The sequence below is a fragment of the Rana temporaria genome, chromosome 4 (genome assembly GCF_905171775.1).
Source record: "Rana temporaria chromosome 4, aRanTem1.1, whole genome shotgun sequence".
Lineage (NCBI taxonomy): Eukaryota > Metazoa > Chordata > Amphibia > Anura > Ranidae > Rana > Rana temporaria.
In genome coordinates this window covers 5289295-5433473 of record NC_053492.1, presented here as the reverse complement: position 1 = coordinate 5433473, position 144179 = coordinate 5289295, and the positions used below count along the sequence as shown (strand labels likewise).

Genomic DNA, 144179 nt, shown 5'->3' with positions numbered 1-144179 from the left:
CGCGCTTCAGGCGTATATACGCCTAGGTGTGAATGCAGCCTTAGAGGGTCTGTTAGATGTTCGGGGCCTCCACCTCTGCAGGCGCCTGGGTGCAATGCACCCTGCCTAGGATCGGCCCTGGGTTATTGTACATTTCCACACTATATATGTGTGTATCATCATCTGCTGGAGATAAAATACGTCACAGTGACTATGGAGGAAGAGGACGGACATGACGGGGTTACTGGGTGTAAATAGAAAATAAGATCTTATTACCTCCTCTGCTGCCACTTCCAACGTCTCCTCTCTACTTCCTCCCAACTCACCTCTCACCCGAAACTTCCTGTCTGTTCCTGACATCACTTCCTGTCTTCCATAGAGTTTTCCTGTCTGGGTAGAAGTGAGATCACCACCTTGTGGAACTTAGAGGAACTGCAGCCCTGAGAAACATCTCGTAGTGTGAACACGGCCTTGTGCTGTGTGTGTGTGTGTATATACTGTATATCCGATTCTTTCTAGATGGGTCATCTCCACTCCCACCAAGGGGGATAGAACTATATTACTGCTCGGAGGGAGACATTTTGGCATCTTTGATTCTGCAGTAAAATTGATGTCAGATTTAGTCATGTTGAACATATATTATATGTTTAGCCCCCCCCCCCCCTTAAAATTAGTGGGGCATTACGCTAAAGTTAGTGGGGAATGGGAGATTTCAGTTGCTCCCATTCACTAATTGTTAGTTTGTGCTGTTGCCAGTTCAGAACTGTCTCTTGGGTCAGTCTGTGTGTCTAGGGGTGCGCTGCCACCCCAGGGCGACAGTTGGCGCTATAGGGGTTCTGACAGAACCATCCTTCCCCAGCAGCCAATCAAAGGAGTTTATCTCTTTAGGCATGCTGGCGGGGGGTATATCTGGAGCACCCGCCATTTTGCTGAGGTAGTCTGCGGGGCCTGAGTTCAAGGCGCTGCATCCACCTTCAGGGTGCGCGCATCCGCGGGCCCCATCCTCATGGCCTGCCCAGTTGAGGCTGTGCACCTTGCGGAGCCTTCTTTTGATGAAGAAAGGGACCCCAGCGGCTTGCTGGGTTCCAGATCCTAAGCTGGAGGCTGAACGGTGGGGGATTGGCTTGGGAGAACCTGAGTGCAGAGGTTGTCTGCAAGGCCTGGACGAACCACCGGGGATCCGATCACCACGCTACATGACAGGTACCTTATATTTGCTGTCTGTAGGTGATCCTACAGAGTAAGACTTACTGTGAGGATTCGCTATCCTTATACTGAGATTATACTAAGAAAATGTACTACGCCTGTGGCAGAGGCATTGTTTCCTCCCAGTGATCTGATTATTGCGAGTGACCCTTTGGCTGCCAGGTCTGAGTTAACTGCCTGTCCAAAGGGCCCTTACCCACCCTGGCGAGGGTAGCGACGTGTTGAATTATATGTGCCAAGAGCAGGCTTGCTCTCTATGCTTCTGATATCCAAGGCCTGATGCTACAAGTTCTCCCTACTCATCAACCTCTTTCTCTACTGTGTGCAGGGCTGTGGAGTCGGAGTCGGAGTAAATTTTGGGTACCTGGAGTCGGAGTCGGAAAACAATGCACCGACTCCGACTCCTACTAAATTTAGATTGGAATTTAAAAAAAAAAGCAAGTTTAAATGTCCCAATTCACAAAAAGTTATAATTAATGACTTCTCTACTGTAAGAATAAAGACCAATGCATGCAGTGCCTCACGTAACCGCAAAACGAACACGTTAAGTGACCGTGAAGAAGCATGCTTTTCATGTGCTTCACTATATGGCACGCAACGCACAATTAGGAGCTGCAATACTTTCCATAGTGTTGTGTTTGACTTTGATTCCTTCTTAGACAAAATGGAAGTTGCTAAAGGAAAGAGACGTCGCATAAGCGTTAGAGAACCAGTAAGTGTCCAAATAAAAAAATTCCAACAGGAGTTTTATAAAGCACTAAAAGAAGTTGAAAAGTATGATCGCTCATCAAAACTTACTGTTGAAGAAGCCATCCTTGTTTATCCAGAGATCGTTAGTGATGTGGCCAGAATAGTTACTGCAATGCCACCCACCCAAGTCAGTGTCGAAAGATTATTTTCAGCCCTAAAAATAATAAAGTCTGACTTAAGAGCCTCTATGAAAGAGGATCTGGCAGAGGCAATTCTCTTCCTTAGAACTCTACATTGAATTGATTTGCATTTGCTAAGCCTATAACTACATTTCAAGATTAATATAAACCATTTCTAGGTTTTGCAGATTTTGTTTTTGGTTCATTATAGATAAGCTTTGTTTTTGTTCTAAAACAACCAAATAATGTGGTTTGTATTTTTGAACTGGTAAAGATCCTGTTCCTGATGTTTATGCCTGCTGCTACTATCCAGCCACTTGATTGTTTTCATTGTGTTTGTCTTTTGCTTAAACTGTGCAGTACAGTAGACTGTTGGCTTCCCAGCCAGTAGTCCTGTGGTAGGTTGCGTTTCTTTCCCTCAAGGAATGTATAAAATACATTTGCATATTAAGTCGGAGTCGGGGAGTCGAAGTCGGAAGTACATAAAACTGAGGAGTCGGAACATTTATCTACCGACTCCACAGCCCTGACTGTGTGTACTGTTAATGTTGGCCTGGGAATAAAGCATTGGAAACTCACGCTACCGCCTGGACAATTGTTCCACACTCACAAGTATCACCCCTAGACAGAAGAACTTGGTAACTTAATACGCCGATCCCAAATCAACCAGCGGCTCCTTCGGGGGTGAGCGCTACATATGGAAACAAAGAACCCCAGCCAAGAGTAAAGGGTGGAAATGGCTCCTGATCCCCAGATTTGGGCAATTATGTCCCCAATATAAATAGAAAAAAACCTGCGCTATGTGTAACAACTCAAATACCTCCAGAAATAACTTATACCGGACTGCTGCTGTAACAAAGGTAAGTCTTCCCTTTATCACCTAAAAGAGCATTATGTGTCACAGCGCTGTCCTATTGTGTGTGCCGCACATCAATTATCACAAATACACTAAAATATGTGGAGACATTCATATATAAAGTGCTAGGGGCTCCAACAGAGGCGTTTCTAGAGGGGTGCGGTCCGCACCCGGGTGACACCCGCTAGAGGGGTGACACCATCCCGTTTAAAAAAAAAATCTTTTTTTATTTTTTTAGCTGACATGTGGGGGGGGGGGGGCTCCCCCCCCCCGTGACTGCAGCGATGAGCGCCGCGGAATCGGAGCGCCGCGGTACAAGAGGAGGGGGGTTGCGGGGTGACACCGCAGCACCATCCATCCCCTCCTCTCACAGCCACGGGCTGTTAGCGGTGCTCAGCAGTCGGCACACAGGCACAGCCCCCTCCTCTCTGTTTGTGTGTACAGAGGGGGAGGGGCCGAGGGGACCTTCTGTCCATGTGCCGTGGCGCTGCGATGATCTGAGGTACTGAATGGGGAGGTGGGGTGTTTGCACCTGGGGGGGGGGTTTGTACTAAGGGGGTGTTTGCACTGAGGGGGTTTTCACTAAGGGGGGTGTTTGCACTGGGGGTTTGCACTGAGGGGGTTTGCACTGAGGGGGGGTGTCTGCACTGAGGGGGGGTGTCTGCACTGAAGGGGGTCTGTGTAACATGCAGGGGTCCAGAGGTGCAGGCGGCTGTGTAATGTAAAAGGGGTGCAGTGATGCAGGGTGCTGTGTAATGTAAAAGGGTACAGAGGTGCAGGGGGCTATGAGATGTAAAGGGGGCCAGTGATGCAGGGTGCTGTGTAATGTAAAGGAATCCAGTGATGCAGGGTACTGTGTAATTTTAAAGGGGTCCAGTGATGCAGGGTGCTTTGTAATGTAAAGGGGTCCAGAGGTGCAGGGGGCTATGTGATGTAAAGGGGTCCAGAGGTGCAGGGTGCTGTGTAATGTAAAGGGGTGCAGAGGGCTGTGTAGTGTAAAAGGGTCCAGAGGTGCAGGGGGCTATGTGATGTAAAGGGGTGCAGAGGTGCAGGCGGCTGTGTAATGTAAAAGGGGTGCAGTGATGCAGGGTGCTGTGTAATGTAAAAGGGTCCAGAGATGCAGGGTGCTATGAGATGTAAAGGGGTCCAGTGATGCAGGGTGCTGTGTAATGTAAAGGGGTCCAGTGATGCAGGGTGCTGTGTAATGTAAAGGGGTCCAGAGGGGCTGGGGGCTATGTGATGTAAAGGGGTCCAGTGGTGCAGGGGGCTGTGTAATGTAAAGGGGTCTAGTGATGCAGGGTGCTGTGTAATGTAAAGGGGTCCAGGGGTGCAGGGGGCTATGTGATGTAAAGGGGTCCAGTGGTGCAGGGGGCTATGTGATGTAAAGGGGCCCAGAGGTGCAGGGGGCTATGTGATGTAAAGGGGTCCAGTGGTGCAGGGGGCTGTGTAATGTAAAGAGGTGCAGGGGGCTATGTGATGTAAAGGGGTCCAGTGGTGCAGGGGGCTGTGTAATGTAAAGAGGTGCAGGGTGCTGTGTAATGTAAAGGGGTCCAGAGGTGCAGGGGGCTGTGTGATGTAAAGGGGTCCAGTGGTGCAGGGGGCTATGTGATGTAAAGGGGCCCAGAGGTGCAGGGGGCTATGTGATGTAAAGGGGTCCAGTGGTGCAGGGGGCTGTGTAATGTAAAGAGGTGCAGGGTGCTGTGTAATGTAAAAGGGTCTAGAGGTGAAGGGGGCTGTGAGATGTAAAGGGGTCCAGTGATGCAGGGTGCTGTGTAATTTTAAAGGGGTCCAGTGATGCAGGGTACTGTGTATTTTTAAAGGGGTCCAGTGATGCAGGGTACTGTGTAATGTAAAGGGGTCCAGTGATGCAGGGTACTGTGTAATGTAAAGGGGTCCAGAGGTGCAGGGGGCTGTGTAATGTAAAGGGGTCCATTGATGCAGGGTGCTGTGTAATGTAAAGTGGTCCAGAGGTGCAGTTGTGGAGAGGGGTACACAGTAGTAACAAAAAGATATTGAAGGATACAGAGGTATGCAGGGGGGGGTGCCAGATATTGGATCCGCCCCTGGTGCCAAATGCTCTAGGTACGCCCCTGGCCTATAGGCTCCTGAGATGTGAATTCAGGTCCTGGAGAAAGAGAGGTGGGGGGAGGGGACAAAGAAAATGGAGAGACAGAAGAAGGGATAGAACGAACAAGAAAGATGGATAGGGAGAGAGAGAAAAGGGGAAGAAAGGAGAACAGAGAGCAAACAGTAGGGTAAAAAATATTTGGAAACTGTTATTTGGGGGGGGGGGGGGGTGACACCATATTTTACCGCACCAGGTGACACCAACCCTAGTGACGCCACTGATGCCGATTCACAAACGTACGTACGGCCGTCGAAATTTATTTACGTTGTTTACGTTAGGCTTTTTCAGCGTAAGGTTGCTCTTGCTATTAGGTGCTGCAGCCAATGTTAAGTATGGACGTCGTTCCCGCTTCGAAATTTGAATTTATTACGTCGAAAGCAATTTGCGTCGGAATTTCGAGCATGCGCACTGGGATTTTTTCACGAACGGCGTGGGGTCAACCTATTTTAAATAAAACACGCCCCCTCAACATCATTTGAATGACACGCCCTTACGCCAGCCCCATTTACGCTACGCTGCCGTAAGTTAGGAGGCAAGTGCTTTGTGAATACAGCACTTGCCTCTCAAACTTACGGCGGCGCAGCATAAATACGATACGCTGCGCCGCCGTAAGAAGGGGCGCTGCTACCTGAATCTAGCCCATGGTAAAATGCAGATTTTGGGCCTGAAGATTAGATAAAACCCCCAAACATATATTTTCTGAAAGCAGAGGCCCTGGAGAATAAAATGGTGGTAATTGTTAAGGTGTTCCTCGTAAACAAATGTCACCTTCATATCCGGGTTTATTTTCTACTTTCCCCCATTTTCTATGGTGTGATCTTTTCTACAATACTTTGTTATACATAAAATAGAAGAAAAATGAGTGTAATAACCACAACAACCCCTCTCCATTCACATTGATGTCATGATGAAAATATACAAACAGTAAAAAAGTGAAAAGATGTGCAAACATCACATTCCAAACATTCCTCAAACAAAGTCCATTAATAAGTGTGAAGAAGAAATCGCTCCACTCCCTTATATATACACCACTTAGTGCTCATGTCACCCCTCCCCCTCTGGGCACCACTCACCGGAACTATGGGCCAGATTCACATAGAAGAGCGGCGGCGTAACGTATCGCAGATACATTACACCGCCGCAATTTTTCATCGCAAGTGCCTGATTCACCAAGCACTTGCGATGAAAACCTACGGCCTCCGGCGCAAGGCGAGCCAATTTAAATGGGCGTGTGCCCTTTAAATTAGGCGCGCTCCCGCCCTGGACCTACCGCGCATGCTCCGTTTCCGAACTCCCGCCGTGCTTTGCACGAAGTGATGTCATTTTTTCGAATGGAGACGCGCGTAGCGTAATTCCGTATTCCCGGACGGCTTACGCAAACAACGTTATTTTTTAAATTTCGATGCGGGAACGACGGCCATACTTTATACAGCAATACGATTGCTGTGTAAAGTTAGGGCACCAAAAAAAACGACTAACTTTGCGACAGGAAACTAGACTAGCGGCGACGTAGCGGATGCGAAAAACCGTCGGGAATCGCCGTAACTCCTAATTTGCATACCCGACGCTGGTTTACGACGCGAACTACCCCCAGCGGCGGCCGCGGTACTGCATCCTAAGATCCAACAGTGTAAAACAATTACACCTGTCGGATCTTATGGCTATCTATGCGTAACTGATTCTATGAATCAGGCGCATAGATAGAACAACAGATACGATGGCGTATCAGGAGATACACCGTCGTATCTGCTCTGTGAATCTGGCCCTATATGCCTCTCACTTTCATGGGTGGGAACACACACACATTATACATAATTTTAAGGTAAAATATAAAAGATGAGGTTGTGATGAATAAATAGATACCAAACATGTCAAGTAATAAAAGTGTGTGTGCCTGTGACATGGCAAAATACTACAGTACCTAAAAATCTCCATAGGAGGCGCTTTCCTGCTCATCAGTTCAGAGAGAAGTGTGATCTCTGGTGGTAGAATTATTCCTCTCACTCCGACATTCGTGGTGATCCCTCACACGTGTGGTGCGATCAAACTTTCCATACACATTGTAAGATTGGGGAATCAGACTCCAGCGATAGATGCGTTTTCCAGTGAGTACGCCAATCCAGAACTGAGTTTTTAAGGGCCTGGTAGCCCAATTTTATTTAAAAGTTCACAAATACAAATAGCAGCCCACGCAGGGGGGTTCCACCATTCCTGTATCTTGCAAAACTCACTTTAAGCACACACCTAGCTTATTCTTGCCACCCGGGTGTTTCAGGCCTGTAGCATAGGCCCAAGTTCTGCTCCTCAGAACTCCCCGTTTCCCAACGGTAAGCTCAAACCTCGCTTTCTTTCTGTCAGCGTCTTGCTGCTCAATTTCTGTCCCTCAGAACAGTTTCCTGGAGTCAAGCCCAAACCTCGCTTTCTCCAGACCTTAACGACATCTGCCTCCTGCAAGTTGCATCCACTCTCTGACTTCTCTCACAGAGATTTGGGAGTCACCTGACTCCTAGCACAGACCTCCTGTCTGTGGGGTGGGGCCCTGAATGCTGTTCAGGTCAGACTTAAAAAGCCCAAAACACAGCTGACCCATTAACCGCTTAAGGACCGCCGCATGTATATGTACGTCCACAGTATGGCACGTACAGGCATATGGGCGTACATGTACGTCCCCGCCTTTCCGTGGGTCAGGGGTCCGATCGGGACCCCCCCGCTACATGGGGCGGTCGGAAACCCGCGGGGAGCGATCCGGGACGAGGCCGCGGCTATTCGTTTATAGCCGCCCCCTCCCCGTCCCCAGAGCTGAAGAACGGGGAGAGCCGTATGTAAACACGGCTTCCCCGTGCTTTACTGTGGCCGCTGCATCGATCGAGTCATTCCTTTTATAGGGAGACTCGATCGATGACGTCAGACCTACAGCCACACCCCCCTACAGTTGTAAACACACACTAGGTGAAGCTGAACTCCTTCAGCGCCCCCTGTGGTTAACTCCCAAACTGCAACTGTCTTTTTCACAATAAACAATGCAATTTAAATGACAATGGTCCCAAAAATTTGTCAAAATTGTCTGAAGTGTCTGCCATAATGTCGCAGTCACGAAAAAAATCGCTGATCGCCACCAATAGTAGTAAAAAAAATAATAATAATAAAAATGTAATAAAACTATCCCCTATTTTGTAAATGCTATAAATTTAGCGCAAACCAATTTGATAAACGCTTATTGCGATTTTTTTTACCAAAAATAGGTAGAAGAATACGTATCGGCCTAAACTGAGGAATTTTTTTTTCTATATATATATTTTTGGGGGATATTTAAAAGTAAAAAATATTGCATTTTTTTCAAAATTGTCGGTCTATTTTTGTTTATAGCGCAAAAAATAAAAACTGCAGAGGTGATCAAATATAACCAAAATAAAGCTCTATTTGTGGGAAAAAAGGACGCCAATTTTGTTTGGGAGCCACGTCGCACGACCGCGCAATTGTCTGTTAAAGCGACGCAGTGCCGGATTGTAAAAACGCCTTTGGGCATTTAGCAGCATATTGGTCCGGGGCTTAAGTGGTTAACGTGTGTTTCTCTACAGAATTTGGCGTAAAGCAGCCATTTCCCCCACAGCACAGGGTCCTATCCTCACAACATATACACAGTATGGGTGCGTTTACAGGTATGTGCAGGGCAATGGGGGTTACTTTTCATTTTTTAATATGAATTTGATCATCTTTTATATTTTACAACTTGTTTTTTTATAATATTTTTTTTTAGCTGTATTGCGATCACAAGGAGTTAAAAAACTCCCACGTGATGTCATTGGGCAGGTGACAGGTCCTCTTTATGAGACATAGGGTGTATTAGACCTCCAATGTCTCCTCTACCCTCCATTGCACAGCTGGCACTCGGTTTGATTTTTCCTTGGCGGTTTCATCTGGGGAATGATGGTTCAGAAACAGAAAACACTCAGAGCTGAGGACTGCTGGCTTCATTCAGTGCAGACAGTGCAGAGGAGATCTGGGATGGACGATCACCAGTCCCCTCCCTCTTGGTCTCCTGAAGCCGCTGGATGTGGTCTTGGGGTACCAGGATGAGAGGGAGAGCCCAGGAACCACACTAGAGGATCATGGTGGGGGGACCAGGCTGCCTGCAGTGTAAATGGGATCAGCTGGCTATACAGCCCCCCAGATCACTCTTATGCCGCGTACAGACGATCGGACATTCCAACAACAAATGTTTGATGGGAGCTTGTTGTCGGAAATTCCGACCATGTGTAGGCTCCATTGGACATTTTCTGTCAGAATTTCCGACAACAAAAATTGGAGAGCTTGTTCTCAAATTTTCCGACAACAAAATCCGTTCTCGGAAAGTCCAATCGTGTGTGGACAATGCCGACGCATAAAATTCCACGCATGCTCTGAATCAAGTACGAGATAGAAGCGTTTGGTCTGGCAAAACTAGTGTTCATAATGGAGATAACAGATTCTTCACGCTGTAACGGACTGAAAAGCACGAGGCTGAAAAGCGTGAATTGTCTCTCACAAACTTCTACTAAGGCCGCGTACACACGGGCAAACATGTACGATGAAACCGGTCCGCCGGACCGTTTTCACCGTACATGTCTGCCCGGGGATTTCTGTACTATGGCTGTACTAACCATCGTACAGAAAGCCGCGCATAAACAATACGCAGGGCGTGTCCTTTCTGATCAGAAGTGGAATTTTTGATTACAAGTGGAGAGTTAATAACCAGGATTTGCTTTTAGCTGCTTTTAACTGTTTCTGCTGCAAGTGTTCAATTGTTTGTCTTTTTTTCTCTGACACTTTTTAAACAGCTTTTTTTTCCTTTCTGCTAATTTAGGGGAGTGTTTAATTGTTAACAGGGGAGTGTCTAATTGTTAACAGGTGAGTATATAAGTGTCTGTAAAAACTCCATAAGAGCTGGCTCCTTGCTAAGATCTGGTGTGGAATTTCTGATCAGAAGTGGAATTTTTGATTACAAGTGGAGAGTTAATAACCAGGAGTTTAAAACAAGAGTTAAGACACGAGTCTTCTAAAACTGTAAGTATTATCTTAATCTTCATACAAGTAATTATATTGTAACTGGGAAATGAGTGCTAGCAGGGTTGAAGGTTTTGCTCAGTGCACAGTGTGTCACATGTATGCAAAATTGGTGCAACAGCTCCAAGATGGATACCGCTGTGACAGATGTGAGCAGGTTGCCCTTCTGGAAGCTCGTATTAGAGATCTGGAGGAGCAAGTTGCAACACTGGGTAGAAATGACAACCTTGAAAGGGGTCCTCTGCTCGCTGAGCAAGTGGTCAGTAAGGTTGATGTGGAGGGTGGAGGGGAAAGTCAGGATTATCAGATAGGGAGATGGGTTAATGCAGTTAGAGGGAGTGGAAGGGGCGTGAAGAAAGGGAAGGCCAGTCCTGTATTTGTGCATCAAAACAAATTTGCCAAGTTGGGTGATGATGTGGAGGTGGCAAACACAGAGGTGGCAGCCCTAGATGTTACTGCTACCCCTAACAGCCGGGAGAGCAACCCATCTAGTAGAGGTGGGGAGGGGAGTGCAGGTAGGCCTAGACAGTTGGTGGTAATAGGGGATTCTATAATCAGAAGGACTGATAGAATAATTTGTCGCCAGGATCGCTTCAACCGAATGGTTTGCTGTCTCCCTGGTGCCAGGGTTCGGCATGTGGTGGACCGGGTGGATAAATTACTGGGAGGGGCTGGGCATGACCCAGCTGTCTTGGTCCACGTTGGAACCAATGACAGTATACATGGAAGGTGGAGGCTCCTTAAGAATCAATTTAAAGAACTAGGCTGCAAGATGAAGGGAAGGACCTCCAAGGTGATATTCTCTGAAATATTGCCTGTGCCATGCGCAACACAGGAAAGGCAGGGGGAGATTAGAGAGCTGAATGCATGGCTAAAGACCTGGTGTAGGAAGGAGGGATTTGGGTTTCTAGAGCACTGGGCTGACTTTTCATTGGGGTGCAGCCTATATGCTAAAGACGGTTTGCACTTGAATGGAAGGGGGTCTGCTGTGCTGGGGGAGAGGTTTATGGGAATGCTGGAGGAGTATTTAAACTAGGATTGAGGGGGGAGGGTGAATTAGAATTACATCGAGCAGACAGGTCAGTTAGTGGTCAGACATTAATGGAGAGTGGAATGGGGATAGATGGGGGGAGGGTTATGGCAGGTGACAAGAAAGTTCCCATGTTGCAAACAGCCATTGGAAATAATAGTGCCATTTGTACTACTATAAATTATATGAAAAACACCAGAGAAAAATGTAACAATACATTTAAGTGTTTGTTCACCAATGCCAGAAGTCTGCCAAGCAAAACAGGTGAGCTGGAAGCTCTGATGCATGAGGAGAGCTATGATGTAATCGGTATTGCTGAAACTTGGCTTCAATCCTCACATGACTGGGCTATTAATATTCCTGGCTATGCTCTCTTTCGGAAAGACAGGGTAAAAAGGAAAGGTGGAGGGGTCTGTCTCTATGTGAGAAGTGACCTCAAAGCAAGCGTGAAAGAGAACCTGGTTGATGGAGCGTGTGATGAGGCTGAAGCATTATGGGTGGAACTGCATACAGATGTGCGTAGTTCAAAATTAATCATTGGAGTTTGTTATAAACCACCCAATGTTAATGAGGAGGTGGAGACTCAGCTCCTTGCACAGATGGAAAGGGCTGCAAGGTCTGGGACGGTGATAATAATGGGGGATTTTAACTACCCAGAAATTGACTGGATTAATGGCACTTCTGGGACAGTTAAAGGACAAAAATTTAAAAACCTATTGCAGGACAATTTTATGGTGCAGTTTATTGAGGCCCCAACTAGGAATGATGCTCTGTTGGACCTGATAATCTCAAACCATGCAGAGCTTATTACTAATGTTCAGATAAAGGAACACCTGGGTAGCAGTGATCATAACATGATTTCATTTAATGTTAACTATAAGCAAGAAATACATACAGGAAATATTAAAACACTAAATTTTAAGAGAGCAAATTTTCCAAGGATGAGGGCTGCTCTCCAGGACTTGGACTGGGAGGGACTATTGGCACATATGAACACAGAACAGAAATGGGAATTCTTCAAAAAGACTGTGTGGAACCTCACTGCAAAGTATGTTCCCATGGGCAATAAGTTTAAAAGGCTAAAAATAAAACCTATGTGGCTCACGGTCAAAGTTAAAAAAGCTATAAACAATAAGAAAGTAGCTTTTAAAAAATATAAAAATGAAGGAACACTAGTGTTGTTTAAATGTTACAAAGAATATAACAGGATATGTAAAAAGGAAATCAAGGATGCAAAAATTCAAAACGAACGACAGATTGCAAAGGATAGTAGGACAAACCCCAAAAAATTCTTTAAATATATTAATAGTAAAAAGGTGAAGTCTGAGCATGTAGGCCCCTTACAAAATAATCTAGAGTGGGTGACTGGGGACAAAGAGAAGGCAAATTTATTAAATGTTTTCTTCAGCTCTGTGTATACAATGGAGCATGGGGGAGCTCATGTCCAAAATGGGGGTGGGAGTGACACAGCCCCAAATCCACAATGGCTCAAAAGTGATATGGTCCAGAAATATTTAGACAGAATAAAGGTGGATAAAGCACCTGGACCTGATGGCATCCACCCACGGATCCTAGGTGAGTTGAGCTCTGTCATTTCAAAGCCACTGTATCTAATATTTAGGGACTCATTAAAGACAGGAATAGTACCACTGGATTGGCGCAGGGCCAATGTGGTGCCCATATTTAAAAAGGGAACAAAGTCTTTACCAAGTAACTATAGACCTGTTAGTTTAACTTCTATAGTTGGGAAGATACTGGAACGTTTAATAAAAGACCACATGGATGAGTTCTTGCTGGAAAAAAACTATTTAAGCAGCAGTCAACATGGATTCATGAAAGACAGAAGTTGTCAGACAAACCTGATTTCCTTTTATGAAGAGGTAAGTAAAACCCTGGACAGAGGCGTGGCTGTGGACGTGATATATTTGGATTTTGCAAAAGCGTTCGATACAGTTCCGCACACACAGCTCATGTGTAAGGTAAGGTCTACAGGATTGGATATATCAGTTTGTAAATGGATAGAAAACTGGCTGAAAGACAGAATTCAGAGAGTCGTGGTTAATGATTCTTACTCTGAATGGTCCAAGGTTATCAGTGGTGTACCCCAAGGTTCAGTGCTGGGACCCTTACTTTTCAATATATTTATAAATGATATTGGGTCTGAGATCAAAAGTAACATTTCTGTCTTTGCAGATGACACCAAGCTATGCAGTGGAATAACGTCCTTACAGGATGTCTCCAATTTACAAGCCGACCTCAATGTTCTGTCCAATTGGGCGACTGAGTGGCAGATGAGGTTTAATGTTGATAAATGTAAAGTTATGCACTTGGGGGCTAAGAATATGCATGCATCATACATACTAGGGGGAGTACAACTGGGGGGATCTGTAGTGGAGAAGGATCTGGGGGTTTTAGTTGATCATAAGCTCAATAATGGCATGCAATGCCAAGCTGCGGTTTCCAAAGCGAGCAAAGTCCTTTCTTGTATTAAGAGAGGTATGGACTCCAGAGACAGAGATATAATTTTGCCCCTGTACAAATCATTAGTAAGACCTCATCTGGAATATGCAGTTCAGTTTTGGGCACCAGTTCTCAAAAAGGATATAGGAGAACTGGAGAAAGTGCAGAGAAGAGCAACCAAACTGATAAGAGGCATGGAGGAGCTCAGCTATGAGGAAAGATTAGAAGAACTAAATCTATTCACTCTTGAGAAGAGGAGAATTAGGGGGGATATGATCAACATGTACAAATATATAAGAGGTCCATACAGTGAACTTGGTGTTGAGTTATTCACTTTACGGTCATCACTGAGGACAAGGGGGCACTCTTTACGTCTAGAGGAAAAGAGATTTCACCTCCAAATACGGAAAGGTTTTTTCACAGTAAGAGCTGTGAAAATGTGGAACAGACTCCCTCCAGAGGTGGTTCTGGCCAGATCAGTAGATTGCTTTAAGAAAGGTCTGGATTCTTTCCTAAATGTACAGAATATAACTGAGTACTAAGATTTGTAGGTAAAGTTGATCCAGGGTAAATCCGATTGCCTCTCGGGGGATCAGGAAGGAATTTTTTCCCCTGCTGTAGCAAATTGGATCATGCTCCGCTGGGGTTTTTTGCCTTCCTCTGGATCAACTGTGGGTATGAAGTTGGGTGTATAGGATTTTACTGTGTTTTTTTATTTTGTTTTTTGTGGTTGAACTGGATGGACTTGTGTCTTTTTTCAACCTGACTAACTATGTAACTATGACATGGGCGGCCCTGCCAGTTAAATGCTTCCACGCATGCGTCAAAGTCATTCGACGCATGCGAGGGATGGCGGGCGCTCGGACATGTACGGTAGGGTCTGTACAGACGACCGAACATGTCCGAGCGGGCAGGATTCCAGCGGACTGTTTTAAAACAAGTCCAGAAATATTTGCCCGCTGTTTGCTGGAATCCTGCACGCTCGGGCCTACACACGACCGAACATGTCTGTTGAAACTGGTCCGCGGACCAGTTTCAGCAGACATGTTCGGTCGTCTGTACGGCCCATAACATGACTGGTATTGAACTTCCCTTTAATAGTGCCATCATACGTCACCACGTTCTTGGCGTTCGGAATCTCCAACAATATTTGTGCGATCGTGTGTATGCAAGACAAGTTTGAGCCAACATCCGTCAGAAAAAAGTCCAGTTTTATTTCCGGAATGTCCGATCGTCTGTATGCGACATTACGGTGCAGCTGGGAACCGGCTGAAGAAAACAAGCACTGCTACTTCCGCCATCAGCTTCTAATTAACCCTTCACTCTCTGGGTGTACTATGTACCTCCAAAGAGCTGAGCTGGTTAAATATCATGTCTGGGGGGTCCTAATCCTGGGGTGCTGTACCAGGGGCGGACTGACAACTCATGGGGCCCCCGGGCAATAGGAGATCCTGGGGCCCCCTGTCCCTGACCATGTGTTCCCACCCGTACTCAAGCCACACCCACACAAATCATATTGTACTGCCCACACTACATGCGTTCGTCACAGAATTTCTCTACACTATGTTCAAAATAAAATGGTAATTATAGAATATAAAGAAAAATAAACTTATATTAAAGAAAGTGCAACAACGGTACATTTCCAAAATGAAAGTGATTGTAAAGGCTCTCTTTTTTAAAAAAAAATAACAAACATGTCATACTTACCTCCACTGTTCAGTTCGTTTTGCACAGAATGGCCCTGAACCTGGTCTTCTGGGGTCCCCGCGTGGTTCTCACGGCTCCTCCCCCAATCAGATAACCCCCTAGGAGAAGCGCTCTCCCAGGGGTTACCTTGAGGGACATTCTTCCCACTGACCCCCAATGCAAGGAACATTCTTCTGGTGACCCCCAATGTAAGGAACATTCTTCTGGTGACCACCAATGCAAGGAACATTCTTTCTGGTGACCACCAATGCAAGGAACATTATTCGCACAGACCACCAATGTAAGGAGCATTCTTTCTGCTGACCACCTATGTAAGGAACATTCTTTCTGGTGACCACCTATGTAAGGAACATTATTCGCACAGATCACCAATGCAAGGAACATTCTTCTGGTGACCACCAATGCAAGGAACATTCTTTCTGGTGACCACCAACGTAAGGAACATTATTCGCACAGACCACCAATGTAAGGAGCATTCTTTCTGCTGACCACCTATGTAAGTAACATTATTCGCACAGACCACCAATGCAAGGAACAATTTTTTCTGGTGACCCCCAATGCAAGGAACATTCTTTCTGCTGACCACCAATGTAAGAAACATTCTTTCTGCTGACCACCTATGTAAGAAACATTCTTTCTGGTGACCACCAATGTAAGAAACATTATTTCTGGTGACCACCAATGTAACGAACATTATTTGCACAGACCACCAATGCAAGGAACAATTTTTTCTGGTGACCACCAATGTAAGGAACATTCTTTCTGGGGACCACCAATGTAGGGAACATTATTCGCACAGACCACCAATGTAGGGAACATTCTTTCTGGGGACCACCAATGTAGGGAACATTATTCGCACAGACCACCAATGTAGGGAACATTCTTTCTGCTGACCACTAATGTAAGGAACATTCTTCCCACTGATGGTTCTTTTTGTCCAAGTGTACAGATATATCAGTGTTGTATACAAGGAAAAGCTCTCAATATACAGATATCAGTGTCAGGGAAAACACTCAGTGTATAGATGTCAGTTATACACCAAGTGCTATTCCTTATGTGTTACACTGACATCTATACACTGAGTTTTTTCCCTGACACTGATATCTGTATATTGAGAGCTATTCCCTGTATACAACACTGATATATCTGTACACTTGGACACTCAGTGTACAGATATCCATGTGTCAGGGAATAGCGCCTGGTAGATGGGCACTGGGGAAGAAGGAACACTTAGCCTGGCTGATGATCACAGACATGCTGTGATTACACACTGACCTGCTGCACACAACAAGGCAGGTCAGGTGACTGTCTCCGACATGATGACTCCACTGTGTCTTCCCTCTCCAGCCTCCAGCTCTCTCACTGGCTTTCCCCCGCGGCATGGATGTATACTGTGGCCCCGCCCCTCTGCTGAATTCCCTAGGAGGATAGGTGGCCAGAGCGCCTGTCACTGCAATAATCCTCATGGCTCCATGATCGCTCTGTAATCCTGGCCAGCACCTAGTCCTCTCATACAGCCTCATCATCTGCAGGCAGGGTTGACATCACTCACTACCTCTGCGGTGCACAAACTTTCCTAATCTTACATAATAAACTGTGGGCACATCCAGGGGCAGACTGAGCCAGCCCGGGCCCTCCCACCACCGGGGCCCTCGGGAACTGCCCGAATGACCGAATGGTCAGTCCGCCCCTGTGCTGTACTAATCTTGGGGGTCCTAATTCTGACTATGAAGGGACATCTCTGTGATGCATAGAAAGTGCTGCAGCTGTGCTGACGACTATAAAAGAACAGATGTTTTAAAACTTACCAAAATGTATGTATTTGGGGGACCTTTGTTCTGTTTCAAAAAAAGAAGCCGGCAGTGAAATGTTCACAGACTGTAAAAACTTCACACTGGACCTCATGCAACTTGGATTCTGTGCCTCTCCACTCCTCCTCCAGACTCTGGGAGTGTAATTTCCAAATGAAATGCAAAATTTTCCACACCCCGTGATGATTTGGGGAGCCGTGTCATCTGCTGGTGTTGGTCCTCTGTGTTTTATCAAGTCCAAAGTCAGCCCAGCCCTCTACCAGGAAATTCTAGAGCACTTCATGCTTCCCTCTGCTGACCAGATTTATGGAGATACTGGCCCAGATTCAAGAAGCAATTGCGCCTGTGTAACCATAGGTTACACAGCGCAATTGCTTACTTGCCCCGGCGTTACGAATGCTCCTGATTCAGGAACATCGTAACGCCGACTGCAGCCTAAAATCTGCGCGGCATAAGGCTCTTATGCCACGCATATCTTAGGCTGCATTCTAGCGATGGCCGCTAGGTGGCGTTCCCGTTGTGCTCAGTGTATAGTATGCAAATTGCATACTAACACCGATTCACAACGTTGCGCGAGCCCTGCGTACGCAAATTACGTAGTTTGCGTACGTCGGGTTTCGCGTAAGGTTGCACATCCTAAAAGCAGGGGCAGCCAATGCTAAAGAATACCCGTCGTTCCCGCGTCGCGAAATTTGAAATCTACGTCGTTTGCGTGATTCGTGAATGGCGCTGGACGCCATTCACGTTCACTTTGAAGCAAATGACGTCCTTGCAACGTCATTTGCCGCAATGCACGTCGGGAAAGTTTCCAGACGGAGCATGCGCTCTACGCTCGGCGCAGGAGCGCGCCTAGTTTAAATGATTCCCGCCCCCTACGGGATCATTTACATTAGGCCCCCTTACGCAGGGCAAGTTTACACAGCGCACACGCAATTTAAGGAGCTACTGCTCCGTGAATCGCGGGTAGCGCAGGAAATTTGCGGGGGCGCAGGGCAAAAACGCTGCCCTGCACCTCCGTAACTAAGGGGCCAATTCTACCTGAATCCGGGCCACTGATTTTATTTTCCAGCAGGACTTGGCACCTCCCACACTGCCAAAACTACCAATACCTGGTCACATGATCATGGTATCATTGTGCTTGATTGGCCAGCAAACTCGTTTGACTTAAACCCTATAGAGAATCTGTGGGGTATTGTCAAGAGGAAGATGAGAGACACCAGACCCAGGTTAAAACCATCCGCAATGCGCTGCTAAAGCAGCACATTTCCAGCGGTATAGCCACGCTGTCCCATTGATTTCAATGGGCAGGAGCGGTGGAGGAGCGGTAAACACACCGCTCCAAAGATGCGGCTAGCAGGACTTTTTTTACTGTCCTGCTAGCGCAACGCTCCAGTGTGAAAGCCCGAGGGCTTTCACACTGGAGACGATGGAGCAGCTGTTTGAGGGCGGATTGCAGGCTCTATTTTTAATGGTATAGCGCCTGAAATACACCCTTAGTGTGAAAGGGGTCTAAAGCTGTGAGTGAGGCCAGAAATCTGCTTCCTGATTGGACACAATATGTATCCTTCCTTATCTCATTCCTGGTTAAGGAAATCTATGATATTGCCAGACCGGTATCAGAGTATGGGCAAACATTCGGATTAGATATTTTACAGACATGGCCAATGGTGGAAATTGTCAAACACCAAATTATGATGTTCAGGCAAACCTTCCCAAACCTACCTACAATGGTGGAATCATTTGTCACAGAGACTAGCAGCACCCTTCTGGAACATTCTGGTGAACACTAATGCCTTGTACACACAGAATTTCCGATGGAAAAAGTCAGACGGAATTCTTTCATAGGATATTCCGACCATGTGCGTGCCCCATCGGACTTTTTTTTCATCGGAATTTAGAAAGAGAACATGTTCCCTTTTTTTCAGGCAGAAATTCCGTTCATCTGTAGGGAACTCCGACGGAGAAAAAAACACGCATGCTTAGAATCAAGACGACGCATGCTCGGAAGCATTGAACTTCATTTTTGTCATAGCATCATATCACCGTGTTCTTGACAGTCGCAATTTGGTGTGACAGTGTGTATGCAAGACAACTTAAACGGAATTCCGTCTGGGGTTTATCCGATGGAAAATCAGATTGTGTGTACAAGGCATTAGTGCGCTCTCACACACATCCTTACAGGGCGAGCTTTCCAAACTGATGCTATATGGCATCTGTTTATTGGGCTCCACTATCCCACGTTTGGGCCTAGCATGGTGGGTGCCACTGAGTAGAAGAGAGAGAAGCGACAGAGAACATTTGATTTCTGATCCCCATAGCTAGAATGACCCTGGAAGTAATATGTATTAGGTCACTTCCGGGTTCATTGCCATCATTCCTGACCGCTGTGGCTGGAGAAGCTGTGAATTATTATTATGACAGAATTTATATATCGCAACAGTTTGTGCAGCACTTTGAAGTCCTGGGATGACTATGGGAGGAGGTAACAAGGGAGCAATAGGCTTTGGGAGGAGCAGAGAGGGTAATTTAGGAGATATCTGCAGATGAGGTTGGTGATGTAGCTGGGGGCGATACTGTGGATGGCTTTGTATGTTGTGCTTAGTGTAACGGAATCACTTCCCACTCCACTTGAGAGCTTCCGTCATATACTGCTTCCTCCAGTCTGAAGATAGATATCAGATATTATAACCGCATGTTATAACCAAGAACTAGGCAGGACTCAATTGGTTGCAAAGCTGGAAATATTTATTTGAACAAACTAACACAGAATATATACACCATAGGAGGACATCCCCTCCTGATCATATTACTCTAACAATACAAACTGCACACAGGAATATAATTAGAACAGACATATACTATAAACATTACATTAATTAAAGCGGGAGTTCCGCGGGAAAACGTTTTTTTTTTTAAATAGCTTTTTGTAACGCTCATAGTACAAAGAAACTTGTACTCACCAGTCCCATAGTCGCAGCCGCTAGGAGGACGATTTCACCAAAAAGGATATTTTATAAAAATTTATGATGGACATTGCCATCTTAATTGCGGGCACTCTGAAGCCCTCCTGTATATTCTTCCGGGATGCGGTGAATGCTGTCCCAGCATTCACCGCTCTATCCCGCGCATGCGCAGTATGACGGCGAGCCGCGCCGTCAACACTGCATAGTTGCTATGTGTGTAACTGATTTTCCAGTAGTTAAAATGGTGGAATTGTATCCGCCCTCGTCACATGACCGGCTGAAGAGTCATGTGACGTTTCAAATCTCGAGAGAATTTGTCTATTTGTACTGAAAGGATTATTGTTCACGTCATGAGGAATAGACCCTCGTGATCAATCCCACAAGTCATTGCGGCGATCGCGAAACGCCCAGTCCCGCACACCTAGAACCAGGAAGTGCCTGCTTCAGGACAGGAAAACAAGGTATGTAGATTTTTTTATAATTTTTTCAACTGCGGATTAGTAGTAGACATTTAGGCCACTATTATTTAATGCAAAGTTGTAAAATCGGATGAACCTCCACTTTAACCACCTGGATGACTGAGAGGTTTCATTCCAGGTCAGACTTGTCGACTTCTACAATACTGAAAACAGTGTAGTGGACGATACACATCATTACAAGTATAAACACAACCCACAATGGTTTGCTTAGGAGACAGACAAAAGGTGAGTTAATTAGCACAAATAACAATGGGTGGAAGACCCTTAGGAGGCACACTAGACCTACTTGCAATAAACACATTATAGCAGGCAACCCCAGACAGGTGTCCTGCTGATGACATCAACATTTGCTATAATGCATAGTGTGGAGCCGTCCTTTCTGGAAATGTGACATCTAAGCCCTTACCATGGACCCCGGGCTTAGAGTCCCAGAATCTGTGTGTCTTGGGGAGACATGGACTTGAATCCAAAGTAACAAGACCACTCCACGGATCCCCTAGGCATACACCTGCCAAAGAGTAGTGTTCCCTTAAATGCCAGGGCCCATAGTCAGTGGGTAAGAGGCTTCCTCCCAGTCCTCTCCAAAAGCCCCTGTCCCGACTAGGTCTGTCACAGTTAGTATTTAGAATTTTATATGGTGGGGGAGGGGAAGCTAGTGAAGGGATTGACAGAGAGAAGCAGCAGTCATGGATTGGTTAGCGAGGTGTATGAGGCCCCGTACTCACGACCAAACATATCTGTTTCAGCAGACATGTTTGGCCGTGTGTAGGCCCGAGTGGACCTTTTTCGGGCGGATCGGACAGGTTTCCAGCGGACAACTGTTTCCTGGACTTGCTTTAAAACAGTCCGCTGGAAACCTGTCCGCCCGGACATGTACGGTCGTCTGTACAGACCTACCGTACATGTCCTGCCGCCCGCCATCCCTTGCATGCGTCGAATGACTTTGACGCATGCGTGGAAGCATTTTAACCTCTTGACCACCGCCCCATGTCAAAAAGACGTCCTCCTTTTTAAGGTTGAATATCTCGATAACGGCAGCAGCTGCTGCCACAACCGAGACATTCATCTTTTCAGGGGGCGGTGGTGTACACGATAACGGCGGTCTCCGCGGCGGATTCGCCGCGAGATCGCCGTTATCGGTGGCGGGAGAGGGGCCCCCCCCTCCCGCCGCTCTCCCGCGCCCTCCGCCGCTTACCGGAGCCGTCGGTAGCGGCGGAGGGGATCGGATGTGTCCGGCAGCTGAGCGGGGACGGGACTGAAGGAGAAATCTCCTTCACCCGTCCTCATAGCTCTGTTGGGCGGAAGTGACGTCAAAACGTCAGTCCCGCCCAGCCTCTTAAAGAAACATTTTTTTTTTTGTCATTTGAAAAAATGACATTTTTTTTTTTTTTTGCATTTAAGTCTAATTATGAGATCTGAGGTCTTTTTGACCCCAGATCTCATATTTAAGAGGACCTGTCATGCTTTTTTCTATTACAAGGGATGTTTACATTCCTTGTAATAGGAATAAAAGTGATCAATTTTTTTTTTTTCAGTGTAAAAAATTATAAAACTAAATAAAAATAAATAAGAAAAACAAAAAAAAAATTTTTAAAGCGCCCCGTCCCGACGAGCTCGCGCGCAGAAGCAAACGCATACGCGAGTAGCGCCCGCATATGAAAACGGTATTCAAACCACACAAGTGAGGTATCGCCGCGATCGTTAGAGTGAGAGCAATAATTCTAGCCCTAGACCTACTCTGCAACTCAAAAAATGCAACCTGTAGAATTTTTTAAACGTCGCCTATCGAGATTTTTAAGGGTAAAAGTTTGACGCCATGCCACGAGCGGGCGCAATTTTTAAGCGTGACATGTTGGGTATCATTTTACTCGGCGTAACATTATCTTTCACAATATATAAAAAAATTGGGCAAAATGTATTGTTGTCTTATTTTTTAATTCAAAAAAGTGATTTTTATCCAAAAAAAGTGCGCTTGTAAGACCGCTGCGCAAATACGGTGTGACAAAAAGTATTGCAATGACTGCCATTTTATTCCCTAGGATGTCTGCTAAAAAAAAATATATAATGTTTGGGGGTTCTGATTAATTTTCTAGCAAAAAAATTGTGATTTTCACATGAAGGAGAGAAGTGCCAGAATTTACCTGGTGGGCAAGTGGTTAAAGGCTGGCCGCCCATGTCACCGCGTCATTGTCGCGGCAACACCGCGTCATCGACGCGGCGACACCGCGGACACGCCCCGCATATTGTTTACGCGCGGACCTCTGTTCGATGGTGTGTACAGCCATCGAACAGAAGTCCCCGGGCAGACATGTCCGATGAAAACGGTCCGCGGACCGGTTTCATCGGACATGTATGCTCGTGAGTACTCGGCCTTATTCTACAAGCAGCATTCATAATAGACTGAAGGGGGAATAGCCTGTGTAAAGGTCAGCCAATGAGGAGGAAGTAGTCAAGGTGGAAAATAACCAAGAAGTGAATAAGATGTTTTGTGGGGTCATTAGTCAGGAAGGGAAGAAATTCTGGAGATTAAGGCGGCAAGATGTAGCCAGTGATTGGATGTGGGGGTTGAAGGAGAGGTCAGAGTCTAGGATTACACCCAGCACCCTGGCATGTGTGGCGGGACCAATGGTTGTGTCATTGATCTTTATGGTAAAGTCATGGGGAGGGGATCGGGGAGGAGGAAATATTACAAGTTCAGTCTTAGGAAGATTACGTTTGAGGAAAAGGTGTGACATACACACTGATATGTCACTCAGTGGGTTTGTGATATGTGAGGAGATTGGGGGGGGGGGGGGGGGGGGTAAGAATGAAGTATGATCTGCTCTCCATTATCTTCAGTGGAGGGCAGGAGAGACATGAGGGGTCTGATAGACTCCTGATGTCTCATTAAAGTGAACCTGTCACAACAAAATGCTTTCATATTTGGGTTTATCAGTCCCTTAAGTGATAGCATTAAAGTTATGTGAGAAAATTTAAGTTACACCCAAGCACTTAAAACCCCACCCCAAAACTTTGAGTTCCTTCTTACTTAACATAAACATAACCAACTTTTTGCTGGTGTCTATATAAGAAAAAACAATGATTGCACTACATAGATTACATAACACCACGCATGCCAGAGTGAGAGCAATCATTCTACATCCATTATTCTGGGTTACCTCTACACACAGGACCTGGAAAGGCTTTTAAAGGGGTTGCAAAGTGTAACAGGAGTCACTTTTGGGCACAGATTGAGCCAGAAGATGGGGTACACATATTGGATTGTTTTGGCGTGGACAGTGATTTACAGTACCGTATTTATCGGCGTATACCGCGCACTATTTTGCCCTGAAAATCAGGGCAAAATCGTGGGTGCGCGATATACGCCGATACCCGCTTTCCCGTCATGAGTTTGAATACTGCGCCCGCATATAGCGAGCGCAGTACACTCGTGAATCTTCGGCCAGTCTCGGCGCCTCTCGTACTGACGTCCTGAGCGTACAGGACGTCAGTGCGAGAGGCGCCCGAGCCTGCCCGAAGATTCACGAGTGTACTGCGCTCGCTATATGCGGGCGCAGTATTCAAATTCGTGGTGGGAAACGAGCGGGAGGACGCCGCCGAAGAACGCCGGACCTGCCGAAGATGGACACCGGACCCGCCGAAGATGGACACCGGACCCGCCGAAGATGGACACCCGACCCGCCGAAGACGGACGCCGGACCCGCCGAAGAGGACACCCGAAGCCGCAGAAGGACGCCGGACCCGACGAGGCCGCAGATGGACGCCGCGCAAGACATCAAAACTGTAAGTACAAAAAAAATAAAAATCTTTTTTTCCCACAGGATTGGGGGCCACTTTGGGGGTGCGCGGTATACACCAGAGCGCGTTATACCGCGATAAATACGGTATATTCCTTAATGCCTGCAAAGAATATTCTATGACTCATTCTACGATTAGCCCTGACTAGTGACATGCTAATTGAGTCAGGGCCTGGAAGACATTCCATTGTCCTTGTGTAAAGGTGTTAATCCAGGTCTGCTCCCAGAACTCTAATTATGTATGCTAAATACTGTTTATGTGTGGAATGTACTTGTCGGATGTGGATTGGAAGGAGACCATTGTGTGATGGTGTTTTGTTTGTTATGGTGTTATGGTGTTAATGAAGGAATGTTTAGTAATTAGCCTTAGTGTGTGATTAGGGGGGTGGAGATTTCATTGTCCCTTTGAATACTTCCATGCCTTGTACTGTATATAAGCTGAGAAGAAACCATTAAAGATGTCTTCATTTTGAAACCAGTAATGGAGCAAGTCTCGTTATTCTGGGATGTCTGATGTCTGTTGGACGGTTGGAGTGTCAGATAAGCTGTCGTAGTTGATGGAAGGTCGTAAACGGTGGTGACTGTTACATAAAGGTTCGTTTTTTATTTTCTAAATATGTTCCTTTAAGCCAGTGCATTGTTGGTTCACTTACCCTTTCCTTCCATTTCCCTTCTAAATGTTTTTTTTCTTTGTCTGAATTTCTCACTTCCTGTTTCTCCTCAGTAAGCTGTTCTAAATGAATTTCCACCGCTCAGATGATGGTGGAAAGCTTACTGAGGAGAAACAGGAAGTGAGAAATTCAAACAAAGAAAAACAAAATTTCGAAGGGAAATGGAAGGAAAAGGTAAGTGAACCAACAATGCACTAACTTAAAGGAACCTATTTAGAAAATAAAAGACGAACCTTTACAACCCCTTTAAAGCGTCACCTGTAGGCAAATTTTGAGTACCGAAGTCTGTCATCATTTCATCAGCACACACGATTTTACAGCTGGGCATGTTGGGTATCAATTTACTCGGCACAACCTCTTTTTTTATATTTTACCAAAAACTGGGGAAAATATTGCAACTGTCCTCTAAAATTACACTTAATGTTTTTCTTACTGAAATTTACACTTGATAAACCACTGAACTAATATCATGTGACAGAAACTACCACAATGGTATTCTCCAGGGACTCTGCTTTCAGAAAATATATGTTTGGGGGTTCTAAACTAATCTTCGGGACAAACATTTACACTTTAACGTGTGTGCAAAAGAATATAAAAAAAGCTCTGACACTACAAGGGTTAATGTGAGCTAGATAGAATCACTCTGCTGTGTTCAGTGTAATGTCTCCATCAGTAAATTTATTGTAAAATACTATTATGGCCACTAGATGGAGCCAATGAGCATATGAAAAAAATATGACCAAAACTAATTTCTTTTTTTAAATACACCTCTAAGTGTTTGTGAAATCTTACAGCACAAAATGTACTCAACCAATGAGAGGTAATGACTCCATTTTTATACTGCTATCAATGGGCAACACGGTACAACACTTCATCCATGTCTTTGGTGATCTCTAATCTCCTTATGAACTGTTTCTTACATGATGAAGATCAGCCATGGAGTCAGAGGCGTTGCTAGGGGGGTGTGGTCCGCACCGGGTGACACCATCCGATTAAAAAAAATAAAATGTTTTTTTTTTTTTTAGCGGACATGCTCCCCCCCCCCCCCCGTGACTGCAGCGATGAGTGCCGCGGAATCGGAGCGCCGCGGTACAAGAGGAGGGGGGGTTGCGGGATGACACCGCAGCACCATCCATCCCCTCCTCTCACAGCCACGGGCTGTTAGCGGTGCTCAGCAGTCGGCACAGCCCCCTCCTCTCTGTTTGTGTGTACAGAGGGAGGGGCCGAGGGGACCTTCTGTCCATGTGCCGTGGCGCTGCCTGCGATGATCTGAGGTACTGAATGGGAAGGGGGGTGTTTGCACCTGGGGGGATTTCACTGAAGGGGGGGTTGTACTAAGGGGGTGTTTTCACTAAGGGGGGTTTGCACTGGGGGGGCGGATTTGCACTGAAGGGGGGTTGCACTAAGGGGGGGTGTCTGCACTGAAGGGGGTCTGTGTAACATGCAGGGGTCCAGAGGTGCAGGGTGCTGTGTAATGTAAAAGGGGTGCAGTGATGCAGGGTGCTGTGTAATGTAAAAGGGGTGCAGTGATGCAGGGTGCTGTGTAATGTAAAAGGGTCCAGAGGTGCAGGGGGCTATGAGATGTAAAGGGGGCCAGTGATGCAGGGTGCTGTGTAATGTAAAAGGGGTGCAGTGATGCAGGGTGCTGTGTAATGTAGAGGGGTGCAGAGGGCTGTGTAGTGTAAAAGGGTCCAGAGGTGCAGGGGGCTATGTGATGTAAAAGTGATGCAGGGTGCTGTGTAATGTAAAATGGTCCAGAGATGCAGGGTGCCGAGATGTAAAGGGGTCCAGTGATGCAGGGTGCTGTGTAATGTAAAGGGGTCCAGAGGTGCAGGGTGCTGTGTAATGTAAAGGGGTCCAGTGGTGCAGGGGCTGTGTAATGTAAAGGGGCCCAGAGGTGCAGGGTGCTGTGTAATGTAAAATGGTCCAGAGGTGCAGGGGGCTATAAGATGTAAAGGGGTCCAGTGATGCAGGGTGCTGTGTAATGTAAAGGGGTGCAGTGATGCAGGGTACTGTGTAAATTTAAAGGGGTCCAGTGATGCAGGGGGCTGTGTAATGTAAAGAGGTCCAGAGGTGCAGGGGGCTGTGTAATGTAAAGGGGTCCAGTGATGCAGGGTGCTGTGTAATGTAAAGGGGTCCAGTGATGCAGGGTGCTGTGCAATGTAAAGTGGTCCAGAGGTGCAGTTGTGGAGAGGGGTACACAGTAGTAACAAAAAGATATTGAAGGATGCAGAGGTATGCAGGGGGCACAGCGGGGTGTTTTTACATTTTAACGTGTGGGGGTGCCAGATATTGGATCCACCCCGGGTGCCAAATGCTCTAGGTACGCCCCTGCATGGAGTATATCTGAGGTGTATATCAGGGTGTGCTTCTTCCCCACATGAGAGCTGTGATGTCCAGCAACATTCATATACAAGACATTTCCCACACTCAAGGCACTAATACACCTCGAGGGTTGTGTGGGATCCCTGATGTACAGGAAGACAGGACTTCAGTGAGGAACAATTCCCTTACTCAGGACAGGAAAGTGGCATATCCCCCGTGTGAGATGTTTGGAAAGACTGGACTTCACTGAAAAACATTTCCCGCACTCAGGACAGAAATACGGCTTCTCCCCCTTGTGAGATCTCAGATGTCTGGAAAGATTGGGCTTCATTGAAAAACATTTCCCGCACTCAGGACAGGAATATGGCTTCTCTCCCGTGTGAGACCTCTGATGTCTGTAAAGATTGGTCTGCACTGAAAAACATTTCCCGCACTCAGGACAGGAATACGGCTTCTGCCCTGTGTGAGAATTCTGATGCATAGCAAGAGCGTACTTATCTGAAAAACATTTCCCACAATCAGGACAAGAATACGGCTTCTCTCCCGTGTGAGATCTTAGATGTCTGTAAAGATTGAACTTCAGTAAAAAACCTTTCCCGCACTCAGAGCAGAAATATGGCTTCTCCTCAGTGTGCAACATCTTATGTTTTTCAAGATTGGACTGAATTGAAAAACATTTCCCACACTCAGAACAGGAATATGGCTTCTCCCCCGTGTGAGATCTCCGATGTGTGGATAAATGCGAGGAACGTGAAAAACATTTCCCGCACTCAGAACAGGAATACGGCTTTTCCCCCGTGTGACACCTCTGATGTATTAAAAGTCCTGATTTTAGTACAAAACATTTCTCGCACTCAGGACAGGAATACGGCTTCTCTCCCGTGTGCACTTTTTGATGTGTGTAAAGATGCACGGCCCGTGAGTAAGATTTTCCACACTCAGAACAGGAATACGGTTTTTCTCCCAAATGACATATTTTATGCTCGTTAAGTCTGGATTTAGAAACAAAACGCTTTCCGCACTCGGGACAGCAATACGGCTTGTCCCCCGTGTGATACCTTCTATGCAGATTAAGTTGGGATTTAAAATAGAAACCCTTCCCGCAGTCAGTACAGAAAAATCTCTTATCTGCAGGAAGGACAGTATCGTCCCTCACAGTCTGAGGTTCCTCAGGATAAGAGGAATACGGCTTCTCCCCTGTGTGAGATCTCTGATGTGTGGAAAGATTAGACGACTGTGAAAAACATTTCCCGCACTCAGGACAGGAATATGGCTTTTCCCCCGTGTGAAATCTCTTGTGTGTGGAAAGACTGGACTTATGTGAAAAACATTTCCCGCACTCAGGACAGGAATATGGCTTCTCACCTGTGTGAGATCTTTTATGCACAGTAAGATCAGATTTAAAGCGGAAACACTTCCCACACTCAGTACAGGAAAGCCTCTTCTCTGTTGGAAGGACAGCACCTTCCCTCACAGTCTGAGTTTCCTCAGGATAAGAGGAATACGGCTTCTCCCCCGTGTGAGATCTCTGATGTGTGGAAAGACTGGACTTATGTGAAAAACATTTCCCGCACTCAGGACAGGAATACGGCTTCTCACCTGTGTGAGATCTTTTATGCACATTAAGATCCGATTTATAGCGGAAACACTTCCCGCACTCAGTACAGGAAACCCTCTTCTCTGTTGGAAGGACAGCACCTTCCCTCACAGTCTGAGGTTCCTCAGGATAATAGGAATACGATGGTCCATCTACACTGTGGGGTGCCGGATGGACATTTGAGGTAGTCAGGTTTTCTCCTGGACTATACTGTGTGATGTCCTCATCTTGTACTTTACAGTCTGGAGACAAAGTGAGACGATCCTCTGAGGTTTTCCTCATCTCCCATCCATCTACTAAAATAGAAATAAAAAGATTATTACTAGACATGAGCTGATTGGTTCCCCTAAACCAGGACTCCGCCTCATCAGGCAGCTTTGTCCCTGAGGATCTTACAATTCCACCTGCAAGGTAACTAGTAAATGGGTCCTCTGATCTCCTACCAGTTAATTTTTTGTATTTATGGATATTATTTAGTCCATGATTTAGTCATGAATAACAGCGGGGCTGATCCCCACCAGAGGTCAGAGAGTGAGGATGGGGGGAGAACAACCAAGATGAAGACTGGACTGATCCTGAAGACCTCCATCCAGTGGCGGAACTACCGCCATAGTGACCCACACGGGTGTAGTGTAGTGGGAAGCAGCTCCCGCAGCTCCATCTGGCTGGCTGGGAGAAGGAGCAGGCAGACCCCCCCCCCCTCCCCCAGAGCGACCATGTCAATGTCCAGCAGCTGTGGGTGTTAGCTCTCTGCCCGCCCCCCGCCTCCCTCCCTGGGTGATGTGCAGGCGTGCAGCCATTGGAGGAGCAAGATGAGGGGCATTGTGAACAGAGACACCCGGATGGACTAGCCATAGGACACACGCTGGGTCCTGCAGCCTGCCCTGCTTTCCCAGCCTCTCCGCGATCGTCTGCCGAAGCCCGGGGGTGGAACCAACCCATCAGCTGATCGGACGGGGGAGCTGGAGGAGGTCTCCCTGCATGAGCTGTGACTCACAGCCTGTAAAAGACCTCATCTGCTAATCCTGGGACTTGTGACACCGACTGTTGCCGCTGCCATGTGGAGGGAGCTGATCTGAAGAGAAGTGTACAAGGTAAGAACTTGTCAGGTGGTCGGGGGAAGCGCTGGGGGTGAAGGTTTCCAAGTTCTAGTCAGACCTTGTCACTGATGTGTGACTCCCTCCACCTGGCTCCACCCCCTCCTATCCACCTGGCTCCACCCCCTCCTATCCACCTGGCTACACCCCCCCCTCTTATACACCTGGCTGCAGCCACTCCTATCCACCTGGCTCTCCATCCCTTTCGCCTGGCTCCACCCCTCCTATCTACCTGGCTACACCCCCCTCTTATACACCTGGCTCCATCCCTCCACCTGGCTGCACCCCCTCCTATTCACCTGGCTCCATCCCTTTGCCTGGCTACACCCCCCTCCTATCCACCTGGCTCCATCCCTTTCGCCTGGCTACACCCCCCTCCTATCCACCTGGCTCCATCCCTCCATCTGACTACACATCCCTCTCCTGTCCACCTGGCTACACCCCCTCCTATCCACCTGGCTCCATCCCTCCACCTGGCTACACCCCCCTCCTATTCACCTGGCTCCATCCCTTTCGCCTGGCTACACCCCCCTCCTATCCACCCGGCTCCATCCCTTTCGCCTGGCTGCACCTCCCTCCTATCCACCTGGCTCCATCCCTCCATCTGACTACACATCCCTCTCCTGTCCACCTGGCTACACCCCCTCCTATCCACCTGGCTCCATCCCTCCACCTGGCTACACCCCCTACTATCCACCTGGCTACACCCCTCCTATCCACCTGGCTCCATCCCCTTTGCTTGGCTACACCCCCCTCCTATCCATCTGGCTACACCCCCTCCTATCCACCTGGCTACACCCCCCCTCCTATCCACCTGGCTCCATCCCTCCATCTGACTACACATCCCCCTCCTGTCCACCTGGCTCCATCCCTCCACCTTGATGCCCCCTCTCCTGTCCACCTGGCTATAGCCTCCCTCTACCTGGCTGCACCTCCTCTCTTGTCCACCTGGCTCCATTCCTCCACCTGGCTGCACCCCCTCCTGTCCACCTAACTCCATCACCCCCCCCCCCCCATCTGGCTGCACCCCCTCCTGTCCACCTGGCTGCACCCCCTCTCCCATCCACCTGGCTCCACCCCCTCTCCCCCACCTGGCTGCACCCCCTTCTGTCCTCTCGCTGACCCCCTCTCTCTTGTCCACCTGGCTCCATCCTCCCTCCAACTTGCTGCACTCCTGTCCACCTGTTTCCATCCTTCCACCAGGAGTTCTGGTGCTAAAATTATTGAATTAATGTTGATTATTATTTTTTTTATTTAAAACATTAAATGTTCATTGATTAATGATAAAATAATAAACTCTCACTAACATGACCAAATGATATATGAGTAAATAGTGAGTAAATATATATTATTATTGTATTCAATCTCTGTCTTGCTATATCCGGTATCCTGTCCACCTCTTGTACCATGTCTGCAGTCTCTGATCATCTCCTGTACCATGTCTGCAGTCTCTGACCGTCTCATCTTTTATCATGTCTGCAATCTCTGAGAGGGAGCCAGTAGAGGAGTCAAGAGTGGGAGCGCCGCCAGATTGGGGATCACGAGAGAAGTCAGATGTGTGTGGACTGTGTAGCGGAAACTATCAGATAAAACCAGAGCCGCCAAGCTGGAGTTGTCTGAGGCCTGCACGGTGCACCTGAGAGGAGGTCAGTCTGAGGGGGGGGGGGGGGGGGAGTGAACACAATAATGTAAGGGGGCACTGAAATAAAGGTTAACCCTTATATCAGTAACCCCCCTTACCTTAGTGTATTCACTCTGCGGAAGGTAATCTCTGGTCACCAGAGTCGTCGCCCCCCTCATTAGAGTTCCCAATGTTCCCCTTTACATCAGAGTCTGCAGGATTTCCTCTTATAGTGCAAGGGAGAACTCTGCGGACCCTGATGTAAGTGGGAACTCTGATGTAAATGGCAGCGCAGAGCCCCCCTTACATCAGAGTTCCCCCTTAGATCGTGATCTGTGGCATCGTCCTTTACATCAAGCTTCAGAGTTCTCCCTTGCACTGTAATAGGGAACGCTGTGCTAGCTGTTATATTAACCTGACCTTCATGTAAATAGAGAAATTCGTTTTTTGTACTTTTGTTTAACTTAAACACATTGCTAATAACACTAGCAACATGTTTATAGTTTAAATACTAAAAATTGCACAGTTTAGCACCGAAAACAGCCATTTAAGGTGCTTTTTTGAAGTGCCAGTAAAAAATTGGTGGTGTTCGTAATTTTTAGGCATCCTGCCAGTAAATTTCACTTGGGGGGGGGGGTTGGCAACACTGGGCCCGGTGAGGATAAGAACATCGCCGGCATGGTCTCCCAGCCAGGGGAAGACAGAGGAGAGGAAGAGGCGAGCTGTCCGTATCAGCAGAGAGTGGAATTGCCCGCTGTAATAGCTTTCATTAGAACTTCCAGTGTTCCCGGGGCATAGCTGTCACATAGCTCCACCTCTTGGTCCAGCACCTTTGATCGACAGAACGCCGGTCCAGTGTCGGACATGTGACGTCATCAAATGCGTTGAGCTAAGAGGTGGGGCTATGTGACGATGAGCCCCGGGAAGACTGGAAATTCAAATGAAAGCTATTACAGGGGGCAATCCCGCTCTCTGCTGATCCGGCCGGCTTGCCTCTTCCTCTGCACAGGTGAGGCTGTATTGGGCACAGGCAATGCTGTATTGGGCACAGGCAGGCCAGGCTGTACTGGGCACAGGCAATGCTGTATGGGGCACAGGCAGGCCAGGCTGTATGGGGCACAGGCAGGCCAGGCTGTATGGGGCACAGGCAGGTCACGCTGCATGGGGCACAGGCAGGTCACGCTGCATGGGGCACAGGTCACGCTGCATGGGGGCACAGGTCACGCTGCATGGGGGCACAGGTCACGCTGCATGGGGGCACAGGTCACGCTGCATGGGGGCACAGGTCACGCTGCATGGGGGCACAGGTCACGCTGCATGGGGGCACAGGTCACGCTGCATGGGGGCACAGGTCACGCTGCATGGGGGCACAGGTCACGTTGCATTGACACTAGGGCAGCTCTGGGGGGCCCCATACAACATTTTGCTATGGGGCCCTGTGATTTCTAGTTACGCCCCTGCCTCCATCATTGGGTTATTGACTCCTCCCTCATCACTTTCTGTTTAAGATTCCAGTTTGAGGATATTATCACCATGTAAAAGTCTGTGCTCCAATCAAATCATCAGATATAAAATGCATATACGCTACGCCGCCGTAAGTCAGAGAGGCAAGTGCTGTATTCACAAAGCACTTGCCTCCTAAGTTACGGCGGCGTAGCGTAAATGGGCCGGCGTAAGCGCGCCTAATTCAAATGAGGATGAGGGGGCGTGTTTTATGTAAATTACTCGTGACCCGACGTAATTGAAGTTTTTTTACGAACGGCGCATGCGCCGTCCGTGGACATATCCCAGTGTGCATTGCTCCAAAGTACGCCGCAAGGACGTATTGGTTTCGACGTGAACGTAAATTACGTCCAGCCCCATTCACGGACGACTTACGCAAACAACGTAAATTTTTCAAATTTCGACGCGGGCACGACGCCCATACTTAACAATGACTAGGCCAGCTATTTGTTCGACTAACTTTACGCTGGAAAACGCCTTACGTAAACGGCGTATCTTTACTGCGACGGGCAAGCGTACGTTTGTGAATAAGCGCATCTCGCTGATTTACGCATTCTAGGCGTAAATCAGCGTTCACGCCCCTAGCGGCCGGCGGAACTAGACAGCTAAGATACGACGGCGCTGGCCGTCGTATCTTAGCTAGGTTTAAGTGTATCTCAGTTTGAGAATACACTTAAATGTACGACGGCTTAGATTCCGAGTTACGACGGCGTATCTACTGATACGCCGGCGTAAACCTTTATGAATGTAGCTATATGTGTATATATAGCAGTGGGTAGAGGGGAGAGAGCAGAAGTCAGGACTATGTAATGTACAACATATTGTATAAGATAAGACTATATAGTATCAGAATGATGTAATGTACAACATATATAGTACAGGGGTCAGGAGTATGTAATGTATAAGAGTATAGGGCCAGATCCACAGCCAGCGGGCTTAACTTAAATGTTCCTATTTAAGTTACACCGCCGCAAAATTTCTACCTAAGTGCCCGATCCACAAAGCACTTACCTAGAAATTTGCAGCTGTGTAACTTAAATTCGTCCGGTGCAAGGCGTGCCCAATCTAATGGGGCGAGTCCCATTTAAATTAGGCGCGCTCCCACGCCGGACGTACTGCGCATGCTCCCGACGCTATTTTCCCGACGTGCTTTGTGCGGATTTACGTTGCGCCGAGTTTCGAGAATCGCGATAGGTGTAAAAGAAAAAAAGAGTTGCGGCGAAAAAAAAAAAAAAAAAAAAATACTTAAAAAATTTGACAGCGACGCGGGAAGGAAGGGTCTACTTTTACATGGTGTACTAACTTTACACTTTGTAAAAGCAGCCCTAATTTTGCGACGGCAAACTAACACTTACGGAAAAAAAACGAAGCGTAAAAGCTTTGTGGATCTCCGTAAGTGCTAATTTGCATACCAGACGCGGAATTTCGATGAGAAATGCCCCCAGCGGCGGCCGAGGTACTGCATCCTAAGATCCGACAGTGTAAAACTATTACACCTGCCGGATCTTAGGAATATCTATGCGTAACTGATTCTATGAATCAGTCGCATAGATAGAAACAGGGATACGACGGCGTATCAGTAGATACGCCTGCGTATCCCTTTTGTGAATCTGGCCCATATTGTGTAAGGGTCAGGACACATAATATTGGTAATCAGTGGTGACCTAAATGTTCACATGAGATAAGTTGTAGAGATCCCACACCGCTGCCTCCCATCTACTGAGACTGAATACATTGTTTCTATGTGTTTATCAGATGGGGGATCTAGGTGGAGCCTCCGTACTGCTCTCTCCTTTACAATAAAGTCTCCTCTTACCCGGTGATGTGAGGGGCGGCTGATTGTCCATCATGACGTCCTTGTAGAGATCCTTGTGTCCTTCTAAATACTCCCACTCCTCCATGGAGAAATAGACAGTGACATCCTGACACCTTATAGGAACCTGACACACACAATGATACAGTCACCATCCAGACACACCCCTTGTCTGTTACTGGATAATGTCCCAGAATTCCCGGCACCGCTCACCTCTCCTGTCAGCAGATCCATCATCTTCTTGGTGACTTCTAGAATCTTCTGTGTGTTGTGTCTTGTAGGGATCGGGGATGGAGGTTGGGGGATGGTGATGGGATTCTGGATTCTCGAGGATCTTGTGGTCATATTATGAGATTTCCTTCTTGTAGATTTCTTCATTATTACTGTACAGTTCTGTGTTATACAAAGATAAATATCACTCTCCCATAATCCCTCATCTCTATGGTCAGCTTTATATTTATTCTCCAGGGATTGGTCACAATGTTCCCGATTCAGCAAAAGACAGACATTTCCATCCAATGATATGATTACAATGTGGTCAGATTTATTGATCCTTCTAGAAGTCATATAATAGAGTCACTAATGTTTTACTAGTAAGGCTCACTGACACACCAGGAAATGTTACCCATGGATTTAGTGGTCAGTGGGCATGGCATGCTGATAATCATCGGTCTCACTGATTGAGCTAAACCGAAAGATGTTCGCTTGTATACCCAATGCCGCCATCTTGTGCTATAACCAAATATCAAAAGAGAGGGAACCCCTAGAGTGGGACTTTGGAAGCACTACCACACAGTTGTAAAGTATAAGATAAGAGAAGATTTATTAAAAAAATATATATAAATATTGCACATAAGAAATGGATACAGTATGAAAAAATGGCAATGGAAGATATGATTTACTGAGCCTGACACGTTTCGAAAAAAAAATTCTCCTTCATCAGGGTTTTGACAGAAAATATATCTAAAGAAGGATGCAAGATAATCAATAAAACAGAGCATGTACATATATACCTTTGACAAATGGCATTATATGTAATACATACAGCCTTGAGGGTGTTTATGACTTTCATCATGTTGTCAGAACATTTGGGGTTAAAAGAATACATATAAAGTTGCATATTGTATATTTTTCATATTGTTCTTATTCATATATTATGAACAGAAGGGCAGCCATATTCTCTTTAAGGCCGGGTTCACACCTATGCGAATTTGTTGCGGCTTAAACCGCATCCAATTCGCATAACATTATAAAATACATTGTTTTCAATGAGGCTGGTTCATACATGTGCGAGGCATTCGCACTGTGCATTGCCGAAAAAACGTGTGCGTTTTCTAGGCATTGCGGTGCGGCTCAGGTGCAAATTCAGGCCCATTATCTTCTATGGGTACACATCTGATTCGCACACGTGTTAGTTTCTCTTCAGGATTTCTCTCATTCAGCTCAATACACTTCCCCCCTCCCCCTACCCTCTCCTAGGTCTCCAAATTCGCATCTAAAAACGGAGCTGATCTGCTGAACAGTTGTCTTATCTCTCTGCAGAGATAAGAGAGCTGAAATTCGCACTGCACAAGTGTGAAGGATTGAAATGAAGTTCATAAGCTCATGAATAGACAATGATTTTATGTCTTAACTAGAAAAGATACAATTTCTGGGGAAATTGTGCGGCGTGGTCTTGCCTCCACCAATACTCCTGACTGGAGATGGTGCCCCTGGAGATGTAAATGTCATCCAACAGTGTGTCCATCCGGTTCGGTCCATTGCCCCATCAAAAACTGCTCCATCAAAAACTACCCCATCAAAACTGCACCATCCTATTTGCCCCATCAAAAACTGGTTGCTATGGAGGGTTGCTATGGAGGGTTGCTATGGACGGGTTGCTATATGGACGGGTTGCTGTGGACTGGTTGCTATGGACTGGTTTCTATGGACTGATGGCTATGGACGGTTGCTATGGACTGGTTGCTATGGACGGTTGCTATGGACTGGTTTCTATGGACTGATGGCTATGGACGGTTGCTATGGACTGGTTGCTATGGAGTGGTTGCTATATGCAGAGCATGCAGAAGTTACGCAGAGCCAAAAAAACGGAGCCATATCACCTCACAGTGTGTGGGAGGAGCTATAGAAAGCCCTCACAGATGTGTGTATGAAGGTTTTTACCTCAGCGTCTCCTAGGAAACCAATGTAAACATATGCAAGCAGCCTCTAACCAGGCGTCTCAAACTGGCGGCCATCCAGCTGTTGCAAAACTACAAGTCCAATGAGGCATTGCAAGAATGAGTTATCAGCATGACTCCCACAGGCAGAGGCATGATGGGACTTGTAGTTTTACAACAGCTGGAGGGCCATCAGTTTGAGACCCTTGCTAGCAGAGGAAAGTTCCCTCAGCCTTGTGTGGGAGGAGCCAACTCACCTCACAGCTGTTTGTGAGGTGTTATTAAACTCCTCAGCGTCTCCTAGGAAACCAATTGTTTGGTTTGCAGCCTCTCTGTAAACACAGCAGAAATTGAGGAATGTTTTTTAATACATGTCCTGTTCAAATGGTTGTATTTTAAAAACTATAAATCGTACAGCGAATATCTTTATATTTTACGAATGAATCACACGACCCAGACCTACATTTTGGTGTATAGTATGTCTCTGAAATAATAAAATTGAAGGCACAGTCGCAGTTTACAAATTCCCCAGCAGATTTTAGTTTTCTAAACTTTGACCTCCATTGACTTCCATTGAAATAATGGATGGCGTAGGTTGCAGACAAATGATCGTATTGTGAAAACGGTTTGGTCAATCACTTAGCCGTGAACACGTGCAGTGCCAGCAGGGATAGCTGAACGTTTTGATATAAGATTTGTGTAGGTCGGCTTGAAAATGAGGGAGTGGTCGCAGTTTACAAATCATGTAATGATTTTTCAGTTTTTGACATTTCACACTGTAAGATTCACCATTCATTCCTATGGGAAAATTTCACCGCAAAAATGACGATATTTCGCGAACGATTCGGCGAAACGTTCCACAAAGTAATAGCCCACCGATCGGGAACAATCCGCACGATTCGATATATTACTCGTCTATGTAGTGTAAAAACTGTGGGAGGAGTTAGGGTGGCAAATTTGGCTATAATAAGAATAATAAGAACTAGAAAAGATACAATTTCTGGGGAAATTGTGCGGCGTGGTCTTGCCTCCACCAATACTCCTGACTGGAGACGGTGCCCCTGGAGATGTAAATGTGATCCAACAGTGTGTCGAGCCAGTTCGGTCCATTGCCCCATCAAAAACTGCTCCATTAAAAACTACCCCATCAAAACTGCACCATCCTATTTGCCCCATCAAAAACTGGTTGCTATGGAGTGGTTGCTATGGACTGGTTGCTACGGAGTGGTTGCTACGGAGTGGTTGCTACGGAGTGGTTGCTATGGACAGTTGCTATGGTTGGGTTCCTATGGACGGTTGCTATGGAAGGTTGCTATGGACGGTTGCTATGGACCGGTTGCTATGGATGGGTTGCTATGGAGTGGTGCTAGAGACTGGTTGCTATGGACAGTTGCTATGGTCGGGTTCCTATGGACGGTTGCTATGGACTGGTTGCTATGGACTGGTTGCTATGGAGTGGTTGCTATGGACTGGTTGCTATGGACTGGTTGCTATGGACGGGTTGATATGGACGGGTTGATATGGACTGGTTGCTATGGACTGGTTGCTATGGACGGTTGCTCTGGATTGATTGCTATGGACTGGTTGCTATGGACTGGTTGCTATGGACTGGTTGCTATGGACTGGTTGGTACTATTGACGGTTGCTCTGGATTGGTTGCTATGGACTGGTTGCTATGGACTGGTTGCTATGGAGTGGTTGCTATGGAGTGGTTGCTATGGAGTGGTTGCTATGGAGTGGTTGCTATGGACGGTTGCTATGGACTGGTTGCTATGGTCTGGTTGCTATGGACGGGTTCCTATGGACGGTTGCTATGGACTGGTTGCTATGGACCGGTTGCTATGGACCGGTTGCTATGGACTGGTTGCTATGGACTGGTTGCTATGGACCGGTTGCTATGGACCGGTTGCTATGGAGGGTTGCTATGGACTGGTTTCTATGGACTGGTTGCTATGGACTGGTTGCTATGGACTGGTTGCTATGGATTGATTGCTATGGACTGGTTGCTATGGACTGGTTGCTATGGACTGGTTGGTATTGACGGTTGCTCTGGATTGGTTGCTATGGACTGGTTGCTATAGACGGTTGCTATGGACTGGTTGCTATGGAGGGTTGCTATGGTCTGGTTGCTATGGACTGGTTTCTATGGACTGGTTGCTATGTATGGTTGCTATATGCAGAGCATGCAGAAGTTACGCAGAGCCAAAAAAAACTGAGCCATATCACCTCACAGTGTGTGGGAGGAGCTATAGAATCCCCTTACAGCTGTGCGTGAGGAGTTTTTATTACCTCAGCGTCTCCTAGGAAACCAATGTAAACATAAGCATGCAGCCTCTAAGCAGAGACTTAGATCCTGGATTTTTCTTAAATACTTGTCCTATTCAAATGGTTGTATTTTAAAAACTATGAATCGTACAGCGACTATCTATCTTATATTTTACGAATCACAAGACCCAGACCTACATTTTGATGTATAGTATGTCTCTGAAATAATAAAATTGAAGGCACAGTCGCAGTTTACAAATTCCAAAGATGATTTTAGTTTTCTAAACTTTGACCTCCATTGACTTCCATTGAAATAATGGATGGCGTAGGTTGCAAACAAATTATCATATTGTGAAAACGGTTTGATCAATCACTTAGCCGTGAACACGTGTGGAGGCAGCATGGATAGCTGAACGTTTTGATATAAGATTTGTGTAGGTCGGCTTGAAAATGAGGGTGTGGTCGCAGTTTGCAAATCATGTAATGATTTTTCATTTTTAGAAATCCCACACTCTACCGCTCCCCATTCATTCCTATGGGAAAATTTTGCCGCAAAAATTACAATATTTCGCGAACGATTCGGCAAAATTTTCCACACAGTAATAGCCCACCGATCGGGAACAATCCGCACGATTCGATATATTACTCGTCTATGTAGTGTAAAAACTGTGGGAGGAGTTAGGGGGGCAAATTTGGCTATAAGAATAATAATAATATATATGTGAGATAACAATAAGTGCTCTTGCTATGCAAGACCACTTAACTAGAAAAGATAACATTTCTGGGGAAATTGTGCGGCGTTGGTCTTGCCTCCACCAATACTCCTGACTGGAGACGGTGCCCCTGGAGATGTAAATGTGATCCAACCGTGTGTCGATCCAATTCGGTCCATTGCCCCATCAAAAACTAGCCCATCAAAACTGCACCATCAAAACTGCACCATCCTATTTGCCCCATCAAAAACTGGCTGCTATGGAGGGTTGCTATGGGCTGGTTGCTATGGAGTGGTTGCTACGGACTGGTTGCTATGGACTGGTTGCTATGGACTGGTTGCTATGGACTGGTTGCTATGGACGGGTTGCTATGGACTGTTGCTTTGGAGTGGTTGCTATGGACTGGTTGCTAGGGATTGGTTGCTAGGGATTGGTTGCTAGGGACTGGTTGCTATATGCAGAAGTTACGCAGAGCCAAAAAAAACTGAGCCATATCTCCTCACAGTGTGTGGGAGGAGCTATAGAAAGCCCTCACAGATGTGTGTATGAAGGATTTTACCTCAGCGTCTCCTAGGAAACCAACGTAAACATATGCAAACACACTTAGCAGAGGAAAGTTCCCTCAGCCTTGTATGGGAGGAGCCAACTCACCTCACAACTGTTTGTGAGGTATTATTAAACTCCTCAGCGTTTCCTAGGAAACCAATTGTTTGGTTTGCAGGCTCTCTGTAAACACAGCAGAAATTGAGGAATGTTTTTTGAATACTTGTCCTTCAAATTAAGGTATTTACCTCACAGAAAACACCTCACAGAAAACACCTCATAACTGTGTGTATGAAGGTATTTACCTCACAGAAAACGCCTCACAACTACCTCACAGCTGTGTGTATGAAGGTATTTACCTCACAGAAAACGCCTCACAACTACCTCACAACTGTGTGTATGAAGGTATTTACCTCACAGAAAACGCCTCACAACTACCGCACAGCTGTGTGTATGAAGGTATTTACCTCACAGAAAACGCCTCACAACTACCTCACAACTGTGTGTATGAAGGTATTTACCTCACAGAAAACACCTCACAACTATCTCACAGCTGTGTGTATGAAGGTATTTACCTCACAGAAAACGCCTCACAACTACCTCACAACTGTGTGTATGAAGGTATTTACCTCACAGAACTCACCTCACAACTGTGTGGGAGGAGCTATAGTTTTCCCTTACAGCTGTGAGGACTTTTAATTACCTCAGCGTCTCCTAGGAAACCAATGTAAACAAATGCAAACACACTCTTCTAGGCAGATTCTCAGATCCTGGATTTATTTAATACTTGTCCTTCAAATGGTTGTATTTTAAAAACTATAAATCGCACAGCGAATATCTTTATATTTTACGAATCACAAGACCCAGACCTACATTTTGATGTATAGTATGTCTCTGAAATAATAAAATTGAAGGCACAGTCGCAGTTTACAAATTCCAAAGCAGATTTTAGTTTTCTAAACCTTAACCTCCATTGAACCATTTGATATAAGATTTGTGTAGGTCGGCTTGAAAATGAGGGAGTGGTCGCAGTTTACAAATTATGTGCTGATTTTTCCGTTTCTGACATTCCACACTCTAGCTCTCCCCATTCATTCCTATGGGAAAATTTTGCCGCAAAAAAGACGATATTTCGCAAACGATTCGGCGAAACGTTCCACAAGGTAAGGTAAGAACATGATGTCACAGCACGGAAGAAGAACTCATCACAGCACGGAAGGAGAAGACGTACAGCACGGAAGAAGACACCGGACAGCGAGACGAAGAACCGGGGTGCGCCGAGTCAAGAGCGGAGAGCGGCGAAGACAGAAGGAGACCCCCGGAGAGTTGAGAAGACCCCCCGGATAGCAGAGAAGACCCGTCGGGATAGCGGAAGAAGAAGCCCCCCCGCCGAAGACGCCGGAGGAAACCCGCCGGGGGGTGGGGGCTTTTTTAAAAGCGACCCCCCCCCCCCGGCGGAGGAAGAGAACCAGACGGCGGCCCCCACCCACCCGAAGACGTCAAAGAAGAAGCTTCCCCTGGTAAAAGAGCTAATAAAGAAGACAGGGGAGGCCTCCGGAGCAGAAAAATAAAATATTTTAATACCCTGTATGGTTTATTTGTGTTTTTACCACTTTTCTTGCAGGTGAATGGGTAGGGGTACGATGTACCCCATACTCATTCACTTAGGGTGGGGGGCCGGTATCTGGGGGCCCCCTTATTAAAGGGGGCTCCCAGATTCCGATAAGCCTCCCGCCCGCATACCCCGACAACCAACGGCCAGGGTTGTCGGTAAGGGGCCCTGTCCTCATCAACATGGGGACAGGGTGCTCTGAGGTGGGGGGGCCGCAGTGCGCCCCCCTGCCCCAGAGCACCCAACCCCCCCCATGTTGAGGGCATGCAGCCTGGTACGGCTCAGGAGGGGGGGGGCGCTCGCTCGTCCCCACTCCCTTCCTGGCTGGCCGGGTAGCGTGCTTTGGATACGGGTCTGGTATGGATTGTAGGGGGACCCCCTACGCCGTTTTTTTCGGCCTAGGGGGGCTCTCCTTACAACCCATACCAGACCTAAGGGCCCGGTATGCTCCTGAGGGGGGAACCCATGCCGGATTTTTATTTAAAATCCGGCGGAGACTTCCCCCTCAGGATTCATAACAAACGCCGCACACGTGTAGAATTGGCGGGAATCCAAGTGGGATCTCCCGTCGCTTCTATGACGCGCTTGCTGGGATGTGCTGTCACTATTCCAGTGAGTGTGAGATGTCGGCGAGATCTCGGCACCATGTCGCCGAGAATCAGCGCGATGCTGTCGTGCTAAAAACACAATATCACAAACACCTACTGTAACTGTGTGTGATTTAACATTTGGTCTGCACACGCTTGAGAGTATAAGCAGGAGGTCTGTTTGTTTTTGAGAACGAAGTAGCCAAGATAAACAAAAATAGGATTTCTTTGTACTCACCGTAAAATCCTTTTCTCTGACGTCCATGGACTGACACAGCTCCTTAAGTCTTGACAAGTGGGTTATGTTCCATGTTTACAGGAGAGGACTAGGCAGAAACATGTTAGATCATTAAATACATGTTAAATACATGTTACAGGGGGCGGTTCCTCCAGACATAACCCTCCTCACTGCAGCCTCAGTTCGTAACAAGCAGTACAAACCTAAAAAGGAGGGGTGGGTGCTGTGTCCGTCCATGGACGTCAGAGAAAAGGATTTTACAGTGAGTACAAAAAAAAATCCTATTTTCTCTTATCGTCCATGGACGAACACAGCTCCTTAAGTCTTGACAAGTGGGACGTCCCCAAGCAGTGTCAAAACGAGGGGTGGGAAATATATCAGTAAAACCAATCTTAACTTCACCCCAAAACAAGCAGAGCTCCTCAAAAGAGGAGGTGCAACTTTAAACAGCCGCCTGCAAAAAACCTAGCGGCCGAAAGAAGCATCAGAAAATGCCCTCACAGCAACCATGTCAATTCTGGAAAGAATGTGAACGGACGACCAAGACGCCGCCTCGCACACCTGAGACCGACGCAAGCTGTCGGACCGCAAAAGAGGGGCCCGCCCCTTAAGAACATAGGCCTGTATGACAGCCTACCTGATATACCAAGAAATGGTGGGCAACGAGATTGCCAGTCCCTTTTGTGGACCAGACACCGACACAAAAAGAGTCAGATCTTCCGAAACGGAGCCGTAGCAGGCTAGTATACCCGCAAAGCGCGTACCACATCTAAAGTATGAAAGACAACCTCCGTAGGATGCGGTGGCCGAGGACAGAAGGATGTGAGAAACAATTTCCTTATTCTGGCGAAAAAGCCAAAACCATCTTCGGAAGAAGGGAAGGTCGCGGACGCACCACCACCTAAGAATATGAAGGATCAAACATGGCGACTTGCAAGACAAGAGCGCCAACTCAGAAACCCCTCTAACAGAGGTAAAGGCCACTTAGGCGGACCAAGAATCTGGAGCTATTAAAATCATCGGCATTCCTCAGCCTCCACTCTGTGGAGCAGCCGGGGAAGCCAATACAATGGGGGAAAGGCATAAAGTCGCCGAGACAGACCCCACAGGGCCACCAGCGCAACTTGTGCGTCTGTACCAGATCGATAGATCTGGCCACGAACCTTGATACCCCTGCGGCTGAGACGAGTGGCTAGGAGATCCATTCCCTGCGAGGCTCACCTCCTGCAAGGGAGTTGACTCCATGTGCCAAGACCGGTTGTCCTGGTTCAAAATCAGGTGACTCCAGTAGCCCGCCTGATGGTAGCCCGAAGCCACCGGCGTGGCGTTGTCAGGTTGAATCAAGATAGGATGACCTTGCAACCCCCTCGACCACGAGGAGAGGCATATTTCCAGCCGGACTCCCACCCGCGTGCTAACCAGGCCCGAGCTTGGGTAGTTACTCTACAGAAAGAAAGAAACCACCTCCCGGGCCGAAAAGTCAGGGATCTCAGCCACCAATTCAGAGAGACACTGACTAGGTGGCGCACCTGAATCTGATGATTCAGAGACCAGAAATTCGTACCACTCGGACAGCATTTCCCTCTGGAAAAAAATACGAGCGTGGAACTGGGCATACAGTACCACCTCGGAGGAGGCTACCCACAGACCTAGGATTTACTTGCAAACGGAGAGACCGATTGCGTGATGTCAATAATCACCGCTGACTGAAGAGTCTGCAAGTTCTCCAGGGGGAAAAAAGACCTTCGCCACAAGGAGTCCGGAAGTCGCAGGCACTCCAAACTGAGTCGGAACCAGGACCGACTCCAAATGTTTAAAACACCCACCCGAATTCACGGAGGGTCCGAAAAGCCACAGACACAACCTCTGAGTCAGGAAGTCGTCTAAGTAGCCACGATGGCAAAGCCTCGCTGTCTCAACAGGAATAGGATAAGTGCAAAACTCCTTGGTGAAAACCATTGGTGCTGGCACCAGTTCAAAAGGAAGGACCACAACTGACTGTGGCCATCCCCATCCCGAGGCACAGAAAACCTCTGTGACTTGCGCAAAGTGGAACATGCATGTATGCGTCCTTATGTCCAAGGACGCCATAAAGTCCCCCGGATGGAGCACAGCTAAAAGCTATACAGGTAGCAGCCCCATGGTGGGTCGTACCGAAGACGTTCTGCACCAAAGTGCAAGTGGCTACCCCACAGAACGAATGGATTCCGAGCGGACCTACCCATCATTCACAAAGGCCTTTAGGCCCTTGAAAGATAAAATCACACCGCAGCTTAGCAAGTCCCACACTGCCCAAAGGCAGACCGAGCCGGGAGAGGGAGACACGAGGGAAGAAAACTGTTCGGTGGATCGGAAGGGACCTTATCTAGTACCCCAAAGATACCGCCTCGCAGACCCACTGTCGGCCCAACAGAGCAACACATACACATAGTGTGTATGTACAAAATGCAATCGTTTTACAGAAGCTCCAATACCCTATGCAGGGCAACTCACCCTTCGCTGCGCTGGTCGGGGGTATCCCAGGGGACTCACCGAGGAGGAGACTGCCCAGCGCGCCATCCGCCCACAGCACACGGCGTGTGGGGAGGAAAAAATACTGAGGAGATTTGCGGCATCCAAGGGACCTGTGTGCACCGTAGAATTCAGCACTAGGGGTCAGCCAAGATGGCTGCCGAACGTCCTCAGAGCGCGGCTATGGCAAAATGGCCGCCAATGGGAATTTTCAATGCAATTGAAAACCACCCCAAAAATGGCGCCAGAGCCGGTCGAATGGCGGCAAAACGCCGCATTTAAACAGCAAAAGCCTCCAAGGCTTTTAAAAGTGTAAAAAAAAAATCACACAGAAACCTCACAAAAAAAACCAGGCCAGACAGTCCCCTCAGGGAAGCCCCCCCCCCCGACAGCGGCAAATGTTTTGCAATGCAGCAGAGGGAAAGAAACAGGGAAGGGAGGAGAAGAGGACCCCCAAACCCCAAGAATGCTCAGCCGTACCAACCCACCTAAGCGGGAGGGACTGTACTTACCTCCGAGTGAGGATTCGCTGACGCATTCCTGACAGACCTACAACCGCACTGGAGGTAGCTGTTGGCCCGGTCCACTGTGAGTGAGACAACACCACAGCCCAGTCATATGTGGATCTCAGAGCAAAGCTCACCAGCCACCTCAGGAGTCACGAGGTCTGGCGTGGCAGACCAAGCCTCTTTGCAAAGGTGTGCTCACACATACTGGTCGGACTGAGAAGACTACAAGGATCTATAATATCCAGCCTGTCTCTCAGCCGACAGTTGAAAGAAGATTCTTTAAGAAAAAATTAAAATAAAAGAAAATTTCTCCTCAAGGCGCTGGGCCCAAAGGGAGCCATACATCCTTCTCCTTTGCTAGGCAGAACGAAACTGGGGCTGCAGCTGCAGTGAGGAGGGTTATGTCTGGAGAGACCGCCCCCCTGGGTGGGGCTGTTCAACTCTGTTAATGCAACATGTATTTAATGATCTAACATGTTTCTGCCTAGTCCTCTCCTGTAAACAGGGAACATAACCCACTTGTCAAGACTTAAGGAGCTGCGTCCATGGACAATAAGAGAAATGTGTTTACCAAGTCTCCTCCTTCTGCAAATCCATGCTATGATTGAAACACCAAGCGATGGGATGCATAGGAAGCTCTGCAAGATGGTGTCAAATTTTCTCTTTTAATCCGGTTTCCTACTTTATATGCATTAGCGAATGGACCTGATGTAAGTGCTAAACACCCTCAGGGCTGTATGTATTACAGATAATACCATTTGTTAAGGGTATACATACATATATTATGGCCCGGATTCACAAAGCACTAGCGCCGACGTATCTTAAGATATGCCGCGTAAGTGCAAATATGCGCCGTCGTATCTATGTATTTTACGTAGGACGTGAATATGAATAGGCGTAGGTTACGTTCACGCCGTAGGCAGTGATCCGACGTATATTAGGGAGTAGTTCCAACGCGATTCTGAGCATGCACACTGGGATGCGTCCACAGGACGGCGCATGCGCCGTTCGTTATACATATCTGTCTGGCGCTCGGGCCCATCATTTGCATGGGGTCACGCCTCATTTGCATGGCTCACGCCCACTTCCACATACGCCGGCTTAACGCCTAGGAAACCCAGCGCAGTTTTGGCAGCACTGGCTTTGTGAATTCAGTGCTTGCCTCTCTGTGCTGCGTCGGCGTAGCGTAAAGGAGATACGCTACGGCGGCATAAATATGCGCCGCTGTATGTGAATGGCCTATTGTTGATTATCTTGCATTCTTCTTTAGATATATTTTCTGTCAAAACCCTGATAAAGGAGAAAACCTTTTCCTGAAACGGGCTCAGTAAATCGTATCTTCCATTGCCATTTTTTTCATAATGTATCCATTTCTTATGTGCAATATTTATATATTTTTTTTTACTTTTTTCAATAAAACTTTTGTTATCTTGTACTTTACAACTGTGTGGTAGTGCTTCAAAAGTCCCACTCTAGGGGTTCCCTCTCTTTTGATACTTTCCTTGGGATGTGGTACACCAATATTTGTTTTCTTTATCAGACTCCATCTTTGAATATCAAAGTATGTACACTTTATGTATTCATAGTACTTGCGTGGAGGGGCCACTGATAAGGGGTACCACCAGCTCTGCTGTACAGGGATTGTTCCCTGTGTGTTCCAGAGGGGGCCCAGGAAGCCAACATGTCCATCTGCAGCCACTAGGCTACATTCTGTTGGCTTCCTGTCATTATATGACAGAGCGGCTCTGAATGTTGGCTGCACTCCCTCTCTGTGTAACTTGTTCATGTTTCCTTCTGATTGTAACTTTGTTTCTCTTCACTTCCTCCCTCCAGATTCTTTCCATACTCACTCTGCTTCTCAGATATGCCCCAATCCCCCTTTCCTACAATCACGCTCCGATCATTCTCCCCGATATCTCGCTCGTCCCGGGCTGCATGCCCTCAACATGGGGGGGTTGGGTGCTCTGGGGCAGGGGGGCGCACTGCGGCCCCCCCCCACCCCAGAGCACCCTGTCCCCATGTTGATGAGGACAGGGCCCCTTCCCGACAACCCTGGCCGTTGGTTGTCGGGGTATGCGGGCGGGAGGCTTATCGGAATCTGGGAGCCCCCTTTAATAAGGGGGCCCCCAGATACCGGCCCCCCACCCTAAGTGAATGAGTATGCGGTACATTGTACCCCTACCCATTCACCTGCAAGAAAAGTGGTAAAAACACAAATAAACCACACAGGGTATTAAAATATTTTATTAGTCTGCTCCGGAGGCCTCCCCCGTCTTCTTTAGCTCTTTTACCAGGGGGAGCTTCTTCTTCCGATTTCCGGGGGTCTTCTCCTGCTCTCCGGGGTCTTCACCGCTCTTCTGTGACGTCTTCTCCACTCCGGGGGTCTTCTCAGCTCTTCTGTGACGTCTTCTCCGCTCCGGGGGTCTTCTCAGCTCTGGGGGGGGTCTTCTATATTTGCCGCTCTCCGCTCTTGACTCGGCGCACCCCGGTTCTTCCTCCCGCTGTCTGGTTCCTTCTCCTTCAGGGCTGGCCGCCGCTATACTGGCGGCGGTCAGTCCACTCTTCTGTAACGTCATCTTCTTCTCTTCTCGTCTTCTCCAGATGTTGACACGCCGGTCGGCTCTTCTCGCTGCAATGACGTGTGCCCGGCTTGCGTCGGATTTATATAGGCCTCACAGTCCCATCATGCTCTGGTACCTACCCATGTGATACCTACCCACGTGGTACCTACCGGAGCATGATGGGACTGTGAGGCCTATATAAATCCGACGCAAGCCGGGCACACGTCATTGCAGCGAGAAGAGCCGACCGGCGTGTCAACATCTGGAGAAGACGGAGCGGAGAAGACGTCACAGAAGAGCGGTGAAGACCCCGGAGAGCAGGAGAAGATCCCCGGAAATCGGAAGAAGAAGCCTCCCCTGGTAAAAGAGCTAAAGAAGACAGGGGAGGCCTCCGGAGCAGACTAATAAAATATTTTAATACCCTGTGTGGTTTATTTGTGTTTTTACCACTTTTCTTGCAGGTGAATGGGTAGGGGTACGATGTACCGCATACTCATTCACTTAGGGTGGGGGGCCGGTATCTGGGGGCCCCCTTATTAAAGGGGGCTCCCAGATTCCGATAAGCCTCCCGCCCGCATACCCCGACAACCAACGGCCAGGGTTGTCGGGAAGGGGCCCTGTCCTCATCAACATGGGGACAGGGTGCTCTGGGGTGGGGGGGGCCGCAGTGCGCCCCCCTGCCCCAGAGCACCCAACCCCCCCATGTTGAGGGCATGCAGCCCGGTACGGCTCAGGAGAGGGGGGGGGGCGCTAGCTCGTCCCCACTCCCTTCCTGACCGGCCGGGTAGCGTGCTTTGAATAAGGGTCTGGTATGGATTGTAGGGGGACCCCCCTACGCCGTTTTTTCGGCGTAGGGGGTGCTCTCCTTACAACCCATAACAGACCTAAGGGCCCGGTATGCTCCTGAGGGGGGAACCCATGCCGAATTTTTATTTAAAATCCGGCGGGGACTTCCCCCTCAGGATTCATAACAAACGCCGCACACGTGTAGAATTGGCGGGAATCCAAGTCGGATCTCCCGTCGCTTCTATGACGCGCTTGCTGGAATGTGCTGTCACTATTCCAGTGAGTGCGAGATGTCGGCGAGATCTCGGCACCATGTCGCCGAGAATCAGCGCGATGCTGTCGTGCTAAAAACACAATATCACAAACACCTACTGTATATCTTCCCTGTTGTCTCATCACTCTCCCAACCAGCTGTATTTCGGTCTGCCTTTATCTTCTCCCAGCAAAACTTAGTCTACTAAATGTAGCTGGGCTTCCCACTCCTCACCCACTACATGTAGCTGGGCTTCCCACTCCTCACCCACTACATGTAGCTGGGCTTCCCACTCCTCACCCACTACATGTAGCTGGGCTTCACACTCCTCACCCACTACATGTAGCTGGGCTTCACACTCCTCACCCACTACATGTAGCTGGGCTTCACACTCCTCACCCACTACATGTAGCTGGGCTTCACACTCCTCACCCACTACATGTAGCTGGGCTTCACACTCCTCACCCACTACATGTAGCTGGGCTTCACACTCCTCACCCACTACATGTAGCTGGGCTTCCCACTCCTCTCCCACTACATGTAGCTGGGCTTCCCACTCCTCTCCCACTACATGTAGCTGGGCTTCCCACTCCTCTCCCACTACATGTAGCTGGGCTTCCCACTCCTCTCCCACTACATGTAGCTGGGCTTCCCACTCCTCTCCCACTACATGTAGCTGGGCTTCCCACTCCTCTCCCACTACATGTAGCTGGGCTTCCCACTCCTCTCCCACTACATGTAGCTGGGCTTCCCACTCCTCTCCCACTACATGTAGCTGGGCTTCCCACTCCTCTCCCACTACATGTAGCTGGGCTTCCCACTCCTCTCCCACTACATGTAGCCGGGCTTTCCACTCCTCTCCCACTACATGTAGCCGGGCTTCCCACTACATGTAGCCGGGCTTCCCACTCCTCTCCCACTACATGTAGCCGGGCTTCCCACTCCTCTCCCACTACATGTAGCTGGGCTTCCCACTCCTCTCCCACTACATGTAGCCGGGCTTCCCACTCCTCTCCCACTACATGTAGCCGGGCTTCCCACTCCTCTCCCACTACATGTAGCCGGGCTTCCCACTCCTCTCCCACTACATGTAGCTGGGCTTCCCACTCCTCTCCCACTACATGTAGCTGGGCTTCCCACTCCTCTCCCACTACATGTAGCTGGGCTTCCCACTCCTCTCCCACTACATGTAGCTGGGCTTCCCACTATATGTAGCTGGGCTTCCCACATTTTTGGCGCCATTCACATTTATACAGCGATCAGTGCTATAAATATGCACTAATTACTGTATAAATGTGACTGGCATTGAAGGGGTTAACACTAGGGGGTGAGGAAGGGGTTAAATGTGTACCCTAAATTGTGTTCTAACTGTAGGTGGAGGGGGGGGTGACCGATCTGTGTCCCTATGTACAAGGGACACAGATCGGTCTCCTCTGTCCCCTGACAGGACATGGATCTCTGTGTTTACACACAGAGCTCCACGTCTTGTCCCTGTAGCCGCCGATCCCGAGTCCCTGGCGGACATCACGGCCGCCAGGCACTCGCATCGGCATCTCAGCGATGCGTCGGACGCGCCCGCGCCGCTGGATGCGCGTGCAGGCCGTCTTTTTACGGCCTGTTAGAGATTCAGAACCACCCCGCGGCCGTATAAAGTCGTACAGCCGTCGGGTAGTGGTTAAATAAGGTGGCGAGGAGGCAACATATCTCCTCCTCACCACCTGTCAATATACACTCAGATCACTTTTCAGAGGAGCAACAGTGCCTGCTGCACTTGTAAATGAGCCCGTAGTTGCATTCGGCAGCAACACTCTTAGGGCTTGTTCACACGTAAAGATGGATGTGGAAAAATAGGATATAATAGAAGTCTATGGCTAAGCGCAGCAAACCCGCAGGAAAGCTGCAGGTACACTGCACTTCCGGAGTGGGTAAACCGCAGCACATCAGTGTGAAAACAGCTCTATACTATTATGCCCGATGTATTGCTTTACACTGACCTGAAGTTCTCTTCTGTCCTACTGTTGGCACCACTCTGGAGACCACTAGCCGGGATAAGAAGTGGATTGCAGATGGTGTCATTCCACATGGGACAGGAGCCGACACTACAGAGGAGGCATTGTTGGCTTATGCAGCTCTTGCTCCCGCCTACAGCTCCAACTTTACAAGTAATCCCTCTGCATTGCACTCTGATGCTCTGAAATGGCAGGTCAGCAAACCCAGACCAAGATCTCTCAGTCACCTGTCCGCGATCTACTGGTTGCTGACCCCTGATCTAAACCATTCCATTGTAGCTCTGGCTGTATGTTTAGGGTCGTTGTCCTGCTGGAAGGTGAACCCCCCCCCCCCCCCCAGTCCCAAGTCTTTTGCAGACCCCAACAGGTTTTCTTCTAAGATTGCCCTGTATTTGGCTCCATCCATCTTTCCATCAACTCTGACCCGCTAAAGAAAAGCATCCCCACCACATGATGCTGCCACCACAATGTTTCACGGTGGGGATGGTGTGTATGGGGTGATGTGCAGTGTTGGTATTCCGCCACACATACCATTTTGGTTTTAGGCCAAAAAGGTAATGTTTTGTCTCATTTGACTAGAGAACCTTCTACCACATGTTTGCTGTGTCCCCTCCCCCACATGACTTCTTTCACCAATGTCTTTCTTCTTGTCACTCTTCCATAAAGGGCAGATTTGTGGAGAGACCACTAATAGTTGTCCTGTGGACAGATTCTCCCACCTGAGCTGTGGATCTCTGCAGCTCCCCCAGTTACCATGGACCTCTTGGCTGCTTCTCAGATGAATGCTCTCAATGCCCGGCCCGCTCAGTTTAGGTGGACGGCCATGTCTTGGTAGGTTTGCAGATGTGTCATACTCTTTCCATTTTCCGATGATGGATTGAACAGAAGCTCCGTGAGATGTTTAAAGCTTTGGAGATTTTTTATAACCTAACCCTGCTTTATACTTCTCCACAACTTTATTCCTGACCTGTCTGGTGTGTTCCTTGGCCTTCATGATGTTCACTAAGGTTCTCTAACAAACCTCTGAGGGCTTCACAGAACAGCTGTCTTCATACTGAGACTAAATTGCACACAGGTGGACTCTATTTACTAATTAGGTGACATCTGAAGCCAATTCCACTAGATTTTAGTTAGGGAGTAAAGGGAGCTGAATACAAATGCCGTCGATACAAACGTTGATGTGAAAATTTTAGGGGTTTCCCCAAGATCTCAATTTTTTTGCCAAGGATTCCTCAAAGGCAAATACTTTGAGAAATATTGTATTGGAAGAACATAAGTGACTCTGAATACATCCCAGTGTACAGCGGATTTAACCCCTTCATTACACTCACCTCTCCAGTCAGCAGGCTGAGGATCTCCAGGGTGAGGTTCAATATCTTCTCATTCCGGGGAAATTCCTTCCTTACAGTCTTCTCAAAACTCAAATTCTGCTGATTGTTCCTCATGACGTCCTTGTAGAGATCCTTGTGTCCTTCTAAATACTCCCACTCCTCCATGGAGAAATAGACAGTGACATCCTGACACCTTATAGGAACCTGACACACACAATGATACAGTCACCATCCAGACACACCCCTTGTCTGTTACTGGATAATGTCCCAGAATCCTCCTCACCTCTCCTGTCAGCAGCTCCATCATCTTCTTGGTGACTTCTAGAATCTTCTCCATGTTGTGTCTCTCAGGTTTTAGGGAGTCACATGGAGGCACTGTGATGGTCATGTGATCACCTGACTTCACAAGAGGAAATCTCTGTATTGAGGAACCAATAGGAATATCATGTTAGAATCTCAGAATCCTCCTCACCTCTCCGGTCAGGTCTGTTTTATTAATAGAAATAAGAGTGATGTCATGTGACCTCCCAGAATCCTCCTCACCTCTCCGGTCAGGTCTGTGTTTTATTAATAGAGCCAAGAGTGATGTCATGTGACCTCCCAGAATCCTCCTCACCTCTCCGTTCAGGTCTGTGTTTTATTAATAGAGATAAGAGTGATGTCATGTGATCTCCCAGAATCCTCCTCACCTCTCCGGTCAGGTCTGTGTTTTATTAATAGAGATAAGAGTGATGTCATGTGACCTCCCAGAATCCTCCTCACCTCTCCGGTCAGGACTGTGTTTTATTAATAGAGATAAGAGTGATGTCATGTGACCTCCCAGAATCCTCCTCACCTCTCCGGTCAGGTCTGTGTATTATTAATAGAGATAAGAGTGATGTCATGTGACCTCCCAGAATCCTCCTCACCTCTCCGGTCAGGTCTGTGTATTATTAATAGAGATAAGAGTGATGTCATGTGACCTCCCAGAATCCTCCTCACCTCTCCGGTCAGCAGGTAGATGATCTCCAGGGTGAGGTTCAGTATCTTCTCAGTCATGTGACTCCGGTCCTCCTCCATCCTCATTGGTCCCATCATTTGATCTATACAGGTCTCCTTATAGACGGATAACTTTGAGAAATGAAAGTAAGAATTATTTGGATGGTATTGGTCACACAATTATTATTCATGATTTATACAGTGCCAACAGTTTATGCAGCGCTTTACAATGTAGAGGGGGACAACACATATACAGTACAGTTCAATGCAAAAGGGTACAGGAGGGCTCGGCTCATAGAGCTTACATTCTAAAGGGAGGGGGTGGTGGTACAAGAGGTAATAGCTTCAGAGAATGATTTGATGGGGGAGGCTCGGGGATAGTTGTTCGGTGGGATAGTATGTGGATGTGAGGGGGGGTAATAGAAGGGTTGCTGGATATTTAAGAACTACTGCCCCACAGGAACACACTTGTGCATACGATCAGAAATTACGACAAGAAAAGTCCGATGTGAGCTTTTTGTCGGAAATTCCAACTGTGTATATGCTCCATCTGACTTTTGCTGTCGGAATTTCCACCAAGAAAAGATTGAGAGCAGGGTCTCTATTTATCCCACACATTTTTTTTCGGAAAATCCGTTTGTCTGTATGCAATTCTGACGCGCAAAATTCCTACGCATGCTCGGAAACAATTTGACGCATGCTCGGAAACAATTTGACCAGTGAGATGGTGAGGTGAAGGCTTCCTACATTTGCTGGCATGAGTTCTTTAAGAAGGTCAGAAAAGTAAGTGCAGGTGGGGGTGGGAGGACCACCAGAGACCAAGAGCCCCTCTGAGCCCAGAAGCCCCTCTTACCTCAGAGACATGCAGCCTGACTACCCCCTCAGAGCCCCCACAGTCCTTCAGCCCCACTAACCTCTCAGAGTTTTTCAGTCCTATTACTTCCTAAGAGGCCCCCAAAGTCCTTCATCTACACTTCCTCCTCAGGGGTCCCAGAGCCCCTCAGATGAAGTAAACTCTCAGAAGCTCCCAGAATCCTTTAGTCCCACTACCACCTCAGAGACCCCTCAGCTCCTCTAGTTTACTCAGAACCAGTGGCAGAACTATTACAGTCACAAAGGTCACACCTGCAACCCTGGTATTCCGCTAACGTGCGGGGGGCACTGAGACAGCAGGGAAGGGTCTTTCTGTTGGAGTAAAGGGTCCCAGGATCAGGGGAGGCTCCCCTGGTGATCGGCAATAAGGATTGCTGAGAACAGAGTGTGCAGCACATTCCGCCTTTGCAGAGCCCCCTTGCTGTGTCTGATCTGCTCCCAACATGGGCACAGCGCCCTCCAACATCAGCCAACTCCTCTCCCCACTCCTCCTCCCCCAGACGCAAGATCAAAGTTCTCCATACTGGGCTGTGCCCTGTGCCGGCTCTGAGGGACCCGTCACTGATGCCAGCTGCAGCTCCCAGGACCTGGTGAGTGCCTGTATGTGGGGTGGGGGTCCTCGGTGTGTGTGTGGTCCTTGAGATGTGTGGGGGGCAGGACCAATTCTCTGCGCATCTGAAACTCCTCTCTTACTGCCAGCTGCTCTCTGGAGTTTCTGCCCCCATCTCCCCCAACACCTCTGTGCCCCTTCTATGGCTGCCCATATTATTGTCCCTTCATTTGTCCCATCCATTCCTATCCATCCTCCTCATCTCATACATCTGCCACCACTGCTAGGGTTGCCACCTTGTCACCCGGATAGTCCGGGTTTTGAATCATGTGTCCAGGCTTCAGTCTACCTGAAACCCGGACACAATATTCAGACAGAAATGTGGCTCAGGACAGAACGTGACAGGAGGGTGAGGGGGCACTATGTGCACCACATTCAGGGCAGGACTTAGGGTGGTAGGGGCCCCTGGGCTTGAGTGTTGAAGGGGCCCCCTGGAGCCGAGAATTGGGGGGGGGGGTCGAAGATGTTGAGTGAGGGGGGGGGATCATAGTTGTTGAGCAGGGGGGCGCATTAAAGTTGTTGAGCGGGGGGGGGGAATTGAAGTTGTTGAGCGGGGGGTGCCTCTCACCTGTGCACGGAATGTGTCAGCTCTCTTCCCTTAAAGAGACATCCACACACCGCTCCGGTTCCTCACCTGTGCCGACAGCCGGGGCCACAGACTGTCATTAGCCCGGCTGTCGGCTTTCTTCCCTTCAGCAGCCACAGTCCTCCACACACCGCTTTGGTTCCTCCTGCTTCCGTGCTGCCTCCTCCTCTTGCAGTGCGGGAAAATTAACCCTTTCGCGGGACTGCGGGAAGAAGCTGTCTGTGCGGGAAAGTCCTGCAGAATCCGTGCGCGTTGGGAGGTATGCGCAGGGCCGCCATCAGGAATTTTGGAGCCCCTTACTAGGGTTGCCATCTGTCCAGGAATCACCCGGACAGTTCGGGTTTGGGATCTTGTGTCCGGGTTTCAGTCTGCCTGAAACCCGGACACATTATTTAGACTGGGCTGTGGCTCCCCAAGTAACTGAGGTAGTCACACAAAAATCTGTTGCCATTCGGGAGATGCGGGCCTCTGTCATGGGGCAGGTTTGGCATCACTGAGGGGGAGCCATGATGTCAGCAAGAGCAGTTTGGCCACACCCACTGTTTGCCGCAGCACGCTGCATTACCACTGTCCTTGAGGCTCCCAAAGGTGCCCCAGGTCTTTTATAATCCTATTGTGTATACTACGAAAAAAATGGGCCCTGTACCGCTAAAGTGTTCAGGTTTGGCTTGAAGAAAAGGTGACAACTCTACCTACCCCTTACACAGCTTAAGGCATGGGACCCCTGGAGCAGAGAACCGGGGGGGGGGGGGGGGTGCTGCCGTCTGAAATTGAGAAGCGGAGGGGATGTCGAAAAATTGAGAAGCGGGGGGGGGGGGCTTTACAAAAAAAAGAACTCTGGGCCCTTTAATAAAAAGAAAAAAGAAACCTCTGGGCCCTTTAATATAAAAAAAAAAAAAAAACATTTATAAAAAAAATACATAAAAAAAGAGGGGTTGCCATCTGGGGCCCTGGGGCATCTGGGCCTTTTAATAAAAAATTAAACAAAAATAAAAAAATAAACATTTATAAAAATAAATAAAAAAGGGGGGTTGCCACATGGGGCCCTGGGGACCTCTGTAAAAAAAAAAATTATATATATATATATATATATATATATAAATAAGGGGGTTGCCATCCAGGGGCCCTGGAGACCTCTGGGCCCTTTAATAATAATAAAATATAATAAAATATATATATAAAAAATATATAAAAAAAACATTCTTTTTAATAAAAAATAAATAAAAAAAGGGGGGTTGCCGTCCGGGGCTCGGGGGACCTTTGGACCCCTAAAAAAAAAGGGGGTTGCCATCCGGGGGCCCTGAAGACCTCTGGGCCCTTTAATAATAATAAAATATAATAAAATATATATATAAAAAATATATAAAAAAAACATTCTTTTTAATAAAAAAAGGGGGGTTGCCGTCCGGGGCTCGGGGGACCTTCGGACCCCTAAAAAAAAAAGGGGGTTTCCATCCAGGGGCCCTGGAGACCTCTGGGCCCTTTAATAATAATAATAAAATATATATAAAAACATTTTTTTTTTATTAAAAATAAAAAAAAGGGGGGTTGCCGTCCGGGGCCCAGTGGGCCTCCGGACCCCTAAAAAAAAAAAAAAAAAAGTATTTTTTTTTTTAAAGGGGGCCCCCTATTGGGCGGGGCCCATGGGCTTGAGCCCAGTCAAGCCCAATGGTAAGTCCGGCCCTGGCCACATTACTATTCTCTTTGGAGTTCCCAAAGGTGTCCCAGGTCTGTTACAATCCTATAGTGTATACTAAATATATATAAATCGTTCGGGTTTGGCATAAAGAAAAAGTGGCAACCTTAACCCCGCCCATAACCCTCTATGACTGGCACCGCGGTTCAGACCCCCTCCCCCCATTCATGCCCCTCACCTCAGCCTTTGTCATCACTTGGGAATCTCAGTGGCTGCATTGTGCCATGTTTGGGGTCACAGAGAACGAAGCCCCTCACTGGGGGCTGGTGGAGGTGACCTCTGTGGGTGTAAATAGGAAATAAGATCTTATTACCTCCTCTGCTGTTACTTCCAGCAATGTCTCCTCTTTCCTGCCTCATGGAACGTCTTGTCTTTATTCCAGATTACTTCCTGTCTGTAATGACATCACTTCCTGTCTGCATTCCATAGAATCGTCCTGTCTGGATATGAGTGAGATCACCACCTTGTGGAGATGAGAGGAACTGCAGCCCCAAGAAATGTCTCATAGTAATCACGCCTGTAAAATACCTCACAGAGCTACCAGAGAACTTCAAATATAATACAAAAAAAAGTAAGAAAAAATATATACAGTTCTTATGTAACCAATTATTTAACAAAGATATTGTTATTACATATAGAAAAGTCTTAAAGACACAGAACACAAGGTCACAACAAATGTATAGCTAATAAAACAGATAGAAAATGGGTATGAGCTGTCTATACCTAGAGCTACACCCCGGCATGCCTCCATCCCGGCATATATATGTAAGAAGGAAGGGAGAGGTAGATTGGGACTTTGATGGAGGCATGTGGGTGTATCTGATAATGTGTATGGAATGTAAATAACTTGAATGTCACAATCCCCTGGGGGTGCTTCATGATAGTGATATTAGTAAACATTAGGGTTGTCCCGATACTGATACTAGTATCGGTATCGGGACCGATACTGAGCATTTGTGCGAGTACTTGTACTCGCACAAATGCTCCCGATGCCTGACCCGATACTTCCTCTTCGGGCCGGATCGGGCAAAGTCAGTAGGTGGATTGGATTGGTGTGTGGCTTGAGTGGGCGGAGCGGGCGGCGTCAGTAGGTGGATTAGATTGGTGTGTGGCTTGAGTGGGCGGCGTCAGTAGGCGGATCGGAGCAGTGTGGAGGAGCATCAATTCGTTCCACACCTGTCATGTAGCCCAGCCTTGAAACGCCCAGCTGGAGTAACGCCGCTGTCACTGTTATCGTTCCGAGCACAAGCACCACACAGTGCATGCTCCGATGGCTGGTGGAGGGAGGATTTTGCATCCCCTCCCTCCAGCTTCGAGACTGTCGGTTTCAGGCTCTGGCTGCTTGTTGTGTGGGCGGGATGGGGATGCAGCAATCTTCTGAGATCCCGCCCACCTGCCTGAATAGTCTGCCTGCTGACTCGCCCAGCCATCTGCCTGAACCGCACACCTGTCCACCTGCACTCAGGACCGAGTGTTTGTGCTGAGGTAAGCTCAGCTAAGTACTTATTTCATTGCTCTGGCTCCCTGTCCAGCACCATAGAGTTAGGGCAATGGGACTGGAACAGGCTGAAATTGAGGAAGGGGTTAGCATGAGAATGTCCATCAATGCAGGTGGGGGATGTTGGGGGGGAGGGGTTCAGTGGTAGTGAAAGTTAACCCCCCCACATGCATTGTTCTTTATGGCAGTGAATGTTAACCTCCTCATCCCCCACCCACCTTGCATTGGCAGTGAAACTTTAACTCACCACCCCCTTCTGCATGTGGTAATGTCAGTGAAAGTTAATACCCTCCCCACACATTGGGGATCATGGAAGGGGGTTACATTTTAATGCCACTAACCACCAATGTAGGAGAGGGGGATATTAATACTGACACCTGTGCTAGCCCTTATTAATTTGTCCACTGACTTCAATGATCCGAGTTATTAATGCGTCATCTGATACCAGTGTTGGGGGATAATATGATGTCCACTGACATCAATGCCAGGGGTTATTTATGTGTCCTCTGATACCTGCGTTGGGGGTTATTATTGCGTCTGGCACCAGTGCTGTTTTTTTTTAATGCATCCACTGACATCAATGCTGGGGGTTATTACCATAGCCTCTGATACCTGTTTTGGAGGTTATAGCGTCCATTGACACCAACGCTGGGTGTTATAATTACGCTGTATGTTAATTCGAGTTTAGGGGCAGGGCAGGGTGGGGAACTGGTGCTGAGTAACTCTTAAGACCTGGCTAGTAGCTCAGGACTTGAAATGATGAGCCCTGATGTAGCCCCTTGTTTCCTTTCCACAATACTAAACATTGTGGAGGAACGAGTCTGTGGCCACTTATGTGCTAGACCCAGATCCTGCCATCTATCTGTCCCCATCATTCAGTGCCGATCAGTCAAACTGCCACATGGCATTTAAAAAAAGTATCGGTATTCGGTATCGGCGAGTACATGAAAAAAAGTATCGGTACTTGTACTCGGTCCTAAAAAAGTGGTATCGGGACAACCCTAGTAAACATCATTCAATAATATAATATAAGAACGCATTTATGATGTAAAAATACGATCATAAAAAATCTACATAAGTTGATATAATAATAATTCATTAATTAATACAGAGTTGATCACTAAACATGATTTGTGACAGACGTTACATTTCATAGCAAAGAACAAATAAATACAGATAAAACATAGAAGAAATATAATATATATATATAAGTCACATAATAAATACCGATAGAAAACACGATTGGTTAGAATTATTGGAGCTAGCGTGGCTTGGCACCCCTGGATGAACACTCAACGCGTTTCATGACCTTTTGCCACTCGTCAGGAGTTGGCTGCATGGGTTAAACTATAAAGTAATGGAATAATGGATACATTTAGTAGCTAGCTATGCATTCTATCCTAGAGATGAAAAAAAGGACAATTCCTTTCCTACATACAAAGTAGCCCAAAGAATAAGGTCAGCTCCAAGGGTGGGATTGAACGGTGGTCTGGCATGAGTGGTCTCCCCCGGGACTGAGGCAGGGAGTAGCCATAAAGAAAACCAAGGCAGAAAGTCAACTGGGCCGGGCCGACGGTCACAAAAAATGATAAAAATGTAATTTGGGTGCAGTGTTGTATGACTGAGTAATTGTCATTCAAAGTGTGGCAGCGCTGAAATCTGAAAATTGTCCTGGGCAGGAAGGGGGTGAAAGTGTCGAGGACTGAGGTGGTTAATAATGCACAAATGTCCATATATAAGGATTTCTACAGGGACCACCGAGACCATCTATACATGGCTTGGATGTCTCCATATTACTAGGAGACCATAAATCAGATGACCATAGAAAGATATAAAAGTCAACTCACTGTCATAGAACTTCAGATTGAAGGAACCTCATTCCAGTCACACCATTCATTTCTTGCACATAAGGACCAAGTTGGTGTTGGTGGATCACTAGGAGAAAAATGGGAGCATAGGGGGAGGGGAGAGGAACAGAAGAAGAAGGAAGAGGAAGGGATCTTAGAAAAGGAGGGTGAATAGGAAGGGAGGGGGAGGGGGAGGGGAGGGAGGTTCTCCACAAATGGGGGTATTCACTCGAAGTGTAACCACACAAGCACAGAATGGGCGGGGGAGGACCCAAGAGACGGGGGATAGAACAAGATATGTACAGGAGGGATAAACAATAGATGGAAGGGACTTTACAATTGAATGTAAAGACAATTTGATGGACTCAGTGCTTTAACTGGGCCGGAACGCGGCGGTACTCAGTACCGTCACTTCCAAAAATGGCCCTGGAGAGTACCAGCACCTCTCTGTGCGCCCAGTACGTGGGTTTCCCGTACCGGAACGCAGCCCCAGGCCAGGAATATGATTCAGCGGCGGAACTACCGCCATAGCGACCCACGCGGGCGCTATGGGGCCCGCTGATGGGGAGGCAGATCGGTGTGCTTTGACAGTTACAGAACCGATGCTGTGTATCTCTCCCTCTCCCTCCTGTCGGCATAATTTCTGTAACTGTCACAGCGCACCGATCTGCCTCCCTGTTCTAGCCACATGTGATCCTCCTATAGGTGCCTGGTCTCCCCCCAGCGCTGCCTGCTTTCCTCTCCCTAAAAGCTGGGGGACACTGTGAGAGTGGGGGAGGGCTTTCCTGTCTAAATGCACAGGCACTTCTGTGAACTGCCCAGGGGTCCTAGGTGCATGGGGGGCCTTTGAAGTTTCCTCCCAGCAGGTTCGGGCAGCAGTGGTAACAGGTCTCCTCACGTTGGCTTTACAGGTCAGTTCTGGCTGTGTCTGCAATGCTCTCTCTCTCTCCCTGGCATCTTCCTCCCCTCCTCAGCCACTATCTGGCCGGCCGTCCTGCTCCTCCCTGTCGTCCTCACACAGATCCATTCATCTTTGCCTGTCACACTGCTCCTCTCAGATGCTTGTTATCTCTCTCTCCACCTCCCTTCCCTGACTTTTCCCTGCAGACACTTTACCTTCACACATGTGTGTGTCCCAGGATCTACAAACATTACAAATGTCTGGAACAGTGGCGGCTGGTGCTCAAAATTGGGAGGGGGGGGGGCAAAAAAAAAAAAATTGAAGCCTCACTGTGCCCATCACATGCAACCACTGTGCCATGCCACCAAATGCAGCCACTGTGCCATCAATTGTCACCACTGTGCCATGCCATCAAACAGCAACTGTGCCATCAATTGTCACCACTGTGCCATGCCATCAAACGCAGCTACTGTGCCATCAAACGCAGCCACTGTGCCATCAATTGTCACCACTGTGCCATGCCATCAAACGCAGCCACTGTTCCATCAATTGTCACCACTGTGCCATGCCATCAAATGCAGCCACTGTGCCCCTCAATTGTTGCCACTGTGCCAATTGTCACCACTGTGCACCATGATGCCACTGTGCCCATTGTCACCACTGTGCCCCATGATGCCACTGTGCCCATTGTCACCACTGTGCCCCATGATGCCACTGTGCCAATTGTCACCTCTGTGCCCTTTGTCACCACTGTGCCCCATGATGCCACTGTGCCCATTGTCGCCCCTTTCCCTGTAAAAAGCACTTACCTGAATTTAGCATTTATGTTCAGTAGCTCTTTCTACAGTAGCTCTTTTTCAGGGTCCTTTCTAAGGGTATTTTCATGTTCAGTATTTGGGGGGGGGGGTTGGGGGGGGGGCACCGGCGAAAAATAGAGTACCGGCACCTCTTTTGGCCCACTTAAAGCACTGGATGGACTGATGAAGGTTTGGTCCCTGACTGGTGAGATCCTCCAAACATAATGATCACATCCAGGAACTGGAGCTCGTTGGGGTGATAAAGCCAATCTGTAAACACTGTGTAGACTTTATCCAAGAACTCCGAACACTCCAGGTGTGGAGAAAGTCTCAAGGTGGGATTATCCCGTCATCTATCATAGGAAGACTCATCTCTTCAGGGAAGACTATCACACCTCCAACTTTTACCTCTTCCATCAGCCCATCCCCCACAGTTATAACCTTTTATACCACCTGCCCCACCCCATTAGAGTGTAAGCTCCTATGAGCAAGGCCCTCTTGTATTGTAACTGTACTGTCTCCCTTTAGAATGTAAAGCACTGCACAAACTGTTGGCACTCTATAAATCCTGTAAATGTATTATAATAATGATAATAATAGAAGTGTCCATACATGGACTTCCACGAGGACCACAAGACTACATTTATAATGTATACAGTGTCCCCGGGTCTCCAGGCAGATTTAGCCTGTAATTAATAATACACAAATGTCCATATAAGAATTTCTACAGGGACCACCGATACCATCTATGCATGGCTTGGATGTCACACATATTACTAGGAGACAATAAAAGTCCACTCACTGTCATGGGACTTCAGATCAAAGGACCTTCATTCCAGGGGTAAGAACAAAAGTCTATCCAATGGAGAGATATAGAGAGACCACCATAGGATCAGATGGGGAAAGACTGACATCTGACCAGTTTTATGGCTTTCCAAACCTCCTCAGAGACTGCCCTGCCCCCAGTAGTGTACACCACCCTTTATTACCAGACCAGAGACTTTCCTCTCATCTTCTGAGGAGAATGAAGAACATCAACTGCCGCTCTTTCCACTGGAAAGTTGAGTTGGGCATGACTATAGTATAACAGATGTCCTTATACAAATAACCTCTTATTACCATTACCATACCCTAACCCCCCAACCTCTAAACCCATTAAATTGAGACCACACCAGTTGTTGGGGAAATAATAGGCCATAGCAGCCTGATTTATTAAAACATAATAAATTAACATAATATAAGCAAACATCTGCTATAACCTGAACTACCTAAAGTTGGTCCCCGCAGGCAAAGCCTCTATCCTTCCATAAACACTATATATATATATATATAAACATATATATATGACCCTCTGTTGCACTACGGTCTTTCGTATTCCTCTGACAGGCCTCAAGCCGACAAACTGGCTCAAAGACAACTCACGACCGCAGTGCTCCATAATCCGTTCCTCCAGCTAACCTCCGTTATCTGGAATCACCATCATCAGCCCCTGTCACCGACAGGTCATTGATTCAGCTTTTAAAGTCTACTCCTTCACCCGCAGAGACCAACCAACGCTGCCACGACAATCCATTTCTTACCCTGTTAACGAAATATAGCAGAACACACAACGCAACACATACACACACAATACATACAACATTAAGGGGAAGGTGGGTGGATTACTTTCCTACGCGCTGTGCTTGCCGGGGGGCGGGAACATTCCCTTAAATAAACTCCGCTCCCCACCGCTGGCTGACCAATAGTTGACTACACGTACCCTGTTACATCAGTCATGCCAGCCCTCCGCATAGTGCATTGCATTCCCCTGCTCTGGGCTTTACTATATGGGGAGATTTGGGTATAGAGAGACCTGTAATCTTACGTATCAAATAAAAAATCTTATTCCCGTACCCTCTAATTTTAGGACAATCCCCTCATGTGTGTAACCTCGAGTGTTCACAACCTCTGGAACAAAGGGGGATACTGATGGGTAAAGTTTATTTAATTTGGACAGAACTAGGAACCATCACATCAGAATCTTCAGACTCGCCTCCACCAAGGTAAAGTGAGGCCCGGAGCAAACAGGAAAGAATGACAATAGTGGAGGGCCGGGCATGACAGGGTGTTCAGGCCCAGCACTGCAGGGGTTAAGCACTTGGAGGGGTGGAGAGCAAGCGGAGGAAGGCAGATGGTGGGGGTGCGGCATTATAAAAGGAGAGGCAGGGCTGGAGAAGGCAACAGTTTCCCGGGTCATTTAGTGAAGGAGGCAGTTTTTTGCGCTGCTTCTCCATCATGGCATCAGTAGATGTACTTTTGGGGAGGCTGCGGGCCGCGGAGGCGAATAAGGGACCAGATGGGTTGGAGCACAACATCGCGGGGCTGATAGAAGACCAGGCCGGAGGTTCAGGAGCGGTTGAGAGCGTGGATGGGACTCCACGCGGGCGGAGGTTGCGGCCTCTGGCCCGTTATTTACCGGGCCCGACTAGCAGGGCGGTGCGGCAGGTGAGGAGTCCTCCGGGGGGTCGATCCGCCCCCCCCCCCCGGCGAAGAGGAGTCAGCAGGCGGCAAGCACTGGGCCTGGGCAGCTCACATGCTGCCGGCCTAGCTCGATGGGCAGGGCCACGGGCCGGTCAGGTGCCGCTTCCCCGGAGGAGAATCATGGGGAGATGGAGAATCCTCCCTCCCGCTCAGGACAAGCGATTTGCGGGGTGTTATTATGGGGGCGGCGGGGGTGCCAGCACCTCCGCCGCCAGCTGCGGTGGCTGGACCTGGGGTGGCGGGTACTGCTCCCACCAGTTCAGGCTCAGATGCGCTGCTGCGGGATTTGTCGCGGGTGGCAGCGGTGCTGGGTTTGGCGGGTGTGAGGGTAGCGGGTGATGGGGTGGTGGTCGCGCCCTCGCTCCCGCTGGTGACACCGGCAGTGCCGGCCCTTGCAGGGACTGAGGCTGAGAAGATAGGGGGGGCCCCGGAGATGGCTGTTCGGTCTGACCTGGTACGTATTGCGGACACGGCGAAGTGCGAGGTGTATGGGTGTTTTGAGGGTCCGCCGGGGTCGCATTTGAAGCAGGAGGTCAGGGATAAGATTTGCAGAGGTGAGTATGTGGAGATCTTCTCACTTTTGCCATTGGAGAAGGTAATGGAGAAAAGTTGTACAACAACTGCAACATCATTTAGACACGCATAAATTACTCGATCCGTTTTAATCAGGTTTCTGTCCGGGTCACGGAACAGAAACGGCGCTGCTCAAAATATGGGATGACGCTCTAGAGGCCGCAGACGAAGGAGAATCTTGTCTCCTGATACTGCTGGACCTAAGCGCGGCTTTTGACACGGTAGACCATGGACTACTACTGACTAGGCTAGCTGAAGTAATAGTAGAAAGAAATGTTTGGACAGCCGCACTCTGGAAAAACCTTCTTGGTTGCCTTTTATTGATAAATGTTTTCAAACACCACACATCACAGCAAAGACAGGGGCATACAGTTGACGTTTCGCACTACAATCAGTGCTTACTCATAGCTTAGCTGAAGTAGCCAGAGTCGCGGAATGTGATTTACCCTGGTTCTCCTCCTTCTTGGAAAACAGATCACAAATAGTGAAAATGGGGTCTTTCACTTCTGAAAAACGCATGGTGTCATGCGGAGTCCCTCAGACATCCCCTTTGTCGCCCGTACTGTTCAATATCTATCTGCGCCCTCTGTTTGAAATCATCAGCAACCAGAAGTTACTTTACCACTCTTATGCAGATGACACACAACTGTATTTTCGCATCTGCAACAATAAGGATCATTATCTCGGACTAGAGAAATGCCTTACTTTGATAGAAAACTGTAGGACAAAGAGTTATCTTAAACTCAACGGTTCGAAAACAGAACTTCTCTTGTTCCGCGCCAACCGAAAAAATCATCCCGCGACAACATGGACACCCCCGCCCATTCTGGGTAGAACTATCACCCCTAGCACCAAAGTCAAAAGTCTCTGAGTCATTTTCGATACCAACATGACAATGGATGCACAAATAGGGTCTGTAGTTAGCGGTTCGCACCATCTGCTGCGCCTACTACGCAGACTCACCCTCTTTATCCCGAAAGAAGACATTGCAGTCATGGTGGGAACAATCATCAATTCCAGACTGGACTATGCAAATGCCCTCTATCTCGGTCTCCCCAAATACCAAACCACGTGTCTGCAAGTCGTTCAAAATACGGCCGCTCGATTAGTGACCGGCAAAAAACCATGGAAATCAATCTCACCTTCACAGAGAGCCCTTCATTGGTTGCCAGTAAAAGACAGAATCACTTTCAAGGCACTCTGCCTAATGCATAAGTGTATTCAAGGAACCGCCCCCCAATATCTATGTGAAAAAATAAAAGCCCGCACATGGAGAGGGGGGAGTGGCCTAAAGATGGCGGAGTAGAGGCAGGCTAGCTCCAGAGCTCCTCTAACCTCCATACCTCCCCGGGTTGTATGTGGATGTTGACACCCTATAATCCGAAAAATAACCTACCATAGCATTACAGGCGCACTCCGGCGGTGCGGTGACCCTGGAAGATTCGAGCGGCGCTCTGGGGATGAAGAAAGAGGGGAGAGCAGTGAAACCACGAGTGCAAGCTGAGATCCAGCAGTACTTTCCTCAGACCAGGGCAGCAGCGAATCGGATACGCTCGGCAGAGACACGTGACAACGCGGAAGCGCGAGCAGCAGCAGTAGCAGCGGTAGCGTCGGAGCTTGTCGATACGGAGGTCTGCATCGAAACTAGCACCAAACCCCCCCCGGCGGCAACGGTCAGTGAAGCGAGAGAAGGGAGAGCCTGGGAGACACCTTCTGAAAGGCAGAGTCGAGGTGAGATGGAGCCGATGCAAGGTCACCAGGACTCAGACCTGAAAGCATTGAAAGAGCTGCTATTAACCTTGCCGACGCGAGCAGACATACTGGCGCTTCCCACACGTGCAGAGATGGAAGCCCTAGTGACACGGATGGAGGAATCCCACCGGCGTGAGATGGAGAGTGTCCAGGCAGACATGAAACAACTGACAGATAAGTTGATACATGTAGAAACGGAGGGGGGTTTATTGGAAAAGCGCGTTGAGAAATTAGAACGAGCCCAACACTTACAAACTTTGCAAGTAGACCTCATACAATTAAAAATCGAAGAAATCGAGGACCGCAGTAGGCGCAAAAATTTGAGGTTTAGAGGGGTCCCCGAAACAGTGGGGAAAGAGGCGCTACTGCAGTGTATTGAAACAATATGCCATCAATTGCTGGGCACTTCTCTTGCCCATCCCTTGGAATTTGAACGGTTGCATAGAGCGTTGGGCCCCCCTTCATTAAATCCAAACAGACCAAGAGATGTTATTGGCTGTTTTGCGCAATTTTCATATAAAGAGCTTTTGAGCCGAAAGGCCTGGGAAGCTGGGGAAATAGTTCATGAGGGTTCCCGGATACTGATATTACCAGATCTCTCCCGAGCAACCCTACAAAGAAGGGCCATGTTGCGCTCAGTGCTGGAGAAGGTTAAACAAGCAGGAGGGTCCTATCGATGGGGATATCCCATAGCGGTGACTATTAAGAGGAATTCACAGACCTTCTTTTTACAACAGCCTATGGAACTGCCGGAGCTATTTAAATTTTTGGAAATGGAGGCTATTGTGGTCCCAAACTGGTTACAACATCTACCAAATCGGAACAGGGCGCCTGTAAACCCTACGAGGAAAGGGGGGGAGGTCCTGTAGTAACTTAGGGATCATTTTCATACATCAAGGATAGGTCCTGTGAGCCTGGGAGGAAAAATTATTTAAATCTAGTTGAGGGGTAGGCCACGGTCCCCCAGGTCCCCCCTGAAATTAGTAAAGAGGCTGTGGGTACCGCTGTTTGACCTTTCCCTTTTTGTCCCACCTTGGAACACCCCCGGGGGGCCTTCCCATGACACACGCTGGGCGAGGTGGGAGCACCCCCACCTCCCTTTTTTTTTGGCCTTTGATCTAGGGGCATACAGGTACCCCGTTGACCCTAGGGCGCCTGTTTCCTCTCCCTCCCCACCTCCCTCGCCCTCCCGACCTAGCCCCCAATGGGGGGGGTTTATAGGGGAAGTCACAATAATAGTCACAAATAATAAGCACGTTTGGAGTTATTCATCTTTGTAAGACTTTTGGTCAACATATTATTTTTTAATTTTGTATTTTTTTTTTTTTTTTATGTTCTCTTGTGTGTATTTGTTTTCACCTGGACACGTGAACGCGTGTCCCCTATACTGTTGTTCTTTGTTTTTATTTCCCCTCTTCAGGAATATTCAGAGACTGTGAATAGGATGGTGTGATAGATATATGATGAGGTCATCAAAATTATTCTTTGTGTTTGCAATGGGGGGAATACCTCAATGTGTGGATACAAGAGAGGGGATCTCTTCACCTGGGGTTGCGGTTAGGAATTTATGAACTTTAAAAAATGTTTGTATTTTCTTCGCCTCGCTCTCTCCTAGGATAGGGAGTGTGTGAGTGAACTCACAATATAATGAAGTACTGTGGGGAAACCACAGCATCACGAGAAGTAATCACAATATTATAAGGAATACACTTGGTGTTTGAAGGGGGGGGAGGGGTCTGGGGGGAGCAAGGGAGGCTGTAATCGATCCCTCTGCTTATAACCCAGGCCACCTCACCCCCCCCCTTTGGTTATTTTTTTTTTTTAGCACAATATTACGGGGGGGGGGGGGTCGGGGGTGGGGGGAGGTGTATCCAGGCGCCTGGGTCCACTGGGAGGCCCTTGACGAGTTGGTTCCCTCTTCCCCTTCCCGCCCGCATCTGCGGGTAGGGGGGAGGACGGGGGCGGAGGGCTGAGAGGGGTGGGATGAGATGCTGGGGATGAGGTGTTGGGGACGAGGAGAAGAATAAGGAAGTGGAGTGGGGATTTCAGGGAATTAGTAAAGGATGGGGAGGGGAGGGGAGATGGAGCAGACTGGAACAATTAGCAGTTCTATTTTTTTTTTGCTTTATCTATTTAATTTTGTATTTTTTAAACTACTCCGCCAGAATATGTCAACCCCTGATATAGGTTTTGCCCACGGACCATATAGGGGAGGGGGTCATAAGTGGGTAGTTTCTCTTGAGGAGACAGAGTTGGGGAGGGGAGAAGGGTGGGAAGTTGCAAGGGAGGGGGAACGTAGAGTAGGTTAGCAGGGGAGTCTCTCCCCCCCTTTTTTTTTTTTTTTCTCTCTCTCTCTCTCTCTCCCCTTTTGGCTCGTAGATGGAGGGAATTAAAATCACATCGTTGAATGCTAGGGGTCTCAACACCCCAGAGAAACGTAGGATGTTATTGGAAGAAATATGGCGATCAGAAACTGATATCACCTATATCCAGGAGACTCACTTCAGGATGGGAGGTCTTCCAGTGTTACAAAATAGGCATTACCCACTCTCCTATCATGCGGAAAACCAAGACGCAAAATCAAAGGGAGTGTCCATTCTGATATCCAATAGGATCCCCTGGATTTTTGAACACAGTCAGTATGACCCAAAAGGGAGATACCTGTTCTTAAAGGGGACAATAAGAGGAATTAAGGTTACCCTAGCTACAGTATATCTGCCGAATGCTCATCAAGACGTTTTCTTGAGGAAAGTCCTCAGGGAACTGATGTCCTTCTCGGAGGGTAAGCTAATACTGGGGGGGGATTTTAATATCCCCCTAAATCCAAAGATGGATTGTTCCAGGGGGACATCATCTGTCACAGATGGGATCAGACGTGGAGTCCTGAGTAGACTGTATGAGGTACAGTTGGTAGATGTGTGGAGGACGTTACACGGTGAGGAGAGGGACTACACTTTCTACTCCAATCCACACCAGTCCTATTCAAGGATAGATATGTTTATGGTGCCCCATTATCTGATCTCATCTGTTACAGAAGTATCTATAGGAAACATAACATGGTCTGACCATGCGCCGGTAAGTTTACGTATCCTGATATCAGGGGCAGATTTGGCTCAAGATAGAAGGTGGCGTCACAATGAAAGCCTATTGCAGAATGAAGAGGTGAGAGAGGATGTAGCCCGGGAAATCGTAGAATACTTTCAAATGAACGATATCCCGGGGAGCAACCCAGGGATGGTGTGGGAAGCCCACAAGGCAGTAATTAGGGGGGTCTTGATTAGACATGGAACAAAGATAAAAAAGAAAAGAGAGCAACAGGTCAAAAATTTACTAGCAAAAATCCAGAAACTAGAAACTCAACATAAAAAGATACATACCCCCGAAACAAGTAGGGAACTGAGTAATCTGAGGAGACAGATCACAGAACTTCTACGCTATAAGGCTAAAGCAATAATACAAAGGGGAAAAAAAAATAATTATGAATTCGGTGATAAGTGCAGTAAATTATTAGCGGGGAAATTGAAAGAGAAGAACCAATCAACGTTTATCCCACAAATTAAGGGGAAGTAAGGGCAATTAAAAAAAAACCCAAGGAAATAGCGGAGGAGTTTGGCAGATATTACTCTAAGCTGTATAATCTGTCCCAAACACCAGTAGCCCAATCAGAGATAGATGAATATCTCGCAACAATAGATCTGGCCAGATTAACACCAATTGCACAAGCAAGTTTAGATATCCCTATATCAGTTGAGGAATTGGAGGCAACGTTAAAATCTATGAAAGATGGGAAAGCTCCAGGCCCAGATGGTTACACAATTGGCTATTACAAAGAGTTTGTTGCGGCTCTGGGAAGCCGGATGGTAAAGGTCTTTAACGCGATGGGCCGTTCGGCTGCATTTCCTCCAGATGCTTTACTAGCACATATTACAGTGATCCCCAAAGAAGGGAAGGACCCGGCAGAGTGCAGCAGTTATAGGCCTATTTCGCTGCTAAACTCAGATTTAAAACTGTTCACAAAGATATTGGCGAGTAGGTTACAGGTGTGGCTGCCCGAGTTAATAGATATGGACCAGGTGGGATTTGTTCCTACCAGAGAAGCAAGAGATGGGACGATAAGGGCCCTCAACCTGGTGCAGGGAGCCATCGAGGGGGACATCCCTGCCGTGTTCCTAAATACTGATGCCGAGAAGGCTTTTGACAGAGTGAGTTGGAGATTCCTGTTCTCGGTGCTGCGGCACGTGGGCCTTGGGGAGAAGATGTTAAGCTGGATCGGAAGTGTATACGCAGACCCGCGTGCCGCGGTGAGAGTTAACGGGATATTCTCTACAACATTTCCAACTACAAATGGAACGCGGCAGGGATGTCCCCTGTCGCCATTACTCTTTGTGATATCTTTGGAACCTCTGCTAAACAAAATACGTCAAAATCCAGATATACAGGGTATTCAGATTGGGGAGAGTAAGCATAAGGTTATAGCATTTGCAGACGATTTGTTATTTGCAATATCAAAGCCACATGTTTCTCTCCCCATTCTGATTAAAGAAATTGCAAAATTTGGTGAACTGTCCAATTTAAAAATAAATCAGGGGAAATCCGAGGCAATGAGTGTGGCAATGGCCCCCCAGACGCAAACAGTTATACAACGGAATTTCAGATTTAAATGGAAGGCAGCGTTAAAGTTCTTGGGCACTTTAATTCCAGCAAGCACAAAAGAAATTTTTAAAATAAACTTTCCTCCTCTTCTTAGCTCAATTAGAAAACTCCTGGAGAAATGGCAACATGGCCTACATTCATGGTTTGGTAGAAATAATATTGTCAAGATGAGCATTTTACCAAAAATTACCTACCTGTTTCAGACTCTACCAATTAAAATACCTGGTGCCTTTCTCCGGCAATTAGATGCAACTTTGATGAAGTTTATTTGGGATGGGAAGAGGCCAAGGATTAAAAAAGAGGTGCTGAGGTTACCCAAGATATGTGGAGGGATGGCAGTACCGGATATAGCTAAATATTACCAAGCAGCACACTTGACGAGATTGATAGACTGGTGCAGAAATAAACAATACAAAAGGTGGGTAGAGGTAGAACAACAGATCTCCCCAATAGCTTTACGTAGGGCACCTTGGTGTTATAAATTACTACCAAGTAAGATGAAGAAACACCCTATAATCGGGCCAACATTGTCTATAGCAGCCAGAATATGTAAAAACCCGAAATATTCATCAAAATACTCTCCCCTATTCCCTATACTAGGGAATCCGGGATTTATACCTGGAACGGTAGGAGCAATATTTAACAAATTAAACGAAAGAGGCAGGACGCAAGTATCCCATTTTATGCAAACAGAGACGTGGCCCTCAACTGCAGATCTGATGAAGGTAGGGGGAAACTATGAGTTAAGTTTCTGGCAAGCATTACAAATCAGACATTTTTTAAGATCCCTGGGTCAACCGTCTGACTTTCGGCGACACTTAACAAAATTTGAAAAATATTGTGAGGAGGAAGAACCAATTCTGCGAGTGAGCTCAAAAATGTACAAAATGTTGAATGCCCCTCAGGAAGAATTTGAACTGCCGGGAATTATTAAATGGGAAAGAGACTTGGGGAGAAAGTTTACACAGACCCAACGAAGACATATAGTGTACTTAGCATTGAACACATCAATATCGACACGGGTGCAGGAATGCAATTATAAATTATTGTCGCAGTGGTACTACACTCCAGTAAGGTTGTATAAACTTTCTAATGAAAACTCGGAGTACTGCTGGAGATGTGGTACGGAGCGTGGTACGCTGTTGCATGTCTTTTGGGCCTGTGTAAAAGTGCAAGAATACTGGAGGGAAGTTAGGAGAATTGCGCAAAAACTTACGGAGTTTCAGATCCCGGAAGACCCAGCTTTTTTTCTACTTCATAGCTCCCAAATTCCAGTAGGGGAGTATAAAAGGTCGGTATTACGACACCTGATAAATACGGCTAGAATGGGAATAACCCTCCAGTGGAGAGACAGTAGACCACCCTCGGTTGCGAGATGGCTCAATAGGGTCAGAGAAACCGAAGCCATAGAGGAGTTAATCCTCTCATCCAGGAACAAAAGGGAACAGTATGTAGAAACATGGACAGGATGGAACCAATTTATAAACACGGAAGAAGGGATGAGAATATCGGAAGATTAATAGGAGTAGAGGGAGGCCTATTTAACCAGAAGTGAGCCAAGGGGATCGGAGGCTGAGATAAAAGGGGAGTAAGTATATGTAATGGCCAGAGGGGAGAGGGGGGAGAAACTGTTTGGAGGGGGTGGGGGGAGGGTTTTGGTTTGGGGGTTTTTTTTTTTGTTTTTTTTTTGTTTTTTTTTAGGGGGGGGGGGGGTAGGGTTAGGTGGGAATTATATAAGGGCATGGGATCAGAGAGGATTAAGGTGTATGAAGTTAATACATCTGACTATGGGAAGGAGATAAAGAGGTCAAAGGCCAGATGTTGGTTAGTACAAGAAGCAGGGCCAAGGAATGGTACGGTTAGGATTTGTGTGCAGTGTTATGTTGTTATATGTGGATTGAAGTGACATTGTGTATAGGATAATGCACCTTTGATTTAAACCTTTGTTATGTTAATCCTGTTCTGTGAACGTGATCTTAAAAAAAAAAAAGAAAGAATAAAAGAAGTAAATATGAAAAAATAAATAAAAATAAAAGCCCACAATCCCAATCGCGTTCTGCAATTCACCAATCAAAATCTATTCCAGATTCCCAAAGCCAAATACAAGTCCAAAGGAAATCGAAGATTTGCAGTCCAGAGACCTCGACTGTGGAACGCTCTACCAACCACCATCCGACTGGAGTTAGACCACTTGGCATTCAGGAGAAAGATTAAAACCCATCTCTTACCCATGGAATGGATACAGCGCCCAGAGGCGATTCAGTTCGCATGTGTTGCGCTATATAAGTTTTTCACTCACTCACTCAATCACATCATCCAGCATGCTACATAATTAGAGATGGGACAAACACCCCCTGTTACGGGTGGGCAAACAAAGAGCCTAACGAGCAAAAGTTATACCATAAATACCATTGCAGTCTATGGGAATTGAATTATTCATTTTGCTAGACCCCACTTGGCTGGCTTATGTTGATGGGGACAAGGGCCTCATCCCCACAACCCTGCCCGGTGGTTGTGGGGGTCTGCGGGCAGGGGGCTTATCGAAATCTGGAAGACCCCTTTAACAAAAGGGACCGCCAGATCCCGGCCCCTCCTGTGTGAAATGGTAATGGGGTACATTGTACCTCTACCATTTCGCCAAAAAAAGTGTAAAAAATGTAAAAAAAGACAATAGCCGGTTTTTGACCATTCCTTTATTAATGTCTTCTTTCCGCGCTTCTTCTTCCATCTTCTTCTTTTCTGCTTTCATTTGGGTTTCTTCCTCCATCTTCTTCCTCTGCTTCTTTCTTGGTCTTCTCGTCCGCATCTTGCACCGGCTTCTTCTTCCATCTTCTTCTCCTTTCTTCGGTCTTCGCGTCCGCATCTTGCTTCTTCTTCCCCGGATGATCCGCTTCCAATTGAAGTTCCCGCCGTGTGATGCTTCCGTTCTTCAGATAGTACTTTTATCACTGAAGACGCGGCATCATCCGGTGACCCCGCCCCCCTCTGATGCCACGGGGAAAGCCATAAGAAATTCCCCGTGTGGTACATGTGCGTCAGAGGGGGCGGGGTCACAGGAGCATCACACAGCGGGAACTTCAATTGGAAGCGGATCGTCCGCGGAAGAAGAAGCCGTGCAAGATGCGGACAATCCGCTTGCAATTGAAGTTCCCGCTGTGTGATGCTCCTGTGACCCCGCCCCCCTCTGACGCACATGTACCACAAGGGGACTTTTTTATGACTTTCCCTGTGGCGTCAGAGGGGGCGGGGTCACAGGAGCGTCACACAGCGGGAACTTTAATTGGAAGCGGATCGTCCGGGGAAGAAGAAGCCGTGCAAGATGCGGACGAGAAGGCCGAAGGAAGAAGAAGATGGGGCAGAATGCGGACGAGAAGACCCAAGAAAGAAGCAGAGGAAGAAGAAGATGGAGGAAGAAACCCGAATGAAAGCAGAAAAGAAGAAGATGGAAGAAGAAGCGCGGAAAGAAGACATTAATAAAGGAATTGTCAAAAACCGGCTATTGTCTTTTTTTTACATTTTTGACACTTTTTTTGGTGAAATGGTAGAGGTACAATGTACCCCATTACCATTTCACCCAGGGGGGGCGGGATCTGAGGTCCCCTTTGTTAAAGGGGTCTTTCAGATTCCGAAAAGCATTGATACATGTCCCCTGGGGCAGGACTCAGGTCCCCAAACACTTTTTAGGACAAAAACTGGCATATTAACCTTTAACCACTTCTCTACTTTTTTTTTGCTAGAAAATTACTTAAAACCCCCAAACATTATATATTTTTTTTCTAACACCCTACAGAATAAAATGGCAATCATTGCAATACTTTTTGTCACACCATATTTGCGCAGCGGTCTTACAAGCGCACTTTTTTTGAAAAAAAAAATCACTTTTTTTAATTAAAAAATAAGACAGCAATAAATTTGGCCCAATTTTTTTATATATTGTGAAAGATAATGTTATGCTGAGTAAAATGATACCCAACATGTCACGCTTAAAAATTGCGCCCGCTCGTGGCATGGCGTCAAACTTTTACCCTTAAAAATCTCAATAGGCGACGTTTAAAAAATTCTATAGGTTGCATTTTTTGAGCTACAGAGGGGGTCTATAATTATTGCTCTCGCTCTAACGATCGCGGCGATACCTCACTTGTGTGGTTTGAATACTGTTTTCATATGCGGACGCTACTCACGTATGCGTTTGCTTCTGCGCGCAAGCTCGTCGGGACAGGGCGCTTTAAAAAAAATAAAAATGTTTTCTTATTTATTTTTATTTATTTTATTATTTTTTACACTGGAAAAAAAAATTGATCACTTTTATTCCTATTACAAGGAATGTAAACATCCCTTGTAATAGAAAAAAGCATGACAGGTCCTCTTAAATATGAGATCTGGGGTCAAAAATACCTCAGATCTCATATTTAGACTTGAATGCAAAAAAAAAATTAAATTAAAATGTTGTCATTTGAAAAAATTACAACAAAAAAATGTCTCTTTTAGACGCTGGGCGGGACTAACGTTTTGACGTCACTTCCGCCCAGCAATGCTATGGGGACGGGTGGGGGCCATCTTGCCCTCACTCGTATCCCCACACAGCAAGCTGAAGCACTCAATCGCCTCCGCCGCTACCGACGGCTCCGGTAAGCGGCGGAGGGCGCAGGAGCCCCCTCCCGCCGCCGATAACAGTGATCTTTCGGCGAATCCGCCACGGAGACCACCGTTATCTTTTACAGGACCGCTCACACTAAAGATGGATATTTCGGTTGTGGCAGCAGCTGCTGCCGTTACCGAGATATCCATCTTTAAAGTGCCGCCGCATCTAGTCGTAAGGCGGTCGGGAAGTGGTTACAATTAACACTTTTGAATTCTCCCATAGACTTCTAAAGGGAGTTCAGCGGCGGCTTTACATATTGCATTGCGCCGGATGCTGCGCTGGTTCATGCACCTAATTAAGGATTGATCCGGCGCAGTAATTGAGCCATGAACCAGCGCAGCACATTGTTAATAGTAAATCAGCCCCATAGATATACTGTGAAGACATTTAAAAGGAACATTTTTTTAAATAGACAATACCACAGGAATTGTGAATAAGACCTTTGGTTTCAAGACAATACTATGGACTCATATCTCCTTTATCTATACACAGTCTGTGCGAGTCTGTACTAATCCCCCCTTATCTACAGATGTCAAACCTTCAAATTTATGGTCTGGGATAAAGATACAGAAAAACAATGCCTTCTTGTAAGACAGAAAACCACTGTAGAGATACTTGTGCACAACGGAAACATTTGTTTAGTTTAGTTTTTTTTCTGACCTGTTGATTCGTAATCATTCGTAACTTTACTAAACTGGATTTTTCATGTTCCGTCTAATTCGTATTTTCGCAAATGTAATTTTTTGTTGAATCGGAATGATTCGTATGAATGTAAGCCTTATTTTTAGTTGATTTATAATTCGTATTTTCGGTAGAGTACATTGTTTTTCGTTGATTCGTAACTTTTGTTTGGTTTGTTGATTTGTAATTTTCCGTGTCTCTCTCACAATGGCGCTGCCTAACGTGCTTCGAATGGATTTGTACTTTTCTAAATACATTGCAGTTATTTGTAACGATTTGAAATCTCGTATTTTACTTTAGTTTTTGACATGCGGCTATAGCCCCCTGCCCCTTTCACCAGTTTGGGAGGAAGTTCAGCACGGTGAGGGAGGAGCAGAGCAGAGAGTGTTATTGTTGGATGTGTGGTTGGGATCACAACAAGTCGACTTGCTGTTGAATTAGGCCGCAATAACGCAACAACGAATTATGCCAAAGGCATTCGAGCATTCGCTATTTGCGATATCATTTATTTTGGATTCGGTTTTATTCGTAATTGCTTTGTTTGGAAATTCTAATGCTTCCGAACCTCCGAAAGTTGCTAAATTCGTCCGAATTTCGTTTGTTACGAAACAAATTGCACAAGCCTAGAGATAGTAAATTTGATTTTAACCTCTTAAAGCGGTAGTTCACCCCCCCCCGACACGATTTTACCATCGAGACAGGCATTGTAGCGCGAGCTACAGTATGCCTGTCCCGATTTTTTTAACCCCGGACTCACCTTGTAATCGGAGATCGTATTTTTCGGCTCCCGCGGTGAATGGGCGTGCCTATGGAGAGGGAGGATGATTGACGGCCGGCCCTGGCACGTCACTCTCCCCGAAGACAGCCGGAGTAGGTCTCGGCTCTTCACGGCGCCTGCGCACAGGCTATGCGCACGCGTTGTGAAGACCAAGCCTATTTCGGCTATTTCCGGAGAAGCGTGACGCGCCAGAGCCGGCCGTCAATCATCCTCCGTCTCCATAGGCACGCCCATTCCCCGGTATCTTCGATCTACGCGTACAAGGTGAGTACGGGGGTAAAAAATTCGGGACAGGCATACTGTAGCTCGCGCTACAATGCCTGATTTTATGGTAAAATAAAAATTTTTTTTTTTTTTTTTCGTCGATAGGGTGAACCCCCGCTTTAAAGAGAAAATAAGAACCAAAATGGCTTTAGTATTGTTCATAGCATATCATGAGCTATGAGCTAATTTAAACTGGACTCCCTCTGTTTATAATGTATATGAATAGAAAAAATATACAATATGCGCCATTATATGTATTCTTTTAACCCCAAATGTTCTGACAATATGTTCTGAGAAGAAGGACCCCCACAGAGTCTCCGCACCGTCACCAACCGTGACGCGTACTTGACACCTCCTCTCCCGATGCGGATACCGCGCTGCCGTGAACGAGGAGTTCCCATGTCAATTCAAAACCCTCTGCACAGCACTCCCACTCAGGGTCTCCCTCTCTCCGAGACCAGATGACACATTTACACAAAACCGGGCAGCAGATACTTAGGTACAGGTTTGATACAAATTAGACCCCGGGCAAGCAATTACCTGTCTCTGGTGACCGCCGGCAGCCACATCAGACACAGAGATAGACCAACAACGGTGATGGGTCATGTACTGGTAAGGTACTAAAAGGTATGTCTTACTGTACTCTGGAGGTAATCAGTCTCCAGCCCGTCCGCGTTGGTCCACCTCAGCTCCTTCGTGATCAGCTGTCCGTTGGTTCACAACCTGGGGCCCCACGTTGGGGCACCAGCTGATATGGATCAGACTAATCGTCTGGTGAGTATCTCCCACCGTCATGATTAGGCATATATGATGTAGTGCATGCACAAGAAAGGGACCACACTGAGACTGTGCTCAAATTTAAGATGCTCTCTTTATTGGTTCCCGGATACATGGGGGGGTTTTATAGGTGAGCGACTAATGCTGTAAGCAAATGTATCATTAGCATAATGTTATCTAGATACTCGTAGCTTTTGATTGGTTGTGTCCATGTAAGGTGAACTTCCTCCAGGATCTGAGCGTCATCAGATAGGGTGTAGTCCTGGGCAGAGGCGCCATCTTTTAGTTACATTCTTCACTCGATGGGAGGGGTAGCTACTAGCGGCCATTTTGAGCAAGGAATATAAAAGCAGTTTATATACAGGAAAAATATATGCTTTATAGTATAGAAAAGATGCATAGAAAATGGGCATTTTACCTAATCCATCACAGTATTATCACTGATCTCTGTATTGGTGTTATTGGTGATGTCAGTTCTTAGTCGGTGTCATTAGTACAGTGACAGTGCCTAGTATTATCACTGATCTCTGTATTGGTGTCACTGGTGATGTCAGTGAGTGTCAGTCCCCCCCCCCCCCCCCCCCCCAGCTCCAGTTAGTGTCAGATTGCCTGTCACACTTTGGCAGTCCCATTAGAAGTCACTGATCACCACCATTAGTAAAATAAACACAAATTCCAATATATTCCATAGTTTGTAGACATTATAACTTTCACACAAACCAGTCAATATACACTTATTGGGATTTTTTTTTTACCAGACATGGAGCAGAATATATTTTGGCCAAAATGTATGAAGAAATTCGATTTTTTTATTTTTCTGTTGGATGTTTTATAGCGGAAAGTAAAAATATTGTTTTTGTTTTAAAATTTGTTTTTTTTTGTTTATATAATAAAAAATAAAAGAATGCAGAGGTGATCAAAAAACACCAAATTAATCTTTATTGGTGTGAAACAATAATATAAATGCCATTTGTGTACAGCCTCACATGACTGAGCAAGGTAAAGTAGCGCAGTGTTAAATAGCAAACAATGGCCTGGGCTGGTCATGAAGGGAGGGGAATAAAACCTTCCCAAGGCTGAACTGGGTAAAGAATATATAAGTCCAACATTTCCTCTTCCTGATATGTGTCTGCTGTCCCATGTACTGGTATGAAGAATTCTCCTTTTCTCTTTGTATTTCTTCCTTTGTGTGTCCATCCCTGGTGATCCTGCCACTCCCTTTACTTCCCGGTTAAGAACTGACCACACTAGGCAGGAGAGCACAACATGGTCAGTTTGCTGGTTGTGCTGAGCTTGGAAGGCAACCTGCTCTCCTCCAATGATCAGACTTGTGCTTACAACCTCCCCCCCTGCACAGCCATTCACTGGGAAGACCGGTGTGTTGCTGTTTCTCCTATCCCAACTCTTATGCAGCTGAGAACAGAGGGAATGTGATCACTTATAAAAAAGGGGAGAAAAGTACTTCTAATATATTTTATATCTATACACAAATGTTTTGCCTTTCATTTCTATTATAAACTGCATGGGTTGTATTAGAAGGTGAGGCTTCCATACACTTTACCTTCTATCCCCCAATATCTGCTGTACTGATATGAGTATGATCTCAGGTATTAGTATGAAATCATGTCTGACAGAGCAAACTGAGGGCTCTACTTATAGGAAATTCATTCAGCTCTTACACATATTGCTAGAATGTAACACAGTGATTTCCTATGATTGTCAGCTCCATCTAGTGGCCATAAAATGGTATTTTTCATTAAATACCTCAATCAGTAAAAATAGCACACTAACGCTTTATGGCCACTAGATGGAGCCAAGGAAATCAGAGTATGAAATAAAATACATCCAATATTCATCATGGCCGCTCACATTCATTCAACTATTTTTATTTTAAACAGACCTCTAAGTGTTTGTGAAATCTTCCACCCCAAAATGTACTCAGCCAATGAGAGGGAATGACTCCATTTTTATTTTTCTACTGTTATTAATGGCCAACACGGTACAACACTTCATCCATGTCTTTGGTGATCTCTGATCTCCTTATGAACTGTTTGTTACATGATGATCAGCCATGGAGTATATCTGAGGTGTATATTAGGGTGTGCTTCTTCCCCACATGAGAGCTGTGATGTCCAGCAACATTCATATACAAGACATTTCCCACACTCACTAATACACCTCAAGGGTTGTGTGGGATCCCTGATGTACAGGAAGACAGGACTTCAGTGAGGAACAATTCCCTCACTCAGGACAGGAATACAGCTTCTCCCCCGTGTGAGATCTCTGATGTCTGTAAAGACTGGACTTCTGTGTAAAACATTTCCCGCACTCAGGACAGCAATACGGCTTCTCCCCCGTGTGAGATCTCTGATGTGTGGAAAGATGGGACATATCTGAAAAAAATTTCCCGCACTCAGGACAGGAATACGGCTTCTCCCCCGGGTGAGATCTCTGATGTGTGGAAAGACTGGGCTTGGTTGAAAAACATTTCCCACACTCAGGACAGGAATACGGCTTCTCCCCCATGTGAGATCTCTGATGTGTGTAAAGATAGGACTTCTGTGCAAAACATTTCCCACACTCAGGGCAAGAATACGGCTTCTCCCCTGTGTGAGATCTCTGATGTGTGGAAAGATTGGACGACTGTGAAAAACATTTCCCGCACTCCGGACAGGAATATGGCTTCTCCCCCGTGTGATATCTCTGATGTGTGACAAGCTCTGATTTTAGTCCAAAACATTTCCCACACTCAGGACAGGAATACGGCTTCTCCCCCGTGTGAGATCTCTGATGTCTGTAAAGATGGGACTTCTCTGAAAAACATTTCCCGCACTCAGGACAGGAATGCGGCTTCTCCCCCGTGTGAGATCTCTGATGTTTGTAAAGACTGGACTTCTGTGAAAAACATTTCCCGCACTCAGGACAAAAATACGGCTTCTCCCCTGTGTGACATCTCTGATGTGTGTAAATACTGTACTTATTTGAAAAACATTTCCCACACTCAGGACAGGAATATGGCTTCTCCCCCGTGTGAGATCTCTGATGTTTGGAAAGATCGGACTTCTGTGAAAAACATTTCCCACATTCAGCACAGGAATACGGCTTCTCCCCAGTGTGAGATCTCTGATGTTTGTAAAGATTGGACTTCTGTGAAAAACATTTCCCACACTCAGGACAGGAATACGGCATCTCCCTCGTGTGAGATCTCTGATGTCTGGAAAGATGTGACTTATGTGAAAAACATTTCCCGCACTCAGGACAGGTATACGGCTTCTCCCCTGTATGAGATCTTTTATGCACATTAAGATGGGCTTTAGAAGGGAAACACTTCCCGCACTCAGTACAGGAAAGTCTCTTATTTGTTGGATGGAAAGCACCATCCCACATAGTCTGAGGTTCCTCAGGATTAGAGGAATACGATGGTCCGGCACCGTCCCGCACAGTCTGAGGTTCCTGAGGATAAGAGGAATATGATGGTCCATCTACACTGTTTGGTGCCGGATGGACATTTGAGGTAGTTGGGTTTTCTCCTGGACTATACTGTGTGATGTCCTCATCTTCTACTTTACAGTCTGGAGACAAAGTGAGACAATCCTCTGAGGTTTTCCTCTTCTCCCGTCCATCTACTAAAATAGAAATAAAAATATTATTACTAGACATGAGCAGATTGGTTCCCCTAAACCAGGACTCCGCCCACATCAGGCAGCTTTGTCTCTGAGGATCTTACAATTCCCCCCTCAAGGTAACTAGTAAATGGCTCCTCTGATCTCCTACCAGATCATTTCTTTATTCATGGACCTTAGTCAGAGAGTGTGTAGTGGATGTGATAAAAATAGTCAAACTAAGATAATGAAATGCCTATTTCAATGCACAAACACATGCTTTATATCACATATGATCATATATATATATATATATATATATATATATATATATATATATATATAACGTATGCAAATAGGTTATTGATTGCTATAGGAATAATCACATATAATCGTAATGCATAATTTACCCCTTTGCTAATATAATGTTGTATTTCAGAGATGCATCACATGGTTTATCAGAACAGGAACTCAGTCTGCAAAAAACAACTATTTTAGGACAGCGAAAAGTCCCTAAGAACCACAGAACCAGACAGATGCCAGACGCCAGGACGTCACAAGAATAATATTACATATTAATGAGAATGTTGAATATTAATGAATATTAATGAGCATGATCGTGTGTTCGGTCATGCGCTCTTGAATGCACTTGTAATCCATATAAAAACACACGGCTTGCAATAAAAAAGCACAAGTAACGGTCTTCACCCTGAGACACAAGTCTGAGTGTAGATTATTTACTTTAGTTCGTTAGTTTGTACAAACGCTTCTTATCTAATTTGGCTCAGGAAGCAGATATCAGACACTCCGTGCATTTGGCTCGGGTCCAAGACAATTGACGCCCATCGTGGGCCTTCGGGCTTCCTGATTCGGGCCAAGCCGATCGAGAGGGGACTGGGACGGAGACCAATGCGGACGGGTGCAGAGACTGATCACCTCTGAGAACGGTAAGACACTTTTAATTTTGTCTACTGTTCATCCCGCCCGTGGTTGGTTAGTTCCTGTTCCCGTGTCGGCTTGCCCTCGATCAGCAAAGCAGGCAGATAATATAGCTTGCCCGAGGGTCATTTATAGGAACCTGCATTGGTATCTGCAGCCTGTATTTTGTTTCCTGTTGTTTTTGTTTTGTTCTGTCAAGCTTGTGACGGCTGTTGGGAATAAGGGGATTAATTATATAATCACGGATGAGAATTGACGTGGTCAAACTCCTCCTGGGGGAATAAATAATTGTGCTGTGAAGCACGGGATGACCAGGAGGGGGCGTCAGGAGAACGCATAGTTGCGTGGGGATCCCGTGAGGACTAATAATCCTATATTTCACTGCGGTTGTCACATATCTTGGTGTTTTGTTATATGTGCTGGCCTCTGATGTTTGGATGAGACAGGCAGAAAGGAATAGAGTCACAGATGCGATAACTGGCTGTGATAACGTGGTCAAACTTCTCTCAGGGTTGTTGTAAGGTATACCTGAGAAGGTGCGCACAGCTCAGGGTATCAGGTACTACTGCACAGGTGTGCACAAAGGTGTGCAGGGAAAATCCTGTGACGTTGTTCTGAGGTCTCATCTTTTAATCACATGAGCCAGGGATGTCATGTCCTGAATGTGTCTGTGGGCTACTGTTAGGAATTCATTCAGAGGGTTGGGGGTTGGTGAAAGTGATAACCCCAGGATACAGGGAAGAAATTCTTGGCCTGAAACCTTTGTTGGTAGATTTTCCAGATGTGTTGGTGTTCAGATTAAACGTGCACTACCCAGTCAGAATTGTAGTCGGGGCATCATTACCAGCAATAGAAGGTGAAGCTAGAGAGAGGGGATACTTACCTATTAGGTGCCCACTCCAGCCAGAACAGCCAGAAAAGTGTGAGGAGGGTGAAAAGGACAGAATCAGAAGTTTGGGTTTGCCTCTGGGACACGTAAATGACATTTAAAGGAACGCACTGTATTTAACTGCTGTATTGTTTAAGCTCGTCTGTCTGCAGCAGGCTGACACTTTCGATTTAAAAAAAAAAGGAGAAAGTGTACTTTTAAAAAAGAGGAAGTGACAGCGCAGAAAGATCTCAAAAGAGCACGCAGCCAAAACTTCAAACTTGTGTCCTAGACAGCCTTGTAATACAAAATCCAGAGATCTGAACGTGTATCCCTCCATTAAATAGCAATGGGACAGAAGTTAGAAAAGCCGAGGGAAGGCAGCTTAGCTTACAGCTTGGTTTTAGAGAGGGAGGGAAAAACAGCAGTTAAGAGGATAAATGAACTTGCAAAAGTATGTGACATCAACATGCACATGGGTGGGAGGTTGCAGGCAGAAGAATGGCGGGTGTTGTTAAAACGGAAAAAAGGTCTATTGTCTGATCATGGCTTATTAGCTACAGCTGAAGCCTGGTACAGAGTATCGCAAGCTGTCCAAGTAGAGGGGTGGTCAGAGCAAGAGACAAACCAACATGGATATATTGTATATGTGTATCATAAACCAGAATGTACATTTGAGTCTGGACGGCCACCACCCTATAATGGCGTCCGAGCACAGGACAGGAAACCCTGCCCCTCAGCAACCGCCCCCTCACTTGATCCTCCCACCAGACACCGTCCCAAGGTACCACCTCCTTCAGCACCCATGGCACCTCCCAAGGGCAGTGGCCATCTTGCAACACCCAACACTGGTGACACAGGAAGACTCCCTATGACTGCTTCCTGTGACGGCCATATTGGTACACCCATACCTATATGCCCAGTGTTAGATCAGACCGGAGCATATTACAAGGAAGGTGTTAACCCATTAATGATGTTAGAAGATGATGAGGATGAGGCAGAGGAAAGCATTGATAGTCACTGCCACTCACCTGAGCACCAAGAAGTGTCAGTGACCAAGGGGGGCGTCGCTCCAACTGGTACCACTCCCAGTTCAGCCAGTCATGAAGACCAGGGCCCAGCTCAGATTATAGTGTCTGGAGGCCTGTCGGATGTGAACACCAGGACAACTACACTTCCATACCAGGGCCATGAACCAGTACATCCCCCCCTTCAGTCACCTCACAGGGCGCTGCATGAATTCTGTATGGAATCTGACCGAGTGACATCCTCACATCTCCATCCCACTTCCACAGCAGCACGGCCTACATCCGCAGGCCTGTGGGGAGCAGCGCAAACAACCAGGGTTGGTGCTAGGTTCTCACTCCCATTGTATTCCCCTCCTCATTCACAACCGTTCTCTGAGGACACGGCGAATGTCTCAGGAGGACCCACAGGTGATTCACATGACACCATACAGTATGGCCCCCCCCCACAAAACAGGGGACTACCTCTCCAACCACCACAACAGGGAAATTACTGGAGACTTCCACCCAGTGGGTCACCACCTCACATACCAAGGGGGGAAATGTCACCTGCACCACTAGGCGCACCCCTGATGTATGTGACCTTTAGCCCTCAACAAGCATCATCCCTTGTAACCAGTCTACCAGATCCTGAAAAACAGCCCATGCCATTTTACAGAAGAGTTGCCCAGATCCAGAAGGCATACTCCTGTGCCTGGCGGGACCTGGTAAGTCTCTGTGAAATCAAAGCAGGGGATGCTTACTGGCCAGTAATGCTAAGGTGTTTCAAAGTGGACAGTGGCATCCCTGACAATACATATGGTTCGGGATGTGAGTTTGTGACGCAGTTACAACAGTGGGCACGTGACCGCCTGGCAGACCAAGCAACAAACATCCAAGACATTACACAAGATAAGGCTGAATCAGTTGAGAAATTCCATACTAGGATGTTACAGGTGTTCACCGATTTGGGATTCAGCACACAAAACAAGGCACATACGCAGATGCTATCCTCTGCATTTGTAACAGGCCTCAGGGACACAATCCGGAAAGGCCTGCTACTATCTCGGCCAGAGTACAGAGTGTTACCTCTTGACACTCTACTACTGGTAGCAAAGGGCATAGAGTCCTCACAGGGTAATAGGAAGGCAGTCCCTCTCATGTTGACTTCTGACACACCATACCCGCCACCACAAACACGAAACCCGCGAGCCTGCTGTTACAACTGTGGGAAGCCCGAAAGAATTACCCGATATCTCCTTCCTATCTGACAATGACATCACGTGCGTTGGAGTGGATGGAACACCCCGAAAAAGTCCTCTAACCCGCCCCCTACAAGTTGGCAACATCCCTGACCTGCTAACAAGATTTGTGGTTTCCGACACCTGTCCCTTGAACTTACTAGGGGCTGACGTCTTATCCAGACTCCAGGCCTCAATCTCCTTCCAACCTGATGGTGGTATCCGAGTAACCTCACCACTGACTGATGAAGACACGTCAGCATTATGCTCCATTCCGCTCTTGCTGTCCCTAAACGTAGAAGACAAGACTGGAATTCCGGAAGAGGTTTTAACCCGAATACCTTCCTGCCTGTGGTCTACAGGCCCAGAAGACATCGGTCATCTAAAAGTCCCGCCTGTCATGGTCAGAATGAAGCCTGGTGCCCCTTTCCCCAGAAAACCCCAATACCCCCTCAAGCCCTCCGTGTCAGCAGCAATCACTCGCCAGATAGAGGCCCTCCTCCAGAATGGGGCTCTTATACCCTGCACAAGCCCCTGCAACATCCCACTCTTCCCAGTCAAGAAGAAAACCCCAAAAGGAGAACCTGTGAAATATCGCATGGTGCAGGACCTGCGAGCAGTGAATGAAGCCACCATACTGGAGACACCCATCGTACCCAACCCACACACCTTGCTGGCAGGAATACCACCCACGGCCAAGTACTTTACTGTGGTGGACCTAGCGAACGCCTACTTCAGTGTCCCCCTAGACCCGCGTTGTCAATTCTTATTCAGTTTCATCCACGAAAGGAAAAGCTACACCTGGACTATAATGCCGCAAGGTGCCCAGAACTCCCCGTCCCAATTCTCCAAGGCAATGAAATTCATTCTGGACACGTGGATCAAACTCCACCCAGACGTTGTGCTTCTCGAATATGTGGATGACCTCTTGCTTTGCGCAGATACCCAAAATGAGGCTGCCACCCACTCTGAAGACCTTCTTTGTTACCTGGCTGAACAAGGCTGTAAAGCATCAAAACAGAAGATCCAGTGGTGCAAGCAAACAGTGGTCTTCCTTGGAAATTGTATCTCACAAGGCGTAAGACATCTTACTCAAGAACGAATAGCTGTGATCAAAGCAATTCCGGTGCCAGTTGGCCACAAGTCTCTCCATGCTTTTCTGGGCCTAATATCTTATTGTCGTTCATGGATTCCAGAAGCATCTCTGCTAATGCAACCACTCTATGATGCTCTAAAGACTGATCCTTTCACTCTGCCACCAGAGGCCCTTACAAACTTTGAAATTCTGAAACAGATCCTGTCGTCGGCCCCTGCCCTTGGCATACCAGACTATGAAAAGAGCTTCAAGCTATTTGTCTCAGAGAGAGAAGGACACGCCACAGGAGTACTGGCCCAATCTTGTGACAACAGACTTAGACCTATCGGGTACTATTCCTGTCGATTGGATCCAGTAGCTAGGGGGGCACCCTCCTGCCTCAGAGCTGTTTTCGCAGCCCAAGCCCTTCTGGACAAAACTGCAGATCTTGTGCTGGGCCACTTCCTCATCCTTCTAGCTCCGCATGACATATCAGCCGTGCTAAACCAAGTACAACCAAAACATATGTCAGCAGCAAGACATCTCAGACTACAATGCACTTTGCTCCTCCCGGACAATATATCCCTCCTCAGATGTAACACCCTCAACCCGTCCACTCTGCTCCCGCTTTTCGAGGGGGGAAACGACCCTTACGATATCTCTCACGACTGTCTTGAAATCATGAAGATGGAAACTACACACCTGCCAACAGTTAGCAGAGTGCCTCTGGACGACCCTGACCTGACTATCTATGTTGATGGATCAAGATATGCAGATCATGAAGGGAGGTACCACACCGGATATGCTGTCACTACCAGAGACACAATCCTCCATGCCTCTGCATTGCCCCCCTCTAAGTCCGCACAAGAAGCAGAACTTCAGGCCCTAATCATGGCATGCAAGCTGGCGGAAGGGAAGAGGGCTAACATTTATACGGACTCAAGATACGCTCTTGGAGTGGCCTGTGACTATGGTGTCCTGTGGAAGAATAGGGGTTTTCTGACAGCAGTGGGTACACCTATAAAACACAGCGCAGCAGTCAGGGACCTGATTGATGCTCTGCTACTTCCTACCCAAGTGGCAGTTCTCAAGGTAAAGGCACATGGCAGACTGAACACTCAAGAAGCACAAGGTAATCACTTGGCGGACACTGCAGCAAAACATGCCGCGAAAGGTGTGCGAGAAGTTGTACGCAGAGTGGACGTCCAAAACATTCCAACACAAGAGACAGTACAAGCCACCATGATCTTGCAGAACCCTCCTGTGGATTGGGCACGCTTGAAGGAAATGCAAGAGGCAGCAAGTGAAGAGGAAAAAGGAACATGGACGAAGAAGGGAGCCATATTGAAGGATGGACTCATGGAAGTGAATAAGAGACCATGTTTACCACGGTCCATGTTCCCAGCTGTGGTGCAGTGGGCTCATGGTGCTTCTCACCTGTCGAAGACCTTGATGAATGCTTTGATCAATAAATACTACCTGGCCCCAGGAATTACCCCACTTACCAACAACTTCTGTAAGTCATGCGTCATTTGTGCCAAGTGCAACCCAGGCAGAACAGAAAAGACACCCATGAAACATCTAGCTAAAGCTCAATATCCCTTTCAACGAATACAGATTGATCATATTCAGATGCCGAAGAGTGGCCGGTATGAATACGCTCTAGTAATCGTTGATATGTTCAGTTCCTGGCCCGAAGCGTTCCCTGTGACCAACATGACAGCGAAGACCACAGCCAAGAAGCTTCTAACGGAAATAGTGTGCAGATATGGTGTCCCAGAGGTCATAGAGAGTGATCAGGGGCCGGCTTTCACGGCCTCGTTAACCAAAGAAATATGGACAGCCCTAGGGGTCACACTTGCTTTCCACACCCCGTATCACCCTCAGAGCAGTGGGAAGGTAGAAAGATTGAATGGCACAATAAAATCCCGAATGTTGAAAATGTCTCAGGAGACAGGGATGAGCTGGCCAGACAGTCTACCCATCGCCCTGTTCAGTGTGAGATACACTCCTAAAGAGAGCCATGGTTTATCACCTTATGAAATACTGTTTGATTCAGCCCCGAGATTAGGGTGTTATTATCCACAACAGTTACAGTTACAATCCGATGTATTAACTGATTATGTGACTGCTTTGTCTCGTGAATTAACCCGAATCCATGCAAAGGTTTTCTCTTCCATTCCAGATCCGAGTTAGATACAGGAACACACAAGCTGGTCCCCGGTGATTGGGTTCTGGTGAAGAAATTTGTGCGAAAACACCCTCTTGAACCAAGATATGACGGTCCCTTCCAGGTCCTCCTAATAACAGCTACACCTGTGAAAGTTGCAGGGAAGAATACCTGGATACACGCCTCCCACTGCAAGAAGGTCACCATACCCAAGGAAACGGATAAAGATAAATCATGATCATATATATCCTTTGTCTGTGTGGGTTGACTGGGGCACAGCATGCAGCCATTACTAAGAAAGATGGGAAGGTCATTTTTTGGTATAATTCATCTGATACCCATATAGCCACGTTTGACTTCCACCCGTGTAAGATACTCCCATGTCCTGAGCATGACAGCAGGTCAGAACGGTATGAAAAAGGTGACGGAGAGGGATATATATGTGTCACTAAAGGGTCATGGGGAAAAAATTGTGACAGTTGGGGAGCAGCAGCTTGGAACACAGGGACACCCTGGGGATATAACCCTCTGCCAGCCTATGACAGTAAAGACAGCCAGGGGGAGCCCTTGCTAACCCGTCTTACCCTCACCAAGCCAGGGCCCAGTATGACACTTGTCCTAAACATACGGAATCCGAGCCCATCCGATAAGGGAGAGTATGTGTTGGGGTGGTGGTTCGGAGGTGGTCACTGGGGTCATAGAGGGTCTTTCCGTCTAGAAGATATGTACAACAACAATGAATGGCAGCCAATCAAGAACCTGCCGCCCCCACCAAACCCCTTAAAGCCCCATGTACAGACCCTGGAGGACATGGTTGCAATAGCAGATCCTACCTTCAAGGATACAATGGAGGTTGAGACCGGCCTTTCAGAAATCAATCTCTGGCTAGAATGGATGAGATATAGCGCCAGCAGACATAATAAAACCAACTGCTATGTCTGTGGTAGTGCTAGGCCACATTTGGGTACAGTCCCATTAGTTATACCTAAAAAAGAGGAAGAGTGCTTCCTAAGCCTCTACGCTAACATTTCCACCAACCAATTAACATGTGAAAAATGGAAAAAGGAATATCCCATAGACACCAGTGCTTCAATACCTAAGATAGCTATCACCTTATACCCTGGAAACTACACTTGTTATGCTCACCATGAAGGGAGGGGTAAAAACCTAGGTAACTTCTCCAAAGGTTACTGTGCTTCTTACAGTCATGTCCCGGCCAACTTAATACAGAATCAAAGTCAATCCTTGGGGGATGTGTATTGGATATGTGGAGACATGCAAGTGAGGTCCAGATTGGAAGGACAATGGAGGGGAGAATGTGCCCTTGCAAAGGCCATCATGCCTCTGCACATCCTAACCCTAACGGAAGGTATTCACAACACACAGGGTAAGAGGACAAAAAGGGAAGCCCTTCCGGGAAGTTTTGACCCTCATGTGTATTTAGATGCCATTGGAGTTCCGAGGGGGGTCCCTGATGAATTCAAGGCCCGAGACCAGGTAAAAGCAGGTTTAGAGGCCCTAATCCCCATAATAACTGTTAGCAAAAATGTAGACTGGATAAATTATATATATTACAATCAGCAAAGGTTTGTCAATTACACGAGAGACGCATTCCAGGGAATAGCCGAACAGTTGGAGGCCGACTCTCAAATGACTTTCCAGAACCGGATGGCTCTGGATATGATATTTGCAGAGAAAGGAGGGGTTTGTACTGTGATAGACAAGATGACCAGCACCACTTGCTGTACCTATATTCCAGACAACACCGGCCCGAATGGCCAAGTCACTGTAGCCCTTAAAAAGTTGAAGAATCTGTCAGTTGAACTAAAGAAAAATTCAGGCATCACAGATCCATGGGACCAATACTTCAGTTGGATGAACGGGTGGCAGAGAATTTTAACCCAAATAGGAGTAACCATACTAATCTTTCTATTTCTCCTCGCTCTGATAATTTGTTGCATACTCCCTTGTTTAAAGAAATGTATAGAGAAAGCAGTAGAACAAGGAATCCCTACGTTCGTGAACCAAGACATAGGGCTCGAGGAAGATGAGTACGAAGCACCGCACATTCCACTACAGACATTCCCAGTCTCACATCATGAATAGGCAGGATGACAGGGACAGATAGGGTAGGAGCCTTGAGGCCGCGACCTGGGTCCAGCTGCAGCGAAAGCCATCCTCACCACTAGAGGCTCTGGGGAAAACCTGCTGGACCTTAGACTCCGCGCGCCTTGGGGTGGGGAAACTTAGATTAAAACAGGGACAGATTAAAATAGATTAAAATAGACATTTCAAGGGGGGTGCTGTAGTGGATGTGATAAAAATAGTCAAACTAAGATAATGAAATGCCTATTTCAATGCACAAACACATGCTTTATATCACATATGATCATATATATATATATATATATATATAACGTATGCAAATAGGTTATTGATTGCTATAGGAATAATCACATATAATCGTAATGCATAATTTACCCCTTTGCTAATATAATGTTGTATTTCAGAGATGCATCACATGGTTTATCAGAACAGGAACTCAGTCTGCAAAAAACAACTATTTTAGGACAGCGAAAAGTCCCTAAGAACCACAGAACCAGACAGATGCCAGACGCCAGGACGTCACAAGAATAATATTACATATTAATGAGAATGTTGAATATTAATGAATATTAATGAGCATGATCGTGTGTTCGGTCATGCGCTCTTGAATGCACTTGTAATCCATATAAAAACACACGGCTTGCAATAAAAAAGCAGAAGTAACGGTCTTCACCCTGAGACACAAGTCTGAGTGTAGATTATTTACTTTAGTTCGTTAGTTTGTACAAACGCTTCTTATCTAATTTGGCTCAGGAAGCAGATATCAGACACTCTGTGCATTTGGCTCGGGTCCAAGACAAGTGAGGAAACAACGAGAACTGTCTTTTATAGGAGTTACAGTGATGAGCGGATTATAGGACGAGGGTCAGGAGTATGTAATGTACAATATAAATTATACAGTGTAAGGGTCAGGACTCATAATATTGGTATTCAGTAATCAGTGGAAGATGAAGTGTTTACATGAGACAAGTAGCAGAGATCCCACACCGCTGCCTCCCATCTCCTGAGACTGCACTCAGTGACTTGGGTCTGAGACTATACAGACATATCCCTCCACCCGGCACAGCCAGCAGACAACAGAACAAGTAATCCTGGGAGAATTGTTCTGTCAGAGATCTTGCTAGACTCGGGTATGGGGCACATGCCCCTAGGTAGAGCAACATCTATGGTGAAAATCAACATTTTGCTGAACCCCAGAATCTCCATAAATCCAGTCTAGAGACATAAATTGTGTCTGCAGCACAGAGAAGGAAGATTATCCAAGAGAAATACAGGAATACAGGATGGGGAACACAGCTCAGGAAAGTGACCAGGGGATTACAGGCTAATATCACCCAGTCCCCGCCCTACTCTGGACCCATAACTGAGCAGTATGGGTGGAGGACTGTATTTAGTGTTAACCACTTAACGACCGGCCCATAGCCGAATGACGGCTACATGGCGGTTCGTTAATTCTGGGAGGGAGTACAACGACGTCCTCCCAGAATCGCACCCCCTGGGAGGATTTCAATAACGGAAAATGGCCTCTGATAGCGGCCGTTTACCAAGTGATCGCTCCATGAAATGACAGCGTGATCACTTGTAAACAAACCGGCGTCATACACAGTGAGAGGGGAGGGTGGGAGAGATCGGTGGCAGCAGCACTGTGGGCTGGATCTGTAGTGCCCACAGCGCTGCTCAGTGACAATTGCAGTCACATCCATCCATCCCTCCCTCCATGCTCAGCCATCCGCTCTACCATACCCGGCCGTACTCTGCTGTACTCGGCCTCTGTATGTGGCCAGGCTGTGGAAGTCTCACACATGTGGTATCGCCATACTCAGGAGGAGAAGGAGAATCTATTTTGGGGTGTCATTTTTGGTATGTACATGCTATGTGTTAGAAATATTGTATAAATGGACAACTTTGTGTTAAAAACAAAAAGTGTTTTAACCACTTCCTGCCCGCCGGCCGTCATATGACGTCCTTGACTTTGATGATGGGTCAGATGATGGGACATCATTCAGATATCGGCTTTTTCAGCCGGCGATTACCTACACCATAGGAATGATCCTAGCGGCTGTTCCGCTGCTTGATCATTCTTACGGGAGGCGAGAGGGGATGTTCCCCCCTCCTGTGCTTCTACCGACTTACCGCTACGATCGAAGCCAGGATCTTTTTATGGGGGGATTTCAGGCTTCCCAGCCTAGAGGTGAGATGTGGAGTCTTATTGACCCCCCATATCTCACTGCAAAGAGGACCTGTCATGCCATATTCCTATTACAAGGGATGTTTACATGAATAGGAATAAAAGTGATCAAAAAGTACCAGTTACACTTACCGGTAGCTGGATTTCTAGGAGTCTTACAGGACGGCACCATTGAGAGATGACTGGCTCCGCCTGACAGGAAACACAATCAAAAAGAGGTTAAAAACCCCGCCCCTTCCCGTGCTCCTCAGTTTTAGATAAAGTATGAACCCACCAGTGCAGGGGGAAAAAAAACACAAAAAATACAAACCAATTATGTATCACAAGGGTGGGAAGTAGGCCTGCCATCCTGTAAGACTCCTAGAAATCCAGCTACCGGTAAGTGTAACTGGTACTTTCTAAAATCGTCTTCCAGGACGGCACCCTGAGAGAGAAGCAAGTCGCTTCAGGCCTACCTTAGGGCGGGACCACTGCTTGCAGGACCTTTCTACCAAATACCAAGTCCTGAGGTGACAGTAGTTCAACTCTATAGTGTCTTAGGAACGTGTTTTGGCTTGACCACGTCGCCGCTCTGCAGATCTGCTCCACGGAAGCTCCGGTCCTTTCTGCCCAGGAGGTTGCCAGTGACCGTGTGGAGTGTGCCTTAATCTTTGGAACTGCTTTACCGGCTTGGATATAGGCTAGGGAAATCGTCTGCCTTATCCACCTAGAAATGGAGGCCCTGGAAGCCTGATGGCCCTTTCTCTGGCCCGAAAAATTAACTAATAGATGGGTAGAGTGTCTGAACTCACTAACCCTCTCTAAATAAACAACGTCTCACATCCAGACAATGAAAGGAAGCTTCCTTCTCATTCTGGGGATTTGAACAAAAAGAAGGAAGAACTATCTCCTGTTACCTGTGAAACTTGGTCACTACTTTAGGAAGGTACAGGGGGTCCTGACTTAGGACAACCCTGTCCTCAAATAAACGAAAAAATGGCTCTTTAATAGAGAAGAGAAAAGAACGGAGGGCGCACCGACCTAGTGTGATACTGCTTAAATTAATTTTATTAAAATGTTAAAATCAATCATTATACTCACAATGTGGAGTTTAAAACCAGGCCTTAAAAGACAGTACAGCAGAAATCCAGCAACATCAGCAGAACGCGATAATCACTTGAATCGATGTTAGGGCTGACGCGTTTCGGGGGCGTACCCCTTTCTTCAGAGCTTGGTGGTCTTTAATAGAGAGCGCCTGCATATCACCTATCCTTTTGGCAGTCGTGACCGCCAAAAGGAAGGAAAACTTAAAGGTAAGTAACCTAATAGGGATACTACCAATTGGCTCAAACGGAGCCTTGGTCAACTGATCCAAAACAATCGAAAGATCCCAGGGCGGAACCCTAGAAATCTGTACTGGGGACATCCTATCTCTGGCTGTTAGGAACCTTTTAAATAGGGGATCCAGGGATAGGTGTCTATCTAAAAAATAAGACAAGGCTGCCACTTGAACTCTCAGGGTTCTAGTGGCTAGCCCCTGGTCCACTCCATCTTGGAGAAAATCTAGGATGACCGAAGTCTCCTGCTGGGATACACATCTCGCTAAGCACCAGCGAGAAAAGACACCCCAGGTCTTGGCATAAATACGCCTAGTGACTTCCTTCCTACTAGTCAGAAGGGTGTCAACCTTCTCGGAGCAGCCCTTCTCCCTCAGGCTCCGCCTCTCAAGCACCAGGCCGTCAGCTTGAAGAAGCCGAAGAAGGTCCACCCGGACAGGGAGAAGGAGGGGAGGAGCCACCGACCCGCGCTCTAGAGCGGGAAACCAGGTCCTCTTGGGCCACCAGGGTGCGACCAGAATAAGTCTGCCTACTGCTAGACTTAACCTCTGCAGGATTCTCGGAATCAGGCTCAGAGGAGGGAAAGCATAGGCCAGGTGAAACTTTCATACTTGAGCCAATGCGTCCACCCCCTCCGACCCGTGTTCTCGGGAGAGGCAGAAGAATCTCTTCACCTTCCTGTTCGCCCTGCGGGTGAAAGGGATCCACCTCTGGCCTGCCAAAGTGCTGACAGATCAGGGAGAAGACCTCTGGATTCAGTTCCCATTCTCCCTGGAGAATGGGATGGCGACTCAAATAGTCTGCCTCCAAATTGAGGGTCCCTTTTAAGTAAACTGCTGAAAGAGAGGGAATCTTCAGTTCTGCCCAGCCCAGGATCTCTAGAGACAATTCCAGAAGGGTAAGAGATCTGGTGCCTCCCTGATGGTTGAGGAAGGCCACCGCTGTCGCATTGTCGGAAAGAATCTGGACCTCTCAGTCCCGAATTCTTTCCTTGAATGCCTTTAAAGCCTCTCCGACCGCTAATAGCTTGTGGTAGTTTGAAGAGGCCTCTCTCTGACGTTGGCTCTAGGAACCCTGGGCACGGAGCTCGTCCAAGTGAGCCCCCCACCCCCAGGCGCTGGCATCTGTGGTGATCCTGACGGGTTCGGTCTGACTCCACAGAAGACCTATCTGAAGGTTCTGCGGAAGAAGCCACCAGTTTAGTGTGAGCTCTGTTGGCTGCAGAATCTCCTCAGAGGCATAAATTGCCCCAAGGAGGCCCTCCATCTCGTTGGCTGAAAAAATATATCTGCCTGTCCTGGCATCCTCATCTTCTACCTCCGCCTGACTATCTGCCATACCCTCCTCCTGAGGGGGGATCTCTGAGTCCTCAGAGTCAGATACCAGAGGCCCTAGGGACTCCTGGCAGACCCTATAAATAAGGGGAGAAGAGGAACTTTCCTGAAAGGAGGGCCCTCCAGTGGGTGGTTCAGGCTCTTTACTTTTACAGGATGTTTGAAATTCCTTAAGCATAGAGAGCATCTGAGACTGGACCTCAAGAAATTCTTTCATGATCTGAGAGGTCTCCTTCCCAGTCAATTTCTGAACGCACTTAGTACAGAAAGGCTTAGAATGATCTGGGGGCAGTTTACTATTGCAATAGCCACATCTTTAAAAACAGGCTAGTGTCTTTGTGACTAGCACCCCCCTGGGCAATGCTGTCCTCCCCTGATAAAAGAAGGGATACACATACTAAGGCACATAAATAACAGGGGAAGAAAACCGGGTCCCAGCCCACCATATCCCCTGCTCAGTTAGGTAGACTCACCCCCAGTGGCCTCCTCTGCAGCCATGGCCATAGATGGTCGGTCCTCCCGCTCCATGTTGGGGGAGGACGAGGGCACCTCTCTCTCTCGGCTGCTGCGTGTGCTTGCGTGTCTCCAGTGATCTGACTCTGATCTGAGTCGTTCCTGGTGTGCTGAGCTGCTGGCGGTCGTCATCTTGCCTGGGCCGGATCCGGAAGTGACACGCGCGCGTGACGTCATCACCGTGCGCCGGCCGGCTCCTGCATAGACGCCGAAATGGCGCCAAAATTCAAACAGGGAATTTGTGAACCACCTCAGAACGTCCAGGACGCCAAGAAAAAACACCGGAGAAAGCCTGACCACAACCTCCAAGGTAGGGGGGGAAGGCCGGGGAGAGAGAGAGGAATCTAGCCCCTGGAGCTCCGGGATAGCCACTATCCTAGGAGGCTCCAGCGCTCAGGGGGGGTTCTTCCAGCATCCAGTGAGGCACCCCTAAGTAGGAAGGGACCCCCTAGGAGGGATAACCACCTAGACCCAGAGGCTACCCAGTGCCTGCGGTCCAGCTCCCAGGGGGAGACCACCAGCCCCAGGCCTTAGGTCAGAAAAAATAGAAAATCGTTTCGCTGTGGGGAAACACAATCAAGAACTGAGGAGCACGGGGAGGGGCGGGGTTTTTAACCTCTTTTTGATTGTGTTTCCTGTCAGGTGGAGCCAGTCATCTCTCAGGGTGCCGTCCTGGAATACGATTTGAGAAAAATAGTTTTTGGGAAAAAGTGCTGAACTAAAATAAAGTAAAATGAACAATAAAAAATAATAATAATTTTTAAGCGCCCCTGTCCCCGTGTGCTCGCATGCAGAAGTCCCGCCCACATATGAAAACGGTGTTCAAACCACACATGTGAGGTATCGCTGCGAACGTTAGAGTGAGAGCAATAATTTTGGCACTAGACCTCCTCTGTAATTCAAAGCATGTAACCAGTAAAAAAATAAAGCGTCGCCTATGGGGATTTTAAAGTAGCAAAGTTTGGCGCTGTACACTCATGGTCGTCTTGGTGAGCTGACTCCACTGTGCCTGGACCCTGATTGCTACTATACACAGAGGACGCCCCCGGACTCTATCCCAGTGCCTTTGAGGATTTCGTTTTTACGCATTACTTACAGGCTGGAGGTAAGCGCTCTGTGAGCTCAATCTTTGTGAAGACTCATCCTGATTGTCTGCATTGATCATCCACGGGCAGAAGTTTTTGCTGCACATTTATTTAATTTATTTTGGACTTGAGTTATGGTTCACTACAGAAGTCTTTAAATAATTGGCTGTATATTATTGCATATTATTGCACATATTTTGGATTTGTGTTTTAGTTCATTTAGAAAGTTTTTCACTGTTTTCTTTTATATAGGTTGTTCAACGGATTGTTATCAGTTTCGACTGACTTATTATTTACTTTTAGATTTTTCAATTTGCGCTTATCACTTTTACTTTTATACCTTTGTCTTTGTCGTTCGCACATATTAGATTTGAGCAGCATTTTGTTTTCACACCAGTTATTCATTTTTTCACTGTTGGTTAGCGCTGTAGTTCACCCATTTTATTTTTGGAGTTTGGTCATTGTTCATTGTGGTTTCTAACTGTTTAAGAGCCTGAGTTTTACCATTAAACCGTCTATTCATTTTTAACCAGAGAACAGAGCTGTGTGTGTCTCGTTTCTGGGGAATCCTATGGGTCGTGTTCGTCTGCTGGATTGTGGAGTGTCGATAAGCTGTCGTGGGTTGGTGGAATGGAATATCGTAAACAGCGTTAACCCCTGACCGTTACAAGCGCCATTCCACGAATGTGTGCAATTTTGAAGGGTGACATGTTGGGTATCTATTTATTTGGCGTAACTTCATCTTTCACATTATGTAAAAACATTGGGCTAACTCACGCCCCCTGAAGACGTTAACCTAATGAAACATACGTCGGCGGCGTTGCCTGGTGACGTGTACTCCCTACGTCCCATCTGGTGATCTGGCTTGAGCTCTAAGCAGGAGGAACGCACGCCGCCACAGAGGTGGAGGAGGCTGTGCTATCCTTACGAGTCTGCAGCCCCAGTGCCAGGATGGGCACCTTTTAATCTAAACGTCCATTTGGCCTTATGTTTTCTTTTTATCCTTTTAAAATAAATCGTTTGCACTATGGAAGCTTTGGTTTTGTGTTTCATATCCCATCTCTGAAACAGAGGACAAGAGGTACTACATTCATTTCCTGTGTATGGCAAGTTGTACAGGCACGATCCTGTCTAAGCGTATGTGATATTTTTATAGTTGAAAAGATCCATAGAGTCTGGTATGCACAATCCCCTTATGTGCACTTTTGGGTGTCGTATCTAAAGTGTTTTGGTGAAGGAATAAGATTGCACTTTCTGAATAACAAGTCTACTGCAGCAAGAATCCTGTTGGTGGTGGCTGTTTTTTGGAATTTAAACACCTGTTTTTTTGGTCTACAATTATTGGGACTTTATTTGATCATTGACTGTATCAGTTTGTGATAATTGGACTTTTTTTTGATCAATCATCAAGATTTTCTCATTGCTACACATTTGTTTCACAGGGGTGGATCATTTGTTGTTTCTTTATATTTATATTGATATTTTATTGTGCTTTTTCAGTTTTCACAATATTATTATAGCGCCCCCTTACCACTTATCATTGGGCTAACTTTACTGTTTTGACGCGTTAGAAAAATTGCTGCGCAAATACCATGCAAGATAAAAAGTTGCAATGACTGCCATTGTATTCTCTAGGGTCTTTGCTTAAAAAAAAATGCATAATGTTTTGGGGTTTTATGTCATTTTCTAGCAAATAAATGATGATTTTTACATGTAGGAGAGAAATGTCAGAATTGGCCTGGGTGCTCCAGGATGCCTGAAGGTGCTCCCTGCATGTTGGGCCTCTGTATGTGTCCACGCTGTATAAAAGTCTCAAACATGTGGTATCACCATACTCAGGAGTAATAGCAGAATGTGTTTTAGGTGTAATGTGTGGTATGCATATGTGTGAGAAATAACCTGATAATATAATTGTGTGAAGAATAAAAACTTGAATTTTTATAACAGCTTACCTGTAAAATCTTTTTCTTGGAGTACACCATGGGACACAGAGCCTCAATTCATTACATAGTGGGTTGTATAGCTCACCAGAGGTGATTGGACACTGGCACAACCAATAAAGACAAGTTCCCCTCTTTATAACCCCTCCCCTAAGGGAAGTACCTCAGTTTTGTAGCAAAGCAGTAAGGATCCAATGAGAAAGGAGGGTACCTCTGTGTCCCATGGTGTACTCCAAGAAAAGGATTTTAAAGGTAAAATACTATTTTCTTTATCGTACATCATGGGACACAGAGCCTCTATTCATTACAAAGTGGGACGTCCCAGAGCAATGCTCAATGAGGGGTGGGAGACACAGGCTGCTAACTGGCAAGAAGCCCTATACTGCTGCCTGCAGCACACTTTGCATAAAGGCGGTATCCTCATGTCCTTTCACATCTATTTGATAGAATTCGGTAAATGTATGGACTGAAGACCAAGTTGCAGCTTTACAGATCTGAGCCATCAAAGCCTGGTGATGCACTGCCTATGAAGCACTTATTGCCCTGGTCGAATGCGCCTTAACAGAAAAAGGAGGAATCTTGTTCCTTAAACCATAAGCTTGAACAATTACTTGTCGAATCCACCTAGCAATGGTGGATTTTGATTCCGCCTGGCCCTTCTTGGGACCATCTGGCACAATAAACAAAACATCTGTTTTACGTATCTGAGCCGTTGCCTGCAGATGAACTTTTACTGCTCTCACTACATCTAGGGAGTGCAATAACTTTTCCCCCGCTGTCTGCGGCTCAGGAAAAAAGTAGGATAAAACAATGTCTTGATTTAAATGAAACGTCGACACCACCTTTGGTAAAAAGGTAGGATGAGGGCGTAGTACAATTTTGTCTTTGTGACAAATTAAATAAGTCTCTTTACAAGAAAGAGCTGCTAATTCTGATACTCTCCTAACAGAGGAGATAGCAATCAGAAAGGCCAATTTCCTGCTCAAAAGAATCAACGGAATATGGCAGATAGGTTCAAAAGGTTGCTTTTGCAAGACTGACAATACTAAATTCAAATCCCAGGGACATAAGGGAGACTTGACTGGCGGATTGATCCACAGAACTCCCTGAATGAAAGCCCGAACTAGGGAATGAGATGCCAGCGGTCTCTGAAAAAAGACTGATAGAGCCGATATTTGACCCTTGATGGTACTCAGGGCTAATTTCATATCCACTCCTAATTGGCAAAAGGAAGAATCCTACTTATGACATACTTCTGAGGATTTCACCCTCTGGATTCACACCAGGAAACATACGCCTTCCAGACTCTGTAGTAGATAAGCCTGAAGGCTGGCTTTCTAGCATTAATGAGCGTGGAAAGAACTGGACCCGAGAGCCCTCGCTTCTTCAAAATGTAGGTCTCAGTAGCCAGACTATCAAATTTAGCTTTTGTAAGGAAGGATAAAACACTGGACCCTGTGACAGTAAGGCGTGACGAAGCGGAAGTACCCAAGGTCTACCTACCGCCATCTTTATGATCTCGGCATACAAGGGCCTCTTGGGACAATTTGGGGCCACTAGAAGTACTAGTATTCCCTCCTTCTTGATCCTGCCCAGTAATCTTTGTAAGAGAGGGATCGAGGGAATGCATAGATCGGTGAAAACTTATTCCAAGGAATTTTCAGAGCATCCGTTCAGTAGGCCAGAGGCTCTCTCATCCTGGACACAAAGTTGTCCAACTTCCTGTTGAGCCTGGAAGCTAGAAAATCTACATCCGAGGTCCCCCATCTCTGGCATATGGCCTGAAAGACATCGGGGTGGAGAGACCATTCTCCTGGCGACTCAGGTAGTCCGCTTGCCAGTTCTCTACCCCTGGAATGAAGATTGCAGAAAGACAAGGTACATGATATTCTGCCCATGCCAAAATCCAATTCACCTCCTTCTGAGCATCCCTACTTTGGGTGCCTCCTTGGGGATTGATATAAGCTACTGCAGTAGCAATGTCGAATTGAATCCGAATCCGAACAGGGTGGCCCTGTAACCCGTGTGTTCAGGTTCTGAGGGCTAAGTATACTGCCCGAATCTCCAGTATGTTGATGGGCAGGCTCTCTTCGGTAGGGATGAGCCAAACATCCCCCCGTTCGGTTCGCACCAGAACCTTCGAACGAACGCGCGAACATTTAGAATCCTATTGACGTCAATGGGACTCGAATGTTCGAATTCAAAAGTGCTCATTTTAAAGCCTAATATGCAAGTTATTGTCGGAAAACGGGTTTGAGAACCCAGGTCTTGCCCCAGGAAACATGTGTCAATGGAAAAAAAAGTTTTAAAAACGGTCGTTTTTTTTCTGGAGCAGTGATTTTAATGATGCTTAAAGTGAAAAAAAAAAAAGAAAAATTCCTTTAAATATCGTACCTACAAAATGAGATTACTATAAGAAAAAGGTAATTTAAAACTGCTTGCGGCTTTAATGTAATGTCTGGTCCCTGCAATATGGATGAAAATAATTGAGAAAAATAGCATGCGTTTCCCCCCCCTCCCCCCAGGTCATTACAAGCCCCTTTTGGCCCTATATACTCTGAACAGCAGTATACAGGTGGTGCAAACAAGACAGGTACTGTAGGTTTGTTGTTAAGTAGAATCTGTTTGTAATTTTGAACTGGTACTTTTTTAAAGTGTCGCTCCAGCCATAAAATCTATTTTTAAGCTTTTCTGAAAACATAGAGAAGGGTTATCACCCTTGTAAACATTTGTTTTGCTGTCTGTGTGCATCTGTTCAGAATATTGCAATTCACTTTCTGTCCCAATGACAAATTATGTTTTGAAAAAAAAAATTTTTTTAGTGAAACAAGAATAGGTGATAAAGCATCAGTGGACAGGAGACACCTCTCACAGAAGAGAATTTCCCTTCCTAGGGGTAGATTTCCTCTCACTTCCTGTTGTCTCCTTCCGTTTGCAAGTAGGAGTCATTTGTAAGTTGGATGTTGGAAAGTAGGGGCCTGCCGTATATACTCTGCATACATTTGGGCCCTAGGTGTTGGTGTTGCCACAACACTGTAAGCCCTCACAGTTAGTCTTGGTGGGCACTGGAACGCCCTGTTGTGTGAACTATTATATCAAGAATTGTAATTACATGCCATTGTTGAACAGTGGTATAAAAATTGGGCCTTTGGTGCTGGCGCTGGTGCCACAACTCTGTAAGCCCTCACAGTTACTCTTGGTGGGAACAGGAATGGGCCCTGCTGTAAATTTTAGATCAAGAATTGTAATTACATGCCCCTGTTGAACAGGGGCAGAAAAATTCCTAAAGTCGGCGTATCTAGCTTTCTGAATACAGAAAGTAGATACGCCGGCGCAACTAAGCAATTACGCTGCGTATCTATGGATACACAGGCGTAATTGCTACCTGAATCTACCCCTGTAACTTTAATGGACTAGCCTGCCTGCTCTATCTACCTAGAAAAAAAGACACACTCTCTCTCTCTCTCGCTTAACCACTGCAACACACTACACAAGGCCAACCTGCAGGCGGCCTTTTATAGTATGGGGCGTGGCTTTGGCCAATTATGGCTCTCCGTTTTTTGCAAGCTGTGACTGGCCAAGCATGTGGGTCATAGTACATGCTTGGCCAATCATCAGCCAGCAATGCACTGCGATGCGGCAGTGAATTATGGGCCGTGACACGCCACTCAAATTTGGCGCGAACAGCCCGTAACGTTCGTATTTCGACGAGCGGTCAAACATACGATGTTCAAGTTGAACATGAGTTTGACTTGAACACGATGCTCATCCCTACTCATCGGTCTTGGCCCAGGTTCCCTGTGCTGAAGCTTCTTCTAACACTGCTCCCCAGCCCAACAGGCTGGCATCCGTAGACACCACCTTCCAGGTGACTGGGAGAAAGGATTTTCCTTTCTGCAAGTACTCGGTCTTTAACCACCAACTGAAGCTTTGGCACCCCTGTGGAGACAGGCGCATGGGTAAATCCAGAGCTTGGCTTCTCATGTTTCAGGTAGATAGAATACTGCCTTGAAGTAGTCTCGAATGAAACTGGGCGTAAGGAACAACCTCGAAAGAGGCCACCATCTTCCCTAATGGCCTCATGCAAAGGTAAATAGATGGTCCCTTCTTCGCCCTGACCTTGTGGATCAATTATCTTAGAGACTTGATCTTTGGCTCTGGCAGGAATACTCTGCTTTGGGCTGTATGATCATGACCAAATACTCTATCCTTGTTAGGGCTTGTAGAGAGGATTTCTGTAGGTTTATGATCCATCCTAAATGCTCCAGGTATTCTACCGTCCTTATCACAGCTTGGATTTAATCCTGCCAATGAATGATCTATCACAAGTAGATCATCTAGATGGGTCATCACCGATATTCCCCTGTGCACTCAGCTTTGCCCACAGAGGGGACAGAACCTTTGTAAATACCCGGGGCGCAGTTGCCAAACCAAAGGGCAGAGCCACAAACTGGAAGTGGCGATGTTCTACCGCGAACCTTAGGAACTTTTGGTGAGTGGGATGGATAGGCACATGTAAATATGCGTCCTTGAGAAGTCAGATTCTTATTTACACAAGAAATAGCTGCATCTACAGAGGGCAGACTCCACTTCTTGGTAAACTTCTCCTCCATGGGATAAAGAACTTCAAATCTCCTAGGAGGTGAAAAATCTGGATGTAGCCAGTCTGTGTAAATCAGATTCTCCAGTAAAGGATGAACCGGAAAAGAGCATGCAGCCTGCGGGGATTTCAATGAACCCAGAGAGGAGACAGGGGATTCAGTTAATTCCGAAGAGGGTAATGTAGAGCATACTGCTTCAGCATAACATCGCACCTGTGATTTCAGAACCTGGGAAGCAGAAAAAGGTTCTTCTGATATCCCTAATCCCTCTGACTCCTCATCCTTATCCCCTGAAGGTGTTACATCATCCTCCTCAGATCTTTCTGCAAGGAGATCTAAAACAACAGAAGGAGATCTGCTTCGCGTTTTGTCCTTTTGTGAGGACTTTGCAATTAACGTAGCGATTCTCCCTTTTAAGTTGTTCAGGACTGCCGCCAAAGTGTCCTCAGTGACATATGCAGGCACAGGCACCACAGGAGAGGCTGCTACTCCTGAAAGAGGCAATGGCTCATCCTGTATAGGTGCTTCAGATATTACAGGAGAGGAAGGTACCAAGAATGGAAAGGTTAGAGCATCCTGTCTCAGGCGGCGCTGCTTTTTTGTCTTTTTTAGTCCCTGAATTTCTCCCTTGGGAAGACATATTACTAAGCAAAAGCCGAGGTACCAAAACACATTTACTACTGTGCTAGTTCAGCAATCTACATGAAGTATGCAACTAATAACACGCAGTTTCATTCTTTGAGTAGGTGTCGTATTTGGGAGTGCTTAGCCAACCACATAGAGTCTTACGCGCCCTCAAGCTGCTGCGTCACCGTCAAAGGAGGGAGCTCGTGCATGCTCGCGACCCCGCCCCTCTTCGCCGTGCACATAAAGTGCGCCCCGTGTGATGGAAGTTACTCAAATGAATATTTTGTTCTATGCTACTTTGTGTTAACACTCAAATGTTGCCTTTCTTTCCTTATATTTCTTTAATTTCTTTTATATTGTTTTATTGCTTGATCTATATAAGATATATATATATATATATATATATATATATATATATATATATATATATATATATATATATATATAAAAGATACAGTACATCTCAGCATTGGAGTGGAGACAAGAAAGAGCTATTAAAACCAAAAACAGCTGTCACCCCTCCTCCCTCCAAACCCCCCTCCTTCACCTTATGAACATATATGGCTCTGAAAAGAAAACCAATGTAAAATTCAGGATGGGACCCTGTGTACCACGAGGACATAAGACTTTTACAAGGAACTGTTATGCCTCATGGCAAGAAGAGACGTGTAACAGGAAAATACCCTTATATGGACTGACCTATATGAACTAAGCCAAAGAAGTGTGCTCATGAGTATGATGTAATTTTGTCTATAAAAAGACCAATAAAGGCTATACCCCTTGGGCCAGATTCACAACCAGCGGGCGCAACGTAACTTTTCCGATTTAAGTTACACCGCCGCAAATTGCCCAAGTTAGTGCCCGATCCACAAAGCACTTACCTGGAAATTTGCGGCGGTGTATCCTAAATCAGTCCGGCGCAAGGCGGGCCAAATCAAATGGGGCGAGTCCCATTTAAATTAGGCGCGCTCCTGCGCCGGATGTACTGCGCATGCTCCCGACGCTATTTTCCCAACGTGCTTTGCGCAAAGTTACGGTGCGCCGAGTTTTGTGAATAGCGACGGGTAAAAAAGAGTTGCGGCGGGAAAAATAGAAAAATTTTAAAAAAAATTGACAGCGGCGCGGGAAAGACGGGTATACTTTTACATGGTGTACTAACTTTACACTTAAAAGGTACCCTATCTTTGCGACGGCAAACTAACACTTACGGCGACTTCACGAAGGGAAAAACCTTCGTGGATCTCCGTAAGTGCTAATTTGCATACCCAACGCTGGTTTATGACGAGAAATGCCCCCAGCGGCGGTACTGCATCCTAAGATCCGACAGTGTAAAACTATTACACCTGTTGGATCTTAGGGATATCTATGCGTAACTGATTCTATGAATCAGCCGCATAGATAGAAACAGGGATACGACGGCGTATCAGCAGATACGCCGTCGTAACCCTTTTGTGAATCTGGTCCCTTGCTCTTTGGCTCAACGTTGGAAGGGTGAAGAATGGAAGGGTGAAGAATGTAGACTGTTTCTTGTCTGCGTGTTTCACTATTATGATTTGACTCAGAGGCAAAATGGGTTTATTCTCTGGAATTGGGCTAGAGAACCTCTACATCACCTGCAGCAGAGGAGTGTGCTATCCTGAAGGAGCTGACACTGTAATGGAGCCTGGTGAGTGAGCACTCAACTCTTTCCTCCCTCTAGTGGTGGTAAAAGAGAAGACACCTACCCAATATAGGAACGGTCCTTGAGATTAATGCTTAGCCTGGTAAAATCTGCCATTGGTGTACCGAAAGAAGATTGCCTGCAAGTACTTGGCAGTGACACACCTAATTCTAAACCTTCAGTCCTATCAGTGCAGGTTTCTGAGAGGACTGAAGGTATAGTGAGGTTTGAGATCCCAGCTGATGAGGAGCAAGGAGAGGTCCGCTTTGTTCTTTGGTGTGGATCTTTTATGTACGCTTGCCAACGAACTGCATAGCAGGTCGACATATGTCTGGTCAAGCATGTGGTGCCCAAGCAGGTGATGTTTTGGCCACGCGAGATACGCTTGAGACATGAGATGTTGCAAATAGCAGCGGTGCGATCTGATGCACTCGTATCAAAAAAGCCCACACCAAAGAACTTTTGGAATAACGCTGAGACACAGCAGCGCCCTGCACATGAGGAGCTCTGCGGTGTGATGCAGTTGGTGTGCTTCCCTTAAGCTGGCCCCTGGAGGGCATCTTGCCTTGTTGGAGATGTGCCTATGCCTCCTCCTCTCAGGCACCCACGTGGAGTCGGTGACCTCATCATCCCCTCCCTCCTCATCACTGTAGCAAACCTGGCAGTATGCTGCAGCTGGGGGAACATGGCTGCCAGATTGCTGTCCATCTTGGGCACCCCCTCTCTTTGGGCTCACGTTAATGCCTTCCTCTATCTGTGTACCATCATCGGAGCCTTCAAAACGCTGCGCATCCTCCTGCAGCATGTACCCAACACTGTGGTCGAACAGTTCAGGGGACTCCTCAGGAGGACATGGTGGGGCTAGGGAAGGAGTGACTGATACCATTGAGCAGAGGGAAGAAGCCGCTTTGGCAGTTGCTTTGGCAGACAAAGTACTCTGAGCCTGGGTGAGAGAGGATGAGGAGGATGAGGATGGCTTGGTCATCCACTCTACCAACTCTTATGCATGTTGCGGCTCAACATGGCCAGCTGCTGAAAAAAAAGGACAAGCGTGTCCCACGGCCACGTGCTGATGAGGATGCACCGTGTCCACGACCAGCACTGTTGCCTCTAGACACAGAGCCTGCTTGCCCTCTCTTATTGGCCTGTGAGTGTCTGCAGCTCCTTGTTGGCCTTCCAGACATATTGTATTTGAATAGGTACAAAAGGAATTGTCTACAGTCAGCTTTAGCTGCAAACTGAGCCCATTATACACAACACTGACTTAATATACTGCAGCGAGAATGACAGGAACACTCGGATGTAAAATCTAGCTAAACTGAATACAGTGTATGTATATACATACACACACACATACACAACTCCTAGGATGCATATATATACTAAATACACTGACTGCAGTTACCTGAATCGCCTGCCTGCTCTAACTGAAATTAAATGACACTCTGACTCTCTCTTTCTATCTCTCTCAGACTCTCACAAGTCACAATGCTGCAACACACTACACAGGGCCAACACGCAGGCGGCCTTATATAGTGTGGGGCGTGTCCGTGATCCCCTGAGCCATGATTGGCTAAAGGCACCTTTCCTTTGGCCAATTATGTCTCTCTGTGCTGACGGCGCTATGATTGGCCAAAGCATGCGGGTCATAATGCATGCTTGGCCAATCATCAGCCAACAACGCACTGCGATGACGCAGTGAATTATGGGCCATTACGCGCCACTCGAATTTGGCGTGAACGGCCCATTATGTTCAAAATTCGGCGAATGAGTGAACAGCCAATGTTCGAATCGAACATGAGTTTCACTCGAACACGAAGGTCATCCCTATTGGCTACACATCATGGCTTTCATAGGCAGGCTCATTTGGCTATCCCTACAGTTTAGGTTCCACATCCACTGCGGGTTTATTAGTGGGGTGCAGAATTTGGCAGCTCTGTCTCGTTTTGATTTCTCGTCCTTTTTCCAGCAGGTTCCGGATGCAGACCTCTGTGACACCCCGTCCCTGCATGTCTCGCTGTTGAGGATGGATTAAACAGGCACTGGGCAGGGGCATTAGTGTTGATTGACAGGTGACTGTCTATCAACACAAGGAGGGCTTACAGTACGGCCTGGAGAACATTTCAGTCTTTCCTAACTCGGTACCCTAGGTCGTATTGTTTTGATAATCACTACCTTTTTTGTGGCCTACTGTCATTTTCAACTGAAATTGTCCCACAATACCATCAAGGGGTATTTGGCAGGTAGCCAACATTTTATTTCTCTACTTCATCCCGGTAGGCAGTCATTGTTTGCAGCTCATTCTGTTAAAGCTATCCTCAGGGGTATTCAGAAGAGCAACCCCCCGAGCCCTACTAACAGGCTGCCTATCGCAGGCACATCTTCCGGGCCATGTCGGATATTTTGTCTAGGTCTCCTTTTGGGCAGCTACCTAGCCTGGTGCTGAAGGCGGCTATTTAGCCTTTTATGGTTTCCTTAGACCGGGGGAGTTCGCTTGTACGGGAGATAATTCCTGTACACTGATTAGTCAGTCGATCAGGTACCCTGACCATTTTGTGTTACACTTAGAGGCATGTAAAACGCAGCAAACTGGGGCTGGTACCGTTATCAGGTATTTCAAGATTGAGGCTGGTTGGTGCCCGGTTTCGGTTTTACTCATGGCCCAGTTATCAGGGGAACCCAGGGCTAGTCCTCTTTTGCCGGTTAACGGGGCCCCTCTCACCTCTGCACTTTTCATAAAGTATTGTTGCACCCTCTTAGGGAATCTGGGGTTAAACCCCATGTCCTGCTCAGGTCATTCATTTAGGGTTGTAGCCACTTCTGCGGCATCGCGCCAGGGTGTCCCGATTCACATTATTAAAATGTTAGGCAGGTGGAGGTCATCATGTTACTCCAGATACATCCCAGAGCCACTCATTGAGATGTCTCAAGCATTTGTTCATTTGGCCAATTAATGTGTATTGTTTCAATAAACCTCCTTTATATACTCATCCTAATGTCTTTTGTTTTTACCCCCTTTTAGGCATACTGACCACGGCACACCCCAGGTCACCTTTCAGCTTTCTTCTGTTTCCTTCCCCTAGTTCCACAAGAGGCTCAGAGTACAAATAAATTGTGTCTGCAGCACAGAGAAGGAAGATTATCACCAAGTCCCTGCCCTACTCTGGACCAATCAGTGAGCAGTATGGGTGGAGGAATGTATTTAGTGTTAATGACCCACCTGTGCTGATCTCTGTAGGAGTGTCCTCCTCTATAAATGTCCCTGTTATTCCATCCTTCTCCATAGACTGCTGATCATCCCTCACATATGTCTCTTCTTCTTCTGATTTCACCTCAAATTCTATATCGATTGGATCTCCACTCTAAACCAAGAGAATGAGAGAGAATATCATATGTAAGATATAAGCTTCATTATTGTGACATCACATCTATAAAATCCAAACATCCCTCCACAAGTCCATGTCTAGATGTTCCGTCCCACCAACCTTTAAATAAGGAGGGATGGTGTGACCTTCCTGTGTGGAATACAGAGGACGGGGACATCTCTCTGGTGGGTTCCTGGTATTAGGTGGCTCCATCATATCCTTGTGTCCTTCTGAAAACTCCTCCATCACTCCATACTCCTCATCCTCCTCTTTATACTCTTCTTTAACATCAATATTATCGTCCCCGAGGTTTCCACTCTGAATATATAATAAAACATTCATTGTAACAAACATGCTGTGTATAAATCAGAACTACCAATAACTGTCAATCATCTACCTGATGATGGTGAGGGGTGGTGTGACCTTCCTGTGTGGAATCCCAGGAATACAGAGGACGGGGACATCTCTCTAGGGGGTCTCTGTAGCTGGATGACTTCACCATAGTGTCCTGGTACAGATCTTTGTGTTCTTTTGGAAACTTTGACTCCTCCACCACCCCGTCCTCATCATCCTCCTCTTTTATCTCCTCTTTAATATTGACCAGTGTGGAATCCTGAGGACGGGGACATCTCTCTGGTGGGTTCCCATTACTGGATCCATCTGTAGGAAACACACACACTAACTGAATACATTGTTTCTATGTGTTTATCAGATGATGGGGGATCTAGGTGGATCCTCCCTACTGCTCACTCCTTTACAATAAAGTCTCCTCTTACCCGGTGATGTGAGGGGCGGCTGATTGTCCATCATGATGTCCTTCTCGGCACCGCTCATGTCTCCTGTCAGCAGCTCGATGATCTCTCTGATGACTTCTAGAATATTCTTTGTATTTCTCTATTCTATCAGGGAGGGAGGTGGAGGCAATATGATGGTCATATGATCTCCAGACTTCACAGGGGGAAAACTCTAGATTTGAACACATATAGTAAAATCAAATGACATTCCCAGAATCCTCCTCTCCTCACCATTCAGGTCTCCTTTTTTATCAAAACTCCACTTGGGATATCATTTACCCAGACAGGGCCCCCCATTCTGTAGGTTAAAAGCTTATTGCAAGGAATTCTGGGACCAACAATCTAGCTTTTGCTTGTGAGAGGGACATTGGGAGGAGGAGCTGTGAGGTCAGTGTGATGTCATAGGATTCTCTGACTCTGGATGGAGGGACATTGGGGGGGAGGAGATGTGAGGTCAAGTGATGTCATAGGGTTTGCTGACTCTGGTTGGAGGGACATAGAGAGGAGGAGCTGTGAGGCCAGCGTGATGTCATAGGATTCTCTGACTTGGATTGGAGCAGTGTTTCTCAATTCCAGTCCTCAGGCCCCCCCAACAGGTCAGGTTTTCAGGATTTCCCTCAGATGAAAAGGCTGTGGTGATTACTAAGGCAGTGAAACTGATCAAATCACCTGTGCAAAATAATGGAAATCCTGAAAACCTGACCTGTTGGGGGGGCCTGAGGACTGGAATTGAGAAACACTGGATTGGAGGGACATTGGGAGGAGGAGCTGTGAGGTCAGTGTGATGTCATAAGATTCTCTGACTCTGGATGGAGGGACATTGGGGAGAGGAGCTGTGAGGTCAGTGTGATGTCATAGGATTCTCTGACTCTGGATGGAGGGACATTGGGGAGAGGAGCTGTGAGGTCAGTGTGATGTCATAGGATTCTCTGACTCTGGATGGAGGGACATTGAGAGGAGGAGCTGTGAGGCCAGTGTGATGTCATAGGATTCTCTGACTTGGATTGGAGGGACATTGGGAGGAGGAGCTGTGAGGCCAGTGTGATGTCATAGGATTCTCTGACTCTGGTTGGAGGGACATTGAGAGGAGGAGCTGTGAGGTCATTGTGATGTCATAGGGTTTGCTGACTCTGGTTGGAGGGATATAGGTAGAAAGAGCTGTGAGGGGCGCTCTGTGAGGTATCTGTACACACAGAGTCATTTCTCCCGGGTGCGTCACACATCTCCTAAATAAAAGATGAACGTTGTCTTTAGGCTTTGCCAGGACACTCCATATTCCTGTGATCTCTGTGTACGCCGGAGACTTTACTGATCACATTTTAGGATGGATATCTGAGACTGGGATCATTATGGAGACATTCGTTTTCAGGACACTTACTACAAATTATATTTCCTATTTGAATCTTATAAAATAAAGACATACATATTCCAATCCCCCCTACATACTCCCCCACCCCCATCTCTAATAAACGTCATATAACTGTTAGTATAGACTGATGAGGTGAGAAGGTGATTGGTGGGAAAGGTGACACATCTCCAAAATGAGGAGAATGTTCCTGCCCCACAAGTGGGGAAATGTTCCGATCCTGAAGGGGTTAATGAAGGTCTCCACACTATATATGTGTGTATCATCATCTGATGGAGATAAAAGACGTCACAGTGACTATGGAGGAAGAGGACGGACATGACGGGGTTACTGGGTGTAAATAGAAAATAAGATCTTATTACCTCATGTGCTGCCACGTCCAGCAACGTCTTCTCTCTACTTCCTCCCGACTCACCTCTCACCCGGAACTTCCTGTCTGTAACTGACATCACTTCCTGTCTTCCATAGAGACTTCCTGTCTGCCATCTTGTGGAGTTCAGAGGAACTGCAGAAACATCTCATAGTGTGAACACGGCCTTGTGCTGTGTGTGTATGTACTGTATATCCTTATAGATGGGTCATCTCCACTCCCACCAAGGGGGATAGAAATATATTACTGCTCGGGGGAGGGGAGGGGAGACATTTTGGACCCTTTGATTTTGCAGTAAAATTGATGTGAGATTTAGTCATGTAGAACATCTCTTATATGGATACAACGAACCCCAGCCGAGAGTAAAGGGTGGAAATGGCTCCTGATCCCCAGATTTGGGCAATTATGTCCCCAATATAAATAGAAAAAAACCTGCGCTATGTGTAACAACTCAAATACCTACAGAAATAACTTCTACCGGACTGCTGCTGTAACAAAGGTAAGTATTCCCTTTATCACCTAGAAGTAGGGTTGCCACCTCATCCCTTTAAAACAGAACACATATGAATTACACAGGTTCTGTGGCTGATTAAGGTGGTAATTGAACTCAAGTGGAGCCTTATCTAAATTAAATCAGCCACAGAACCTGTGTAATTCATATGTGTTCTGTTTTAAAGGGATGAGGTGGCAACCCTACCTAGAAGAGCATTATGTATCACAGCGCTGCCCTCACCATCACATGTGTAAGAGGTGGAAGAAGGCCGTGGCTACACTACAGCCGGCATAGTTTGGAGCACAGAGAATTTTCCCACTTTATAAATTTTTCATTGATTTGATGCAAAGTGGAAGCAGTGGACTTGCAGAGAACACTATATTAGGCACAGAATATTGTATGATGATGTAGCACCCTGGTGTTTAGTCAGGGAGCTCCTCACAAATTTACTTGCCAGGAGTCGTTATCCTGGTTGATAGGGAGAAATCAATAGATTTCCAACAAAGTTTGGCCTTGTTGCACTTTTCTCTTCTACCACTAGGTGACCGGGTACTTGGTGATACTAGATATGAGAAGGACGGCCTTGCTGGTCCACTTCCAAGACCTCACCCAATGTCGATGCACCAGTAGGGCTGAAAAATTGTTTGAGCAAGGTGACAAAAATGGGAAGCTTTTAGCGTATTTGACTGCGGTTGCGAGATCGCATGCAGCCATACCTTGTATATATACCTCAGGAGGGATTTTGGTGCAGGATAGGGAAGACATCATGCAGGCATTTGTGGAGTATTACTCTGCATTATATACTTTAAAACATATGTGCTGCGCTATTACCAACAATTGCTGATGTAAGTACAAATATTATTAACGATACCTCATAACACCCTTCTCAGGAGGTAACAATAAATGAATAAATCAGAATGTGCAAAATAAGCAAAATAAATAATATATACAATTCAAGTACAATTATATGCCAAAAAAAGCCCCAGAAAGGAACTAAAACATCCCTATATACTCACACCTTGTGCGAGTGTTTGTAGAAGAACAAAAATTAGTGACACACTAAATAAAGGAAGTCTTAATGGCAGCTTAGGGATATTGCACACACAGGCTGATAGATTAGCCTGAAAGGGTCAGTCCCAAATGAACTTGATAGTGCTACACACGATGATATCAGGCAGCTGATGAATATCCATTCATCCGGAGATGTCAGCTCATGTAAGAAAGGAGACAAGACATAGTGCAAGACTGTATAATAAATTATAGCAGAAAGGTAATCAGTGCGGTAAACCACTCACGAAACCCCCGATCAATCACAGCATTCAGCGAGGCAGAAAAATGGGATAAGCCGCTCAGCGTTGCGATCTCCTCATTCAGACGGATCTCCCGTCGATCGCGTCACTAGGCTCCTCCCCCACGCGTTACGTCACTAGGCACGTGACTTAGTCATGGGTTAACCAAGTGACCCTATCAGCCGAGCTTTTATCTGTGCTGGCTGTGGAGGAAAAAACTTGCGACGGAGGGATCAATCACATCATTGCTGACATATACCATAATCCATATAGTAAAGCATATTCATTTACAGTGATATCCGACTTTAATTACATAATCCAAATATTTTATAATAGACAATCCAATTTAAAAAAAGAATTAAAAAGGAATTGTTTGGCAAGGACAAGGTCTGTATGCCCCCAGTGGTCAATGGAGCGCTATTACAAGGATTCTTCAATGGACATGGCAAAGCCCACATCAGGAAACCACACTCCCTCCAGTGGGTGTTAATAGAATTGCATTAAGACAAAGTCATCAATCTCAAACAATACCATAAAAATAGGCAATGGCTATTAAGCCATTCTATACAGGTAAGTAGCAATCCCATTCTTGCTTAATATTCATTGATGGGATGCATCCATTTCCACACATGTAATGTTATAAAGTGATATATTACTACCTCTTTTTTTAAAAAATTGTATAATTACAACAGATAAAAAGTATAAAATAATTCTTGAAGAATATATTTAAAAATATATTTAAAATATTTAAAAAATATTAACCCATGATTAATAGTCCGCGATAAAACAATTCAGGTCAAACTCAATGTTTAAGCCATTAGGGGCTAAAGTGACCATCTCATGGATCCATCTGGATTCAGTTTTGCTTAGTTCTCGTACCTTGTGGCTACCCCTCCAATGGGGTGTATATTTATCTATTGCCCAGAATTGTAAGCCTTTGGGGTCTTTCTGGTGGCACTGTTCAAAATGCCTAGAGACGTTGTGTTTCGGGAAACCATTTTCTATGTTTTGCACATGTTCCCTAATACGTTTCCATAGCGGTCTTTTGGTGCGTCCCACGTACTGCAATAGGCATGGACACTGCAGAACATAGACCACCCCCTCTGTTCTACATGTAATCAGATGTTTTATTTCGTACTCTCTTTTAGTTACATTGGATATAAACTTTGTGCATTTTTGGCCATTTTGGTTTGTTTTCTTGCATGCATAACAACGTTTACACGGGAAGAACCCTTTCCCTTGCCAGAAGGTCAGCAAACTAGATTTAGTTGGTGGGTCAGGGACATTTTTAGCCACTAGATCCCTCAAAGTGGGCGCTCTTCTATATACCACCCTAGGTACAACTGGTAATATACTTTGCAACTGCCTATCAGCTTTTAGGATAGGCCAATGTCTCTTAAAGATGGATTCAATTTGTTTATGCTGAACGTTGTAATTTAAAATAATAGGGAGTTCATGTTCTGATTTCTGAGGCTTTTCTTTATCTTTTATTAAGTCAGGTCTTGGAATATCTTGGACTTTCTTTATTTGATCTTGTACGAAGCACTGGTTGTATCCTTTCTTGATGAACTTGGTGCCAATCATTTCAGCTTGTTCTAAAAATATTTGGGGGTCTGAACAATTTCTTTTAATTCGTATCATTTGGCCTTTCGGGATGTTTATCAACCAGGGCTCAAAATGGCAACTGTCCACTGGTATATAACTGTTGCGGTCCACCGGTTTAAAATAGGTTTTTGTGGTGATTTTTTGTGACTGTAATGAGATTTCAAGATCTAAAAACTGAATATTAGTTTCACTTATTGTGTACGTCAGTTTGATGTTTTTCACATTCTCATTCAGTTTGTCAAAAAACTGTTTTAATGAAGTATTATCACCTTTCCATATTATTATACAATCATCTATATATCTCCGATACAATATTAATTCTTCTGGTATGTTGTTATAGATCACAGTTTCCTCCCACTCAGACATAAAGATGTTGGCTACGCTTGGAGCGTATTTGGCTCCCATCCCTATTCCATTTAATTGTCTGAAATAATCCGTTTTATGCCAAAAATAATTGTGTTGGAGGCCATAAGCTAAAGATCTTAAAATAAACCGTTTCTGCTTTGAGACAAGATTACTAAAATTGTTCAAAGCCCATTTAGAGGCCCCAATGGCCTCTTCATGGTTAATGATTGTATATAACGATGCCACATCTGCTGTGGCCAGCAGATATGTAGATTCAGCATCAACAACAATCTTATCCAAAATTTGGATTAAGTGCTTAGTATCCCTTAGATATGCCCTTGTTTGGGGCACCAATGGTTGCATAAACTGATCAACATACTCGCCCAATCTGGAATTGATGGATTGGATTCCATTTATTATGGGCCTCCCTGGTGGTCTCAGGGGATTTTTGTGTATCTTTGGGACTGTATAAATAATTGGAACTCTACAGACATCTGGGGCCAAATATTTTTCCTCTCTTTTGTTCAAGACTCCTTTTATCCTCCCTTTGTGTACCAACTCGAGGAGTTCTTCTTTGTACTCTATGGTTGGATTTCCTCTGAGTTTGATATATGTATCAGTATCACTCAATTGGTTGCCAAGTTCTTCATAATAGTATTCCTTCGATAGGACCACTATTGCCCCGCCTTTATCGGCTGGCCTAATAATAATTTCTTTGTTTTCTTCCAATTCCTTTATGCCTTTGTGAATGGCCTTAGAATCAGGTATTCTTTTGACTTTTAATTTTTCAAGGTCCCTCAAAACCATTTTATTGAACACCTCTACATGATGGTTATTAGAAACCTGCGGATTGAAGAGGGATTTATTCCTTAGGGTGCTGTATTGTACCCTCCCATCTTCCATATTTCTAGACGCTTGGTTCCTAATTGGTTGATTCAGCATATATTTTTTGATGTTTAATCTTCTAGTATATTTTTGGACATCAACAAATACATCAAACTTATTTAGATTTCTTTTTGGAGCAAATTTTAGACCTTTATCCAAAGTAATCATTTCTGTTGGGGTGAGTTCAATTCCGCTTATATTGTATATACCTTCACCTATTATACTTTGCGCTTTTTTGATCTTGTATCCCCCTCGGCAGCCCCTCGTTCGTTTGGGCTTCGAGGCTGATTCATCTGATCGTACCGGGGGGGTGTTTTGTCGCTGCGACGGTATTCTAAAAAAGATGGTCGTAGGTCTGCTTCGTCTCTATAGTTACTTAGTGGTTCATACTTATTGTGAGTATGAATTGGGCTTCTCCTATCATCTTGTTGATAATGGCTCCCATACGGTGAGGCATTCTGCTGATAGTACTGGGATGGCCCTCCTTGGTATTGATAATAAGGTATTGGTTGCGGATAGGTATCTCTCGGATCTCTCCGTTCTTGATTAGAGTGATTAGACTCTCGGTAGTAACCTTGTTCATTACTTTGTTGGTTCTGAGAATGATTATGAGCTTTGTTCTTTTTCCATGGTGTCTTCTTGGGGGATTTTGACCACGGTTTCTGGTTGCCCCTGTTTTTCCACCACGGTTTGGGTGTCCTTGGTCCACTCTGGTCATCTCTTGTGAATCTAGGTTGATCACTCCGATGATCTCTCTGGAATCTTTCATAATCGCCTTCACCCTGTCTGACAGGTTCAGGTGGTCTATGTCTAGACCCCCTATCAGGGGATATAATACGAACTTCCCTATCAGGTGAGGAGGCAACCGAACCTCTAGAGTTTTCTCAGAGAAAACTCTAGAGGTTCGGTTGCCTCCTCACCTGATAGGGAAGTTCGTATTATATCCCCTGATAGGGGGTCTAGACATAGACCACCTGAACCTGTCAGACAGGGTGAAGGCGATTATGAAAGATTCCAGAGAGATCATCGGAGTGATCAACCTAGATTCACAAGAGATGACCAGAGTGGACCAAGGACACCCAAACCGTGGTGGAAAAACAGGGGCAACCAGAAACCGTGGTCAAAATCCCCCAAGAAGACACCATGGAAAAAGAACAAAGCTCATAATCATTCTCAGAACCAACAAAGTAATGAACAAGGTTACTACCGAGAGTCTAATCACTCTAATCAAGAACGGAGAGATCCGAGAGATACCTATCCGCAACCAATACCTTATTATCAATACCAAGGAGGGCCATCCCAGTACTATCAGCAGAATGCCCCACCGTATGGGAGCCATTATCAACAAGATGATAGGAGAAGCCCAATTCATACTCACAATAAGTATGAACCACTAAGTAACTATAGAGACGAAGCAGACCTACGACCATCTTTTTTAGAATACCGTCGCAGCGACAAAACACCCCCCCGGTACGATCAGATGAATCAGCCTCGAAGCCCAAACGAACGAGGGGCTGCCGAGGGGGATACAAGATCAAAAAAGCGCAAAGTATAATAGGTGAAGGTATATACAATATAAGCGGAATTGAACTCACCCCAACAGAAATGATTACTTTGGATAAAGGTCTAAAATTTGCTCCAAAAAGAAATCTAAATAAGTTTGATGTATTTGTTGATGTCCAAAAATATACTAGAAGATTAAACATCAAAAAATATATGCTGAATCAACCAATTAGGAACCAAGCGTCTAGAAATATGGAAGATGGGAGGGTACAATACAGCACCCTAAGGAATAAATCCCTCTTCAATCCGCAGGTTTCTAATAACCATCATGTAGAGGTGTTCAATAAAATGGTTTTGAGGGACCTTGAAAAATTAAAAGTCAAAAGAATACCTGATTCTAAGGCCATTCACAAAGGCATAAAGGAATTGGAAGAAAACAAAGAAATTATTATTAGGCCAGCCGATAAAGGCGGGGCAATAGTGGTCCTATCGAAGGAATACTATTATGAAGAACTTGGCAACCAATTGAGTGATACTGATACATATATCAAACTCAGAGGAAATCCAACCATAGAGTACAAAGAAGAACTCCTCGAGTTGGTACACAAAGGGAGGATAAAAGGAGTCTTGAACAAAAGAGAGGAAAAATATTTGGCCCCAGATGTCTGTAGAGTTCCAATTATTTATACAGTCCCAAAGATACACAAAAATCCCCTGAGACCACCAGGGAGGCCCATAATAAATGGAATCCAATCCATCAATTCCAGATTGGGCGAGTATGTTGATCAGTTTATGCAACCATTGGTGCCCCAAACAAGGGCATATCTAAGGGATACTAAGCACTTAATCCAAATTTTGGATAAGATTGTTGTTGATGCTGAATCTACATATCTGCTGGCCACAGCAGATGTGGCATCGTTATATACAATCATTAACCATGAAGAGGCCATTGGGGCCTCTAAATGGGCTTTGAACAATTTTAGTAATCTTGTCTCAAAGCAGAAACGGTTTATTTTAAGATCTTTAGCTTATGGCCTCCAACACAATTATTTTTGGCATAAAACGGATTATTTCAGACAATTAAATGGAATAGGGATGGGAGCCAAATACGCTCCAAGCGTAGCCAACATCTTTATGTCTGAGTGGGAGGAAACTGTGATCTATAACAACATACCAGAAGAATTAATATTGTATCGGAGATATATAGATGATTGTATAATAATATGGAAAGGTGATAATACTTCATTAAAACAGTTTTTTGACAAACTGAATGAGAATGTGAAAAACATCAAACTGACGTACACAATAAGTGAAACTAATATTCAGTTTTTAGATCTTGAAATCTCATTACAGTCACAAAAAATCACCACAAAAACCTATTTTAAACCGGTGGACCGCAACAGTTATATACCAGTGGACAGTTGCCATTTTGAGCCCTGGTTGATAAACATCCCGAAAGGCCAAATGATACGAATTAAAAGAAATTGTTCAGACCCCCAAATATTTTTAGAACAAGCTGAAATGATTGGCACCAAGTTCATCAAGAAAGGATACAACCAGTGCTTCGTACAAGATCAAATAAAGAAAGTCCAAGATATTCCAAGACCTGACTTAATAAAAGATAAAGAAAAGCCTCAGAAATCAGAACATGAACTCCCTATTATTTTAAATTACAACGTTCAGCATAAACAAATTGAATCCATCTTTAAGAGACATTGGCCTATCCTAAAAGCTGATAGGCAGTTGCAAAGTATATTACCAGTTGTACCTAGGGTGGTATATAGAAGAGCGCCCACTTTGAGGGATCTAGTGGCTAAAAATGTCCCTGACCCACCAACTAAATCTAGTTTGCTGACCTTCTGGCAAGGGAAAGGGTTCTTCCCGTGTAAACGTTGTTATGCATGCAAGAAAACAAACCAAAATGGCCAAAAATGCACAAAGTTTATATCCAATGTAACTAAAAGAGAGTACGAAATAAAACATCTGATTACATGTAGAACAGAGGGGGTGGTCTATGTTCTGCAGTGTCCATGCCTATTGCAGTACGTGGGACGCACCAAAAGACCGCTATGGAAACGTATTAGGGAACATGTGCAAAACATAGAAAATGGTTTCCCGAAACACAACGTCTCTAGGCATTTTGAACAGTGCCACCAGAAAGACCCCAAAGGCTTACAATTCTGGGCAATAGATAAATATACACCCCATTGGAGGGGTAGCCACAAGGTACGAGAACTAAGCAAAACTGAATCCAGATGGATCCATGAGATGGTCACTTTAGCCCCTAATGGCTTAAACATTGAGTTTGACCTGAATTGTTTTATCGCGGACTATTAATCATGGGTTAATATTTTTTAAATATTTTAAATATATTTTTAAATATATTCTTCAAGAATTATTTTATACTTTTTATCTGTTGTAATTATACAATTTTTTAAAAAAAGAGGTAGTAATATATCACTTTATAACATTACATGTGTGGAAATGGATGCATCCCATCAATGAATATTAAGCAAGAATGGGATTGCTACTTACCTGTATAGAATGGCTTAATAGCCATTGCCTATTTTTATGGTATTGTTTGAGATTGATGACTTTGTCTTAATGCAATTCTATTAACACCCACTGGAGGGAGTGTGGTTTCCTGATGTGGGCTTTGCCATGTCCATTGAAGAATCCTTGTAATAGCGCTCCATTGACCACTGGGGGCATACAGACCTTGTCCTTGCCAAACAATTCCTTTTTAATTCTTTTTTTAAATTGGATTGTCTATTATAAAATATTTGGATTATGTAATTAAAGTCGGATATCACTGTAAATGAATATGCTTTACTATATGGATTATGGTATATGTCAGCAATGATGTGATTGATCCCTCCGTCGCAAGTTTTTTCCTCCACAGCCAGCACAGATAAAAGCTCGGCTGATAGGGTCACTTGGTTAACCCATGACTAAGTCACGTGCCTAGTGACGTAACGCGTGGGGGAGGAGCCTAGTGACGCGATCGACGGGAGATCCGTCTGAATGAGGAGATCGCAACGCTGAGCGGCTTATCCCATTTTTCTGCCTCGCTGAATGCTGTGATTGATCGGGGGTTTCGTGAGTGGTTTACCGCACTGATTACCTTTCTGCTATAATTTATTATACAGTCTTGCACTATGTCTTGTCTCCTTTCTTACATGAGCTGACATCTCCGGATGAATGGATATTCATCAGCTGCCTGATATCATCGTGTGTAGCACTATCAAGTTCATTTGGGACTGACCCTTTCAGGCTAATCTATCAGCCTGTGTGTGCAATATCCCTAAGCTGCCATTAAGACTTCCTTTATTTAGTGTGTCACTAATTTTTGTTCTTCTACAAACACTCGCACAAGGTGTGAGTATATAGGGATGTTTTAGTTCCTTTCTGGGGCTTTTTTTGGCATATAATTGTACTTGAATTGTATATATTATTTATTTTGCTTATTTTGCACATTCTGATTTATTCATTTATTGTTACCTCCTGAGAAGGGTGTTATGAGGTATCGTTAATAATATTTGTACTTACATCAGCAATTGTTGGTAATAGCGCAGCACATATGTTTTAAATTTTCTTTTGGTTTGTGCACCGTCCCGTGTTTGCAGCTCTACTATTTGGTTATATTTGCTGTGTGTTTTTTTTTTCCTTTTGTGATTATATTGTAGTAGCGCTGTAGTACCATTTTTTCTATTTCTGCATTATATACTGCCATCCCAAAATATGACCGCCAGGTGCTGACTGACTTGCTGGGCCCCCTTCAGTTGCCGATGTTGTCTGATGAGGTGGCGGCCAGCCTTGAGGTGCCCTTCACGGACAAGGAATTGAGGGCTGCCATCGCATCCTTCCCTAATGGTAAGTCCCTGGGGCCTGATGGGCTTTCAGCGGAGTGGTATAAACAATATTTGGAGCTCTTGTCACCCAGGCTCCTCAAGCTGTACAGTGCCTGCTTGGAGCTGGGGGGCTTGCCACCTTCATTCTACGGGGCTCATGTAGTTCTGCTCCCCAAACCAGATAAGGACCCACTGTGCTGTTCTTCATACAGACCCATAGCGTTGCTTAACATGGACTTAAAAAATACTTACAAAGATGCTTGCCAATAGACTGATGACTGTAATTCAAGACTTGGTGTCCCCTGACCAAATGGGATTTATGCCCAAGAAGGCTACTGATATTAATTTGCGTAGAGTCTATGCCCATGCACAGCTGGGGGAGGAAATATCCTCCAGGGGGGGCCATGGTGTTTTTTGACCTGGAGAAGGCCTTCGATTCCATCGACTGGGGCTATATGATGTATGTACTGCAGCGCATGGGGTTTGGCCCTACATTCCTTAAGTGGGTGTCGCTGTTGTATGAGCGCCCGGTGGCAGCCCACCGTGTTAACAGGGAGGTCTCGGGGCCTTTTCCAGTGTCTAGGGGCACCAGGCAGGGGTGCCCCCTTTCTCCTGGCCTTTTTGCGCTTGTAATGCAGCTCCTGGCGATTGCACTGCGCTCCTCCCCTCTGATTCAAGGCATTAAAGTAGGTACCCTTACTGAGACCACAGCGCTTTATGCAGACGACCTGGTTCGATTTGTGAGTGACACTGGGCCATCTTTTCGGGCTGCATTGGAGCTTATGGATAGATTCACACGGGTCTCTGGGCTCAAGGTCAATTGTAGGGATAAGCTTCGTATTCGAGTCAAACTCATGTTCGACTTGAACATCGTATGTTCGATCGTTCGTCGAAATACGAACAAAACGTGTCGTTTGCGCCAAATTCGAGTTACGTTTCACAGACCATAATTCACTGCGGCATCGCTGGCTGATGGTTGGCCAAGCATGCACTATGACCCGCATGCTTGGCCAATCACAGCCCGCAAAAAACGGAGAGCCATAATTGGCCAAAGTCAGGGTGGCTTTGGCCAATTATGGCTCAGGGGGTTTAGTACATGCCCCACACTATAAAAGGCAGCCTGCAGGTCATTTTTTGCAGGTAGATAAAGCAGGCAGGCTAGTCAGTTAATGTTACAGTGTGTAGAGGATATATATACATCCCAGGTGTTGTACATATATTTATACACTGTATAGCTTAGCTTGATCAGTTCTTCCTAATTTACTGGCAGGCAGGTGATTGTGCTATTTAAAGACGTTATCACTGGCATACTATAGACACCCAGCAGGTACAATATTTAAAGGAATTTTTTTTTTTTTTTCTAAGCATCATTAAAATCACTTCTCCTGATGCAGGGGCAGTGATTTTAATGATGCTTAAATAAAAAAAATGAAAAATTCATTTAAATATTGTACCTGCTGGGTGTCTATAGTTGTCTGTGAAAACGTCTTTGAGAACCCGGGTCTTGCCCCAGGGAACATGTATCAATGGAAAAAAAGTTTTAAAAACGGTCGTTTTTTCAGGAGTCCTGAAAAAAAAAACCGTTTTTAAAACTTTTTTTCCATTGATACATGTTCCCTGGGCCAAGACCCGGGTTCTCAAAGACGTTTTACGACAATAACTTGCATATTAGGGTCTAAAATTAGCACTTTTGAATTCGAACGTTCGAGTCCCATAGACGTCAATGGGGTTCTAAATGTTCGCACGAACGTTCGGTCCGTTCGAAGGTTCTGGTGCGAACCGAACGGGGGGGTGTTCGGCTCATCCCTAGTCAATTGGTCTAAATCCAAGGTGCTCCCTTTGTGTTCTCACCCAGTACCTGACCATGCAGATCCCGGTATTCCCCATGCAATGGGTCTCTCAGATTAAATATTTGGGGCTCCAGATTACCAACTCGGTGACTGACTTTATTAGACTTAATATTGACCCTCTGCTCGCCATGGTGTCTAGGCGGCTCCAGGCCTGGAGAAACCTCCCTCTGTCCCTCATAGAGAGGGTGAATTTGATTAAAATGAAAATCCTGCCCTCGTTACTGTATGTTCTTAGGAACTCCCCGGTCTGGATTCCTCGATCAATTTTCAGGTCGCTGGATGCCGTGGTCTCCTCCTTTTTGTGGCAGGGAGGTGTTCCCCACCTTAAATTGGCAATTTTGCAGCAGCCATGGGGGGAGGGGGGACTGGCAGTTCCAAACTTTTACAAATATTTTCTGGCCGGGCAGTTGACAGTGGCCCATCGCTGGCTGACTGTCCCCCAGGATGACGCTTCAGTCTCCCTGGAGGCGGCCTATGTTGGATCCTACGAAGCACTGACCCATCTGGTGTACAGGGGCCGGAAAGCACCTTACCCTCTGACATTCTCCATGCGCTCAGTGATGAGGGCATGGGTTGTGGCCCAGGGATTGGGCTTGTCTGGTGAAAACCGACTCTCGCCTAACATGCCTTTGTGGAGGAATCCCAATTTATCGAATTTTTTCGATTACCCTGACCCGGCAGTGTGGACTAAATATGGTATCAAAACTTTGTTCCATATTGTTTCGAACGGTGCTTTGATGTCGTTTGATGACCTCAAGGTAAAGTTTGATTTGCCTAATACACATTTTTTTGGATACATCCAATTAAGGCATGCTTTCTACGCACAATTTGGGAGGGAACCCATGAACATTAAGTCTAGTGACTTGGAATTGCTAACTTGTAGTGACTCACTATTAAAGCCGGTTTCTTGCCTGTATAGGGACTTATTTTGTGAAACTAACCTCTTATTGGGACCTTGCAGGAGAGCGTGGGAGGAGGTGGCCCCGGGATTGGACAGGGATGACTGGGACGACCTGTGAGGGACCGCGTTTCAGTATCTAGTGTCTAGCAGGGATAGATTGATACCGTACAAATTTCTGCATAGAATTTATCTTACCCCTGCCAGGTTGGCTCGAATGTTTGGGACGAGCCACTCGCAGTGTTGGACATGTGCGTGCCCCCATGGCTGGCTTTCTACACATCTTTTGGAAATGCCCATTAATACAATCCTACTGGCAAACAATTGCCTCCTGTATCAGGGAGGTCACTTCCACCTCTATTGCCATGTCCATCGAAGTATGTCTTTTGCATATAGTAGAGCCCTTGGCCACTACCAGAGCTATACGGACCCTCCTTACCTTGTTGCTATTCTATGCTAAAAAACATATCTTACTGGAAGAGTAATGTAGCGCCTACTTTGGAGTCTTGGAAAGTTCTGGTCAATAGAGCTGTTCTAAGGCTACGTACTTGAATAGGGGGGCCCTGACTAAATTTGATAAAGTTGGGGGGGGGGGTGGTTGGCTTCCATGCATACAGCGTCTGATTGAGTGAGTGCTGGCGGGTCTCCTTGTTAAAATTCTGAGGGTATGAGGGCTTTCCGGTTTATTGAACTATTTTTCTGTCGGGGGGGTCCTGGGGGGGTTAATTTCTAACTATAATATTCGATGGGGGGGCATGGGGGGGCATGGGGAGCGGTGGGACTGTACACATGCTTTAGGTTTGACTGCCTCTGCATGGAAGTGGGCATGTTTCCGTACCTATCCAGGCAAGCATTGAGGGGGGGGATGTCTCACAGGTTTTTATGAGGTTATTTCTGTTGTACCTATTATGTGTTTCTCTTTTTTTTTCTCTTCTCTTCTGTATATGCCGGCACCCTTTTGGCCGGTTGCTATCCACGTTGGGTGGCGTGATGTAACCTGTATTGTTTGAAATGCAATAATAAAAAAAAAAATTTACAAAAAGAAAGATATGAGGACAACCCAAGGTCAGGTGATGGGTATATGGGGTGTCTCAGCCAATGGGCAGGGGTTTTCTTGGATCCCTTGGCCTGCTGGGAGAACCTAAATATTTGGGTGGAGTCAGGTGAATGATGTTCTGAGCCACCTGGATGGCTGTCTGGGTGGACGTGTGTCGTGTTTCTCCCCAGACTGCTAGGCTGGCGAGCTGGAGATTGGGCCTATCCCGGGGGCGTCTGGCTGCCAGGCTGTCTGAGGGACTATCCAGAACTAAGAGAGCAGCGCAGGCTTGGGATTGCAGCATGCAGTCCAACCATAAGTGCCGGTTCTGTCGGCCAGAGAAGCTGTCGTGGTTGGAGGTAGAGTGGAAGCTGTCACCACTAAGGGGCCATCCACCTTATTACCGGGGGCCACAGTGAGTAACTGAAGCAAGTACCGGTGCAGTATTCTCACTGAATGGGCATAGTGGATAATTGGAGAAACTTCAGGCGTTAATCAAGTTAGGGACCCAACCAGCAGAGGAGCCTTGTGTGCCAAGCCAGGGACCGAACAGGCCAGTGGAGGTGAAGCTTGAGAAGTATCTGGGGTGCCAAGCTAGGGACCGAGCAGGGAAGCGGGGTGTAAAGCTTGAGAAGTATCTGGAGTGCCAAGCTAGGGACCCAGCAGGGAAGCGGGGGGGAGGGAAACTTGAGAAGTATCTGGGGTGTCAAGCTACGGGCAGAGCAGGGAAGCAGGGGTGAAGCTTGAGAAGTATCTGGGGTGCCAAGCTAGGGACCGAGCAGGGAAGCGGGGGTGAAGCTTGAGAAGTATCTTGGGGGGGCCAAGCTAGGGACCAAGCAGGGGAGTAGGGTGAAGCTTGAGAAGTATCTGGGGTGCCAAGCTGGGGACCCAGCAGGGAAGCGGGGGGGGGAACTTGAGAAGTATCTGGGGTGCCAAGGTAGGGACCCAGTGGGGGTGACGCTTGAGAAGTATCTGGAGTGCCAAGGTAGGGACCCAGCGGGGGTGATGCTTGAGAAGTATCTGGAGTGCCAAGCCAGGGACCGAGCAGGGAAGCGGGGGTGACGCTTGAGGAAGATACTAAAGTGAAGATTGGAGGAGCTCTAGGGATTCAGAGTCAGTGAATCAGAGGGTCTAGTGAGAGACCGGGACCTCAGTGGGCTGAAGAACTACAAGGAGAAGTTGTAGTGAAGGTGAGATAACTGTTAAAGACTGTTGCCATAGGAGACAGCATTCCTGCACTTGCAGATATGGCGCCTTTCTGGGATCTTTCCCTGCATGGCTGTCTGTTATGATCCGTGTTATGGCTTCGGTCACCTGCTGGTGGCACTATTGCTTCCAGCAACAAAGGGTGTAATTCTGGTGGCCACCAGCGGGTGTCTCCCAGTAGATGGACTTTCCATTGATTAAGCTGCACTTGATGTGAGCTGCTGGGAGTATATAAGCCTGTCCTTCACTGAGGTTCAGGGCTTCAGCATCTTCTCTGCAAGCCCTGTCCCTGCCTGACCTGATCTGTTGTCCGAATATGTTCCTGATCCACTTCCCGCCCCTGTTCCTGATCCGCTTCCCGCCCCTGTTTCTGATCCATTTCCTGCCCTGTCCTGGACTCTGCTTCCTGTACCCTGTCCCTAAGTCTTGTCCCCTGATTCCTGCTTCCAGCCTCCCCTTGCTACTGCTCCCTCCATCTGGCTGCCTGTTCCCCCTTGTCTCTCGACCCGGCCTTGCTGATGTATATGTGTTCCTGTTCTTGTATATATTAGTTAGATTTGGTGTTTTGGGGTTTGCGATGTTTTCTTGTATGTATTTCTTGTATGCATTGCTTGTTTTTGGCTTGCTGTTGTTTGGTTTGCACGTGTGCCTTTATCTTTAATAAATATATATTTCTCACTTACTTTTGTGACTGATTCCTTAAAGTGGAGGTTCACCCAAAAAATCTATTTTTAACATTAGATTGAGGCTAATTAAGGGGAGCAGAAACGGGTATTTTTTTTAAAATCAATGCCGTACTTACCGTTTTAGAGATAGATGTTCTCCCGCCGCTTCCGGGTATGGGCTGCGGGACTGGGCATTCCTATTTGATTGACAGCCTTCCGACCGTCGCATACAGCACGTTACGAGTTTCCGAAAGTAGCCGAACGTCGGTGCGCAGGTGCCGTATAGAGCGCACCGACGTTCGCTTCTTTCGGCAACTGGTGACGCGCTGTATGCGACCGTCGGAAGGCTGTCAATCAAATAGGAATGCCCAGTCCCGAAGATCATACCCGGAAGCGGCGGGAGAACATCTATCTCTAAAACGGTAAGTACGGCATTGATTTTAAAAAAATACCCGTTTCTGCTCCCCTTAATTAGCCTAAATATAATGTTGAATTTTTTTTTTTCGGGTGAACTCCCGCTTTAAGTGCAGCCCACTGATCTGTTCCCTGCGTTGGACACCCCTGACAGAATACTGAAGTAGGGCTGTCCCGATACTGATACTAGTATCGGTATCGATACTGAGCATTTGCGCGAGAACTTGTACTTGCGCAAATGCTCCCGATTCTTCACCGATACTTTTTTTTCACCCGAGGGCGGGCTGTGAGGGGGCAGAGAGCAGACTGAGAGGAGGCGTAACTCTTTCTGAATCTGGCCACTGGTCACGTTTGTTGTACTCGGCCCCTGTCAGCTCCCAACCATCCATTTCTATGTCTAGACACCAACCTGTTGGGGTGTCTTCCTCTCCTGTACCCCCAATTCCCACTTTTGCTGAACAATACACCCTGCTACCAATGAAGTACCAGTCCCCTGTTTCCTCCTGCTGCACCTACCCTGCCTATCACCCTTCCGCTTCTTCTCGGCTGCCTTCCACCAAAATCCCCTTCAAAGTTTGCACCCTCTGTTTCACCATCCCATACTCATTAGCACTTGTATGCCTCCACTGAGGAAACTATAAAAGTTTAGTTAGGACCACAGGAATGCAGAGAGCCTTGTAAGCGGCCTGTGGCTTATCCATATATTTGCAAATGTGTGCAACCAATCCTCTGCTTTTAACATACTAAGTTAGACAGTTGAATTCGGCTTGCAATTTGGTTGGTAAGTTCGAGCCTGGTTATTACGCTATACAACTTTATTTATTTACTAATACATACTGTTTGCATCAACACGCATCTCATTTAAAGGGGTTTTCCATTTTTTCTTTAAGTTTATTAAAAGTCAGCAGCTACAAAAAGTATAAACAGACACTTACCTGCTCCACGGCTCCAGCGACATGCCGGCCGGGGCTCCACTCCTCGCCCCCCCTCGCCTGCCGGCGTCTTCATTCCTAGTGTGGGCACCCGGCAGTAACAGCTTTCGGCTTCACGGCCGGGCACCCACTGCGCATGCGCGAGCGGCGTCCAATTGGACAGGCGCTTGCCTACAGGGAGGGGCTGTGAAAAGGCGATTAAGCTAATCGCCTTTCCAGCCCATCGGTGGAAGGAGGAAGTGGGACAGGAAGTCCCCTTCTCCTGAAGCCCCCACTCTCCCCCCCAAAAAAATTACATGCCAAATGTGGCATGTAAGGGGGGCGAGGAGTGGGTTAAGCGGAAGTTCCATTTTTAGGTGGAACTCCGCTTTAAAGTCCCAACCCTTTCTCTCTTTCTGTTTCACCATCCCTCCGCTCTTCACCTCTACCAGCTGCTTCCATTACCTGAGCCCTGTATCCATATACAAATCCTCAGTGGCTAAACCAAAGAAGAAACAGACATTTTTCCAACCCATTCAATCCTGCCACTACCCCAATCTGCCTCCACTCCAGACAACTTGCTTCAGTCTGTTCCCGTACCAATAGAGCTGCTCCAGCCTGATTTCTTGCCAACCAACCTGTTTCGGTCAATCTTCATGTCAGCTGATCCTGAACCTGATGACCCACCTAATCCTGCCAACTCTCTGCCTGCTGCCCAGTCTAAAGTTCCAATACCTGCTGCCCAGTCTGATGCTCCAGTGCCAGCTGTTCAGTCTGATGCTCCAGTGCCGGCTGTTCAGTCTGATGTCCCGGTGCCTACCTTCCACTCTGATGTGCCTGCCTTCCACTCTGATGTGCCTGCCTTCCAGTCTGATGTGCCTGTTTTCCAGTCCGATTACCCAGTGCTCACTGTCTTGCTTGACAATTTGATGTCTGATCTACTTGGTGATCCCGTACCTGGTATCCAGTCTGACGATCCAGTTCCTGATGGTCCCATTCCTGAAACCCTGCCTGGTGGTCCCATTACCGCTGCCCAGCCTGATGACCCAGAGCTCACTGCCCAGCCTGATGACCCGGAGCTCACTGCCCAGCCTGATGACCCAGGGCTTGCTGCCCAGCCTGATGACCTGTTGCCCAGCCTGCTGTCATGGTACCTGCTAAACCAGTTCCTGGTGCTCAGCTTGCCGCTGATTCTCCCGTTTGATTTTCAGCCTGACTGTGATGCTCTTGTGTTATCTGCCCCCGATAGGTTCATGCATGTTGCCCTGCCTGTTTTCATCTCCAGATCCAAACTTCCAGACCCTGGTGGTGGGGTGCATGTTCCATTTTCGGACTCGGGTGGCAATCCCAATAGATTAAGAGACTCTGGCCGTAAAAGCGCAAAGAAGTCCGCAGTCACAGGGGAGACTTTTTGGGACTTTTCTGCACCTACATGCACTGCCAGGTCAAGGGCAGAATGGAGTGTCTGGAGGCCACTCTTTGGGGGGAACTGTCATGATCAGTTTTATTAATTGGGTCACCTGCTGGTGGCACTATTGCTTTAAGCAAAAAAGGGTGTAATTCTGGTGGCCACCAGAGGGTGTCTCCCAGTAGATGGACTTTCCATTGATCAAGCTGCACTTGATGTGAGCTGCTGGGAATATATATAAGCCTGTCCTTCACTGAGGTTCAGGGCTTCAGTATCATCTCTGCTAGCCTTGTCCCTGCCTGACCTGTTGCCTGAATCTGTTCCTGATCCGCTTCCTGTATCTTGTCCCTGATTCCTGCTTCCGCTTGCTACTGCTCCCTCCATCTGGCTGCCTGTTCCCCCTTGTCTCTAGTCCTGGCCTTGCTGATGTATATGTGTTCCTGTTCTTGTATATATTAGATAGTTAGATTCAGTGTTTTGGGGTTTGCTGTGTTTTCTTGTATTTATTTCTTGTATTCATTGCTTGTTTTTGGCTTGCTGTTGTTTGGTTTGCACGTGTGCCTTTATCTTTAATAAATATAAATATTTTTCACTTACTTTTGTGCATGATTCCTTAAGTGTAGCCCACTGATCTGTTCCCTGTGTTGGACGCCTGTGTTAGGCACCCCTGACAGTTACACTCTCTGCTCTGCCCATTGTTCTCTGTGGACGGCCTTTGCCACATTATACCAGGCTTCTGCTGTTTTCAGTAAGTTGTTATCTGACAAAACTCCTCGTTTGTCTTTTATTATCTTCTGCCATTCTTCCGGCTGTAGCCGAACTCCACTTGCGGTCATCCCACATACTTTTGTCAGCTTTCCCAATCTCTTCACATAATCCACCCCCTCCCTTTCTGCCACAAGGTCAGATGCTGAAACTCCCTTTTCTGGTTTAACTGTTTTCTGTCCCATCTTCTCTTCTCTCCCAACAAGAATCCAAGGTTTCTTACTCGCTCTTTCTCTGTCCCTTCACACTCTTCTGGCTGTTCCTGATGACAGGGACACCTCTCAATACCGTGCTTCTCCCGCTCAACCTCTACTTCTATCTGCTGTATTGACATTCCAATTTTCCCTTTGACCGGATAGTGAATGTTCAGGCGGAAGACTAAGACTAAGAAGGTTTTTCGGGCAGCAAAAGGTGGCGTCTAGGGATGAGCCGAACACCCCCTTGTCGGATCGCACCAGAACCTTCGAACGGACCGAACGTTCGCGTGAACATTTAGAACCCCATCGAAGTCTATGGGACTCGAACGTTCAAATTCAAAAGTGCTCATTTTAAAGCCTAATATGCAAGTTATTGTCGTAAAACGGGTTTGAGAACCCAGGTCTTGCCCCAAGGAACATGTATCAATGTAAAAAAAAGTTTTAAAAACGGTCGTTTTTTCTGAAGCAGTGATTTTAATGATATTTAAAGTGAAAAAAATTATTCCTTTAAATATCGTACCTGCTGGGTGTCTATAGTATGCCTGTGAAGTGGCACGTGTTTGGAACTGTCCCTGCACAAAATGAGATTACTATAAGAAAAAAGTAATTTCAAATTGCTTGCTGCTTTATGTCTGGTCCCTGCAATATGGATGAAAATCATTGAGAAAAATAGCATGGGTTTCCCCCCTCCCCCCCAGGTCATTACAAGCCCCTTTGGCCCTATATACTTTGAACAGCAGTATACAGGCGGTGCAAACAAGACAGGGACTGTAGGTTTGTTGTTAAAGCGGTGGTTCACCCTAATTGTCAACTTTTTCTTGTTAAAACCAGCAGCCATTGTTCTGTATCTATCCGTTTTTTTTTTTTTTTTAATAGGCCTCCTTACCTTGGATTGAGGGCCTTTTGTGAGCTGTCACTCACATTTCCCCGCGGGAGTGGGCGTGTTTTCAAAAAATCCCCGATCAGCGCTATGTCTCCTGGGAGCGAGTCCTGAGAATCCCAGGAGACGCGCTGTGTTTGAAATCCCGCGGGTCACGTGACTAGTCTGGCTAGTCACAGCGGGGAGTGTCCTTTTCAGGACGCTGCCGGCCGTTGTCCTAGCAACTATGCAGTGTTGACGGCGCGGCTCGCCGTCACACTGCATAGTTGCTAGGACAACAGCCGGCAGCGTCCTGAAAAGGACACTCCCCGCTGTGACTAGTCACGTGACCCGCGAGATATCGCGAGATTTCAAACACGGCGCGTCTCCTGGTATTCTCAGGAGACACCGCATCCCGGAAGAAAATACAGGAGGGATTCACGGTGCCAGCAGTTAAGATGGCAATGTCCATCATCAGATTTTATAAAATCTTCTTTTGGGGGAAATCGTCCTGGTGGCGGCTGCGACTAGGAGACTGGTGAGTACAATTTTCGTTGTACCATCAGCTTTACAAAAACGTCTTTAAAAAAAAACGTTTTCCCGCGGAACTACCGCTTTAAGTAGAATCTGTTTGTAATTTTGAACTGGTACTTTTTAAAAGTGTAGCTCCAGCCATAAAATCTATTTTTAAGCTTTTCTAAAAACATAGAGAAAGGTTATCACCCCTGTAACATTTGTTTTGCTGTCTGTGCGCATCTGTTCAGAAGATTGCAATTCACTTTCTGTCCCAATGACAAATGATTTTTTGAAAATGTGGGTTTTTTAGTGAAACAAGGATTGATGATAAAGCATCAGTGGACAGAAGACACCTCTTACAGAAGAGAATTTCCTCTCACTTCCTGTTGTGTCCTTCCGTTTGCTAGGAGTCATTTGTAAGTTGGATGTTTGAAAGTAGGGGCCTGCCGTATATACTCTGCATAAATTTGGGCCCTAGGTGTTGGTGTTGCCACAACACTGTAAGCCCTCACAGTTAGTCTTGGTTGGCGCTGGAACGCCCTGCTGTGTGAACTATTATCTCAAGAATTGTAATTACATGCCATTGTTGAACAGTGGTAGACAAATTGGGCCTTTGGTGCTGGTGCCACAACACTGTAAGTCCTCACAGTTATTCTTGGTGGGCGCAGGAATGGGCCCAGCTGTAAAATTTTTGATTAAGAATTGTAGTTACACTGCAACCCCTCACAGAAACTCTAATTAGAGCGCAGGAATGAGCTCGCTGCAAAATATTGCATCAAAAATTGTAATGAAAAAAAATTCTGCTTCTGCTCCCTCTGTGCCGGCAAGATAAGGTCCGCAACCCTACTCTTGTAACTCTTGGATCAATGAGGGTTGCAAGCCAGTAATTCTTCCGCAGGCTTTGCAGGATCAGGGAGGCCATACAACGTAGGTTTGCTGAGGCATTCGGTGCGGAGTCCTATGGGTCACTGAGGACGACATGATCCTCAGCCACCTCGTCCCAGCCACGTACAAGGCCATGGGTTTCTTGGGACTGTAATTGATCCATTGAAGACTGCTGCTGATGCTGAGTGCTAGGCTCCACCTCCATGCTGACACAATCCTCCTCCTCCTCTTCCTGTGTGATAGGCGGGCAAGCAGGAACACTGTCTGGATAAAGGAGGCCCTGAGAGATAAGGAAGTCTTCCTCTTCCTCCCTCTGTTCTGCCTCAAGGTCCCTGTCCATTATTCCACACAGCGTGTACTCCAACAGGTGAATAAGAGGGACAGTGTCACTGATGCATACACTGTCACAGCTCACCATCCTCGTGGCCTCCTCAAATGGTGACAGGACAGTGCATGCATCCCTGATCATGGCCCACTGGCGTGGGGGGAAAAAGCAAGATTCCCTTACCCTGTCCTGCTGCTATATTGGCAGATACTCATTGATGGCCCTCTGCTGCGTGTGCAGCCACTGCAGCATGGCAAACGTAGAGTTCCACCTGGTGGGCATGTCACAGATTAGGCGATTCTTGGACAGGTTGTATTCCTTTTGGAGGTCTGCCAGCCGAGCACTGGCATTATATGACCGTCAGAAATGCACAGAGTTTCCTGTCCTGATTCAGGACATCCTGTAAGCCTGGGTACCTGCCCAAGAACCACTACACCACCAAGTTAAGGACATGAGCAAAACAGGGCACATGGGTCTGTTGTCCCTGTCGTAGGGCGAAGAGAATGTTGGTGCCATTGTCGCAAACCACCATTCCTGGCTTAAGCTGGCATGGCGTCAGCCACCTCTGAGCCTGCCCCTGCAGAGCTGACAGAACCTCTGGCCCAGTGTGGCTCCTGTACACCAAGCACACCAGCTCAAGCACCGCATGGCATCTGTTTACCTGGGTAGCCCCTTGAACGCCTACAGTGCACCGCTGGTTCCGAGGACTCACCAGCACAGGAAGAGGCCACAGAGGAAGAAGAGGAGGGGGTGGAGGAGAGAAGTGTGTCACAACCAGTAGTAGCATTTTGGAGGCGTGGTGGCGAAACAACCTCCAACACTACTGTACCTTGTTCTGCGTCCTTCCCAGCTGCCAGCATAGTTACCCAATGCACCGTGAAAGATAGGTAACGTCCCTGTCCATGCTTGCTGGACCATGAGTCAGCGGTAATATGCACCTTACCACTGACCGCCCTGTCCAGCAAGGTATGGACATTGCCTTCCACATGCCGGTAGAGAGCCGGAATCGCCTTCCGTGAGAAAAAGTGGCGTTTGGGAACTTGCCACTGAGGTACCGCACATTCCACAAACTCACGGAAGGGGGCCGAATCTACCAACTGAAAAGGCAGCAGTTGAAGTGCTAGCAATTTAGCCAAGCTAGCATTCAACAGCTGGGCATGTGGATGGCTGGGAGCAAACTAATTTTGGCACTGCAGCAGCTGGGACAGGGAAATTTGCCTGGTACAATCTGACATCGGTGTACCGATAGTAGATTGCCCGCATGTACTAGGCTGTGACACACCTAATTCTACACCTTCAGTCCTATCAGTGCAGGCTTCAGAGAGGACTGAGGGTATAGTGGGGTTGGAGATCCCAGCTGATGAGGAGCAAGGGGAGGTCCGCTTTGTTCTTTGGTGTGGGTCTTTGAGGTACACTTGCCAACGAACTGCATGGCAGGTCGACATATGTCTGGTCAAGCATGTGGTGCCCAAGCTGGTGATGTTTTGGCCACGCGAGATGCGCTTGAGACATATGTTGCAAATAGCAGCGGTGCGATCTGATGCACTCGTCTCAAAAAAGGCCCACACCAAAGAACTTTTGGAAAAACGCTGAGACAGCAGCGCCCTGCACATGTGGAGCTCTGCGTTTTGATAGTCGGTGTGCTGCCTTTAAGCTGGCCCCTGGAGGGCATCCTGCCTCGTTGAAGATGTGCCTCCTCCTACTCTCTCCTATCGGGCACCCACGTGGAGTCAGTGACCTCATCATCCCCTCCCTCCTCATCACTGTAGAAACCCTGGCAGTATGCTGCAGCTGAGGGAACATGACTGCCAGATTGCTGTCCTTATTGGGCACCCCCTCTCTCTGGGCTCACGTTACTGCCTTCCTCTAGCTGTGTACCATCATCGGAGCCTTCAAAACGCTGCGCATCCTCATGCAGCATGTACCCAACACTGTGGTCAAACAGTTCAGGGGACTCCTCAGGAGGACATGGTGGGGCTAGGGATGGAGTGACTGATGCCATTGAGCAAAGGGAATAGGCTGCCTTGGCAGCTGCTTTGCCAGACAAAGTAGCCTAAACCTGGGTGAGAGAGGATGAGGACGGCTTGGTCATCCACTCTACCAAGTCTTCGGCATGTTGTAGCTCAACACGGCCAGCTGCCGAAAACAAGGAGAAGTGTGCCCCACAGCCACGTGCTGATGAGGATGCACCGTGTCCACGACCAGCACTGTTGCCTCTAGACGCAGAGCCCGCTTGCCCTCTTTTATTGGCTTGTGACCCTCTGCCTCTCCTTGTTGTCCTTCCAGACATACTAATGGCCTGCAAAGGACACAGACAGTACACCATGTGAAAATACAACAGGCAATATCATCTGCCTGTTGTATTAATATGAGCAGATCCCTGCTTCTAGGAGTAAATACGAGAAACACCAGCTGACATTACACACACACCACGTAGCTTTAGGTGCACACTGCAGAGGACACAGACAGTACACCACGTAAAGTACTTGCAGCAATGCTTGGCCAATAATCAGCCAGCAATACACTGCGATGCCGCAGTGAATTATGGGCTGTGACACGCCACTCAAATTTGGCGCGAACGGCCCGTAACGTTCATATTTCGACGAACTGTCGAACATACGATGTTCAAGTCGAACGTGAGTTTGACTCGAACACGAAGCTCATCCCTAGTGGCATCCTAGTACATGGATGCCAAACATTAATCCACAAACACACTTAGGACATGACCTATCAACCGGCCGCAAAGAGAGAGAGAGATATGTTCGGAGAAGATGGGCCCCCACAGAGTCTCTGTGCTGTCACCACCCGTGACGCACACCCGACACCTCCTCTGACGACGCACACACCGCGCTGCCGTGAACGAGGAGTTCCCTTGTCAATTCAAAAACCTCTGCACAGCACTCCCCCTCAGGTTTTCCCTCTCTCCGAGACCAGATGGCACATTTACACAAACACATACCCGGGCAGCAGATACTCGGTTACAGGTTCAATACAAATTAGACCCCGGGCAAGCAATTACCTGTCTCTGGTGACCGCCGGAAGCCACATCAGACACAGAGATAGACCAACAACGGAGATGGGTCACGTACTGAAAGGTATCTCTTACCGTACTCTGGAGGTGATCAGTCTCCAGCTGTCTGCGTTGGTCCACCTCGGAGCCTTCGCGATCGGCTGTCCGTTGGTTCACAACCCGGGGCCCCACGTTAGGGCGCCAGCTGATATGGATCAGACTAATCGTCTGGTGAGTATCTGCCCCATCCTGATTAGGCCTATATAATGTATTGCATGCACGAGAAAAGGACCACACTGAGACTGTGCTCATATTGATGATACTCTCTTTATTGGTTCCGGATACATGGGGGGTTTTATAGGTGAAAAAGCCGGAAAAGTTACGGCGGCGTAGCGTATCTCTGATACGCTGCACGGGTGCAGATCTTTGTGGATCTGCCCGTATAACTTCCACACAAACCAGTCAATATACACTTATTGGGATTTTTTTTACCAAAGACATGGAGCAGAATAGATTTTGGCCAAAATGTATAAAGAAATTCAATGTTTTTATTTTTCTGTTGGATGTTTTATAGCGGAAAGTAAAAATATTGTTTTTGTTTTTAAATTTACATTTTTTTTGTTTATATAATAAAAAATAAATGAACGCAAAGGTGATCAAAAAACACCAAAAGAAATCTCTATTGGTGTGAAACAATAATATAAATGTCATTTGTGTAGAGCGTCACATGACTGAGCAATTACCAGGTAAAGTAGCGTAGTGTTAAATAGCAAACAATGGCCTGGGCTGGTCATGAAGGGAGGGGGGTAAAACCAGGGCCGATCCGCCCTATAGGCTCACTATGCATGCCGCTTAGGGCCCCACAAAGCTGCAGAGGGCCCCCCAAATTACTAGAGAACCCCCCCCCCCCGCTGATTCTCAACATTAAAGGAGTTGTAAAAGGAAAAAAAAATTGCCTATAATTTATGTCTGCAAGGTAGACAGACAGAATAGTGTAATGATTCTGTTAAAAAGCGAGTAAATACCTATTAAATTTCTTCATCTATATCACCTCCGGCGTTCTAGTTTCTTTTTTTTTTTTTTTTTTTTCTTTTTTTTTTATCCGCCTCAGAGAACTATCAGGATACTCAATCAATTTGCGTTCAGTTCGCAGTCTCCTTAGTTCGCATCATGGTTGGAAAAGATTTTTTTTGTTTTTATTTGTTGTTTCTTTCTTTTTTTCTTTGTTATTGCAAAAGTGCTTTTTTAAATATGTGTCAATAAATGTACGAAAAGGAGAGAAAGGAAAAAATACTTAAATACATAAATAGATACATTAGTTTCCCCAAGCCGAACAAACCCTCGCCCCTCCCTCAAGCCCCCCCCAACCCTTATCCCCACCCTCCCGCCCTCCCCTATCTCCGGAATTCTGTCTCCTATTGAATCGCTCTTTGCCCGTTCACCTACCTACACTATATCATCCTATCTATATACCTTGGTCCGAGTTTAAAATTAACCCAATCCTGCCATTTCCGTTTAAATCCGCCTTCTCCCTCCTCTCCCATGTACCTGAGCTGTTCAGTATAATATATATCATTAATTCTACAAAACCAGCTCTTCTCTGTCGGGCTCATAGGGTCCTTCCATTGTTTGGGGATCAGACTCTTTGCTGCATCTAGTACATGGGGAAGCAAAGTTCTCATGTACTGTTTAGTTGACATTTCTGTCCCATGAAACAGGCAGATCCATGGGTCAGGAGGAATTTTAATTCCGGTTATCTCCTCAATTATTAGTAATACATTATTCCAGTATATTTTAATTTTTGGGCAGGTCCACCATATATGTGACATAGTGCCCACCTCAAGACAGCCCCTCCAACAATATTTGGAGGTGTCGTCTTGATAGCGGTGTGCTATGGCCGGGGTTATATACCATCGTGCTAAACACTTAAAGTTCATTTCGATCAAAGCACAATTAAGTGAGGTCGTATGCGTCTTTTTTAATATTTTCCTGGCCTCTGTCTCGGTTATACCCGTTCCCAATTCCTCTTCCCATTTGTTAATATAAGGAGGGAGACCGGAGTCTTTCAATCCCATCAGTATTTTATAAATTGCGGATATCGCGCCCCTTCCCCTTGGTGCCAAACACAGACGCTCCAAAGGGAGCAAGTATCTATCTGACCTCAAGGGGGAGGGGAAGGAATCCACAAAATGCGTCAGCTGCAAGTATCGCCACCTATTCAACTCAAACAGTTCTTTTTTTTTACTTAATTCCTGGTAGGTAAGAATTTTACCGTCTTTTAATATGTCTTTTAATTGTACATCTGGTTTTTTAATCCAGTTACCAAACAGGTCCATTTTCCCTGGTACAAAAAAATTTGTGTCAAATAAAGGGATTAGTGGGGAGTTATAACCCCATCTGTGTTTTTTATGTGCCCTATCCCATATAGACATGGATGCCAATGTGATTTTGTGCAAGTGCGGATTTATTTGTCTAAAATGTGGCGGTATCCAAATCTCTTTTCCTAACAGTGACTTATTTGAACAATTTTCTAATCTCACCCATCTTTTCTCTTTGTTATCTCTAACCCAATCAACCACCCGTGCCATGTGAATGGCCATATAATATGTGTAAATATCAGGTACCCCCAAACCACCATGTTCCTTATCTCTAATTAACACCTCCATACTTATGCGTGTTTTTTTGTTCCGCCATATAAACCTATTTAATAACTGTTTTAGTATTTTAAAATAAGCACCCGGTAGTGCGATTGGTAACATTTGAATTATATATAATATTTTAGGGAGAGTAAACATTTTAAAACAATTTATTCTCCCTAATAGGGATCTTTGTCTCAATGCGATTCTCTTTAAATCTTTTTTAATATCATTTAATAATGGTATGTAATTCTGTACGTAGATTAAGTCAGGGGATGATGTAATATTAACTCCCAAATATTTTATCTCGATATCTCTCCAAATAAATGGAAACTCTTGCTTATATCTCAGTACGTCCTGTGGATTCACGCTAATATTAAGGATTTCTGATTTTAAAGGATTGATTTTGAAATTAGCTACATCTCCGTACAATTTGAGGGTTTTTAATAGAGTCGGGAGTGTTATAGTTGGGTTCGTTATAAATAATAAGATATCGTCGGCGAACGCTGCGAGTTTATGTACCCCATCATTTGTTTGTATCCCCCTGATGTCGGGGTTATTTCTAATCCCGGCCAGCAATGGTTCCAAAGATAAAATAAATAAAAGGGGGGACAGGGGGCATCCCTGTCTAGTCCCATTGAACATTTCAAATGTCCCGGATAATGTCCCGTTCACCTTAACTCTTGCCGTTGGGTGTTTATACAGGGCGCTTATCCACCTCATCATTTTTGGACCGATCCCGATAAACTCCAATGTGTTCAATAGAAATCCCCAGTCTACCCTGTCGAAAGCCTTTTCGGCGTCTATAGACAGGAGTAGACCTGGGGATTTACTATCTTTTATAATCTGTGTCAACAGAAGTGTTCTAATACTATTGTCCCTGCCTTCCCTCCCGGGGACAAAGCCTACTTGATCAGTATGTACTAAATCTTTCATGATTGTTTTCATTCTCCCTGCTAAGATTTTGGCGAACAATTTTACGTCTGCATTTAATAGCGAGATGGGTCTAAAACTAGAACATAAGGAGGGATCTTTACCTATCTTAGGGATTACTGTAATTGCGGCCTCTAATGCCTCTTGCCGAATATATCCCAGTTTAAACCAATACCGTTTAAATAAGAGCACATCCTGGGGATCAGAATGTCACTGAACTTTTGGTAATATGTAATTGTTAGCCCATCGGGGCCTGGGCTTTTCCCCTTAGGTGACTCCTTTAAATTATTACGAATTTCCATTTCCGTTATAGGTTCTTCTAAAAAACTAATTTTGTCATCTGGTATTTTATTTAAACATGTGCTACTTAAAATTTTTTTTGTATTAACACTTCTCCTTTTAATTTTTTCCGAGGTGTCCCCTTGTGATAGCGAATACAACTTCCCGTAGTATTCTTGAAATACTCTTGCGATCTCTGATGTTGTATATACCTTACTCCCTTTGCCTGTTTGAATACATTCTATAAAATTACCCTTAGATTTGTTTTGAAACCCTTTTGCTAGATATTTACCCGACAAGTCACCCCATTGAAACTTCTCTTTCTTACGTCTATAAGATGCCGCTCTATTTTCATATTCGATAAGATCTCTTAATTCCTCTCTTTTTAAAATAACGGTACGCTCCGCTTCATGCTCTCCTGTTAGTTTATGGGTCTGTTCAAGCACCAAGATAGTTTTATATAACTCATCATATTTCTTCTTGGTTTCTTTTTTTTTCGCTGATCCAATTGCGATCAGTATGCCCCTAATGTAGGCCTTGTGAGCTTCCCAAACTAGTGCTTCAGACATGTGTTCGGAGCAGTTTGTCTTGAAGTACCATTCTAATTCCTGTTTTATCCTTTCTACAACCTCTTCATCCTGTATTAAATCCTCGTTAAGTCTCCATTTGATGTTACTTTTGGGGGCTCCCTCGATTTTTAAATTAATTGAAACTGGCGCGTGATCCGACAGGGTAGTTATCCCAATTCCCGAGCTTGTCACTACGTCCAATGAGCTATGATCCACTAGGAAAAAATCGATCCTAGAGTACGTCCCGTGCACGGCGGAGTAGAATGAGTAATCACGTGTTTTCGGATGCTGTATTCTCCAAACATCTATCAATTGGAGTTGTTGTAATTTTTTTTTAAGTAATTTTCTTTGTACGTCTCCAGTCCGCTGTGCACGGGACGTACAATCGAGATCCAGATCCAGACAGAGGTTCATATCGCCCGCCACGACTACTCTGCCTATCCTGAAGTCCATGAACATCTCGATAGCCCCCTTAAGAAATCTCATGGAGTTCTTATTTGGACAGTAAATATTCGCAATAGAATAATCCACTTCATTTAATTTTCCCCTAAGTAGGAGATACCGCCCCTCGGGATCTGCTTTTCTCTCTACCAGGACGAATCTAACTTCCTTAGCGAACCCTATGGCGACCCCCTTTGCCAGCTTAGTCGGAGAGTCTCCGTAGTACCATAATGGGTAATCCGGTGAGCTTATTTTAAGATTTGATTCCTGCGAGATATGTGTCTCTTGTATGAGTACTATATCTGCTTTAAGATGTTTAATTTCTCTTAAAATATTACCCCTTTTTAACGGGGAGTTTAATCCCCTTACGTTATATGAGAGTATTTTTAGGGTTCCCATAGTATCAACTAGGTAGTCACTCGCCCCACGACCACACCCATTACATTGATATTATTGTATTCGGTTGCCAAAAGTTGAATCATGTCACTCATCCTCTTACATAGGCAGGCGTTCCAATACGCATCGAGGCAAAACCATAACAGGTAGCTTACTTCTAAAACTGATAACCGGAGATACTCCCCCCCAAACCCTCTCCCACTCCCCCCCACCTCCCCCCATTTACTCTGCACTATGACCCCTCCATTCACCCTAGCCCACCCCCCCTCCCTCCCTTCCCCCACCAATAGGGGCATTACGGCCTTATATAGGCACCTGGATCCGTGGCCAACCTACTCCACCCGGCCCACGGTTCTCGCCCCAGAGGTTGAACTCTGCGAGTGTGAC

At 46.5% G+C, this 144179-nt stretch overlaps 1 protein-coding gene across 1 annotated transcript; it reads right to left on the bottom strand.

The window, feature by feature from the left end:
* Window positions 1–27661: 27661 nt before the first annotated feature.
* LOC120935237 (zinc finger protein 850-like) lies at window positions 27662–82914 on the bottom strand (the record flags this gene model as incomplete). Its single annotated transcript, XM_040347403.1, has 4 exons — window positions 81724–82914; window positions 28830–28981; window positions 28512–28763; window positions 27662–28445 (listed from the first exon to the last, which is right to left on the bottom strand). Coding segments are annotated over exons 1-4 (2310 nt in total), but the record flags the coding sequence as incomplete, so codon positions are not given.
* Window positions 82915–144179: the final 61265 nt, after the last annotated feature.